Below are 144,179 nucleotides of genomic sequence, written 5' to 3'. Positions count from 1 at the left end.
TTGGCTGTCTTAGCTGCTGCTAACCTTGGAAACATACTCTGGTCTACTGCTAGATACAACAACACACGGGCTTTTGAATCTTTCTTCCTATTGTTCTTCAGCAGATCCTTCTCTCCTTGAGTTAATGCATTGAACTCAGTTTCATCTGCTGGTTCTTCAAAGCCTTCTTCAACTATTTCCCATAAATCTTGGGAAGCAAGCAGAGCTGTCATAGTTATTGACCAGTAGTCATAGTTCTTCCCATTAAACTGTGGGAGCTGGGTGTTAAACAAACCCATACCAGTGCTTGTGCTGGCCATTCCTTGACTGTGTATTTAAAACACTGACTGTCTCTTCAATAACAAACAAGATAGCTATGAAGAATACCTGAATCCTTTGTTGTCTGAGTCTTCTGTCTGCCTGAGAAGTTTTGCTGCAGCAACAACCTTCTCCCTTCAGCTTCTTTAACTTTTTTTTAAAGAGCCTAAGCCTGCTCTGATACCACTGTTGGGTATTTTTAATGGGGAAAATACCAAAAACCAAATATTCAAACACACAGAGGCAATGCTCTGTTTCTTTTGCTCCAGGATCTTTTGTGCACACAGAAGACTTAAAAAAAATTCACTGAGGAACAGAGGATTTCACCATAAAATATTTCTATTCATTAAAACAAAAAAAAACATTCACTGTGTCTCCATATGAGAATTTACACTGCTGGAAAAATTCCCATTAACATTTACTGCTGTAAAACCTCCATTCACATTTACTGGTGTAAAACAATTTTACATACTGCTGTAAAAGCAAAACTTACACAGGCTGACAAAATTCGCTCCACCATTTTCCTTATGCACTGCTGTGCAAAACCACACATGGTTTTTCGCTATTCCAAAAATTACATCACCTGGTTCTTCTCATTTTACACACTGCTGTGTGTTTTCCCTTTTTCAGAAATACAATGAGCAAAAAAAACTCAAGCATATATGTTTTGCTCGCTATATAAAACATAATGCGTAAAAACTCTATATTACCGTGGCCCCTTTTTTTTTTACATTACATATGGTCAACACTTAAATAAATATATGCCGTATATATAAAACTAAATGCATTACGTGCCCTATGTAAAAAACTTAACTATTCACCTAAGTTTATGACAAGCATTAATGAAAGGTATGGTCAACCATGCTTTTAATTTACTCCACGCAAAACATTGAATTGATGTGGGTTCGTATGCAGCTCCAGGTGATCAACGGCGGAGAACACGGGAGCAAATCCAACGGTGGAGAACAATATCGGAGGACCAACAAGTGTTGAACTTTATCCTCCGAGAAAATGACGTTGCGTTACGTCAGGGCTGAACCACGTGTCAGCTCCACATTTTCTCGGGCCCTTGTGTACGAAAACCATTCTCTGCAGGTAGGCGGTCCGAGAAATCTTTAAACCGGTTTGTGGTTTTTGCTGGCGGTTTTGGGGAGCGTACGGCTGCGTTGAAATTATATTTCAACATAACAGAAGTGCCTCTTTCAAATTTCTGAAAAAACACCGAGTTTCTTAAATAAAATGGTGTTAAGAAGGGAAAGAAATCTAGGAGGTTAAAATGAACATTAACCTGGAGAAAGCGGCAGGGGGATTTGGGCTATGAACCAATTAACCTAAGAAGGCGCCAGGGGTATTTGGGCCATGAACCAATATTCAAGTGATATCCTTTTGCATTTCGATATCCTATATTCAAGCGATATCCTTTTGCATTTCGATATCCTTTTGGGTTTAGAAAATTATTTTAACATTGAATTGTCTTTTAAGATTATGTTAAAACCCTTTTTGTCTTTAAGATTATGTTAAAACCCTTTTTCACATCGATACAGCTACGAGATTCTGCCTATGGACGTCGGGGCTTTTCTTGTAGTCAAAACATATTCCAACTTTGTTGAGGCAGACTTACATGAGGCAACTGAAAATTGCTCGGATTTTATGGCCGGTTTCAAAGCAGAGACTACCATACTTTCTTCTCTTCTAAAGGAAGGAGCTGAGGAAGGTCCTTCGCTAGGCCTGAAGCTCAAAGTCTAGTAAAATTGACGAAGAAGTCAGAAGTCATTGGACGAGACGAGAAGACACCCTAAGTCAGAAGTCATTGGACGAGACGAGAAGACAACCTGTGTAGATGGTGCAACCAAAGCCGTGCGGAGCGAGAGAATATGAGCTTTGTGGCTCAACCAACTGTTTGGCAAGGAGCGAAGACGCTTTGAACCGATCTTCCAAATAGAGGAGTAGTGGTTGCGGATAGTTCACAGATGGTTAACATGCTGACAACCAGGAAAGTTACATGACACCATTAATGCGCTGATAGGAAAATAAACTGAAGGTTGCTAGTTACACACCACCAGTGAGCTGATAAAAATAAAAATAAACTGAATTTTTTTATGCAAGAACCAGGAAAGGCTACTCATTTGACATTTTGACATTTTTCAAATTGAAAGATAACCAGGAAAGGTTACTCATTTGGCATTTTGACATTTGATGTGAACAGGAATGTGAGACATCATTTTCGGTACGTCCTTTTGTACCTGCAACTTGAATACACCCTTTTGTTTAGTTTATGGGCTCTCTGGATTTCTATTTACTTTAGAATAGTAATACTATTTACTTTAGAATAGTAATACAAATTCAGTGTAAATTGAATTTTAGAATAGAAATACAAATTCAATTTCTATTTACTTTAGAATATAAATACACATTCAATTTTTAACTTTAAGTTTCCAGAAATATAAATACATAGCCAAGAAAAGCTACTCATTTCTATTTATTTCTATTTACTACTTTATAATATATGAATAAAATTCAAATTCAATTTTCCAGAAATAAATAGATAACTAGGAAAAGTTACTCATTTCTATTTATTTTATAATAGGAATAAAAATTCAATTTGCTGGAAATAAATAGATAACCAGGAAAAACTAATCATTTGCTATTTGATATGAACAACAATGTGATACATCCTTACATCCTTTTTTAAGTATGCTAGGGTGTACCTGAAACTTGAAATGTGAAACAATTGCAATGTGAGACATCTTTACTACCTGCAACTTGCTATCAGAGTCTCTCAGCACAAATTGAAAATGAAATGAGTCATGTCTGCAACTAAATATTTCATTGATCTTTTCAGAGAAGAATGCCTAGCTCCAAATCTATATTTATCTCTGAATGTAAACCTATGGCAAGTTTAAGAGGGATGAGCATTTGCGGCAGGTGTAAGCAAGCTATGTGGCAAGTGTAAGTAGCAGACGAATTACTATAAATGTTCAAGTATTTTTGGAAACTGTTTACTTAACATTTTATGTTAAGCAAGCTATGTGGCAAGTGTAAGCAGCAGACGAATTACTATAAATGTTCAAGTATTTTTGGAAACTGTTTACTTAACATTTTATGTTATGAATTAATGCTAACTTTAAAGCTAGTATTAGTTGGCATTGATTCATTTTTAGCATTGATTCATTTTTATCTTAATTTTATTGATGGCTTCCCTCTAAAAACTTAGGATATTTCCCCTTCCCCGCACTAAGACCTCCAATATCATAGCCAATCAAACACAGACAAATTTTTAAAAATATTATTAAAATATAAAAATTGTTTAAAACTTCCGTTAAAATGCACTTCCAAAAATAATTCAACAAAAACTAATGTACGGTCAACGCATAGGGATCGCTATAATACTTACCTCGGCAGTTATAACAAGAGTTATAATAGTTAAACACTATTTATAATTTTTATAATTTTATTTTTTATTTAGTTATTTAATTGTATTTTAATTACTTTTATATAAGTTTATTTAAATTTATTGGACGTGGAATTAAATTTTATATTTAATTAACAAGAGTTATAATAGTTAAACACTATTTATAATTTTATTTTTTATTTAGTTATTTAATTGTATTTTAATTACTTTTATATAAGTTTATTTAAATTTATTGGATGTGGAATTAAATTTTATATTTAATTTCTGTTTATTTTTAAGAAAAATTTATATTGGAAAAATTGAAAATATATGAAAAAAATATATTTTTATTTTGCATAATTTTGAGTAAATTTATATTAATGCAAAGTACATGAAAAACTTGTTTTAAAATATTTCTTTCATGTTTTTTAAATTTTTTCAATGTAAGTCTACTCAAAATTATGCAAACTTGTGAGTTGTTGGACATGAAATTATGCATCTAACAACTATCTACACTTCAATATGATAAGCAAAAAAATACAATAGAAAATAATAAGTTTTACTATTTTCTCACTAAAAATATTTACCCTTATGGATGACATCATCTATTGGTTCTTTTAAAGTTGATTCTATTAATATGTTTTTATTGTATTTTATCTATGAATCATTTTAGAGGTTTTCCCTACATATTTTCCAGTTTAACTTGTTTGTAGAGATTTGATGGAATCACAACTTTCAGTTGTGAACTCTCCACAATCATAGTGCCACATGAGTTTTATGAACTCAAAACTAGTTTTAAAGAACAAAGACAAAAATTATAACTAAAGAACACCTATATTTTTTTGTTTTAAAGCTTATTATTGTAATGATTAGGCAACAATTTTTATTTTATTTTATTTTGAAGCTCATTTTTGTCCTCAAGATTACTTCAATATGTATTGCATTTCCGAAATCAATATTGTATATTAGTTGTTTCTTGAAGAATATGGATTAACTATTTAAAATATTGTTATAGTTTTGAAAACTTAATAATATTTATAAAAAAGATTTGTTAATTAAAGTGAGTTTAATTCAATATTAACTTCTTTATTTGATAGAGGAAAGATAAACCCACAATAAAATGCTATCAATTATTGAATTGAGGCTTCTGTGATCCATAATAGTTATAAGTAGAACTTCGGCGTAAATCACATAAAGAGAGACATTTGTCGATGGGTTTCGAGCCAACCAGTGTGGCTCATCCTCACGACAAGTTGAAGAAATAGATCCAGCTTTGCATGCTAAATAGTCTGAGCAGAGCCTCCAACGGCTATTTTGACGGTTAATTTTGACTTAGGGACTGCAGTCAAAAAATCAAAATAATAATTTAATGGGAGTTAGTTCTCATACCATAAATTATATAAAAGTAGTAATTATAGATGTTCATTACGCTATTAGTTTATAAAAAATTGTGACTTATATGGGAATTAGTTAGAACAGGGACCTGACTTCTATATATATATATATATATATATATATATATATATAGATATATATATATATGTATATATATATATGTAAGGTAATTTTAGGATGATAACTATATATTACTAGAAAGTTAAAATTAGATATATATATATATATATATATATATATATATAATAGAAGTTAGTTGAAAGGTATAATTTAAAAATTAAATTAAGTTGGACTTAGTTATATTAAAGACAAATATATATAAAAATATATATAAGGTAGGTTAGTTCGTTATAATTACTAGAAACTTAAAAATATGAAATAATTTAATATGGTGATTACTTATAAGCTGGTTAAAAGGTATAATAAAAAATTATAACATAAATTGGTCAGATAAAAGACCTTACTTTCATATATAAATATATTTATATATAAGGTAATTTTAGGGTGATAGTTGGTTATAGTAATTATATATTACTAATCAGTTAAAAAGATAGATAGATAACTAAAAGATACATAAAAATAAAAATGAATAAAAACTAATTAAGAACATAGAATAAATAAATAAAAATAAATAAATCAAAAAAATAAAAAAATAAAAAAATACAAATTAATAGACCATACAAAAAAATAAAAAATAAATAAATAGATAAATAAATAAATAGATAGATAAAAAAAATAAAAATAATTAATTAATAATAATAATAATATATAATAGTTACGATTATATTCCTTAATATCAATCAGGAAGACATAAATAGAAAGAGCCCCTAACATAAAAAGAAGGAGAAGGAAGGAAGAGAAAGACTAGGATGAAAGGGCAGGGATCCAACATCTACTGATCTTCCAGCCATCATCTCTATTGAGATTGTTTGGCCTTCTTTAAATCTCAATAGCTTCCCTGACTTTACGATGATGGAACTGAGCAACTTTAGCAACAACTTTGGCCTCCTATATACACACCTGATGCTTGGTCTTTTCTACATGTTCCGCCAATGCTGAAGACTTGGATCTCCCATGTCTCAGGTCGGCTGCATGTTCGTTGATCCTCTAATGGATGGAGCGCCCTGTTTCCCCAATATAGGGGGTCCCACAAGAACAAGGGATCAAGTAGACACCCTTCATGTCCTTAGGGTTAATGGGATCTTTCACCGATCGGAGGGAATTGCGAATGGTGTTGAGGGGCCTAAAGGTTGAGGGAATCTCGTACCTCTTAAGGATCCGAGCAATCTTGTCCGTGGTCCCTTGGACATAGGGAAGATGGACACCTAGACGGCGCTCTCTAGGCTCTTTCTTAATTAACGCATTTTTGGAGGCTTTACGGAAAACCTACTGACCTAGGCGCCTACTATATCCATTTTCCACAAAAACAACATGTGAAATAATTTAATCCCCTAAATTGCTTCATCCCAATCTCTACTATAAATTTTAAATAAATCCTAACGAAAACTAAACTCATTCAAACAACTTAATATACACCTCATAGATTCTTCCATTCCTTTAAAAAATAATACATCATATAAAAATTACATTTCACTTTTAAATTGCGAATTGCAAATACTAACGATGCTAAAATATTGTTGAAATTATAATGATCCGTTGTTAAAATGATAATATCATCAATTTATATCAATGTAGAATTTGCAAAATAACAATTTTCGGAACTTCGGAATTTTCAGATGGCTTTTGGCAGTTAAATTTTCGAGGCGAATTTCTAACACGAAATGGAGAAGACTGACGATTAGAACGATTTTAATTTTTTTGTTATCGATTACGAAGTCTCGACTGGGGCAATGACTTTGATGTTGTGAGTGATTATGAATAGACACATTCTAAGTTGTTTACAATTTCAAAGTTTCGGTGAAGACCGTATGATTGTTATCGTTTAAACTAATGGAGGTTATTTCAATGGTTGGAAACACTGTTTTTAATCTAAGAATTTGTTTCACGAAAGTATATGTCGTTTATATGATTTTTTCCATAATTATTATCTAAGTATAGGATGTTTTTGGAGGGTTGAATTTATAAGAAAAAATACAATATATGCTTTCACGGTTTGAGCTCAATTTTATTGGTAAAAACACAATATGTGCCTTTACTATTTGAGCTGAATTTCATACGCAAAAACACAATATGTACTTTTATTGTTTCAGCTCAATTTTTTAAAGCATAATATTACAAGATATATTTGTTCCAGGTTATACTTTCTTCTCTACAGAACACTTCATAAGCTATGCGACCCCTTCCCGTGAACAACATTCTCATGAATGCAAATATCTGCTTCATATAACCTCAATGCCAGTCTAGTTGACATCAATGCCAACATGCCAAGTGCCACCAACCATTCAGACAATTCCAACTGTCCAACACATTTACTTCCAAAGACTTTGAAATGTTTTAGAGAAGTTTGTCTTCCATGCCATAGTTCATAGGGATTTTTTTTTATGTTTACTCTAAGACGGGCCATACAAATAATGTTGACTACTATTTGAACTGCTTCTCCCTAAAATTTATTTGGCACTTTTGACTCATCAAGCATTGCTATGGTCATTTTCGTGAATAATCTCATTTGGTTTTTTAGCCACACCATTATGCTGAGGATTCCTAACTATTGAAAATTTTATTTTAATCCCACGTTTCTCATAAAAGTAATCAAATTCATTGGATATGAATTATGATCCTCTATATGATCCTAAGCACTTAAACTTCATGTCCGTCTCATTTTCAAAAAGTTATTTGAAGATTTTGAAGCTATCAAAAACTTCAAACTTTTTTTTTAGCAAACCAACGAATGTCATTACAGTATAATCATCAATTAAGAGCATAAACATATTTCACTTATTGGAGATCTAATTCTCATGGATCCACAAAGATCTTTATGAATAGGTTATACATATCTTGTAGTTGATTGCTCCTTTTCCTTCAATTCAACTCCTGATTTATTTCCATTTTGACATGACTTGAAAACATTATTGTATAGTTTTGAAATTTGGGGCATATCTTATAAAACATCCTTTCTACCTAGCTTGGAAAAGTTATCAAAACCGAGATGACCCTCTCTCTTGTACCATAATCAAATCTCATCCATTTTCCCCTTGCATTTATTATATACACATTCCTTGAGGTTATAATAACCTTCACAATAGTTTCTCCTAAATCTACATTTTTTCCTTCACAACCATTTGAATGAAACACGATCTCATCCTTAGGTCACATTTTTCTAACAATTAAGAGATTATGTTTAATACCATCAACATATAGCACATTTTGAGATTTTGCATTTCCCATTTGCAAAACAACTTTCCCTTTTCCAATTATTCTTGTTGGAGTATTATTGCCAAAGGTAACGCTTCCTCGTTTGTAATTCTTTGGAGATAGAAAATTTCTCTTATATCCAGACATATTCTTTGAGAAACCACTATTATTATACCATTTATTTCCTTGATTTTGGGCATACATCACAACTCCACACTCTTCGTGTCTTTCTTGCTTCTTTTTCCAAATCTTCGTGGATTCTTCTTGCTTGTTTTGTTTGAGAGGCCTTATTGGACTAATTTTACATTCACTTCCTTTGTTACCATAATTATGACATTTATAACATTCAACATAGTCGAAGAAAGGAGAAAATTAATTGTGATCACCTCCATAAGAATTTGTATATTTATTTCAAGCACATTTATTAATGGGGGTCTTATAAGATCCTCTCCTTCCATTTCCATTATAGTCACTTCTTAGATAAGGTTTGCAAGCTATGTCCTTGTCACCAAAATTATTGCATCAACATAAATGGCCGTAAAATAAGTTTCTGTAACTCGATATGATGAGCCTTCTTGGTGGACCAATTCTTCTAAATTCATTTATGGGTTTTGAATAGAATTTAGTTCCTTCCCTGATGCTATACTTTTTCATTTATAGATTAGATCGTTGTTGGTCCTTTCCTTCTTTCCTCTTTCCATTTGTTTTATTGATAGAATAATGTCTTTGTTAATTCTTAGCTTCATTTATGACTTTGTTTTCATTGGTGATTGACCCTTTTAGTGCGTTACCTTGAAAAATATCGAATTATAAAGACCATTTAAGATGACATCCATTTCCTTGGAATTATTTACATAAAACATTTCCTCATATGAAATTATTAGAGGAATTACTAGAACTTTATAGCCTTATATTGAAAAATCCCATGCATCAACAACAAGAGACATTGGATGTGCTCTCATCCTCATATTCCAAAAGTTGTAATATTTTCCATCAAATGAAGGGGCTCATTCATCCTTGGTATCCATTTGTTAATATAATATTTACCTTCTAGTGGTTAGACCTCATTTGAAGGAGTTTTCTATGATTCTATTGCTTGAATAACAATTATACTAAAAGGAGGGGTGAGTCATTATAATGACAATTATTTAGTTGTATCAATCTCATAAATTGAACAACACAAGATATACGTGGAAACCCTTACATGAAAAAACAACAAATCTTTTTTATATGAAATATATTACAGGCACAACCTACTATTACATCAATTCGTAAGCACCGACCTACAGGAGACAACAATCCCCTCTGATACTTTGTAGGCACCAACCTATAGGAGACATCAATCCCCTTTTCCACTTTGTAGGAACCAACCTACATGAGACATGAATTTCATTTGCTTCTTTGTTGGCACTAACCTACATGAGATACGAATTGTTAGTGTCCTATAATATAGTGGTAAAAAACATGTTTTGTCCTTTCAATTTATTTTGGTAAATGTGTAAAGGTTTTGTTATGTTATCTTAGAGATCAAGCTATTGGTCTTAGTAAATAATGTAAGATTTCAATTTGATGTAATTATGTTAGAGTGTGTGAAAGATGTTGTAAATATAGTTATGGATTCCCTAAATATTTAGTCAAGTAAGTCCAGGGTTGATGTCTCATAGAAGATCATGAGTGAGGTCATAGTGAGTTGTATCTTCTAATCATTGGCACAAAGTAGTGGGGTTACTTCATTCAGTTAAGTTTTCAACATCATCAGTTAACTGTTTTCCTTGGTCAAAGACCCCAACATCCAGTCAAACATATGCAGGTGGAAGTTCATTACGTTTCTGCTGTGAGGGGTAACTTTCAAGGACATAGGTTTGTAGCTTGAGCGCATGTATTTAAACAAGTTCCTAAAGTTTTAAAGGATTTCTTCTACCTTCTCAGAACTTTCAAAAATCTAGGGAATGTATAGAAGTATGAGAACCATGGAGTTGTTGCGCTTTTAGAGAGTTGCTGCGTTTTTTGACTGTTTTTGTCATCATTTTCAAAATTAGTTTTTGACCAAATGGAGATGAATTTTGAAAAAGTGAAAGAGGTTTTGGTAAAAAATGGTCTAAGTTACAATGAAATGATTAATTTTTGTATAATGTATCATATATAGGAATATTTGAATGAATCATTCCAACCTATTTTCCAAATTTCGATATTTCTTGTTTTAGTCATGATCTTTGGGTGCATAGTTTGAGGATCTAGAGAAGATTTTCGAAAAATGTGAGACATTTCTCTCAAGAAAAATTTCATAAACAAAAGATAACCTTCATTTTTTTAACAACTATCATCATTCAAGAGATATGATTTAATACTTGATCCCTATTTTCCATAAATTCGGTTCGTATTTCCTAGTAGGCAATTTCTAAATGTAATGTAACTGACTCTATCTTTGGGAAATGGTTGAGCTCAACCCGTAAGTCTAGGCATGAGATAATTATATATATTCCATGAATTTTAGTGTGCAAAAGGTTGGTTGGTTTAGGTTTGAGAAAAAAGAACACTGTGTGTATTTAATTTTCTTAATTTTTCCACTGAATGAAAGGACAGAGGCTGAATTTTATAGGGATTCATGTGTTAGTTTCTTTGGATATTTTCTTCTTAGTTTTGTAAGTTTTTTTTTTCTCCGTAAAAACTAGCTAAGCCATATATTATATGTACAAGTAAAAATTACAGACAGTAAGACATGTTTTCCAGGGCCTGCAGTAGCACCCTGGGAACCTTGACCATAGTTCTAAAAGCTCCCTCGCCGGGGTAGCTTCGCCAAAATCATTCAGACATTTCCATGACATCAAAAGCTCCCACGCAGGGGCAGCACCGGACCGACTTCTCAAAACAGTTTCAGAAAAGTTCAGACTTCCTGAGGAGCAGCAGAGTGTAGACCCAACACATTCTTGCCCACGCAGGGGCTTACTACCAAGATAAACTGACTCAAAGACCAGACAGGAGTGAGCATGACAGAGGCGCTCATGTCAACTATCAACTTAGACCATTTAAAATTAAGACTGGACCAGAGACTAGACAGAATTAAACACGGCAGAGATGTGAGCATCAACTGCCAGCAAGCAATACTAAATAACAAGAGAAAAATACCCGCGGCTGCGCTAATCCTGGTGACGAGCTGAAGATGGAAGAAGGGCCGCGAGCTGGGCATCTGCCTCTTCACCGAGGCTTTTGTCTTCAACCACGTACGCCCAGCCATCACCCTCTGCTCGTCCCTCCCACATTTTCCTCCATATCTCTTCATCGACGCCTGGAGGGGGTGGCCCCACTGGAGGAAAGGTGTCTTGCGAGCCTTTTTCCCCCATGCTTCCAGCTTCAGACGCTGGAGGCACCATAGCTGAGCCCTGTTCCGCCACCTCATGTTCTCCACTGTCAATTTCCTTGCCCTTGCCTTCCAAATGCTTCTCCTGCAAGCCCTGAGGGATGTCCTCCCCATTGCCTTCCGGAATTTTGGTAAACATGACTGATAAGTGGGCATTAACGCCTAGGTTGTCCTTAGAGCTTTGCAGGGTGAATACCATAGAGCCGAAGGAAGGAAGCTCCGGTTTTCCTTCACTAGAACTCCCAACCTCCACGAATTGTCTAATGGGGAGCGGGGTTGCCCTGGCTCGCCTATGACAATAACAGCAGCAGCAGTGGTGATGCTCATTTGCGGCAGGGGTTCGTGAGGAGGAACCTCTCGCTGGACCTCTTCTGCAGGGCTGTCGTTCTCGAATTTTGACCATGGTGAGTCTGATGCTTCTTCTGTATGCTTGCGGGTGAGTTTGGAATCGATGGCAGAACCAATTGCTTTCCAAATCTCTCTCTGGTACCCAACCTTCACTCTGAAATCCTCCCCTTGGTAGCAGACTATACCATTTCCAGTACTGTCGCTGCAATTGTGCCAATTGCCTTCTTCTGCTAATCCAGCGACCAGAATGGCAATAGCTACGGGTATACAAGCCTCCAGGTGATAGCAACTGCCACAGCCGAGGCCCTCTGTGCTTCCGCTTCTTCCAGCTCTCCTCAGACAATAATTCCTTGCCCGATCCATCATGCCTGTAAAACGCTGCCTCATTCCCTCGATGCAGGCGCTCATTAACTTCATTCTGCGCTTCCATCTACCTTGCTTCCTCGCCATTAAATGCATTAACGCTGCAGGGGCTTCATTTATCAGCTAACGGCCTTCTCCGGGTGGCCGTGGTGTTAACACGGGGCAGCCCATGCGTGGCATGTGGCTCGCCCGTCCTTCTCAGTCCACCACCCGCATTCGGGGTTCTTAGTTTTGTAAGTTACCTTATGTTATCAATCATGATTTTAAATTTGCTTTCCATTTTAGTTAAACAAATATATTGACTTATAATTCTCTTAAAATAGCGTTATGTTTTAGTTTGCTAAACATTTATGGTTTCTTCTTGAATGGCATGTAGAATTCATCATGTTGTTTGATGCTCTGTATGTCATTTTCCATTTATATTCTAATCGCTCTCCTACAATGATTTCTAATAAAAAAACCCAAAAAAGACTATCTACCTTGCCCCTATATAAGATATGTCTTTATCTTCATCCTCTCAGTGGAAATCATTAACTTTTTTGACCGTAATTACCATTAGATATATCTTCTTTCTTCCCATCAGACCTTTAAAATTTATACCCACTGAGCATCATACCTAGCCTAATATCCAAGTAATTGAACTTTTTAGATAGAGAGAGCCCTCTTTGAAGTTGGAAGGGATAGATTCCAACTTCCAAGTGGTTTGTGGTTACCTTTATCATTATGTTTTTAGCCTAGGGAAATTATGGAGAGCTAAGATACTGGTGTCACTGCCATGGAGTGAAACGTTCCATCTTCCTTGGGAAGAACTAATAAGTTTCAAATTTGATTACCAACCAATGATTAGACACAAGAAGGCTATGCATTATTCACAAGTAAACTCCATTGCCAAATAGTCCAGAGTTTAGACCATCTATGGTGACTTCACTATCCAAAAAATTTAGAGTTTAAAGTGTAGATCTAGTTTCCTAGCCAACTAAGATGACAAGCTATGTTGAATATCGTTTATGTATTGAAGTCTTTAAAGAATATTTTTATTTTTTTGGTATGATCAAGTGAAAGAAACTTTCTTAGTTTTTTTACCTAGGTATTTAATATTAAACAAATGTTACAAGGAGAAGAGCTATTTTTTAGAATCATTTGTCGAAAAAATCAAGAAAGATGTTGAAGCCTTAGAGATTCAAATTTAGTCCCACAATTTCGAATGTCAAAATCAGTCCTTTGAGAACCTTTTTCTTGTCGAAACTATGTGAGGTAGTGTTGCACTATGATTTTCAGATTTATGAATGTTCTGATTTTGAACATAATTTTGAAAATGCACAATGGAAGTTATGGTTTGACATAGTGAATACATCTAAAATATTTAGCCACGACAAGCTAATCATTGAATACCTTGAGGATCATCGAACAAATCATGTCTTTTATGATCCTGCAGCTCATTATATGGAATATTTTTTCAGCTTGTTTTTTCAATCATGTTTTTAATATGGAGACTAGATGCATCATGAGTTTCCATCACCATTACACTGTCCAATTTCCATATGGTGCAAGCACAGTTAAGCACTCAACTTATTTCAGTAGCTACTTGATTTGAATCACTGACATTTTTTGTATCACTTGAATTCAACATTTGTTCAAAAGGTTAGAGTAGGAAATGGTGTTCCAAGAAGCTCAACACTCCAAGCATGTTTGTAGAAGATTTTAGTTTCAATTATCAGCAGTTTCAAATTTTAGTTTTCAAAATATACAATTCCAGTGTACAGTTCAGTTTGGATTTCAGTTTTGGTTCTTAGGATTGGAGAGCAAGAACATGTTGCAAGTTTAGGAGTAGCCCTATGGATCAGTCTACTATTCTATGGTGTTCTTGGCACCTCACAAGGAGGATGCCATACTCATTCGAGCCAATGTTAGTGTCCTATACTATAGTAGTCAAGAACAAGTTTTGTCTTTTCAATTTATTTTGGTAAATGTGTAAAGGTTTTGCTATAATATCTTAGAGATCAAGCTACTGGTCTTTGTAAAGAATGTGATATTTCATTATTGATGTAATTATGTTATATTGTGTGAAAGTTGATGTAAAATTAGTTATGAATTCCCTAAATATTGACTCAAGTAAGTCTAGGGTCGATGTCTCATACAAGTTCATAAGTGAGGTCATATTAAGTCTTGTATTCTCATCATTGGAACAAAGTAGTAGAATTAGTTCATTCAGTTAGGTTGTCAGCATCATCAACTAATCGTTTTCCTTAGTCAAAGACCCCAACATCTAGTTAAACATATGTAGGTGGAAATTCATTGCGCTTGCGTGCTTTTGCTGTGAGGGGTAACATTCAAGGACACATGTTTTCAGCTTGAGCACATGCCTTTAAATGGGTTTCTAACATTTCAGAGGATGTCTTCTACCTTCTCAACACTTCTAAAAATCTAGTGAATGGCTAGAAGTATGATAACCATGGAGTTGTTGTGCTTTTGGATAGTTGTTGTGTTTTTTGACTATTTTTGTCATCATTTTCAAAATCAGTATTTGATAAAATGGAGATGAATTTTGAGAACATGAAAGAGGTTTTTGTCAAACATGAGCTAAAATACAATAAAGTCCTTTTGTTTTGTAATAGATTTCATATATTGGAAGATTTGAATGAATCATTACAACCTATTTTTCATATTTCATTATTTCCTGTTTTAGTCGTGATTTTTGGGCGTGGATTCGAAGGATACGGAGAATATTTTTTGAAAATCGAGCGAGGTTTATCTCAAGAACAAGTTCATCAACCAAAAATAACCTTCATTTCTGTAACAACTATCATGATGCGAGATATATGATTTAGTATTTGATCCCTATTTTTCATAAATTCGGTCTCTATTTTCTAGCAAGCAATTTCTAAATCTAATGTAACTTACTCTATCTTTGGGAAATGGTTGATCTCGACCCCCTAAGTCTAGGGATAAGATAATTGTATATATTTGATGAATTTTAGTCTGAAAAATGTTGGTTTAGTCATGGTTGAGAAGAAAGAACACTATGTGTATTGAATTTTCTTAATTTTTCCAGTGCATCAAAGGACAAAGGGTGAATTTCACAGGATTCCTGTGTTAGTTTCTTTTGAGATGTGCTTTTGGGTTTTGTAATTTACCTTATGTTATCAATCATTCTTTGAAATATGTCTTCTTTTTTTGTTAAACAAATATATTGACTCATAATTCACTTCAAATAGTGCTCTGTTTCAGTTTGCTAAGCATTTATGTTTTCTACTAGAATGGCATGAAGAATTCATCATGTTGTTCGATGCTTTGTATGTAATTTTAAATTTATCTTATACTCACCCTCCTATAACTATTTTTACCAAAAAAAAACCCAAAAACTACTAGTTACCTTTCCCTTGTAGAAGATCCCTCTTTCTCTTCATCCTCCCACTGGAAATCATCAACGCTTATGATCATATTATCCAATGAATCTATCTTCTTTCCTAATAGAAAACCTTCAAAAATTATACCCACTGAGCACCATACCTATCGTAATATCCAAGTGATTAAACTTTCAGATAGAGAGAGCCCTCTCTGAAGTTGGAAGGGCTAGATTCCAACTTCCAAGTGGTTTGTGGTTACCTTTGAGTTTCACTTTCTAGCCTAGGGAGATTACAGAAATCTAACACCAATCACCTTCGTTTCTTTGTAGGTACCAACCTAAAGGATACACCATTCCCATCTACTATTTTATAGGCAAAATATACACGAGACACCAATCACTTCTATTTCTTTATAGACACAACCTATATGAGACATTAATCCCCTCTACTTCTTTGTAGTTACAAATGCTCAATGTTGAAAATCTTCATAGGGACCAACCTACTTCACTTAGTCTACTTTCCTTCTTCACTATCTCTATTATTCGCATCTTCCCTCACCAGTTCTACCAACTGATTCATCCTTCACCAATTCTACTTCTCCCAAAACTTGTTTCTTTTGGATTGTTCCCAAGAATAAATTTTCACAACATGCCACATATCCAATTTTTCAAATATGGTTATGAAATTACTACCACATGTACCTACGGTTTTCTTCTCTATATAATCCAAATTTCATAGTCCAAAACATATTAGAAAGACATTTTTAGAAAAAATGACAAGCTAACATGTTTGAAACATGTTTCATGAGCATTAAATAACACTAACTTCTTCAAATCTTATCTTTGAAAATGTAGCAAAATAGGGTTTGAAATTTTTACCATAGGTACCTTGAGATCTCTCCTCTATCACCTCGGAATTCCATATTCTTAAACATCATAGAAATGAACATATAACAAAAATATGAAGCTAACTTGTTTGAAGAAACCTTCAGGAGCATTCAAGGAGCCTAAATTCCTTAGAGAATATCTTCTAAATTATAGCATATTAGGGTTTGTAATTTGACCCACCGGTACATGATAAGATTATATCAATGTCCTCCATGTTTTATGGTCTGAAACATCCCAAACAAAAGCTATAGTGAAAATGATAAGCTAACATGTTTGAAGAAGATTTCATGAGCATTCAACAAGCCTAAGATCCTTAAACCATATCTATGAAACTATAGCAAAGAAATGTCTAAAATTTGAAAGAAAGGTACATGAATATCTTCAATATTTATTCTCCAAGCTTCAAATTTTGAAAAATCCCAAAAGAAAGGTTATAGTGAAGATTCACAGATGATATGTTCACCCCATAAATCACATTTCTTATTCCATGTTTAGACACCAGGAATGACCCCAAAAATTATCCCTTAGCTTCTGTTGCAACCTCAGATCTCTTATTGATTGTTTATTTCATAAATGATCTCATATACCCCTTGTGTCCATTTTTTTTTTTTACGTTCACATATGGGGATGGCTTTTAATAATGGTAGTGCCAACCTGCTTGTACTTTGGTTGGGCCATCTTGACAAATATTTTATATCTCCTCATTCTTATGGAATTAGATGGAGTATCATATATTATTGGAAAGATCAAGGAATATTTTTTCCAACCATATGTCCTATCTTCCCATTTGTTTTATGTAATTTAAATGAAAATTACTTGAATGATAGGGTATGTAAATGGGGCATCATAAGTCCAAAAAATATATTTTCAACAATCTTCATTTTCCAATCTTTATCTTGGATATAAATAGTCTCCCCCTATCTTCAACATCAAGGACACCAATATTTTCATTCCAATAGTAATAAAAGTAGGAAACATATTCCACTCCGTCTCTCAAAACTCCCAAACATGTACACATTTATATGTATTGACTTGCTACTTTTGCGGCCATCCTTGATTCATGTACAAACCTTCAATAGATATAAAAAAATATAATCAATAGTAATTATTCTTAATAATATTTGTTCAATATTAATTTTTAAATTTGGTAAAAAATAATTAACATGCATGTGTTGAATAAACATGCCACCTATGGTGGGAATATGTTTTATGATGCATCACCATCGATGCTATCACAAAATGTGCTCTTGGTGGTGTAGTTATAATGAGAGAAAACAACATTGTCAAATTCTACTTTCTAGACAACATCATGACACATTGAAAGTAAATAACTTGGCCCTTGGTGTGGTATGTTTATGATGTAGGATATAATTTTTTAATAACCCGATCCTTCATCACATTGATGCATGAAATAAATTTGAAAAAAATTGGAACACTGAAATGTGTTCATATCACTTTCATGCATGCACTAATGCACATGGAAACCCATTTGTTTCGACATCAACGTTTGTATGCATAAGATAATTAGGAACATCAAAACAAAAGTGATATAATCCCATATGAACACATCATGAATGACAACCCATTGGTTTTGAAATCAACGTTAGTATTCATATGATAATTAGCAACATCAAAACAAAAGTGATATAATCCCATATGAACACATCATGAATGGAAGGAAAAAATATATGAAATCTAAAAGCACCCATATTGTCAAATTCTACTTTCTAGACAACACCATGATACATTGAAAGTAAAGAACTTGTGCCTTGGTGTGGTGTGTTTATGATGCAAGATCTACATTTATATTAACTTGATCCTTCAACACATTGATGCATTCAATAAATTCAAAAAAATTAGAATAATGAAATTTGTTTATATCACTTACATGAGAACCCATGTGTTTCAACATCAGTATGCATAACTTTTTGATTTTTTTTTTTTTTTTTTGATTTTTCTATTATTTCCATTTTCATGAATTATAGTTTTTTGATGCTCCTGTTTTAAAATTATATATTTATTTAATTTGGAGAAACCTGAAAGTTCTAGATTTTATGAATAACTCTAGAATTTGTTAGAGATTTCATAGTTAATGGATTTCTAAAATTGAGAGGATTACTCTCAAGTTCCTCCAAATATATAGAAAGAAGTTTTTCTTGAGAAATTCGAGAGATTTCTTCCTCCAAAATAAATAGCCATGTAATTTATTTGTAAAGCCAAGTTTTTTTGAGTGGAGAGCGCTTGTTTCTATTCGAGTAAGATTGTTTTTTTAATAAAGATCGCTAGAGTACGAACCAACATGAGTAATAGGCATGGACATTAGTGTAAAGGTGTGGCACGATCTGTAGATGGCTTGTTGTTTTTTTAATAAAGATCGCTAGAGTACGAACCAACATGAGTAATAGGCATGGACATTAGTGTAAAGGTGTGGCACGATCTGTAGATGGCTTGGTATCAGCACGATGATTTAATTCTATCGCAACCTCTATTTTTTGACCTTGATCTTCTTTGATGACGATATGAGTCTCCCTTTCTCTGCAAATAAAGTTGTGATATAAGTGTCTTATCCCACACCCATTGAATTCTACATATTGAACTTATGATAAGTTGGGTTGTAATTAGTAACACAGGTTAGTGGTTATTAAAACTTGTATTAAAGCGATGGTGGAAGCTCTTGACTATGATGCAAGAGGCATATATGTTAAAGACATGATTTGTAATTTTTTTTTGGCATGAAGAGAACCATGTGATAAGTTGTGTGAGAAGCCGTGAAGAGAGCTTGTGGGTGAGCTCTGAAGGTTGGATATTCCCCCATTCAATTTCTACTCATGGTTTGAAAATCGGGATCTATTATGTATGTATAATAAATTTGACACACACCACCAAGTGTTTTATCTTCAGGTAATAGTGTCATAAGTGTTCACTGAGGCCTAAAGTATTGAGTTGGATCTAGCAAGAGAAATTTTCCAAAATGAATTGTAGATATGGTGAACCTTTTTGTTTTATTTTCTAAAGTAGCATATGGGCAGAATTGTATGAATTGTAGAGAGAAGGTCATTATTGCACTCATCATCATCATCAACGAAACCGCAAGAACATTGCAGTGACATAAAGCCCATGTGAGGAGCATTATTTTGAAGTTTGGAGGATTAGAAGTTGTTATTTTAATAAAAGAATTATATATATTGCATAGTGTTTTGGAGGAAGGTATGTATATGGAAAGTGTTCCCTATTAACAAAAATATGGTATTGTACCATGAAGCACTTGAAATATTTTATTGGTATTTTGAAGTAATAAAAGGGTTGATTCCAAAATAAGAAAGATTTATTTTCATCGTAATAGGAGGGTTGATAGTAAACATGGCAGATAGAGTTAGAGGAGCCAAAGGAGATGGAATTGGTCGAGCAAGACCAACTACAAACCAAGTCTTACTCGATGAAGTAAGACATATTCGAACAAGATTACATGCATTAGAGACAACACATAGAAGAGATGTCGACATTGATGATATTAGTGAAGCATAAGAAAGTTCAGAAGGAGAAGTTGAAGAAGAAACTCCAAAAGAGAAAATGGTCAAGGTGATCGTGGGAATAAGTACCAAGTTGAGATTGGACATGCCTATGTATGAAGGAAATATAAATCCTGAAGGATTGATCGACTAGATCAATGCCTTCGATAAATATTTCGATTATGAATATGTAGCTGAAGAGAAGAAAGTTAAGTTCAGAGTGACCAGATTAAAATGACATGTTACACTATGATGGGATAACATGCAAGACTAATGCAGAAATACCAATAAAGGGAAGAACACTAGTTAGGATAATATGGTAGCCAAGCTCAAAGGTAAATTTATTCCTCGAGATTATCAGTTAAATATTTTTCAACATATGAAAAATATTAAGCAAAAATTCATGTCTGTAAAAGAATATACATAAGAATTTTATAGAATAAGTATAAAGTTTGGTCATGTGGAAGTAGATGATGAAAAATTAGCTAGATATATTAATGGCCTAAGATTTGAAATACAAGATGAATTGGATATTTTATGCTTGAAAACTATTGAAGAAGCTTACCAAATAGCTCTTAAGATAGAGGAAAAATTGGAAAGGAAGCAGAGTCATAGAGTTCCTATTTCTATTGGTTAGAAAGTCTACCAGGTTCCTTTAATAAAAAGAGAAGATATTGAATGGGGTTTAGAACATGGGTTCAAATATATTCATATAGGCATGATTGAGTTTGGGATTAATCCTCTTGTCAGACCAAGATTAAATACTTATTGCCTAACTTGTGTCCTGGATACCCGAATGAATGATTTTAATGATGCATTGTTGGGAGGTTTTCAGAGTCCTTTTAATAACGGTCCTGTCTGGTCATCTGTAATTCCCAGATATCAAGTTTCTTTAAATGACCCATATATAAATGAGTTTCTGAATGCCTCTATTCAGTTCAATGGTTTCAATGTCGCCCCAGAAACTTTAATTGCTCAGCTTCATTCTTCTATTTGTCTTCAATTTGTTTCCAGCACAATGCCTCCACTCAATCCAAAATTGTGTTCAAGAGCTTTGAAAGAAGGAGTAATACTTGGTCCTGGTAATACTGCCCCCTTACAGATAGGATTTGCAGAATGCACTCTACCTAATGAATGGAATAGTACTTACATTCCATTATCACAATAATATCCTCAACTGCAAACATCAAAAGAACCTAGACAATTGTCTATTGTCAAACATTCTGATGGTTCTACTAGTCTCAAATTCACAAGCCCCGGTCTTGCCAGATCTATGACTGTCTTAGATAGATCTCCATTTTTAGGAAGTAGAGACAGTACAAAAGTAGTAATACCTCCTCCAGTTATGCCTTCTCTTGCTCCTTTAATATATTTTGTTCCCAAAAGAAACCGAAAGAAACCTCTGACCCATAAATCTAATCATTTCCAATTCTCTGTATCGGGTACATCTTCTAGTTTCCAACTAGAAGATCAAAAACATGAAACAATATTACCTGATATTAAAAGCTTTAGTCTTGCCAGAGCTCAATATGATCTAATAGCAAAGATTAATGAAAGATATTTAGAGCCTGAAAACTCTAGAATAACTTTCAAGAACAGTACTCTAAAGTCAGATTTCCAGTGGATACAGATGAAAAACAGGTTAGATGTGGATTAGAGTGTTACAGAGAAAAAGCATAATTATACAAACTATTAGATTGTTTGTATGCTGCAAAACATAGATGACATAGCCAAAGATGTGCTAGAAATTAAAGAACACATAAAGAAAATGCACAGTGGTTATAATGAATGTTTGGGAATACAGAATGAGCATACACAGAAATTGAATGATATCAATTCCAACATGGGAATTATTTCCAAGTCCCCTGAACATTTAAGAGATGCATTACCACATCCTACTTCTCCACCTCATTATAGAGAAGTAGATCTTTCAAGTTCAAAATCAAAGTTTTATTCCAGCTCAGATGAACGAAAATATGGTCTTAGAAGTATTTTGTTCAAAAGCATTGATAACACAGATACTGCTAAGATTAAGAAAGTACAAAAAGGAATAATGCCAGCCAGAGTAAAAATAGATTTGATGAGAGATAGGCTAAACACTTTTCCTATTGTTGAAAGCTTGAGATTACCAGAAGGTTATGTCAATCTTAAAACCATTGTATAAAATGGCCAACCATCTGCTCCACAAGTTTTGGCCATGTTTGGTGTTACCTCTCATGCGAGAAAAACTCCTGGAGAACCCCACCCAAGAATATACTAGTTCTAAAAGAGATAGAGGTGATACATTTACATTCACACATAAAGGAATGAAAGGTGACAAGGATACTTTTGACCATGAAGCATCTGCAGATAGTCCTTTTTCTAGATATAGAGACAATTTGGAAAGTGTCCCTACCAGATTTGAAAATCCATTAGCTAAAGGATTTGGCAATACACTTTTGGTAAATATTGATTGCATGGAAAGTGAAGAAGTTATAACAGTTTTGCATAATGTCCATGCTTGGGCACTACAACGAAAAGCTAAAACTAAAGCAACATGGTCTGATATAGTCAAACAAATTGTTTGGTCTTTTACTGGTATTTTAAAAAAATGGTGGGATAAGTTGTCTAAAGAAGAAATGCACAATATCATTGAACATCCAACAGATCCCCTGAAAGCTATTTTTGATGCCTTAAAACATGAATTTGTGGGGGTAGTACCAGAAGATTCAGTACATCATGGTCAACCCTTTTTATCTCAAAGATTGTGTAACATAGATTATCTACATGATTATTATTGTGTTATGCAAAAACTTATTTATCAAGCAACAGATCCTCACAATGTTGCTTATTTCAGGTATTACATAGCTTCAATGCAGGAAAAATACCAGATTTAATTAATCAGTATATTGAGACCAACAAAGTAAAAATTGAGAATTATTCATAATCTGCAGTACATCAAATGATAGTTTCTGTTCTGCAAAGAGAATGTGCATCAAAAAAAGCCAAAAAGAATTTTAAGAAGCAGATGCATTTTAGTACAAAGTTGTGTAATAATTTTGCAGAAACTTATGATTTTGGATGTAGTAGCAAATCTAAAAAGAAAGTGTCAAAAGTTTCATGCTCATGCAAGACAGACAAGTATACTCCTAAGAGAAAATATTATCCTTTTAAGTTCTCCAAAAAGAAGAGGATAGTATTCAGAAAAAGAGCAAAGCCCTCTAAAAAGGTAACATGTTTTATATGTGGAAAAGAAGGCCATTATGCCAATACTTGCAAAGAGAAAAAGAACAAGAAACAATTGAAAATCATGGATGTTTTTACTACAGTCCATAATCCAGAAGATTGGGATCTCATTTCCCACTTAGATGGCGAATATTTTGAAATTTCCAGTGCTTCTTCCACTTCAGATAATGATGATTTACCTAATATCAGAAGAATAATTTTAGTGGAATCTGATTCTTCTGACTCTGATGAAACTTTTATTCCCGATATTAAAATATTTTACTTTAACAAAACAGACAATTTGTAGAATCAGATTGATGGGGTCAAGACACAGCTAGAAGAAGATTGAAAGAAAAGCTGGAAAGTTTGGAAAAACAATTACCTTCAAAAAGAATAATTGATGATGAGGATTTTATTGAAAGAGAATTTGATTCAATGTTCACAGCATTGCATATTATAGAAGCTTCTCAAGTTACAGGTATGGATGAAATCAATACTCTCAAGAAGAAAATTAGGAGTTTGGAATCATCTATTAAACTAACGAGATCAGAAATATTGCAATTATCAGCTAAACTTCAAAGTCTTATTTTTTATTATGATGATGTTAATTCCAAATTGAGAAGAATTTTGATGAAGGATATTCCAGATGAAATGCCTATGAAATCTAAGGAAGTAGATTTGGTAAATATCATGGGAATAGGAGATAAAGTGGTAATTCCCTTGAAAATAAAATTGCGAAATTTAAAGGAATACACTTTAGATGCACAAATTGATTCTGGAGCTATGTGTAGTTGCTGCAAATTTGGTGCAATTCCTTCCTATTATTGGAAGCCTACTAAATTGTCCTTCAAAGCTGTGAATAAAGAATTAATGGAGATTAACCATATATCGCCTGATTTTCCAGTTTATTTGAATAATGTAAAGACATATGTTACTTTGTACAGTTTTGATACAGGATCAAATGTCGTATTGGGACATGATTTTTTAAAGAGATTCCTTCGAGTCACCTTTGGTAAAGACTTAGTCACAATCACTACTGTTGAAGGACCGGTTATGATTCCTACAAAGAATGATTACCAACTTAAGGTCAAGCCCAGTGACGAAGAAAATCTGCATGATACTATGCAAGATCTTACCAAAATCCAAAAGATTGTCAAGAATGCAGAAATACATGGCCAAAAGAAATTGCAAGCAATCTCAGATAAGCTGCACCATGATTATACAGCAAGTAGGCCAGACGCTTCTGGACCAGAGAGAAATATTTTGTAGCATCACCTTATAAAGAAGGGTATGTTCCTAAACCACAGAAAGCAAGTGCTAATCATATGTCACCTACTGAACAGGATTTATGCAAATAGGAGATCCAACAGTTGCTTGAATAGAACCTAATTGAACCTTGCAAAATCCCATGGGCATGTCCGGCCTTTTATGTCAACAAACATAGTCAGCAGAAACGTGGGAAGAAGAGGTTGGTAATTAATTACAAAGATTTGAATGAGGTTCTAATTCCTATCAGTTATCTCCTTCCCAATAAAGAATTGTTGCTTGCTAAAATCGCCAATGCCAATGTTTTCAACAAATTTGATCTTAAAAGCGGTTTCTGGCAAATTGGTATCATTCCAGATGATAGATATAAAATAGCCTTCACAGTTCCACATGGCCAATACTAATGGACATTAATGCCATTTGGTTTGAAGAATGCTCCTTCTGAGTTTCAAAAACAGATGGAAGATATTTTTGGAGGGGTAGAGTATGTGATTGTATATATTGATGATCTTCTTGTATTTAGTAAGGATGTAAATAGTCATAAGCTGCATTTAGAAAAATTCTATGAAATGGTATACAAGCATGGTTTAGTTCTATCTGACTCAGAAGAAAAGTTTCAAATTGGAAAAGTTAGAATAGACTATTTAGGATTGCATATTGAACAGGGTCACATAGAGCTTAAACCTCATATCCCTCTTCATCTTATGAAATTTCCTAATATTTTCCTTGATGTAAAGATGCTTCAGAGATTTTTAGGTTGCTTGAATTACATCCGTCAGTTCTATGAAAAGCAATCTGAAGATACTAAGCTTTTGCAGAAAAGGCCGAAGAAACAAAACGTTGAATGGTCTGATGAGATGACTAGGGCAGTAAGGAACATAAAGAGAAAAATCAGAGAACTTCCCAAGTCAAGACTGTCTGACATTGATCTCCCATTTATTCTTGAAACAGATGCATCTGATCATACATGGGCTGCAGTATTATTACAGAAACATGGAAGGAAAGAACTTGTTTGTGCATATGCCTCTGGTACTTTTGATGACACGGAAGCTAAGTATCCATCTTCCCAGAAAGAGATACTTGCTGTCAAAAGAGGAATTCAAAGATTCAGATTGTTTTTAAAAAGTGTTATATTTTTGGTTAGAACTGATGTGAAACATATGAAAGGTATTTTGTCCAATAAGAAATTGCTAGAACAATGGAATACGAGGGTTTTAAGATGGGCTCTCTGGTTAGAAGGTTTTGATTTCGATATTGTCTACAAATTAGGTGAGAAAATTATTTAGCAGACATGTTGACAAGAGAAGGAGCTCCAGAAATCAAAGACATCAAGATGTTCAGAGCCCTGTATAGAGGAGAAAGTTCTTCAAGTAAAAGTCCAGTCCAGTCTAGTGTCTGTCAGTCCAAAACCTGTTCAGCCTTGGTCTGTAGTCAATGTAAATATGAATTTTGTTGGGATTGTTTTATTTTAAGAGTCAAGTCATTACCAGTAGAAGTCATCCAAATGATTTTACAGATTTGGTTTGATTCAGAGTCTGGTATGACAGCCTATAATAGTGAGTTACCCTATAGAGATAGGCCTTGGTGTGTCTATTATTCACTGTCTAGAGAACCAGTCCCCATCTATTTTGGTTTTGTCCAACATACTGATTGGACATGGCAAGATTATTTCTCTATCCATCAGAGGGCCAGGATACATGGTTATGTTAGAGTCATTGCATATGCAACACAGTTAGATAGTGGTAATAACTGGTGGAGTCCTTGGTTTAAGTTGTTCTTGTTTAAGTATATGCCTAGGGGTGAGCAGATTTGTCATTTTAATTTCCAGGAAACCATTAGCACTTTAATTTGGGAAATCCATATTGCTGCTCGATACGACTACACTGTAGAGTTTGAATTTCTTCATACTGATACAAAAGTAGTCTTACAGGATAGACAACAAGATGAACCATCATTCAGTTTGAAAGTCAGCTTCCATGGAGAGATTTCTACAGATCCCAGGATGAGACCAGTAAATGTATTCCATTTTCCATTTTATTGTTGTTTCTTGGAAGATACCAACTGATGCCAACTTTGTACAATCCTATACACATGGAAATGCACCTAAAACTGGTGAATACTTAATCAAGAAAAGAACTTTATTAGAGTCTCCTAAAAAATTAAAGGAACCTATACAAAGGAAAACATTGTTCAAAGTTATCTGTAAATCAGGAGAAAATTGTTGTAAATTCATTAATGATAGTGGGAGTACTAATAATCTAGTATCCATAGAAATGGTAGAAATGTTGAATTTAAATAAAACTAAAGATCCTACTCCCTACAAAGTTTCATGGTTGCAAAAGGGACATCTTATATTAGTTAATGAACAATTTGAAGTGGAGCTTCAAATAAGATGATATAATGATAAAATTCTTTGTGATGTTATGCCTATGGATGTGTGTCATATTTTACTTGGAAGACCATGGCAATATGACAAGAAAGTAATACATGATGGAAGGAGAAACACCTATAATTTTTAAAAGGATGGAGAAAAGCATGTACTTTTACCTTTGAAGAATGAAAAAGCACGAGAAGAAGACCCATCCAAGGTAATGTTAGTTAGTGGAAAGGAATTCCTTCAAGAAATCAAGCATAAGAAGGTAAATTCTACTTTGATTGGTAAGCCAAAGGTAGTCCTCACAAATACAAATCTGAATGACCTTTCAGAATAAATTAAAAATATGTTGAATGAACTCATTGATATTTTAGTGGATGACTTGCCTAATAAGTCTCCTCGCATTAGAAGTATCAACCATCATATTGATCTCATTCCAAGTGTCAGTCTTCCAAAAAATCATCCTACAAAATGACTCCAAATGAGAATGAAGAGATTAAAAATCAAGTGCAGGAACTGTTGGATAAGGGAATCATATGAGAAGGGTTAAGTCAATGTGTTCTTCCAACGGCGTGAACTCCAAAGAAGGATGGAAGATGGAGAATATGTATAAATTTGCGAGCAATGAACAAAATCATAGTTAGGTACAAATTTACATTACCTCGTATTGATGATCTTACAGATTTTCTAAGTGGTGCTGCATATTTCTATAAAATAGATTTTAAAAGTGGATATCATCAGATCAGAATCAAAGAAGATGATGAATGTTGGTCACTTTAATTGTTTAATGATAAAACAGTCGAGTGCCACATTAATTATCAACCCGGGAAAGTCTGATTATTCCAAAGGTGACTATGTAATGTATGTACTCAATCTTAATGGTATTAAAAGCTGTAGTATAAACAGTCTACTGTCTTATGAAATCCATACTCTGTGTTACAACAGCTACAGTAGTTACAGCCCATTGCAGAAAATGAAGTACGAACAAATAACTTAAAAGAAACAAGTCTACAAAAGGAAGTGATGGCTGTGCTGCAACAAAGGATCAGGACCCTATCCTCAGAGTAAGGACTTTCAACACCTGCCTCTGTTGTCCAGTTCACACATACACTCTGTGAATCCTAATCACCGGTGAGGTACTCATATGCAACATCAATCAGCTAAAAGGAAAACAGAGTTTCAGCAAAATTAAATATCATTAGAAGCGGTAACTGTAATATAAATAGAAATCTCACGCACACACCACACAACAGAAAGAAGATGGGTGAATCTTGTGATGAAGGTGGGCCCTGTCCTTCTCACAAGATTCCCTAGAACACAAGAATTAAAATAAAATGTTTAGAACAGAATTGTATTCATCTGCCAATAAACCATATTACAGAAAGAGATTCAGTCTCATCACTTCACTACAAGTTCTATATTACCATTTGTTACCCCCCCTCTCTAATGTAGATGTCTCCTCTTTATAGAGGAGACATCTATTACAACAGATTTTCATACATTCAGTTTCAACCCTTTTGTACCAAAAATAAGAAAGTCAGTTCTTGATAACAAAATATTGTTACAGCCATGAGGATCATGATCATTACGACCAATATAGTAATCGGTCAGACTCTTTTGCCGATGCAGATTTGTTACACAAATCCCAACTGTTCCTCAAAGTGCGCATGCTGTTCGTGGTGTTTCAGCATCGAGGTTCATGCTGTTCTTGTTGTTTCAGCTTCACAGTTTGCGTTGTTTCCGCTGTTTCAGCAACGACAAAATGTGATCCTGCCAGTTAGGTAGTTTCAACAATTAGTCAACACTTTAATCAACTTCAGGGAATAATTATAAAGATAGCATGATTACATGTTAAATAATTAAACATGTAGTAATGAGGAAAGTTATTCTGTACCTTTTGGAGTGATTAAGCCAAAACACTTAGCAAAGGCTTTCACTTAAGGGTTGAAGAGGGCAATACAATGGAAAAATATACAATCAAAATAGACAAAATGGGAACCTAACATCCCCCCCAACTGAAAATGTTGCATGTCCGCATGCAATGCCTAATCTGAATCAGAATTAGAATACTGGGCTGAATAATGTAGATTGCTTATACAGTAAGTGTAGAAAGTGTTGTCAGCCATGTCTCTGAACCCTTGGGCATTCTGGATGCTTTTCCATGCTGCCAATTCTTCCTTCTTATTCAATGAAAATTGAGCCTTGTATTGTTCTCCAGGAAGCCATAAGAGAGGGAAATGAAAATGGTACCCAATCCACCGTTCAACACATTGTCTCATGCATTTGACATAAGCAGGTATCCTTGAGATTTCTACCTGCAGATTGAGGGGATTGTAGGGATGGTATTCCCTTCTTTCATTGGGACATTGTTCCTAGAAAAATTCATTTGCTTTTATGGCCAAAGGTCCTTTAGCTTTGACATAATGCTGGCAGTCTTCCAAGACTGCTGCTTGCAGATTCCTAATGTGATCGGACATGCCTATCTCTCGTAGATTCCATTGATGTTCCATGAGGAAGATGGTTGCATTCTGTGGTTCTGGGCGAATCCAGAGAAGACAATTCTCCTCATTGTGTTGTGCAGACATGAAAGCATTCTGCCAAGTGAATTGGTTGGCCAAAAAGGAAATAAAAGCTCTTATTTTAATATCACCACAAATAGGAAGCAAATTAATCTTTCTATCTTCAGGCATAGCCTCGTTATGAAGATAGAGTTCGCACAGCAAATTCTGATCATTGTTTGGTCCTTCTGAAAAAGTTTCAATGAATTGTTGTGGTGTAGAGACCTGGTGTGGTCTGCCATCCTTTATTGCTTTCAATTGGAGGAACGCCAAGTGTTCTCTCAAGAATACAGAGTAATTAAAAGAAGGCTTTATCGAAGCCAGTAAGCGCTGGACCAAATCAAGGATAAGGGACAGTCTGGCTTTTAATTGCTTATTTTCTTTATGCTGTGCACGAGACTGTTCCATTGCTTCCCAATTCCTATAGGCATAGTTAAACCATAATGATTTCTTCTATTGAAATTCCTTTCCTTGGGAAACCTCATATTCTGCTTTCCATGTGTAGCTTAATTCATGAAAAGTAGAAGTCTGTGCATGAGCATCACTAACACAGGGAGGTTCAGTTTGTATATGCATAGTTGTAAAAGATTTTGATTCTGGTTCCTGCTCATCAAAAACTTGGGTAGGCCGGGGTGGTTCCATTTCTTCCTCTGATTTCTGCTCATCAATGACTTGGGTAGGCCGGAGTGGTTCTGCTTCCTCTTCTAATTTCTGCTCATCAATAATTTGGGTAGGCCAGAGTGGTTCTGTTTCTTCTTCAGATTTCTGCTCATCAATAATTTGGGTAGGCCGGAGTGGTTCTGCTTCCTCTTCAGATTTCTGCTGATCACTAACTTGGGTAGGCCGGAGTGGTTCTGCTTCCTCTTCAGATTTCTGCTCATCACTAACTTGGGTAGGCCGGAGTGGTTCTGCTTCCTCTTCAGATTTCTGCTCATCAATAATTTGGGTAGGCCGGGGTGGTTCTATTTCTTCCTCTGAAATCCTTGAAGACCCTGCTGGTTCTTGTGGAACAGCAGGGTGTTCCTTTTTAAATATAACAGGGCTGGCTCTAGTCAATGGGACTGCAATTATTTTATATCCTGCCTGAGTATAGATATCCCCACATTCACTGCACATGTATTCACTGTATTGTTCTTTCTCTACACTCTTTTCAGCTTGAGATGCTACTTGAGCTAACATGTACAGGTTGAGTTCTTCTTTATAGGCTTCCCTAGCCATTGCTAATTCTTTCTGATAGGCCTTAATTTTTTATTTTAAGAACTCATTTTCTTCTTATAAGGAGGCTAGAGTGACTGGGGCTTCTATAGTTACAGATTCCAAAGGAAAAGAAAATTGTTGTTCAGCATTATCTTCCTCATATGTGTCCCCAATAGGTGGTTCTTGTGTTTCACCTATTGGGTCTGTTTGTGTATCAGTTTCACCTAGGGCCTCTTCCTCTTGCTCCCCAACAGGTGGTTCTTGTGTTTCACCTATTGGGTATGTGGTTGGTTCTTGTGTAACATCCACATGCAGGTCGTCTTCTTTTTGCTCCCCAACAGGTGGTTCTTGTGTTTCACCTATTGGGACTGTGGCTGGTTCTTGTGTAACAGCCACATGCAAGTCATCTTCTTTTTGCTCCCCAATAGGTGGTTCTTGTGTTTCACCTATTAGGTCTGTGACTGGTTCTTGTGTAATAGCCACATGTCCTATATCAGCTTGGATGTCTGGTTTGAATTTGTCGGTAGCTGGTTCTTGTGGAACAACTGCCTCTGTTGAGAAAAATGATGTTACAAAATCATGAACACTTTGAATTTCGGCATCTGAGGGTGAAGGAGGTGAAGGTTCAGGGCTATGGGAAATACGAGGTTTTAAAATAATAGGAGGAACGGCCTCGGTTGCTGCAAACAACCTTGTTCGTTGCCGAGGTAGGGAACCAGGAGAGACAGTAGTTTTCCTCTTGCGAGGACTTTTACTCAAGGAATCATCAGGAATAGTGGCTGCCTTTACTGAGGCCCTGGTTCTTCTTTTTGACGGGGTTGTAGTTTTCTGTTGCTTTTTCCTTTTTAGGAAAGTGATGAGGGTATCCTCGTCTGAATCATCGGTAGGGATGTGAACTATGGGAGTGGACGGTTCGGCTTCATCATGGGGTGAGGAGTGCAGCGGATTTTCAGTGCTTAATTGGGGTGTTCCTGCTGCTGGTTGCTGAGTTTCAGCTTCTTGCTGGGAATTTTCTTCATTTTGCTGAGGATTTTCCTCAGCTTGCTGGGGAGGGTTAATGGGGGGAGGCGGGTTATGCAGAGCGAAGCCTCTATTTATCAGGAGTTGGACCAAACGATGGTGTGTGAGACAGAGGAGTTGATGCCTAGCGTTCGCAGTGTAATGTGCCATATTTTTCAGACATCCAAGGAGATAATAAGGCATATTTACTAGACGACCATGCTGCAAATGATTTAATAAGACAAAGTCATGTTGGTAGACTACCTGGTAGCAGCCCTCGCAAGTGAAGTAGTGCTTGACGAATTCTGCAACTTTTGGCCAAGGCAGTGGTAATGACCGAAGCGCAACACCCCTGCCTTTTGCTTCCACCTGCTCCCCAGGTAGCAGGAAATCTTGCTGCGCATTGAGGATAAGATGCTTCCTGCTGAACCAGTGAATGCCGTTGGTTGGAAGCCCTGAAACTTGTGCTATGTCTTCTTCTGTTACTGGGATTCTGACCCCTTGGACAGTAGAATACCCCTCCCTCAAGTTGCATGCAAATTCGAGAACTTGCTGCAAATCAAATTCCGGAAGTCTTCTAAAATAGTCCACCCATCCTGCCTGAAGGAAGATTTGGTATGCATCTGGGTAAAGTTCCAGTAATGCCGTCGAGCCCAGTTCATGTCTAATAGCATCTCCACCCATGGTTACTGTTTTAGGCAGAATACAGAGTGCAGAGCCGAGTTGTCGAAGTCGAAACAGAGCAGAACGTTGCAAAATAAAGTTATGACATGGTTAGGCATAAGCAGGGTGGATTAGACACAACCGGGAGGAATAGGGATGGTGGTGATAGGCGTGTCCTATAATGATTACAATATTTCAGTAATCCCCCCCAACCGTGGCTGAATGATATGGTTGGCAGTACGACACTTTTAGCGGTCATTTCAACTATCTCCTCATTATCTACAATTTAATATTCACACATAACATGCGTACCTTTACAATTACCTTTGGTTGCTGCGCCGAAAAGTGTTACCTCGTCCTTAATAGGTTAATGATCAAAAGGATTTGTAAGGTGTGAGGGTTTTTATCCACGAGGTTTTTATTATTCACGAGAAGCAGTAGTGAAGGGGTATTATTAATAGGATAAATGGCTGATTCCTTTGAATCAAGAATGATATATTTCTTTTTGAAATAATAGTTCATTCTCGGGAATAAGAATGGGGATATTTAGGAAAAATAGAAAAGATTGGTGTTTAAGCAGTGGGATTTGGTGTATCAGTAATAGGAAAATGGTGTATCAGTAACAGGAAAATGGTGTATCAGCAACGGGAAATGGTGTATCAGCAATAGGAAATGGTGTATCAGCAATGGGAAATGATGTATCAGTAACAGGAAAATGGTGTATCAGCAACGGGAAATGGTGTATCAGCAATGGGAAATGATGTATCAGTAATAGGAAATGGATTATGATCTGGAATGACAATGCTTTTCCAATCTGCAGATTAGTTCCTCCTATACTGGAATTTTTCTTTTTCAGCCACCATCCAAAGCTAAGATCTGCAAAATAATTAATTGTAACATGGAAACCCTTGACAGGGATTATTAGTTAAGAAATCTAATCTAAAAATAAATATATAAATAGGAAATTAAGTGCATTGAGGGGTAGCAGATTCCCCCAAAAAGGTATAGTGTATATCTGTCATGCAAGTAGCTTTGAAATCCTCTTTAGAAATAGGTCGTTGATACAAATGGAGTCGATACCCATTCACTAATAATGGTGTTCTTCTGTCATCAATCGTTAGGAGTCTGACTGTTCCATTTGGAAAAACAACATCTACTTCATAAGGTCCTAGCCACCTTGTTCTTAATTTCCCTTGAAAATTTTCGAAACGGGAGTCATACAGTAAAGCCCAATTACCTTTTTGGAACTTCTTGTGCTTAATAGTTTTGTCATGCCACCTGGTTCTTTGTTGTTGTATCATGGTTGTTTGATGGATGGCATCCAACCTTTTTTCATCCAATTCCTGAAGCTACTGCAACCTAGCTGTCTGTGCATCAGTCAAATCAAGGTTAACAGCTAAAGCATTCCTTAAGGTTTTTATCTCAAATTCCACAGGAAAAACAACATTTTTACCATAGACTAATTCATAAGGTGAAAAACCCGTAGTGTTCCTCCAAGTAGTTCTGTAAGCCCATAATGCTTCAGGCAACCTTTGAAACCAGTCCCTTCTATTCTCCTTGACTGTCTTTGTTAAAATGGATTCTATGACTTTATTTGTACTTTCCACTTGCCCATTTGTTTGGGGGTGATAAGGTGTAGTCATCTTATGCTTAATGTGATATTTCTGGAGTATATCTTTGAAGCCATGAGAATTAAAAGGAGGTCCTCCATCTGTGACTAGTTCTTTAGTCAAACCAAACCTAACAAAGATTTCTTCAAATAGAAAAGTTAACACTGATTCTTCATTAGCTTTGATAAGTGCCTTAGCTTCTACCCACTTAGTCATATAATCTTTGCAAACCAGTATATAGACTCTTTGATTGGATGGAGGATTGATGGAACCTATAAAGTCTAGTGCCCATCTTTCAAAAGGTTCAAGTATTACCTGGGGGTTAAGTGGCATTTCATCCCTGTGATTAGGCTGGCCCATTCTCTAACAGCTATCACAGGCCCTAACATATTTCTTTGCATCCTTAAAAAGTGAGGGCCAATATTAACCCATTCTGAGAACTTTGTGTGTTGTTCTTTTATCTGCAAAATGCCCTCCATAAGGGCCATCGTAGCAAGCCTTCAATGTATCATAAACTTCATCTTCTCTGATGCATCTTCGAATTTCCTGATCGAGTCCTGTGTGAAAGAGACACCCACTTATCCAGCTGTACCTAGCACTTTGCTGAACGATCTTTCTTTTCTCTCTATGCGATAGGTGTGATGGTAGTTTCCCTGCAACTAAGTAATTGGCAATGTTTGCATACCAAGGTGAGTGAGAAGATACTGCAAATAAATATTCATCAGGAAAAGAATCATCTACTGGAATATTTTCATCAGTCTTTAACCGAGAAAGAAAATCAGCAACTACATTTTCTTTACCTGGTCGATCAACAATTGTGATATCAAATTCTTGTAATAATAATAACCATCTGGTAACTCGAGAATTTGTAACTGATTCGTTCATTAAATATTTAATGGCCGAGTGATCAGTATGCACAAAAGTAGTGTAACGAGTAATATAATGTCGAAACTTGTTAATAGTATAAATAACTGCTAAGAATTCTTTCTCAATGACTGTATAATTAAGTTCAGCAGGGGTCATATTTTTACTAATAAAATAGATAGCATAGGGAAGATTGTTTTCTTCTTGACCCAAGACAGCTCCTATTGCAGTGTCTGAAGCATTAGAGGATATATGAAACGGAGTGCCCAATCAGGTCCTCTTAAAATGGGAGCTGTAGATAATTGATATTTAAGTTCATTAAATGCTTTTTGACAACCATCAGTCCACTTAAATTCATCATTTTTCATAAGTAACACAAACAAAGGAGAATATATTTTAGAAAAATCCTTGATAAATCTTCTATAATATCCAGCATGTCCTAAAAAACTTCTTACATCAGTTTGTGTTTTCGGGATAGGCAGAGTCTGAATTACTTGTACCTTAGCTGGATAAACTTGAATTCCTAGGAATGAAATGAAGTGTCCCTAAACAATACCTTGATTCATCATCATATGACATTTTTCAGTACTTAAGGCAAGATGTGCTTCTATACACCGTTTAAGTACTTTTTCAAGATTTTGTAAAGCATCTTCAAAACTCACACCATAAGGAGTAAAGTCATCCATAAGTATTTCTAAGGAATCATTAAGCATATCAAAAAAAATTCCTATCACCGCTCTTTGAAATGTTGCTGGGGCATTACATAGTCCAAATGGAAGAACTTTATAGGCAAAAGTCCCCCATGGACTAGTAAAAGTGGTCTTGTCTTGATCTTGGGGTGCAATCTTGATCTGATTATAACCACTAAATCCATCCAGAAAGGAAAAGAATCTCTTACCTGCCAAATTATCTAGCACCTGATCAATAAATGGTAAGGGAAAATGATCTTTCTGAGTAGCCTTATTCAGAGCTCTATAATCCACACACTCTCTCCATTTTCCATTTTTCTTAGGTACTATTACTAAAGGTGAAACCCATTCACTATCAGATATAGGATATATAAATCCTGCATTCAACAGTTTTTGGAGTTCTTCTTTCACAATTGAACCCTTAAATTTGGATTCATTCGTCGTTGGGGTTGGCGGACTGGGCGGGATCCTTCTTTAATATAAATTCGGTGAGTACATAATTCAGAAGAAATTCCCTTCATACCTATGTAATCCCATGCGAATGCTTGTTTATTCTCGTGGAGTAACTTCATTAACTGTTGTGTTTCAGCATCTGTTAAGTTAGGGTTTATATTTAATGTTTTGCCAGGCTCGATTTCGACTGCTATACTTTTGGAGGGGGTGTCAGCTAATGTCTGAGATAAATTTTCAGTTTTAAGATTCTGTTGTGATTCAGATTCCAAGATTGAAGTCAAGTGATCATGTATTTCAGGGTTAATCGAAGAAGGTTCAGAAATAAAGCTACTAATTAACTCATCTTCGGTTGAATATTTAAAAGTTAAGGCTTGTCCGACAGTCAAAATGGGTTGGGTCTCATCATCCTCATAATCTAACCACACTGAATTATCATTGTTAATCATAGGTGTGGCATGAGGGTACAGAGTAAGCTGTTTGGTTTCACATCCATTAGAAATTGTCATTGAACCTGACTTACATCTAATGAAGGCATCTGCTGTAGCCAGCCAAGGTCTCCCTAAAATCAATGGATGACCCCCCAACTTATTTTTGGTCTGTAACACCACAAAATCAGTTGGGTAGTTCCAAGATTCGACTGAAATTATCAGGTCTTCAATGACTCCTTCAGGTTTGATTGTGGAGCGATCAGCCAGCTCTAGAATGGTTGGGGTCTCCCTAATAAATTTTTTTAACTGCAGTAACTGTCATGTTTCAAGTGTCATGATGTTTATTGCAGCACCCAGATCTACTAGAGGTCTAGAAACAAAGGTTTTACCAACCTGTACTGTGACTGTAGGGTGACCAGGGTCACCATATTTCACAGGGGGATTTTTTTCTGACATTAGAGCAGCTAGATCACCCATCACATGACCTGTGAGGGGGTCTTTAGCTTTTCTCCCAGGTTTCTTAATACAAATATCTCTAATAGTTCTGGCATAAATCAGTACATCTCTTAGTGCTTGTAGGAGTGGAATTTTAACATATAAATTCTGCAGCTCTCCTAACAGATTAAAAGCAGGTGGCTCAAGTGTTTTGGTAAGATCCAAACGTTTAGGGAACGGTGGCTCTGCTGCTTCAGCAGTCTTTTTAGAGGATGTTTCAACTGTTTCAGCATTGTTATTAGAAGATGGTCCAACTGTTTCAACATTAGATGACTTTTCTTTTCCGATTTCTTCTTTATCAAAATCGGAAGTGATGTCATCAATAATGGGTTCAAGTATTCTTTTAGAGCGTAAATGAATGTCATTGCATTGCATAAGGGAAACTAGTTGGTTTTGAACATGAATTACTTGCAGAGCTTTATTATTATTCGGGTTGGGGTTAGGTTGTACAGGCAGCTGAGGTCTTATTGTCTGATTATTAGGTGGGGCATTTGATGGTAAGGAGAGAGATTGCTGATACTGAGGTAATTGGTTTGGAAATGGGATCTGTGGAGCTGTCCAATTCGGGTTCCATTGATTAAAATAGGTTTGTTGTAAAGCCCAGGGATTCCACATCGTAGGATCAACAAAAGGAGGGCTTGGTTGCTGCATGGGTGGAAAATTCATTTGATTAAGGTGTGGGTACTGCATTTGGTTGAAGGGTGGGTAATTTGTTTGAAAAGGAGGATGATTATTCCAACGATTAAACGACATGTTAGAATTCGTACCTAGTCCTCGTGGTTGCCATTGTCTTCTCTGTGTGAGGAGGTACACTGCTTCAGCATCTTCTTCAGTTGGTTGCAGTGTTGTCTTTATTCCTGGCAAAGAAGGGCATTGTTGAGTCTCATGGTCCTTTTCACAGATAGTGCAGATCGGTACCTTGTCCAGGGGGCATTCCCTTAGTGGGTGTTTTTCCCTGCATTTAGAGCAGAAAATAGCCAGAGCAGCTTTTGCTTCTGCCTGCTTCTTTTTAACCTGCAAGGTATCAATTTGTGAAGCAAAAGAGCTTAACATTTCAGTTTTAAATTCTTCAAGTAAGTTACCTATTTCGGCCCATGTTGCTCCTCCACTTGCTGATTTCTGGACTCTTGAGTATGTACTGTCTTTGCTCTTTGGTCTGCTTGCTGCTCCTCTCAAACATCTTTTACAGAGATTGATAATCTCATCATAGGATTCCTTAGATATGTCTCCTTTTCCAAGCATATTTAACATATCTAAACAATCATCTCGTACCCCTCTTAGCAGTATTGACTTGAGAATATCCTTACTCATATCAGGATGATCAGATCATTGTAAGTTATATTGTAGCCTTTCCACGAAATCTTCCAGACTCTTGTCCTCCTTCTGAGTCATCTTGAATAATTCCTCCTTCCTTTCTCTTGTTCGACAATAATCTTGGTATTTAGCCAAAAATTTCTCCTTCATCTGGTCCCACGTTGTAATCACATGAGCTCCCAAGCTCATGAACCATCTTAGTGCGTTCCCTTTTAATGTGGCTGGAAACAATTTTAATTTCTGAGTAGAATTAACATAGTCATAGCTTCTACACAGTATATCAAATTCAAAAAGAAATTCATCAGGATCTTCTGTGGATAACCCATGGAAATTGGGTAATGCCGAAAGTGGAATATTCTTCATAGGAGCTGCCCCTCTCAGGAGATCTCCAATGGGAAATTCCAGGGTGGACATAGAATTTTCTCCCCTTCCCTCTATTCTGCGACCTCCACCGAAAAGTCCTTCATTGTTATCCTCTATTGGTTGTTTTCCTGATGCGCTTGCCCGGTCTTCAGAATTTTCTGTTGGAATTTCAATGTCCTGCACTAGTTCCTCCACCTTAACTTCCTCTATTGGTTCTTCCACTGATCGTTCGTCTTCTTCCACCGGTTCCTCAGTATATTCTGATGATCCTATAACCCTCTCTGGCCCCACTACTTCCTCTGTCTGAAAATCTATCTGGGAAGAGTGTTGGATCTGTGGCCTCCGAGAGCTTAACCTCTGGGATGTCTTAGCTTTTGAAATAATATCGTCAATAAATTTTTTTCTTCCTCCTCCCTTGCCTTTGCCGCCTGAATTGTTAACCTTCTTGCGTCCTCTCATGCATCCTACATTTCTAAAGAAAAATGTTAATACCTTTAAAATCTTCAGTTGCCTTCCCCGGCAATGGCACTAAAATGTTGGTCACTTTAATTGTTTAATGATAAAACAGTCGAGTGCCACATTAATTATCAACCCAGGAAAGTCTGATTATTACAAAGGTGACTACGTATTGTATGTACTCAATCTTAATGGTATTAAAAGCTGTAGTATAAACAATCTACTATCTTATGAAATCCATACTCTGTGTTATAGCAATTACAGTAGTTACAACCTATTGCAGAAAATGAAGTACGAACAAATAACTTAAAAGAAACAAGTCTGCAAAAGGAAGTGATGGCTGTCCTGCAACAAAGGCTCAGGACCCTATCCTCAGAGAAAGGACTTTCAGCACCTGCCTCTGTTGTCTAGTTCACACATACACTCTGTGAATCCTAATCACCGGTGAGGTACTCATATGCAACATCAATCAGCTAAAAGGAAAACAGAGTTTCAGCGAAAGTAAATATCATTAGAAGCAGTAACTGTAATATAAATAGAAATCACACACACACACCACACAACAGAAAGAAGATGGGTGAATCTTGTGATGAAGGTGGGCCCTGTCCTTCTCACAAGATTCCCCAGAACACAGGAATTAAAATAAAATGTTTAGAACAGAATTGTATTCATCTGCCAATAAACCATATTATAGAAAGAGATTCAGTCTCATCACTTCACTACAAGTTCTGTATTACCAGTTGTTACCCCCCCTCTCTAATGTAGATGTCTCCTCTTTATAGAGGAGACATCTATTACAACAGATTTTCATACATTCGGTTTCAAGCCTTTTGTACCAAAAATAAGAAAGTCAGTTCTTGATAACAAAATATTGTTACAGCCATGAGGATCATGATCATTACGACCAATATAGTAATCAGTTAGACTCTTTTTCCGATGCAGATTTTTTACACAAATCCCAACTGTTCCTCAAAGTGTGCATGTTGTTCGTGGTGTTTCAGCATCGAGGTTCATGCTGTTCTTGCTGTTTCAGCTTCACAGTTTGCACTGTTTTCGCTGTTTCAGCAATGCCAAAATGTGATCCTACCAGTTAGGCAGTTTCAGCAATTAGTCATCACTTTAATCAACTTCATGGAATAATTATAAAGATAGCATGATTACGTGTTAAATAATTAAACATGTAGTGATGAGGAAAGTTATTATGTACCTTTTGGAGTGATTAAGCCAAAACACTTAACAAAGGCTTTCACTTAAGGGATGAAGAGGGCAATACAATGGCAAAATATACAGTAAAAAATAGACAAAATGGGAACCTAACAATGAATGGAAAAAAACATTCAAAATTAATAATGACTTATACGAATGGTTGGTAATGCCCTTCGATTACCAATGCTCCTAGTACCTTTATGAGGTTAACGAATGAAGTCTTAAAATAATTCATTGGAAAAATTGTTATATTTTATCTTGATAATATCTTAATTTACAGTCAATCAAAAGAAGAGTACCTACGACATCTTAAGATGGTTTTGAAGAAGTTACAAAAAGAAAAATTTCTAATCAATTTAAATAAATGTAGTTTCATGAAAACATAATTATTGTACTTGGGTTTTGTGATTTCAAAGGAAGTCTTGAACATGGATCAAGAGAAAGTGAAGGCGATAATCAATTGGCGAACCCTACGAAGAATTTCAAAGCTAAGAATTTTTCATTGATTGGAAAATTTCTACAAAAAAATTATCAAAAACTTCAATGGTATATGTGCTCCAATTATAGAAGCTATGAAAGAAAGAAATAAACCACTCCATTTGATAGAAGCAGTTAATAAAAGTTTCAAATTATTAAAGAAAAAGATTATAGAACAACCTATTTAAGCATTGCCATATTTCAATAAGTTGTTCCAGGTTGAAACCGATGCTAGTGGAACTAAAATATAAGTTGTTTTAAGTCAAGAGGGTAGACCAATCACCTATAACAATGAAAAACTCAATGAAGCAAGGAAAAAATACTCTTCTTATGATAAAGAGTTCTATGACATCATACAAACTTTGAAAAAATGGAGGCATTATCTTATGCTAAACGAATTCATCCTCTAGACTGATAAGCATGTTTTGCAATATATCAAAAATAAAAAAAAATTGATTCAAAGACATGTTAAATGGATTGAATTCTTACAAAATTTTACATTTGTTATCAAGCATAAAAGTGTGCAATCAAATAAAATGGAACGTGCATGAAGGAGGATCAATTTAATTTTTCAAGAATTCCAAGTGAATGTCTTAGGATTTGATGAGCTAAAAGATACATATAAAGATGACCCAGATTTCAAAGAGGATTATGTAGCTTGTGAAAAGAATGTAAGTAGAGATAAAAATCCATGGTTAGATTACATGATACAAGGTGGATTTCTATTCAAAGGAAGACAATTATCCATTCCAACATGTTCCATGAGAGAAAATCGATTAAAAGAAAAACATAGTGGAGGTTTAGCAGGTCCTTTTCGGCAAGACAAAAATCTAGTACAATTACAGGCATGATATTATTGGCATCACATGAAAGAATATGCAAGACGATTGGTTGAAAGATGCAGGATATGTCAATATGAAAAAGGAAGAAGTCAAAAAAATGGACTATATCAATGCTTACCAATACCAAATTGATGATGGGACTCTATAGGCATGGATTTTGTACTAATATTGCCCAAAACACTAAGAGGAAGTGACTGAATATTTGTTGTTGTTGTTGGTAGATTCTAAAAGACTACACTCTTTATAACTTGTAAAAAGACAAATGATGCAACTAACATAACAAACTTATTCTTCAAGGAAATAATTATATTGCATGGATTACCTACAAGTATTGTTTCTGACAGAGACACCAAGTTTGTGGATCATTTTTGGAGAACTCTATGGAAAACGTTAGGAACTAGTCTCAGTTTTAGTTCAACATATCATACCCAAACCGATGGTCAGGCAAAGGTGGTAAATAGAAGCCTTGGAAATATCTTAAGATGTTTGGTAAGTGAACATCCCAAAAAATGGGATTAGGTACTTGCTCAGGAAAAATTTGCATATAATGACTCACCTAATAGAAGGACAGGATTAATTCCATTCCAAATTGTTTATGCAATGCATCCAAGAGGAATTTATGAGTTAAGGAACCTTAGAAAACAAAAATTTATAAGTGTAAATGGTGAATCTTTTGTATCTAGTATGTAGGAAATATAGGACTGAGTCAAGCAACAATTATAAGAAAGTAGTGGCAAGTATAAATGGAGAATATATTGCAAAAGAAAACAATTATATTTTGATGTTGGAGACTTCATTATGGCACATATTCGGAAAGAAAGACTTCCTAAAGGGGAATATAATAAGTTAAAATTGAAAAAGATTGGACCATGCAAAATTTTGAGGAAATTTTCCTCGAATGCTTATGAACTAGAACTACCGAAAGGCTTTTTCATATCACCAATATTTAATGTTTTAGATCTTATGACACAGTATGTTCCCTCTGTAGACAGAGGCAACCCCTCTAGCCCTAGGGTGGGTCTAGTCACTACACAGACAATATCAAAGAAAACTTCCTTAGAAAGTTGGTGTTATGAAGACCTACCTTCAACCTAATGTTCGATGAAGTCCTCATTGTGTTGCTCTAGTTCTTTGTTCTTTTAGTCGTTCATACCTGAAAACAACATGTAAAGAAACACCACAAATGCAAATCGAAAACAACCAAACAGTCTACTTGAAGAGTCAAGGAACCTCAAGTTATCAACATATAATTTAACGCAAGATATAGGAAACAAGCTATTGATTTATATTAATATAAATCAAAATAAACTTACAACCGGGGCTTGACGTCATAAGCCTCCTTGAAGGGTCCTATCGGTATGTCTCTATGAACATTTACTTGTGAGCCGTCTCCCAAGGGAACATATGACTCTCCCTTCTGTCCAAAAGGGTTCATACTAGAAAGCACTCTCAAGCCAACTCTACTTAAGAATCTCTCAAATCACAATACAAATGAGGCTACTTCCACACTCCAATAACACTCTCTACCTCTATTGCTCTCTTAGAAACTTTAAACTATCAAATTACGTCTAGTTGTCATTCCATTACATCCAAGCTCGCTGATTTTATTCATGGAGGAGATATTTATAGGAGGGAGAAGTCCTATAAGAGAAGGAAGGAGGAGCTTATCCCTTAGAGAGGTTACACAAAAGGTGGAACAACTACCCCAGAGGAGAAAGGCGAGCTCAACTGACCCAACAACCAGCACTAGGACTGCGCATGAAGCAATTTCATCTAGAAGTTTTGACGAGTTGTTGAAAAACTTGCCAAACCTAGCTTGTTACGGGTGCAACATAGGGATAGAGCGAAGACTTCACTAGGGCTAGTGTTAATTTGTCAATATTTGCAAGGAGGATAACCGCTGACTTGCGCCGACCCAGAAACTTAGGAAGAAAGTGTCTTCTTCAGGGATAATGAAATGAGACACTCTTCCTAAGATTGCAAGGAAGGTAATGATACATAGTTGGCAACATGACATAGCACAAATGTCAGTAATATGGACTGGCAGTATCAGGGATTATGGAATGCAGAGTTGGTGACAAATTACTATGTAACAGATATATACTTGTTTAAGGAACCAATGAATGATCCTACAAATGTGCCCCTTAGTGATAAAGTTTAGTGGGAGAAACAACTACCTTCAGCACCAACAAAGCAGATTGAATCAATCATCAATAAACGGCTCGCTAAAAAGACCAAGAATAAAGAGTATTTTCAATACTTGGTTAAATGGAAGACTCAACCAGTCGAAGATGCTAGTTGGATGACCGCAAAAGGGATTTCAAAATATGGTGCCAGTATTGAAGAACTCCAGAAGAAAATCATATGAATGTATCTTTTCCTCCCTGATAGTATGATGTAGGAGCATCTCATGTTTTAAAATCATGTATTTATTTAATTTGGAGAAACTAGAAACTTCTAGATTTTATGAATAATTGTAGAATTTGTTAGAGATCAGGTAGTTAAGATAGATTCCTAAAATTGAGAGGATTACTCTCAACTTCCTCCAAATATCCAAGAAGAAGTTTCTCTTGAGAAATTCGAGAGATTTCTTCCTCCAAAATAAATAGCCACATAATTCACTTGTAAAGCCAAGTTTTTTGAGGAAATTAGTTTAATAAAATATATGTTGTATTATGGAGTGTTTTTCTCATTTGCTCTTTACATCAATTTCTCTCTATATTTTCAATTTAAGATGACAAATTTGACAGAGAAAAAAATAATTAAAAAAAATTCGAGTAATTTTTTTTTAGTTTCATTATTTTAATTTGACTTATATTTTTTTTCTTTCTCTATGGATTTTTCTTAAGATGAAAAAATTTAAAGAGGAAAAAATAATTAAAAAGTCTTTTAATAATATTTTGTTTAGTTTTCTTGACTTTTGCTTTTTTGTCTTTTTCTATTTTTGTTAATGTATTTTCAATTCCAATTACATATATATATATATATATATATATATATATATATTTCTTGTTTACACATAGCTTTTATAATTAATAACTATTGTGATAATATGTTATTAGTTTTTAGAATCTTGTGACCATTTTTTTCCTAATTTTAATAAGAAATTTTTATTAATGTACTAATTTTTAGGATATAGCGAGCATTCATTTCATAACTTTGTTGTATTTGTTTTATTTAAGAATAGTTTTTTATAATTTTTTCCTCGTATATCAAACAATGAAGAATTTTGTTTGTTTGTTTTTTTTTTAATTCATTTTGTGTCTATGTGATTAATGTCTATTATTCTCACAAGTCAAATGATTTGAAACTCCAGCTCAAATATTATCAGGATGCCGCTTTGAAGTTATGTATTATGTTTCAAGTCACTCGAGATTGTTCTACATTTATTGGGAGGTTAGTCTTCAATTTCTCATCCATTTGAATTGGTTTGTTAAATTTCTTTTATCTTTTTTCCTCGACTCAAACATAGAAGATTGGTCTTAGTTACAAAAAAAAAAAATGTGCATGAATTTTTTTAAAGTCTTTTATTTATTGCAACTTTATTCTTGGTTTTATTCAAAGTGACTGCAAAATTCAATGAACTTAGTAAGAAATCACAAATCATAGACAAACGTATAATATTTAGAAAAAAATTGAAATAGGCTAATGATATATTTTATTTATTTTAATATTAAAATTTTAATATTTTTTTTTTATGATACAAAATGTTTTAGGAACTAAGTATTTTGATTAGAAACCAAGTGTTTTGATATCCATCTAGAATTACTAGTGATTTAATTTATATCATTGTCCTACTTATAATTTAGTTGTTAAGTTAATAGTAAAACAATTATTATTACAAATTATTCATAAATATTAATTAACATGTCTTTACAATTTAATTTAAAAATTAATTTAATACTAAATCATAAATTATAGATCATCTCAACTCGATTTTTCTCTACAAAAGAAAGAGATGTCATTTGAGTGATAATAATAAAAATTTTGTTTCATATTCCCATACCTGCCACAAACACAATTGCATTCAACTCTATATCAATCATGTTCAATTCTCATGAACTTTGTAGAAAACAATTGGTTGTGCAAAAAAAGTTTCTTGGAATTGACATCTCATTAAGTTGCAACCAAGTTTCTCCATATCAATTTGAACCAAACATTGCCAAAAGAATAAAGTTATAAATCTTCATTACAACCAATGAGGTAGGACGCTCACCAAAAAACCACATTTTAGCACAACATTTTCACTTTCATTTCTATCGTTTTATGAAGATTTTAATTGATCATCTCACACCTTGTCAACAAGTCATATGCCAATTAGCTATATTTATATTAAACAATAGGTAATAGCTATTACGTAGCACTTGTTAAATTTCCATAAAAGTTTATTGAAACTAAAAAGTTGACTTATAAACTTTATAGCATGTAAGTATCCAAATTAAAAAAATAAAAGATAAAACAAAAAATAAAATAAAAAATAATTAGAAAAAAATAAATAACCTCCCCGTAAGATATATCTATATATATCTATATATATATATATCTATATATATATATATCTATATATATATATATATATATATATATATATATAGTATTGTGTTTGCATTAATCGTTGCATTTTCTAAAATTTATCTTGAACATTAATTTTTATTTTAAGAATATGGATTATCCCTCCACTCAAAATAAAATAATGACATCGAGTGAGAATTTGTTATGCTCTTAACCTGCAAAATGATACCCAGAACACAGAATAGCAATGATTTTATTATTCAGAGAGTAATGTTCACTTGCCTCTTCGAGGGGGCAACCTCCAATAGAGCGGAGCTCGACTACAAAATAAGACATGATGCTCCTTGCAAGGAGTCTTTATCCTTTATATATGACTCATACATGCAATACCACGGGCGAATACCGTGGGTTTTATTAATACCATCCATCTAATACTACGGCCCATTTGCAACTAACTGTGGTTCCGTCATTAATTGCGGATTAACCACTTACAATTATTAATATGGGCTTTATTGACTCTTGACTATGATGTGATCCCATTACATAAATAAGGGGGTTAGGGTGGGACCCTAACATGCCCTCCCCCTTAAGACTAGCCTTGTCCTCAAGGCTGAAGCAGGGGAAACTGCTGAAGAATAATGGCTGGTTCCCAAGTTGCATCTTCCAGAGAGGTGTCTTTCCATTTGACGAGGACTTCCTTAATCATGTGGTCGCGCAGTTGCTTGTCTCGTGTGTCTAGGACCTGTTTGGGTTGAAGCCAGATGGACCCTTCTTCGTCCAATTCAAGTAGACTGGTTTGAATTCTGCAATTGTTCCCAATCACTTTCTTGAGGCATGAGACATGGAAAACTTGATGGATTTTTGTAGTAGGTGGCAAGGCCAACTTGTAGGCCACTTCTCCAATGCGCTGAAGTACTTGAAATGGTCCGTAGAATTTGGGAGAGAGTTTCTGACACCCCTTGTCTTTGAGTGATGTTTGCTTATATGGTTGGAGCCGTAAAAAGACCTCATGCCCTTCTTGAAATTGGCACTCTGAGCGATCCTGGTCTACCTGTTGCTTCATGCAGTTCTGAGCTTGATGAAGATTCTCTCAAAGATGGGCGAGCATGGTTGCGTGGTGTTGTAGGAGTTGATCCACTGCTTGTACTTTTGAGCATCCCTTGAGATACGAAGTAGGTGAAGGCAGGAGTTGACCATATACTGCTTCATTGGGAGTCATTTTGGTGGTGGCATGATAGTTGGTGTTATACCACCATTTAGCCAGAGGTAGCCACTGTACCCAAAGGTGTTGCTTTTCTGAAGTGAAACACCTAATATAGGTTTCTACACATTTGTTGATGGCTTCGGTTTGACCATCTATTTGCGGATGATAGGAAGTACTGAGTTTTAGTTGAGTGCCTTGTATTCTGAAGAGTTCCTGCCAAAAATTACTGGTGAAGATCGGGTCGCGGTCGGACACAATAGAAGTGGGCATGCCATGCAATTTGAAGATTTGATCCATGAAAGATTGAGCAACCAAAGTTGGTGTAAATGGGTGGGGTAGGGCGCAAAAATGAGCATACTTCGATAGTCGGTCCACAACCACCATGATGACTAACTTGTTCCCTGACTTTGGAAGACCTGTAATGAAATCCATAGAAACCTCCGTCCAAATTGATGCCGGAATGGGCAATGGTTGTAATGTGCCTGGTGTGTTGACGGTTTCCCCTTTGTGGCGTTGACAAACATTGCATTCTGCTATGAAAGTAAGGATGTCCTTTTTCATGCCTGTCCAAAAAAATGATCTTCTGGTGTGAGCATACGTCTTCTGAAAGCCCGAATGTCCTGCAATGGGAGATGAGTGCAATTCTGCCAAAATGCGACTTTTGAGGGTGGATGTTGGTGATATTACAACTCTGTCCTTGTAGCGAAGAATATCATCCTGCCACGAGTAGCCCTTGGTGGAATTTGGATCTACCTGCAATTGAGAAATGAGTTGGGAGAGCCCGGGGTGTGAAAACCATTCCCTGCGAGCCTCTTCAATCCATTATGGAATGGGGAGGGACATTTCTAGCAGAGTACTTTCTTCCTCAAATTGGTGAGATAATGCATCTGCTACACTATTGTCTTTCCCTTTCTTGTAAATGATCTCATAATCATATCCCAGCATTTTTGCTAGCCATTTACTTTTTTGTGGGGAGGATAGGCGTTGCTCCAAAAAATATTTAAGACTGTGATGATCTGTGAGGATTTGGAAACGTCGCCCCAATAACTAAGGTCGCCAGGTTTCAACTGCATGTAAGATGGCCATCATTTCCTTCTCGTAGGTAGATTGGCCCAGATTCCTCCCACTGAGTTGTTGGCTTGTGAAGGCCAACGGTCACCCTTCCTGCATTAAGACCGCCCCAATACCTGTACCTGAAGCATCACATTCAATGACAAAAGATTTGGTGAAGTCAGGTAGTGCTAAGACTGGAGTGGAACACATGGCATTTTTTAGAGCTTTAAAGGCCTGTTGTGCTTCCTCATTCCAGAAGAATGAATTTTTCTTTAGGAGTTGGGTGAGGGGCTTTGCTATGCGACCATAGTTGCGGACAAATTTACGATAATAACCTGTGAGACCCAAAAATCCTCTCAAGCTCTTCAAGGTCTTAGGTTGAGGCAATTCCTGCATTGCCTAGATCTTTTTGGGGTCCACCTTCACACCTTCACGCCCCACAATGTAGCCCAAATACTCTACTTCTTCCATGCCAAACGAGCACTTGGACATCTTGACAAATAATTTATGCTTGCGGAGCAGTTGCAAGAGTAGAACTACATGCTGAAGATGTGCGGCCCAAGTGCAACTATAGATGAGGATGTCATCAAAGAAGACAAGGACAAATTTCCTGAGATATGGTTTGAGAATGTGGTTCATAAGGCTCTGAAAAGTAGAGGGGGCATTACAAAGACCAAATGGCATGACCAAGAATTTATAATGGCCTTCATGAGTTCGGAAAGCAGTCTTGGGGATGTCGACTTCCTTCATGCGAATTTGGCGGTAGCCTAAGCTAAGATCCAGCTTAGTGAAGAATTGAGCCCCATTGAGTTCATCTAGCAAATCATCAACCACCAGGATGGGAAATTTATCTTTGACTGTCAACTTATTGAGGGCCCTGAAGTCGGGACACATCCGCCACTCCCCATCTTTCTTGAGCACCATGACCACAGGGGATGCATAAGGACTAATGCTAGGACGAATGACACCTGCTTCCAAAAGTTCCTTGATGATTTTTTCTATTTCATTCTTTTGGGTGAACGGATATCTGTATGGGCGCACATTTGGGGGTTGGGCCCCTGGAACCAAGGTGATGCTATGATCATGTTCCCCTCGCGAGGGTGGAAGCTCATGAGGCTTGTCAAAGACCGGCAAATGGTTATTTAAAATCTGTTGCATCTTAGGATGAATTGACAGAGGCTTGGTTTCGACTGCTTGGATGGCATTAAATTGAGCTACAACTCCATGATTGCCCTTTTTTAACAATTTTTCCATCCTATGCGAACTGATGATAGAGAGGGCTCCCGCCTGGAGTCCACAGAGGGTATGTGTGTAGTTGTTCTGCTTAAAACTCATATATAACTCCTGGAAATCCATTGTGATTGGCCCAAGAGTGCGGAGTCATTCAGCGCCGAGGAAAATGTAGCAACCCCCCATGTGTATGGCAAACATGTGAGTTTTTCAACTGATAATCCCCCATTTGAAGTTTGACATTTTCACAGCGGCCTTCACATTTCATTGTGCCTCCATCCGCAATTTGAACCTGGAAGTTAGAAACTGCTCGTACAAAACAATGCACTGCTTCTGTGACTTTTTGATGGATGAAATTATGTGTACTTCCACTATCAGTCAAGACTACTACTGGGCGATGTTTAATAAAACCTATGATTTTGAGAGTTTGAGGGGAAGAAATCCCTGCCAAAGCATGCAATGAAATAACTGGTTCATCAGAGACATTGTCCTTTTGGTTGTCTTCTTCTAGCGGCTCATGTTCCTCCAGTGGTGGATCTTCCTCTGTTGAGCTGTAGTCAGTGGTATCAATTTGAAAAAATTTGGGCTCCTTGCATTTATGACCTGGGGAGTATTTTCCATCACAGTAGTAACATAGGCCTTGCTTTCTTCTTTCGGTCATTTCCACAGGTGACACCTTTTGGACCTTAAGTGTTTGAGTCGTGTTGTGAGCCTGTGGGGGCGACCTTTAGCGGAGAAATTTGGGTGACTGTATTGGGCTGCTAATGCACGTTCCACATTATGAGCAACCTTGCAAGCCTCCGTCCATGTGGGAGGGTGGTGCAATAGGACTTGGGCTTTGATAGCTTCTTTAAGACTGCTGATAAAACATTCCGTGTAGAACACATCTGAGAGACCCCAAGTGCGGAAGGCTAAGGCTTCAAAAGCTGTAATATATTCATCCACTGTACTAGTTTGTCGGAGCTTAGTAAGACGACCCAAAAAAGATGATTCCTGGTCAAAGCGGTCTTGAAGAGCTTTGGTGAATTTGGTCCAAGTCTTAAAAGGTCCAGTGCAACGTTGATGCCATTCCCACCATTACCACCTTTCATTGTCCAAGTACATGCTCCCCAACATAAGCTGAGTCTCATCATCGAAGATGCGATTCAGTTTGAAATACTGCTCCATTTGTGCTATCCATGCCGACGGGTGAGAGCCGTAAAGTTTATGCATATCCAACTTGGGAGGTTGCTGACTGGGTGGTGGGTGGGTGTGCCAGACGTGAGGAGAGTGGCTAGACTCACCCTCATTGTGTTCAGTGCCATTATACTCCTCCTCATGGGTTGGCTCCTTGCCCTTCGGGACTATTTTCTCGACCATGTTACATAGTCCGGTAAGCTGAATGTGGAGGTTGTGCATTGATTCTTCAAATTTGTCCATCCTTTCATTAGCCATCGCTTGAACTCTAGTTTCTACCATACACCAACCAGGTTTTTTGAAAATTGGGACCGCCTAAAAAAAATTTCACTAAGAAGTGAATGGTACCACCATGCTCAGCTCGTCGTCCTGATTCTGATGGGCTAGATGACCAATAAGCACCCCGAAAGATCCCAATATTGTTGGTTTTTTTTTTTTTTTTTTATTGTCTGAAAACTTCTAACAGATTTTTACTCCTTCCTTATCAATACTGCAGTGGCCAAATCCTCAAAATGTCAATGCCGCCAAAAGTCCTGCGAAAATTATACCCCGTTATAGGAACCCTTCACAATGACTCCGATCTGGGGGATCTGAGAGATCTGAATGGCGGATCTGATGGATCTAATAGATCAGAATGGCTGATCTGCGAACTCGAGACTGCGGGACTGATGTCTGCTGCTGCTGCACCCCTTTGCACAGGCGGATCTGGAAGAGATGCTGTGTGATCCCCCGATAGAAAAGGGAACTAAGGTCTTGAGGAGTGTCAGGTGCTACAGATCGCAATATACATAAGGGTCTGGCAGTAGTACTCGGCCCAATGTTTCAGGGCTCTAACTAAGGAGGATCGATCGTACCCTTAGCCGTACAACCCGACTACCCTATCGTACGGGCGAGTAATCTCCCTGAGTGCTGTTCTCGGTGTACTGTAGCCGCAAGACGGCCGACGGTTTATCTATGGCGAGGTTTCAAGGGAGCCTAGGGGGCTTCCGATATACCCAGAGGGTACGTGGAAGACAATCCGTGCGCGGTTCTGTCTAATGCGCTACTACTCGAAGGGGTACCCACAGGGGTTACAAGGGAGTCCAATAGACATGACCACCTCTTGTATTTCCTGCGTGCATGCCTCCCCAAATCCGCAGGTTTATGCGCTCAATGACAGATCCCGTGGTTTAAAGACGCTGGAACACGTCTCTAGCAAAAAAAAAATTGTTAAGAAATGGAGATCCCACTGGCCCTGGAAAGTGCTCTGATACCACTTGTTATGCTCTTAACCTGCAAAATGATACCCAAATACAGAATATGCGAAGAAAAGATACCCAGAACACAGAATAACAATGATTTTATTATTCAGAGAGTAATGTTCACTTTCCTCTTCGAGGGGGCAACCTCCAATAGAGCAGAGCTCGACTACAAAATAAGACACGATGCTCCTCGCAGGGAGTCTCTATCCTTTATATATGACTCATATATGCAATACCACGGGCCAATACCGTGGGTTTTATTAATACCATCTATCTAATACTACGGCCCATTTGCAACTAACTGTGGTTCTGTCATTAATTGTGGATTAACCACTTACAATTATTAATATGGGCTTTATTGACTCTTGACTATGACGTGATCCCATTACATAAATAAGGGGGTTAGGGTGGGACCCTAACAGAATTGGTTAAAAAATTTACTTATATCTATGAATTGGAGCATAAAGACGCATCTTTACATTTCAAACATTAATATACAATAATATATTAGAATTTCTAATTTATTTATTTATTTTTTTAAAATTAGTGTCGCTAAATATTATTGAAATTCTATTGATTTGTTGTTAAAACTCTAATATCCCTACTCCATTATGGAAAACAGGTGTCCCTAACAAAATCATTATTTTTTCTTGGCTTGTCTTCTATAATAAAAACCTGACTTGGGAAAATCTGCAAAAGAGACAATGGACAGTGCCGAGTTTTTGTTTAATTTGTAAAGCTGAAGAGAAAAATAATTATCATGTTTTCCTTAATTGCAAAATCACCTTTCAAGTATGGAGGAAACTATCTTTTTTTTTTTGTTTCAGTTTTACAATTCACTCTTCTGTTAAAGATGCATTTGAATAGTGGAGTCTACATAAAATATCCTGGAGATCCATCCCACAAATTGCCATGTGGACAATCTGGAAGTGGAGAAACAAAGTTCTGTTTCAAAACAAACAAGAAGATTTTCAGCTAATATTGTACAATATCATCTCTCTCTATAACTCTTATATGCCTCGGATCAATCAGCATAAAAATAAAATCAGTGGACATAACATTTCTCTGTTGGAATACCCTAGGGCTTTTTTTGATAGAGCATCACAAAACGAGACATGTGCCTGCGGTATTTTCATCTCTATAAATGATCATCAGAATTTCAACATTCACTGGAATGGAGGGAAACGCAAAAATAACAAAGCTAAAGCAATGACATTCTCGGGTCTCCTATATTTCAGTACTTTCCTAAACATACCGTTTCTACACATTTATGGGAATTCTAAAATCATTATTGACCATGTCCTAGGGAAACTTTCCATAAAAAATCAACTACTAACCAAATGGTGAATAGAATTGAGTATTTCACATTTATGGGAATTCTAAAATCATTATTGACCATGTCCTAGGGAAACTTTCCATAAAAAATCAACTACTAACCAAATGGTGAATAGAATTGAGTATTTCTGGGAAGCAAAAAAGGATTATTCTATCCAACATGTCGACAGATCTCAAAATGTACAAGTAGACAGTCTGTCGAAGAAAAGGCTATTACTTCAACCAGATAAATGGTACATGGGCATTCTTCTGGGTAATATCATTTATCACATGGAGGATTTTTCCCTCTAGGAACATCACTGTATTTTGCTTCCTCTCTCCCTGTTTTGTTTCTTATTTTGCTTGGCCACTGGGCGTCTCACAATGTGCTTTGTGAAGTGAGGTTTCTCCTTTGCAGATCCTGTTTAAAATTTCAAGAGGGATGATGTTTATATTTCTCCAACGTTTTGGTTTGTACAATGATCTCATACAAATTTCAATATCTGTTTCATACTTCTGTATCCCCCTCGCACTGTTCAAAAAGGTCACGTCCCATGGAGACTTCTTATAAACTTGTATTATTATGGTTTTGTTTCTGACATAGGATGGCCAGACAATATGTAATTTTTGTAATATCATCTTACATTAACGCAAATTATGCTTTTTTTGTACTGAAAAAAGAATTTGCAAATGACAAATTTCGGAACCTAGACTTCCAATTCAGAATCCGCAGACGACTTGGAGTTAAAATCTCACACTGGATTCTCTGGCAATTTCAAAAAAGATGGGAGGAGAGTGACGGTTTGGAACAGAGTCTATGAGGGTAGCTTTCGATGTTCTTAGTGTTTTTGCCATTTCTATGTTTTGGTGAAGGTTCCTAAAACCCCGTAACTTTTATCGTTTAAATTAACGACGCTGAAGTTGGAATGGTTGAAAGTACTGTGTTTTGGCTAAAATCTTGAAGTTTGAATGGTTGAAAGTACTGTGTTTTGGTGAAGATGTGTACAGGTTTGGTGTTTATGTTTTTTTGTGGCCGGTTACACCTGCTTCCGTTAGGAGTTAGGACACAGTAATATTTCTTTTTATTATATCTATTTTGGATAAGATGCCATCAAGCAGGTTAGATGGTCTTTCTATTTTTTTAATATAATATTTTAAATTTTAATATTAATATTTTTTTCTTAATTTCTGTGTTCCTTTCAAATTATTTATCGATCTTATAATGTGCTAGTGGATTAAATGTGTTTATACATTTATTAGGTTTATATTTTTATATTTTCAATTTAGTTATTTTCATAAACAAAATGCAAAAAAAATTAAAATTAATATATTACAAATTTTTAACATTTTAAATTATGTTTCTTGTATATCAATAAATAAAATATTTAATTTTCTTAGTATATTAATTATATTTTTTATTATTAATTAATTTTTTTATATCATTATTATTTTTTATTTCCACCTTTTTATGAGATTGTTTTTGAACCATTAGAAAGTAATGTATGGTAAATTATATAACACATTCAATCCATATATATTATTGAACAATTATGTTTTGATTTGCATCCATCACGTTTATCACGTTTATGGATTATTGGATGTATATGATCCAAAATGAATGTTTGTCTTTATAGCATGCATGTAGTTTCTGAGCACAATTTACTTATAATATTTATGAATCGCATATGTCGTCTACAAAACCAATTTAAATTTGATGTAGTCTCTCTATTTTACTTTTTGGAAAACATAGTGGTTGTTTTTTCTCATTTCCTATCGCTTGACATGTTGATAATTGTACATGGTCTCGGTGTTTTCTCCATCTCCACCACTCCCTTCCCTTATGTTGTCAACGTCTCTTGCATTAATGGTGCAACACCACCCTTATGTTGTCGACATCTCTTGCATTAATGGTGCATTTCAATCCTTTCACCATCACCACTCTTTCGACCCCACTCCCACTCAGTTCAAATTTCCCACTCCACCTTATTTCTTTCCATCTCTATAAATCATACTTAGCTCCCTTGTTGTTCTCATTGTATTATAGATGATGAACCCAATTATTAATCATGTTACAGAGGTGTGATCTCTTGTCATTCTTGTAAGTAATTTGTTATTATTTGATTAAGTGCTTGTGTATCTCGAAAACAATGTCCAAAGTTAATAGTGATAAGCTAGATGAAACACATTCGTAAGTTGACATAATCTTTCACATGAGACTCTTTTTTAAGTTCATAAAAAAAATGCATATGTTAACAAATGTTTAAATGAATTACGAAAAACCTATTAGGCAAAGTCTTTTGGTAGAAATCACATAAGAGAAATTTTTGGCCGACGCATTTCAAACCAACAAGTGTTCATCATATGGTCGTGATGATGAGCCACACTTGTTGATTCAAAACGCGTTGGCAAAAAAAATCTCTTATGTGAGTTCTACTGAAAGACTTTGCCTAATTCATTGTGGATCACAGAAGCTTGAATACAAAAAAACCTATTATGCTTCCCAATTTGTTGGAATTGGTTGTTAATGAGTGTAAGATGGCTTCAACTAAAAATATCAAATCCAACAACAATAAGGGTTCACCCAAATAAGAAAAGATGTAACTTTCACATGGCTTATCTCTGTTTTCTTCTTGTGTTTTATATTATCAGCCTAAGACCATTAATGATAGTCTATTGTATATGCATACAATTCATTTGATTTTGACATTGTAGCTATTACTTTCACTACTTTCTCGGTTGAGGCATCAATATCATGATTGTTTTTTTTTTTTTTTTTTATGTTAACAAGAACACCTAACTTGTTAGATCACATTGCAAGGAAAAGCAAATTAGGCCTAGCATTTTATGAATAGTTTTCATGCTTGCCAAACAAAAGGATTAAGATCCTTCAAAAGTGAAACTAAAAAAAACCTAACATTACAAACCCTAATTTATTATTATACACATGAGGGATTAATATTATTCCCCTGGGTTTATAATATCAATCCCTTGGTTTTATTAATCTAAGAGTTCATATTCCTAGAGTTTAATATTATTCCCATGGGTTTTTAATATTAATCCTAAAAACTCTAAGATTATAAACCCTAATATATTATTATACATATGAGGGATTAATATTATAAACCCAAGGGATTATAAATCCTAGGGGTTATAAACCGTAAAATAAACATGGTTGACCATGGTTATTTTTCATATTGAGATATTTCTTATCAAAATGCAACATTGCACCACGCTTGACCATGATTGTTTTTCATATCAAGACAATCTTTGTCATAATGTGACATTAGACCATTTTTTATTTTCATATTGAGACAATCTTTGACAAAATGCGATGTTGGACCATGGTTGACCATGATTGATTTTATAAAACAAGGCTGGCCATGTTTGACCATGATTGGCTATGGTAGACCATGGTTGACCATGATTGTCCATGGTTTATCGTGATGGATATTATAAACCCAGGGGATTAATACTAAAAACCAAAGGGATTATAAATTCAAAGGAATAATATTAAACCCTAGGAATATGAATCTTTAGATTAATAAACATAAGGGAATAATAAACCTAAGGCAATAATATAAGACCCAGGAATACGAACCATTAGATTAATAAACCTAAGGGGTTAATATTATAAACCCAAGGGATTAATACTAAAAACCCTGAGGGATTGATATTGTAAACCCAAAGGATTGATACTAAAACCCTGAGGCATTATGAGCCAAACCAAATAATATTAAACCCAAGGGACTAATATTATAAACCCAAAGATAAATATTATAAACACTAAAATAAACATAGTTGACCATGATTAACGATGATTGATATTATAAACCAAAAGAAATAATAAACACAAGGGATAAATACTAAAACCCAAGGGAAAAACATTAAACCCGAGGGAATAATATAAACCCAAAGATAAACATTATAAATCATTAAATAAAGACGATTGACCATGGATTTTTTTTTTCAATATTGAGACAATATTTGTCACAATGCAACGTTGGATCATGCTCAACCATGGATGAACTCTTAGATTAGTAAAGGATTAGATTATCACAATGCGACATTAAATCATTGTTGACAATTCTTGACCATGATTGGTTTTCATATCAAGACAATCTTTGTCACAATGTGCTATTGGACCATGGTTGATTTTCATATTGAGACCATATTTATCACAATGCAATGTTGGACCATGGTTGATCATGATTGATTTTATAAAACATGGTTGTCCATGGTTGTCCATGGTTTACCATGATTGATATTATAAACCCAAGCGAACAAAAAATCCATGTGATTAATACTAAAAATCTAAGGGATTGATATTATGAACCCAAGGGAATAATAAACCCAAGAAATTAATACTAAAACCCCAAAGGATTATGAACCCAATGAAATAATATGAAATCGAAAGGATTACTATTCTAAACCAAATGTATATATACCTTAATACAAATATTATAAACCCTAAAATAAACATGGTTAACCATGAATTATTTTGATATTGAGACATTCCTTATCACAATGCGACATTGGACCATGGTTGACCATAAATGAATTTCATATCGAGACAATATTTGTCACAATGCAACATTGAACCATGGTTGAGCATTGTTTATTTTCATATTGAAACAATCTTTTTGACAATGTGACATTGGACCATGGTTGATCATGATTGACCATGATTGATGTTGGAAAACCATTGTTTACCATGGCTTACCATGATTCACCATGATGGATCAGGGCAAACCACGATTGATATTATAAACCCAAGGGATTAATACTAAAAAAGCAAGGGAATAATATTAAACCCAAGAGAAGAATATAAACTAAAGGTATACAAACCCAAAGATAAATATTACAAACCCAAAAATAAACATTCTCGACCATGGTTGATTTTCATATTGAGACAATTTTTGGCACAATGTGATGTCGGTCCATTCGCAACAATGGTTGAACCGTTAGGTTAACAAACCCAAGGGATTGATATTATAAACCGAAGGAAATAATAAACCCAAGGGATTGATACTAAAACCCCAAGGGATTATGAACACAACATAATAATATTAAACCCAAGGGAATAATAATTTAAATCCAAGGTAAATAATCCCTCAGATAAATATTATAAACACCAAAATAAACATGGTTGATCATGATTAATTTTATAAAATATGGTTGAACATGGTTGGCTATTGTTGACCATGGTTGACCATGGTTGACTATGGTTGACCATGATTGACCATGGTTGAGCGTGATTGATATTATAAACCCAAGGGAATAATAAATCCAAGGGATAAATACTAAAAACCTAAGATAAAAATATTGAACCCAAGGGAATAATATAAACGCAAAGATCAACATTATAAACCCTTAAATAAACATGGTTAACCATGGTTGATTTCCATATTGAGGAAATGCAACGTTGGACCATGCTCAACCATGGTTGTACACTTGGATTAAAAAACCCTTAGATTTTCACAATGTAATGTTGGACCATGGTTGACCATGATTTATTTTCATATCAAGATAATCTTCGTCACAATGCGACGTTGGACCATTGTTGACCATGGTTGATTTTCATATTGAGACAATTTTTGTCATATTGTGGCATTTGATCATGGTTGACCATGATTTATTTTATAAAACATAATTGACCATGGTTGAGCACGATTGATATTATAAACCCAATCAAATAATAAACCAAAGTGATTAATACTAAAAACTGAAAGGATTATAAACCAAATGCAATAATATTTAACCCATGGGAATAATATTAAACCCTAGGAATATGAACCCTTAGATTAATAAACCCAAGCGATTGATATTATAAACCTAAGGGAATAATAAACCTAACGAAATAATATTAAACCCAAAGAATTTATATTATAAGCCCAAGGTATATAAACCCTCACATAAATATTATAAACCCTAAAACAAACATCGATCATGGTTGATTTTCCTATTGAGACAATCCTTGTCACAATGTGACATTGGACTGTGCTTGACCATGCTTGACCATGAATGATTTTCACATTGAGACAATCTTTGTCACAATGTGACATTGGAAAATGGTTGACCATGGTTTATTTTCATATTAAAACAATATTTGTTACAATATGACGTTGGACCATGGTTGACCATGATTGACAATGATTTATTTTGGTAAAAAATGGTTGACCATTATTGATATTATAAACTCAAGGGAATAATAAATCCAAAGGATTAATATTAAAAAGCCAAGGAATTATGAAACCAAGGGAATAATATTAAATAAAAAGGAATAATATAAACCAAAGGTATATAAACCCTAAGATAAATATTATAAACCCTTAAATAAACATGGTAGACCATGGTTTATTTTCATATTGAGGCAATGTCACAATGTGGCTTTTGACCATGCTCGACCATGGTTAAGCCCTTAGATTAATAAACTCAAGGGATTTATATTATAAACCCAAGGAATTAATACTAAAACCTAAGGAATCATGAACCCAACGAAATAATATTAAACCCAAGGGACTAATATTGTAAACCCAAGGTATATAAACCCCAACATAAATACTATAAGCACTAACATAAACATGGTTGACTATGGTTCACCATGATTGATCATGATTGATCTTATAAACCCAAGATAAAAATAAACCCAAGGGATAAATACTAAAAACCCAAGAGATGATAAAGCCAAGGGAAAAAGATTAAACCTAAGGGAATAATCTAAACCCTAAGAAAAATATTATAAACCCTTAAATAAACATAATTGAACATGGTTGACCATGGTTGATTTTCATATTGAGACAACCTTTATCACAATGCGGATGTTCGAATATGGTTGACCATGGTTGAACCGTTAAATTAATAAACCTTTAGATTGTCACAATGCCACATTGGACCATGGTTGACCATGCTTGACAATGAATGATTTCTATATCGAGACAATCTTTGTCACAACGCAACGTTGGACCATGGTTGACCATGGTTGATTTTCATATTGAATCAATTTTTGTCACAATGCCACATTGGACCGTGGTTGACCATAATTCATGATGGTTGCCCGTCATTTGATTGAAACGATCCATTGCTCGTCTGAAACGACAGTCCATCAAATGTAATGCACATAGTGAATTAATTAAACAAAAAACATAATTAAATAAAATGAAATGTTGGTAGATGGAGTGAATGTGTGAAATCAGCACCGTAGATAAGTCTCTTAGACAAAGAATATTCCACTTAGATGAAATCATGCCTATTTATTAAAAAAAAAGAGTCAATGATGCCACATCCATTATGACTCGAAATAAAATCGCCTACAGCAAAAATATATTAATAATAATATATATTTTATACACATATTTATCTTCAATTGAATTCAAAAAACTAAAAAAAAATTCACATAATTTGAATAAAAATTTAAAAAAGTCATGAATGATTGAGAAATATTAAATAGATTTTATAGAATATTTTCCTAATTAAAAAAAATATATTAAAAAAATGTATTAAATATTTCCGAGTAATGAAAATTTAAATCAAATGTTCAAAATTTGTAAATTAATTATTATTATTATTAAATGATAATAATTTAATTTGAAGAAGTAAATTATCTCTTTCATTTATAAAAAAAAGCATTATGTTTATAATAAAATCTTATTTTATTTGTGATTTTGATAAGGAAATAAGTGGGTTTATTTTCCATAATTTGTTAAAAAAATTCTTCGATTTCCTTTTTTTCTAAAAATTATTCAAATTTGATGGTACATTATTATTTTATCTTTGAAATCACAAAATTTTTATAAAGACTATATAAAAAATAATAATACATTTAAATATTTTTATAAAAATATCAAAAAATATTTTCCTTGAAATTTTCTCCAAATTTAATTTAATCTTATTTTATGCTTCGTTTTCGATATTTTTCCATATTTTGTAATTTTGTCTTAATTTTGAAATCAATACATCATTTAAAAAAAAATCTTAATTAAATCGTAAATAACTCGAATTGTATAAATTATATAAGGCAAAATTGGACTTCCAATAAATCCCTTTAGTAATAGAATATTAAAATTCATTTCATTTTTTATAATAATAATTTTTACATTATAATAAATCATTAATTAATATCATTATTTAATAGAGTAAATTGCTAATACACTTCGGGTAACTCTGTGATTAATATAATATTGATTTCTTCAGTGAGTATATACTGATTAGCGACAATAAATTAGAAATACTTCTCTTAATTGGATCATTATCAGATTTTTTTTATTTAAAAAAAAAAGACAAATAAATTTTTTAAAACATATTTTTTATAATATTTAATTTTATAAAAATTTATATATATTAAAATATATATATTTTTAATAAATTAATTTATATAAAATATAAAATTTTAATATTTTTAATTATATATTTTCTATTTTCTTTTTCCTTTGAGAAAGAGTTCAAGTTCACCTCTGAATTAAAGGAAAATGACATTCTATCAAATAAATAACTCTTCCTATTAGCTTAAATGATTCTGAGCAATTAACCCTCAATCACCCTTAAATAATTTTCTCTGAAGCGTCTCATATATAACATTACGCTAACTGCTGATTAGAATTAGTGAATTTTTGTAATTTATTTTTTTTGTTCAGTTTTTTGAGTATGCATTTTTTTATTTTCTTTCACCTGCCTCTTTTACCTAAGATATTCGAAATCAAAGTTGGCTTGATTGATGATAACGACAATACAACCATTAACAAACATCTTGATACTGGAATGGATTGTTAGCATTTACCTTTGTTTTATTTATTGATTAGTTTTTAGCGGAGACGAAATTAAAATTTTCTTAGCCGAAATAGAAAGTCAAAATATAGTAATGTTTGGAAGTGTAAAAAAAATCTTGTTTGGTCGTATGCAGAATATAATTCCAATGAGTGTTCAAATAACTCAATTCAAAAATCTCTCATCTACGCCCGCAACCACCATGAAACTGGGCGGTAGTTTCGTGCTGTCCAAGTCGTTATACGCAATTCAAGTTGGAGCCAACGACATTGCCTTTTACCTCATGAACCCCACCTACCAGAACACCATATCTTCTCGCGAATTTCTGGAGTTGCTGCTCACCAAATACAAAGAATACCTACTCGCGTGATCCAATCCTCATAAACTTACTAATCTTATTTTTAACACTTATTTTTAACAGTGTCACATGGTTAAGCATTCATGTAATAATATGTTTATTTGATGTAGGATAGGTACGATAAGAAAAACTTCATTGTAGGAGATATATTCTCTTTGGGATGCACTGTTGTGATGGTGAGTAGTAAGAGAAATTACACTGGTGGTTTATTGAAAATAGAGAGAAAATTACACACAATGTAAATCATTTTTATATTTTTATTGATCACAAAGGTTATATATATATGATACAAATTATTAACTTCGACAAATTTACATCCTAAGAAAGTGAATTTATGACTAGGACATGACACAACAACAAATCATACACATGGGAAACAATTACATCTAGAATAACACCTCAGAATACTCATTGACAACTTGTAATACACATTAAACGCATGACATGGAAGAACTACTTCCAAAACCCTCCCTTAATGCTTATATGAAAAATATTGAAAACACATATTACAACAACAAGGATAATTTATGTCTGACTCGTCTTCATCAACACTCACATCAACTCTGAAATCTTGCAAACACCGCTCTTTCACCTCCACATCTTCGAGTTGTCACTTGACCTCCATTTAGAACATAACTGCCTCTAATCATCATTGATGAACATTTCAAGATCAACAATATTGACACCTCGGCTTATCGGGCTTCCACGATAAGAGTCGTCAAGTAATGAACCATACTATGGACCAACAACCATCTTTCAGATATTTATCTTTCGATTATCCGTTAGTTGCTAAGATGGGGGTCTGAATATTGAATGTGTTCAAATGTTGATCAAACAACTTGACATTACAATAATTGATCTGTCGGACATCGGGGCTTCCAGTTTAAGAACCACCAACCCCTTTTTCAACTAGAGTTGAAACATTTCACAACTATAAACTCGATAACCATCAAACTAAGAGTTTTCATTCATGCATAAACGACTCATCGTGTCCCTCCTTAGCACGGGTCAAAAGTTGTTCATCTCGCTCAATCTTTATCTTGGAGTTTTCTTATCTTCACAAATCAACATTTGTTAGAGTGGTCAATTCCAACAAACTTAAAGTCACATATTGAGATGACTAGTCTCAATAAGTTTAAAATTAAAACTCCGAAATTTGAGAGCGGAAAAAGGTTGAAAAGAAACATCTAACGCAGAGATATATTCTCCAAAAAAGCGAAAATTTGACATCTCCATCCAACTTTAACACTTTTGAGATATATCACTAACCAATTGAAACCCATCTGCAAGATATCTCACGCTCAGATCTCAAGTCCAGATCCATGTAGCAGCATGTATGATCTGATAATCACCCTATGAGTGACCTCAATTGAAGATTTATTAAACAGGAAGGTATTACAGACCCATGTGCTGGTGTGTGTTCTGTGTTATTGAAACAATGGGTCGATCAAATTGCCAATACACAGAAAATAAATGGAAAGACAACAAAGAAATACAGTAAGCAACACAAAGACACAAACACTTTTTAATGAGGAGTTCACCCTATTCTCCAGGGCTACGTCTCCGGTCCAGCTTCAGTGGTGGCCTTGTTTTATTATGTCTTTGAGCAGAGAAATTACAATACAGGGGCTCAATATAAGTTCTCCTGAAGCAGATTTTGCTTGGCAGGGTGGTTCTTGGATTTCCCAAGCCACTTGGAGTACACAGACTCTTGTTCTTCCTACCAGCTCTGTGACCCTCGGTCTACAGTGGAAAGAGCCAATTATGATGCTCAATGCGGACAAATTCCTCTATGGACAGGCTTGAATCTTCAAGTTCTCTGGCGCTCGTTGTTGCCTGTGGTCAGCTCGACCCTCTGTCTCCTCTACTTGGCTTTACTGCTCTCTGTGGTCAGTCCTCCTCTCAGGGTTTACTGTCACTGTCTCTCTCGGTCGCTTCGACTCTTCGCTCTGAATCTCTTCTGAATCTTTTTCGTTGTCTCTATTCATGGCTTTATCCATTCAGCCTCCATACCTGTTCGGTTCCTCTCTTGCCTGCGTCAATTCACCTGTTGCCTGTGTGCCTGGAAGTCCCTGTTCGACATCAGCATGATCACTCGAGAAGTAGCCATGTGTCCTCACGGGAATAGCACCAGCTTGTTCGTCGATTTGTTTCTTCGGTTATGCATTCTTTCTCCACCGTGGCGGTCAACAGACTCCAAATCTCTTTAGAACTCGGTTTAATTCCCTGTCAGTTCCGCTCTGTATATCGGGCACAATCTCAGCCGTCCAATCTGGGCTCCTCTAGATCCAACGTCATTCGCACGTCGAGTGTGGCTGACTTGCTCGACTGATAACGCGTGATCTCGGCGGTTTTTCTCTCACCTCCGCTGCCACGTGTTGATTGCTCAGTGTGCTTGCTTTGCTTTTTCCAAAACCTCTTACCGTTCGAGGGCACCCCGGGTAAAACCACTGATTTCCAGGTCGTAGGTCCCACCTTCGTACGATGGCGCTTTTCTGTTCTCTGCCCACGGTCCTCTGGCTCCCAACGTGACCGAGTGCTTAGCTCTACCATTTCAGCCATGTTCGCCCACCGATGTGCATCGAAAATCAACTCCTTTTCCCATTCTAGGGCTCCCAGGGGCTACATCGACCTCCTACGTAGTCTCCATGGGCCTCGGTCAACTCACTTTTACTGAGGTCCTCGCCGTTTCACGCCGGCTGTCATGGACACTGGTTCAGGGTGTTTTAGATTGTTGTTTTGGATTTCATTTGAGATTTGTTCGTCGTGATTTAATCATGGTTCTATGACAGTCGATTATGGATCTGATTTGGATCATGGCCTCCCAACTGAAAAGCTTTTGGACCAGCAAAATTTGGTTTTCTTCAAGTATCGACTAAGTGAGGAAACTGCTGTCTCACTCGTCCAATCTTAATCCACTTCGCATTGCTTGGCTTTGACCCTTTAAGCTCAATCCTGAGGTATTCCACCTGTCCACGATGCATCATCCTTACCTTCTTGTCCAGCACTGTATCTTCCTGCAACTCATTAAGATATTCAGGTAGCAAGTCATCAACAGAAGGTAATTTGACTCTACTCTTCAGGGTCCTCAACCATTGAAGGTTCAAACAACCTCAAGCAATCTGCATTCACGACTGAGTAGATGTGCATGTAAGCTGGCAGATCAAGGCGAAAATCATTTTCACCAATCTTCTCAAGTATCCTAAAGGGTCCATACCTGATAGGTTTTAGCTTATTACCTTCACCTTGCATCCTGTCTTTGCTGATGTACAGCTAGACTTGGTCTCGAACTTGAAAACTATGCTCCATCCGATGCTTATCATGCCTAGCCTTGTACTTTAACTGGCTCTTTTCCAGCTATTACTGTATTTCCTGGTGGATCTCCTAGATCTGTTCAATGAACCTAGGTGCTTTGTCCACATCACTGTGTCCATCAGCCATGGTATTTGTACCAAAGACAAAATCCAAGGGAGACCTTGGTATGAAACCAAAGCAGGTCTCAAAAGGAGATCTCTGGGTAGAAGAGTGTTTGGCTCTATTGTAAGCATGTTGCACATAACACAAGTGTTCATCCCAAAGCTTAGGGTGTTTGCTGCAATATCCTCTCAGTAAATAGATCGTTGTCCTGTTAACTACTTCTTTCTGGCCATCTGTTTGTGAATGAAAAGTTGTGCTTTTCTTTAATTTGGTTTCCATTAGTTCCCACAGACTGGACCAAAACTTTCCCATAAATCGGGTCTCTCGATCAGATATAATAGAAGTGGGTAATCCAAAATGAACCCATACATGTTCAAAGAATAATTTTGCAGTTTGTTCAGCTGTAATCTGTTTACTATAGGGTATCAAAATACACATTTTGTTGAACCTATCCACAATAACATAGAGATAATGATGACCTTTCCTAGATTTAGGCAGTCCTCCAACAAAATCCATGGAAATTCTTTCCCAAGGGTGAGAAGGAACTAGCAGTGGAGTGTACAAGCCTAGTTTTCTGTCGCTGGGCTTGCTTTTAGCACACATAATACACCCCTTTACATATCTAGAAATTGTCTCACTCATTCTTGGCCAATAACAGAACCTTTGCAGCTGTGAAACTGTTTTACTTACCCCAAAGTGACCTGATATCAGAGAATTGTGTGCTTCCCTAATTATCTTTGCTCTCTCAGTTTTTCGAATGCAGAGTTTCCCACAATGGTATAAGCGTCGGTCCTTCACATGATAGTCCAATTCTTCTACTCCTTTGTCTTGAATCAAAGTTGCATATACATCTTTAAAGTCCATATCCTGAGCATATTGTTCTATGTATCTTTCATGTAGCACAAAATTATGCTTAAGTATGGTAGATGAATTTATAATGGGTCTAGATAACATGTCTGCAACCTTGTTATGTATTCCCTTTTTATATCTGATGACTAAATGAAACTGTTGTAGAAAACCCATCCATCTATAATGTCTTGATTGTTGCAACTTAGTTTGGGAGTGTAGATATTGAAGTGGCTGATGATGAGTATGTATTACTGCTTCTTTGCCCATTAAGTGATGTTTCCACTTTTTCACACTCTGAACTAATGCATACAATTCTTTATCATAGGTAGGATAGTTAACTACTGCAAGATTAAAAGTATCAGAATGATAACATATGGGTGTACCGTGTTGTGTCAACACTACTTCCATGGCATATTCATTGGCATTAGTTTGGATCTCAAATGGTCTTTGCAGATCTAGCAGTGCTAGTACAGGTGCAATACTAATTTATTCTTTCAAGGTGTCGAAGGCTTTCTGCTATTTGCCTCCCCACTGAAAAACCTTGTTCAATCTTGTCAAAGAATGTAAGGGAGCTGCAATTGAGGAAAAAATTTAAATGAACTTCCTCCAATACTGTGATGCTCCTAAGAAGCTTCTCACTTCTGTAGCAGACTTGGGTTTAGGCCAGTTTACAATGACTGCCACTTTAGACGGATCTATTTTCAATTCACCTCCCCCTACTATATGACCAAAATAATTTAGAGAGTTTTTGCCAAATTCACATTTGGAGAGTTTAACATAAATTTTTTCTCTTTTAAAAACATATAGTGTCTGCTTAACATGCTTTAAATGTTCTTCCCACGTTTTACTAAAAATAAAAATGTCATCCAAATACACAATAACAAAATCATCAAGAAAAGGTTTGAGTACATCATTCATTAATCTCATGAAAGTAGCAAGTGCATTGGTCAAGCCAAAAGGCATAACCAGCCATTCATACAATCCCTACTTTGTTTTGAAAGTAGTCTTCCATGCATCTTGCTCTACAACTCTGACCTGATGGTATCCACTGTGCAAATCCAGCTTGGTGAAATAAGCAACTTCTTTCAATTGATCTATAAGATCACCTATGCGAGGAAGGGGATAACGATTTTTGATCATTTATTTATTCAGTGCTCAATAATCAATGCACATTCTCCATGAGCCAACTTTCTTTCTTACCAAAATGATTGGTGACCCACATGGTGATGTGCTAGGCCTGATGAAGCCTTTCTCGAGCAACTCCTACACCTGCTTCTTGATTTTAGCATTCTCTAAGGCAGATAACCTGTACATCCCAATGTTAGGCAAAGGGACATCTTGCTGCAAAATAATATCATGTTCTATTCCCTTTTTGGGTGGTAGACCTTGAGGTTCTTGAAACAAGACATCATACTCTGGAACAATCTTTTCTATATCAGCTTGCTGATCAGAATTACAGCCCTCAAATACATTGGTTTTATTAGTTTTCTTTTCCTTTACAACCATTAGTAAGAACTACTTGCATGAATTTATCATTCTTTTCATCTATCTTGAGTTTATGAGAGTATAATTATTCTTGATCTTATGAGCTCTTACAAAGTATTCGATTCCATCTTTAACAAGTAGATACTTATTCTCAGCTCTATAGAAAATAGCCTTTCTATCATACAAGTAAGGACTTCCTAAGACAATTCCACATATATCCAAAGGAATTACGTCTAACTCAACCTCATCGACAAATGTTGACCCAAAAGAAAACTTGAGTTTGCACTGTCTAGTCACTTGTAGTTGTGCTTTATCATTCAACCATCCTAATGGGTATGGCTTCTTATGAGGTGTAGTTGCTAATCCTAATTTCTTTACAATTGCTTCAGAAATCAGATTTACTTGTGAGCCACTATCAAACAAGTATCAATTTTTTGATATTTGGAAACAACTCGAATATGGAAAAGCTCACGCCTTTTTCTCTCATGTTCTTCATTAATAACAGGTTGAGCAGAATTACTAGTAGATGCTTCAGAATTCTTGCCTTTTATAGTTGTGGCTGCTATGATTGTTTCATCTCTCAAGTCTAACCCCAAATCCTTTTGAATAGCTGCAACAATCGTCTTCTTCTTGCCCTCGGACTTTTTAGGTCTCAGCTCTAGATGCAGAATCCAACAGTGCTCATCATCATGCCCCTCCTTTTAAAGTGAGTGCATGAGGCTTTGCCTTTCTGTGCAATGTTAGCCTTCCTTGCTTTCCACTTCTACTTTCTTTTATCCTTTCTCTTGCTTACAGTGGGTTGGGATGGTCCCCCAACTTCTGGATTTCCATTCTTTCCTATAGCTTCTAGATGAGTAGCTTGTACAAATACCTCATCTATACTAGTGGGATTAAACATGAGGATGGTATGCCTCATGTAGCTGTGTAGACCCCCAATGTACATCAAAAGAGTTTTTACTGAGTCTAATGAAATACCCAACATCAATGCTCTCTTTCTGAACTCTTGAGTATACCCTTGTACACTTTTCCCTTTCAACTGTCGAAGAGTTTACCAGCTCATCATGGCTTGTTGCATGTAGGCCAATGGATAGAACTGCTTTTTGATTATAGTAACAAAGTCACTCCAGACAGAGATGGTCTTACCATACTTCCTCATATCAACTTGGGTTCTGCCTTCCCACCAAACCAAGGCAGTGCCCCCTAGGCGAAGGCTTGCCAGCTGAATCTTGCTCTTGTATGAGTCTATATTTTGTACTCTGCAATATACATCAATTTGCCTAATCCAATTGTCCAACTTCTCAGCATTTAGCTCTCTGTCATATATAGGCAAATAAAACTTAACATCTAACTTAATCAAAGATGCTTTCTTATTATGCACATAGCTACTAGAAGGTGTAGGGAAGTTTTCTTCTTTCCCCTTTCCTTTGGAGTGGTCATGGGAATGAGATTCATCTTCTTCTTTATCTTGCTTAGAGCCTGATCAATCTTCACCCTTATGCTTTCTAAAGTCCCTATACATTTCTTCCACCATGGAATTTATAGCTAGGAAGCTTTCTAGAAATTGAGAGTCTGGTCCTACAGAACCTTCTTCTGACATTGTCTTTCGATAATAGACTCTCCCAATTTCAGGATTAGTTTCCACCAATTCTCCTTCTCCTAATTTGAGCTTTGATCTAGTGATCATTCACAACTAAACCAACACAAGCTTGTCTAACCTTACAGCCTAGAGCTCTGATACCACTTGATATGATAATCACCCTATGAGTGACCTCAGTTGAAGATTTATTAAACAAGAAGGTATTACAGACCCATGTGCTGGTGTGTGTTCTGTGTTATTGAAACAAGAGATCGATCAAATTGCCAATACAAAGAAAATAAATGGAAAGACAACAGAGAAATATAGTAAGCAACACAAAGACATAAACACGTTTTAATGAGGAGTTCACCCTATTCTCCAGGGCTACATCTCTGGTCCAACTTTAGTGGTGGCCTTGTCTTTGAGCAGAGAAATTACAATATAGGGACACAATATGAGTTCTCTTGAAGTAAATTTTTCTTGGCAGGGTGGTTCTTGGATTCCCCAAGCCACTTGGAGTACACAAACTCTTGTTCTTCCTACTAGCTCTGTGACCCTCAGTCTACAGTGGAAAGAACCAACTATGATGCTCAATCTGGACAAATTCCTTTATGGGAAGGCTTGAATCTTCAAGCTCTCTAGTGCTCGATGCTGCCTGTGGTCAGCTCAGCCCTCTGTCTCCTCTACTTGCCTTTACTGCTCTCTGTGCTCAGTCCTCCTCTAAGGGTTTACTATCACTGTCTCTCTTGGTTGTTTTGACTCTTCGCTCTGAATCTCTTATGAATCCTGTTCACTGTCTCTGTTCATGGCTTTATCCATTCAACCTCCATACTTGTTCGGTTCCTCTCATGCCTGCGTTGATTCGCCTGTCGCCTGTGTGCTTGGAATTCCCTGTTTAGCGTCAGCATGATCGCTCGAGAAGTAGCCACGTGTCCTCACGGGAATAGCGCCAGCCTGCTCGTCGATTTGTTTCTTCGCTTATGCGTTCTTTCTCCACCGTGGTGGTCAATGGACTCCAAATCTCTTTAAAACTCGGTTTAATTCCCTGTCAGTTCCACTCTGTCTATGGGGCGCAATCTCAGCCGTCTGATCTGGGCTCCTCCAGATCCAACGTCATTCACACGTCGAGCGTGGTTGACTTGCTCAACTGATAACACGCTATCGCAGTGGTTTTTCTCTCACCTCTGCTACCATGTGTCGATCACTGAGTGTGCTCGCTCCGCTTTTTCTAAAACCTCTTACCGTTGAAGGGCACCCAGGGTTAAACCGCTGGTTTCCAGGTTGTGGGTCCCACCTTCGTACGATGGCGCTTTTCGGTTCTCTGCCCATGGTCCTCTAGCTCCCAATGTGACCGAGTGCTTAGCTCTACCATTTCAGCCCTATGCACTCAGTGGTAACGTGCATCGAAAATCAACTCCTTTTCCCATTCTAGGGCTGCCATGGGCTACATCGACCTCCTGCGTAGTCTCCATGGGCCTCGGTCAGCGCACTTTGACCGAGGTCCTCGTCGTTTCATGCCGGCTGCCGTGGCCACTCGTTTAGGGTGTTTTCGATTTCTATTTTGGATTTCATTTGAGATTTGCTCGTCTTGATTTAATCATGGTTCTATGACAGTCGATTATGGATTCGATTCAGATCAATGTATAGTTCATTGGCACAATTTTGCAGATTTGTAATATGATATTGCACACAACTTTGACTAAACCATGCAAACATGAATTTAGCTCCTTTGCAGGACTCATGGTATTGACACTCGAACATTTGAGAAGCAGGGGAAGTGACTAGGGTTTCAAAGTGCGTTGATAACTATGGAGGGGCAGGGAGGAGGGAGCTCCACTCCCTCCTATAGTAACGTGGTTTCAAACAGAGGTAGAGAACTGAGTTGGAACAAGCTACAAAATTGAATGGAGAATGAGACAAAAACAAATGGTACCCAAAAGCCAGAAGGTAGCAAACCTCATGAAAAGGAAGGGACCCATGAGGAGGTTCGAAAGGAAACAAAAGCTGGAGACAGTGGTCAAAGAATGGAGGGTAGAGCTACAATGGGACCCTGCAAGCCCAAGTCTAATATTAAACCATGGGTGGTCCTAAATGATCCTACTCTGCAGGCGCACAGAGATCACATGGCAGCCTATGCGGTCATATGCAAGTTTATGGGTATCTGGCCCATGGAGAAAGCACTATACATCTTGGGTCCAAGGCTTTTTTTACCATGGTTTTCACGAACTTGGAGGATAAAGATATAATTTTCGAAGGAGGACCATACTTCTATGCCACTGCAGGCCTCTACATGTGACCTTGGATGATGAACTTTGTTCCGGAGTGAGAAACGTTCACATCGGTCCCGGTATGGATTATATTATATTCCTTACCTTTATATTACTAGTTGTCGTAATCCTTAAAAGCTATAGGTAATAAATTAGGACATTTTTTAAAGATATCAGAGGCATCTCTGCGAGGTAAATATACATCCTTCGCCCGCATATGTGTAGAAATGGACTTATCGGGAGCACTCCCGGATGAAGTCCTCTTGGAAGTATATGATGAGGAATGGGTACAGACATTCGACTATGAACACAACCCATTCAGATGCCGCAAATTTAATGAACATGGGCACCTCTTCAGAGAATGCCCACTCAACAAAAGAGAGGACAATCTGAAAAGCAACATCAGAAAAGACCTTGAAGGTTACACCAAAGTGGCAGGTAGGGGGAAAGGAGGGGGAAAAAGCACCAAAAGAGACCTAGTGAGAACAAACCACCAAGTCACAACAGTTTTGATATTTTAGAAGAAGAGGGTGAAGAAAATGGAAAGAGTAAGGACCTGGAGAACATTCCAACAAAGATAGAAAAAGAGGACAACATGGACATCATACAAGCAGATAATGAACTAAAGGAGGACCCACTAAGCACTATAGGACTTGGAAGGGACCAGGAGATGACCCCAAGCGAAGGAGGAATGGAGGACCAAGACCTACAGGAGATTCTTGATAGGGAGAACCTTGAACTAGAAAAGTTCTAGAACAGGGAACCAGCAAAGGGATTGACTCTCTGCCACAAGAGGAGTTTGATAGAGTGCAACAACTATTCCTCGAAAGGTCTCAAATAAAGGCTACAGGAGTCAAAAGTAACTATTATAGTCAAGAGAATAAAGGGGTCAAACAAATGGAGAGTATATCAGGATACTCCATCAAAAACCTAGGCAAGAAAAGAGGAAGAAGGAGGTAGAATGATCTCCTGTTAGAATGTGGGAAACTCCTGATTAATTTAGGTAAGATGAAAGATCTTACCAGTTACTCTTTCACAAACACATCATTATGAAGCTCACAACCTGGAACATTAGGGGGCTAGGTAGCAAGAGAAAGAAAAGAAATCTCAGTAACAGAATAAAAGAAGAAAAACCAGACATGGTCTTTATATAGGAAACAAAATGCTAAGTAGAAAAGATTAGAGAACTTCACAGAAAACAACTCAATAACTATGATTACCTTGATGTCAAAGCAAATAATACAGCGGGAGGAATTCTCACCATACGGAATCCCCAAAAATTTGAGTTCATAGATGCAGAAGCATCCAGAAATCACCTTTCAATGGTAATACAACCTTTGGGGGACAAAGAGTGTTACTTGATCACAAATGTCTACGGTCCTCAAATGGTAGAAGACAAACTAAAGCTCCTCACCTCTCTGGAGGAGCTAAGAGAGAGACACTTAATTATCCCCTGGATTATGGGAGGAGACATCAACATGTTCAGATCCCTCTCAGAGAAAAAAGGGGGAAGCAGAATGTTGGGACGAGACTGACTTGCCTTCCAGAACTTCTTAGACAACATGCGACTAGTAAGTATGGAGACAATAAATGGCACCTTCACATGGAATAATAGGAGAGGAGGATCTGCCCAAGTTGCATTGAAATTAGACAGATTCATAATCTCGGAGGATATCCTTCTCTCCAGTCACACTATGACTGCTTGGATCCTTCCTTTTGGAGGCTCAGAGCACTAGCCAGTCCAGTTGGAGGCTTCTTTTATTGGAACCCCAAGAAACAGACCTTTCAGGTTTGAAACTGCATGGCTCACTCACCTCAAATTCATTACCAATATTAGAAATTGGTGGGTGGAGGACATGCACACCCACGGCACAAAAATGTTCCTCTTGCATCAGAGACTCAAGCATATCTAACGCAGGCTCAAGGAATGGAACAGGAAGGAGTTTGGTAACATTTTTGAAGCCAAAAGAGAAGTGGAGAGAAAATTACAAGAAACTAATCAAATTCTCATCACCGAAGGATTCACAGAGGTAAGGAAAACATAGGCGGACTTAGTATAGCAAGAATGGGACAATCAATGTCAGTAGGAGGAAATATTCTGGACACAGAAATCTAGAGTACAATGGATAAAAGAAGGGGAGAGAAACACGAGATTCTTTCACAAGTCCACCATGAAATGCAGGGCTCATAATAGGATCACAAAACTCTTAGATCTACAAGGGGAAGTGTTAAATACGCACAAGGAAATGGAATTTGTTCTGGTACAACATTTTCAAAGCATAACAGAGGAAACCATTGTAGACAGATCTCAATTCATTAAGAGCCTCACAAAGAATATTCCAAAATTTGTGACTAGGGAAGATATTTATAATCTCAACAGGCTAGTAACAGAGGAAGAGGTCAATGAAGTAATCAAAGAGATGCACAATGGGAAAGATCCAGGCCTGGATGGTTTCAATGTAGACTTCTTCAAAACATGCTGGGAAATCGTCAAATATGACATTCTGGATGTGGTGGAGGACTCGAGAAAATAAAGAACAGTTCTTAGAGCGATTAAGGAATCTTTCATAGCATTAATCCCTAAACAGGAAAAAGTCATGACACCAGAAAGATTTATACCGATAGTGTTATGAAATGTGGTGTACAAAATCATTTCCAAAGTTATTGCTAACAGACTCGAACATCTACTTCCATCGCTTGTGTCGGAGGAGTAGACTAGATATGTGGAAGGTAGACAAATTCTTAACAATATCATCCAAGATCACGAACAGGTTCATTCCCTCAATACCAATAAGCAAACAGGTATGATAATACAACTGGACATAGCGAAAGCATATGATAAGCTAAGGTAGCCCTACATAAAGGAAATTCTGAAAGCTTATGGCTTTGACTACAACTAGATAAAGTGGGTCATGGCCCTGGTTACCACAACAAGTTGCTCTATCCTTCTTAATGGCTCTCTTTCAAGAAACTTCAGGTCTTCAAGGGGCCTTAGGCAAGGCAATCCTCTCTCCCATTTCCTCTTCATTCTCATGATGAAAGGATTGGGAAGAATGATCAATACAACAAAGGAGGAAGGAAGAATCAAGGGGCTAAAACTCACTCAAAATGGGGACACATTAGCTCAGCAACAATTTGTGGATGATACTATGTTGTAGGGCGCACCCACTGTCAAGGAAGCCAAAGCCTTCAAACAAATCCTGCATGACTTTGCAAAGGCTGCTGGCACGGAGGTAAGCCTCACAAAATCAAAAGTTTTCTTTTTCAATACAGATATTTCCATCCAAAGACATCTTGCTATAATTTTTGGGATTTCAAAGAGAGAAACTTCTCACAAACCCCTGAATAAGGAAGTTTGGGAGTCAGTTACAAATACACTGAATGACAAAGTCAATAATTGGACTAGCAGATCTTTGAATTTAGCAAGAAGACTAACTCTTACAAAGGCTTTTCTACAAACCATTCCAGTTTTCATGTTCTCAGCCCTTCCTATCCCAAAAGGAGTTTTACAGCAGATCAGGAATACTCAAAGAAACTTTCTTTGGGGTCAAGAGGAAGAGAAAAAGAAATGGGCCCTGGTAGCATGGGACAAGCTCTGCAAACCCAAAACCCACAGTGATTTAGGTCTCCATGACCTGGACACCCTAAGCAAAGTCTTGGGGGCAAAAATTTGGTGGAGATGGCTAAAGGAAACTAACAATCCATGGACCAAGCTATGGAAACGAAAGTATGCAATGGATTGGTAGGAAAAGGACCACATTTGGATGACAGGGCACATCATGGGATCTCATATTTGGAACAAGGCTTGGGAGAACAGAGCCTTAGTTTAGAATCATAGTTTGTGGGAGATAAGAATTGGGAATCTTGCCTGGTTCTGGGAGGACAACTGGCAGCAGGAACAAAATCTCTACAGAGAAGGTCTAGACATCATCAAAAGTGACACCCTTAACAAAGGACTAAAAAGGGTAAGTGACTTTTGGGATTAGTCAAGAGAGGAAGGGAAGTGGAGAATCTGGAAGGTACCAGAATATAGTGCAGAGACCCCTTTGAAAGCCCAAGCTAAAGTTCTTGAAGAGATTTTGGAAAAGAGGCAAATTTTATCATCAACCTCAAATGATCTACTAAGGTGGGGTAGAAACAATGAGGGAAACTTCAACCTCAAAGAAGCCAAAAGAATAATCACCGGATTTGACCATCCAAATCCTAACAAGACTTGGAAAAACCTTTGGAGCAACCCACACTGGATGAAGATCAAACTGTTCATGTGGCTAGTTCAGCATAAAAAGATTCTGACCTGGGAAAATCTTAGAAAAAGAGGTTTTGAAGGTCCTTCTAAATGCCATTTATGTGGCCTGCAGGAGGAGACCATGGATCACATTCTCAACCTTTGCACATTCACCTCCTCCATATGGAATTGGGTAGCCTCTATCTTCAACCAAACTTTCAGGAGTGAAGATCACATTACTGTAACTCTAAAGAATTGGAGGGAAGACTTCTCAGATAATGAGATAGTCAATGCAACATGGACACTGATTCCATGCTTTTTGATTTGTGATGTGAGGAAAGAATGCAACAACAGGATCTTCAAAGATAAATCTAGTTCAACTCAAGGCATCATGGCTCAGATCCTAAAACAGCTCAAAGAAAAAATTTATGTCTTTCTAAAGCAACCTCCTGAGAAACCCCCTGGTCAAAGGGATAGTCACATCTTGGAACAGTTGGGACTTCAGTCTTATAGCCCTTAAGGCACCAAAAAAATAGCTAGGCATAGATTAGATGGCGTGGCTTTCTAGCAAACCCTCCTCATGGCTTCCTAAAACTCAACATAGATGGAGCCTCAAAAGGGAACCCAGGGGATGCTGGGTATGGAGGAGTCATAAGGGATGATTAGGGCAATATCAAAGCCATTTCTCACAGTCATTTGGGGAGGGCTGCCAACAATATGGTAGAACTCATGGCCATTGAGCAAGGCTTAGAAATCCTGATGAACTATGATTTACATAATACAATCATAGAGGAAAACTCAGAATTAATGATTAATTTGGTTAGAAGGATAAGCACTAGCCTAGCACCAGACAAATTTTCAAATCACTAGATACTTTTGCAAGTATTTCATCGAGTTCAATCTCACCTCAGAACACTTAGAACTTTGAGCTTTGTTCACGTACACAAAGATGCCAACAAAGTGGCAGACAGGGTAGCTAATGAAGGGGTGATTTGCACAAGAGAAAACAAATGCTACTTGTGGGAGTTTGTTTAGCCAGGACAACTACGTGAGGATTGTAGCACTCTGGTGGAAAAAGACATGGAGCTTTATCAACACTCCAAGGGGAAACAACTAGCATAAAACTAAGATGACAGATGTCAAGGGTTTAATTAACAGGGACCCCAAGTTCTGGATCTGGTAGAGGAATGGAAGGTAGAGGAGGAAGAGCGCAAAACCAGAATGTTGATCTAACACTTCACTACAGAAAAGGGGGTTTTGCAGCAGTTACAAGAGTTATCAGGCGTCTGATTGTACCAGAAGTGGTTTTACCAAAAAGTCTATGATGCCACAAATGGAGTTACATGTGGCTCTAGGAACAAAGATAATTCCGCCTTCATCAGGCGGGTATCCCCCACTCTTCCCTTAGGCTAGATATCCTTTCCAGCCATCGAATTAGGTAGCAGCAAATCTAGGGCCGAGGTTTATCAAGATTGTGGTTGGTGGGACCGGGATGGTTTTGCTACAGTTTCCCTAGTTATCGGGTGTCTGCTTTACCATAAGCAGGCTTTCGGAAAAGCCTCCAATGCCACTGACCATGTAACATGTGGCTCCAGGTAGTTTGTGAATACTGCCCTAATTGGGCGGGTATTCCTAATGCATTCTATTTACCCAATATCCCTCTCAGTCGTTGGATATTGCGAATGCAGATCGACGACTCAAATTTGTCGTGCATGTTTTTTCAACTTTAGGTCAGCTCGTGGGTCTCTTTATCTCTTTTGGGTCTGCTCTTTGGCTTTGTTAGTTGTATGGTTTTGTGGGCTCTTAGCCATGTTCTTGAGCATGAAGCTCATTTCCCAGACTTATGGTGTTTGTCAAATCTTTGACAGCCTGTATATTATGTATCCTCTTTGTTGCTTCATTTGAATAGAAGGACTGATTCTTGCTTAAGCAAAAAAAAGAAAGAATTTAGCTCCTTTGTAGATTCCAGGAAGATAAGCACAATTTTTTTATAGATAATAAGATAATGAAAGTATTTGATGATGCTTGAAGAAGATTCAAATAATCGAATAGATTTATACACAGGATAAAAAGAAAAAAGAAATCACACACTAAGAATAAACTCCCACACATTTATACTAATATGTATAGAAATAATAACACAAAGGATCCCTCACATATCCTTGGCCCTCGCTTGAGGGAGTCTAGCCAGTACCAGCTCTGGTACCATATTATAAATAGAAGGAGAGAGAAAGATTACATACAAGACAAATCACTCTCATATTTTTATTGATCACAAAGGTTACTTATATATAGGATACATATTACTAACTTTGACAAATCTACATCCTAAGAAAGTGGATCTATGACTGGGACATGACACAAAAACAATTCATACACATGGAAAACAACTACATCTATAATAACACCTCGGAATACTCACTGAAAACTTGTAATACACATGGAACACATGACATGGAAGCATTACTTCCAACATGGTCGATGTTTGGAGAGTGCAAACCAACTTGTTAACGAGTTCAATGATGGGTTTGCACACATGATTCGTAATCGGAAGGATACTGATGTTATGAGAGAGCCTAACATCTTTATCGTTCATTATTTCCCTTTCTTCCTCGAGGAAAATGTTCTAAGGTTTCACAATACTTAGATAAAAATTCTTACCCTCTAACCTTCTTCTTTTCCACCCACCACCAGGTTAACGATATGTCACTAATGAAATGATCCATCACCCATCTGAAACGACGTTATATTAAACATAATGCACATGATCAATTATTTAAACAAAAATATATTAATTAAAATGTAACCATTCCCCATCCATCTTAACTTAGAATTCATTTATATGCTTATTTTCACAATTTTCGTCAAGTAAAGCATCTCTTTTGAAATTTGAACCCACTACACCCAAAAACACATTATGTGCCTCTACTACTTGAGCTCAACTTCTTCGATGATTTCGAAATGATGTTACAAGATATATTTGTTTGGAGATAAACTTACATACGTTAACAGTTTATATATATATATATATATATATATATATATATATATATATATATATATACATAAATATAACTTAATTACTTATTTTGTGGGGAGATGTATGGGAATCAATGTTTTGTTTTTGGTTTTTTATTTATTTAACATTAGTTTAGTTAATGTTTTGATGAGTCATTTTTACATTAATAAATTAATTTTTTTATTTGTATATTATTTTGAAATTAATTTATTAATTTTCTAGTCTGCAAGGGGTAGCTAAAGTGGCAATGGCCTTGGAAATGAAGTCTCACCGAATCGGAGATCTTGGGTTCGATTCTTGTGCTACCCTTCCCGGAAATGGGGTGAATAACGGACATGTAAACCCTAAAAAATGAGAAGGTCCTACCTAAGCTTACAAAAAAAACATTGTTAGTATATCGATAAGTATTATAAACTATTGGTCTATCGTTTTGATTTCATATGAATTCAAAATTTTATAATTGTATATCTTATAGATTATTAGACTGATTTTCAAATTGTAAAAAGAATAGGAAAACAAACAAAACCAAAAGATAACAATTTGCATTAATTTACAATTTTATACATTTTTCTATATATAATTAAATAGAAATGACGCAAGGGAAAACAAAGGTAAACCACCATACATAAAAATTGTGGAAAAAAAACTTTTATATATTAAAAAACCAATTAAATAAAAAATGAAAATAAATATTACTAACATTTCATTTTAGAGATTAGATCCTACACTCATTCAATATTTTATTATAATAATATATATATATAATATGGAATTATTTAATCCCTATTAATGATTATTTACATGTAATAATTTACAATTTTATACATTTTTCCTATGTACAATTGAATAGAAATAAAGCAATGAAAAACATATATATATAAATAAAATTAAATAAAAGATAAAAATAAATATTACTAACATTTAATTTTAATAATTAAATAAAGATTAAGTGTTACAATGATTTAATATCTTATTATTATAAATATATTTAAATATAACTAAATAAATATTAAATCTTACATAACTTATTACCCTATAAACTAAATCGTGGGGAGATTTGGAACGGGAGCGATGGCGATGATCAGGGTATGGTCGAGCGAAGCGCGTTTTGCAGCCGTACTGGCTCCCAAGCCAGTTTCAGGTCTCGAAGGCGTCCCAGGTCTTGGGATAACAGTGAATGCTGCGGGATGGATGGTTATACGGCAAGCGTTTTCAGAGAAATGCCTTTTCTCCAGCAGACAATCGAACCAAGCATACCTAGATCAGTGCGGCGGCGCAACTGTAGGGTTTTCTGTCACATGGGACCAAATGACCCTGCCTTGGAAGCGAATCACAAGCTTTCAACGGGTTTGTGAGGTGTGGGAAACAACGGAAGATCACCTTCCTGTGTGGATCCGCGAGGAGGTTTCTCTCTGGCTGAAGATCGAAGCACAAAAATGCGCGTATGAACAAAAAAACCGATGGGCCGTATGGAGTTTAGGGGCAAGGGCCCGTCAAAACCAGATTGCATGGAGAAACGGTAGGGGGGGTCTGCATGTTGCAGATCTGCCCCCCCTTTCAACGAATGGGCTCAAATTTGGTAGCTACGGCATGGATCTACACGATCTAGGCCTTGCCCGAGTACTCATCCGAGATCAACTGGAGTCCAGGCGGCAGAACGGAGAAAACAACCCTAGATCGGGCAGGTTTTATGCAGATCCAGACAAGCAAACGGACCCAGATCTGGAACTTCGCCATCAGTCAAGGCAGGTAACAAAATTTTGTTTTCAGATCCTGATTAAACCCCCACAGGGGAAATCTCGATTAGTATGGGTTCATGCAGGAGACTCTCCCATGCAGCTAAAACAACAAATATGGGCAGAAATGGGGTACCCAGTTCAGTCCCAGCATTTGGTCAGCGGAAGGTGGTCTCTCCAGGACCATAGATCTCTGGAAAGTTATGAGATTGGCCCAGGATCAATCATTAATTTAAATCTCAGATTGAGAGGAGGGGCTACGTCTAAGGGACAGCAAAGCGGAGAAAAGGGGAAAAAAACTGCACCTCAGCACCAACCCAAGGGAGGGTTATCCTATAAAAACATTTTACAGGGCAGCAGAGATTCAGGGTCCTCTCCAGATCAAGGCGGCCATATACCCAGGCCATATATAGTAGATCAGGCAGAGCAAACCCCAGCTTTAAACTTAGATACTTCTGGGCTGGATGATTTCGTAAAGTCCTATGAAACGCAAGCCCTCATTTGCCGTTTCAACAGTTTTTGGCCCAAACCCCTGGATCTATTTCATTGGATCTTCACCAGTTGGACCATGGAATGCGATATCCATCTCTGCTCAAAGGGGTTTTTTATAGTTAGATTCTCATCCAAGGAAGTCAGAGACACAGTTATTAGTGCAGGACCCTGGTTTTGGGGAACATCGGGGCTGTTTATGACCCCATGGTTCCCAGATTTCGATCCAAACAAAATGACTGTAACCAAAATGCCGGTCTGGGTTAGATTATATAATCTACCTCTGCATTTTTGGAATGAACGAGTTCTAGAAGGCATTGGGAACAGTATCGGGAAATATATCAAAACAGATCTGGATAGGATTGATGAAAGAATCTACACTTACGCACGTATCTGTGTGGAAGCAGATTTGAGCAAAGGGCTGCCGGACAGTATAAGGCTGATCTACAAACAACAAAACTGGCTGCAAGTGTTAGACTATGAAAACACTGCTTTCAGATGTAGACTCTGTAGGCAGACAGGCCATTTACAAAGCACGTGCCCAGAAGCAAAGAGTAAAAAGAAGCAGAAAGGGAAGCAGAGGAAAGGATGGCAATTCTCACCACCAATTTCAGATGAAGCAGAATCAGAAGCAGAGGAGGAAGAGATCCCTGCAGAGAAGACCGAGGTAGCTCAAGAAATGGAGAAACAGAGAGGAAACACAACAGACAACAAGGCAGAGATGACAAGCGAGGACCACAGCATAGGAGGCATCAAGCGACATCACCACTCAGATACTTCAGATTCAGACAAAGAAATTGGTCCTCAGAATGTAGAAACACAGTTGATCATTGCACCGACCGAGCCCACCCAAGGAGAGTGGCGTAAGGTCGAAAAGAAAAAGGGGCGGAAAACTTGAACTATTTTTCAGTTTTTCTGCCTCTTTTCTTTCTCTTTTCCCTCTTTCTTTTCTCTTATTTCTTTTTGCACGTTAGTTTTCTAACGTTGCGTGGAGCCCTTGTGGCAGTTCTCAGTATGCTTTAGTGCATATGCAGTTGTAACTTTTCATTATCTTTTTAATAAAAAGTTACTGTTTTTTCTTCGGAAAAAACTTATTACCCTATAATTTATAAGAACATTTTAAATTGTATTTTATTTTCTCATTTCCTAAATCCTAGTATCAATAATTAATTAATTTATTTATTATCTATAAATAATTTAAATCATAAATCCTTATCAACTCAATTTTATATTAATAATCGAAAGAAGATTCTACACTCCTCTATAAGTTGTTATAAATCTATTATTAATATTTTTTTATAAATAATTTAAAATATAAATTCTTATTATCTCATTTTTATATTAATATATAAATCTATTATTAACATTTTATTTATAAATAATTTAAAATATATATGGTTATCATCTCATTTTTATATTAATAATTAAACGGACATTCTACACTCCACAAGTCGTTATAAATCCATTATAAACATTCTATTTATAAGTAATTTAAAAGATATATTTTTATTAAAATTGATTTTCATATCGATATTTAAATGGTGATTAAATAGGACCCTTATTCATTACTCTATTATTTATATAAAAATAAAAAATAAAAGATAGATGTTATTACCATGTCATTTTCATATCTCTAATTAAATAATGAAATGGATGTTAAGGAGCCCACCTTCCACGTACGTTCTCTCGAAGAGTCGAAGCCTTATCTTTGCAACTCATATCAAACGTTGTTGCAAATAACAATACCGCTTTTTCATTTCCATCGTTTTGCAATAGCAGGTATCACAAACCTCAATGCCCCTCCTTCATGATGGTTTGCTCTCCAACAAGATGTTAGTCCAACACTAGTTTTCCATGGTGGTATCCAAGTGTCACTGTGTAAAGCTTTCTTATTTTGTGCCACATATCTTTTCATATCCTTAATACTCTTGCCAATGTGATTTCTATGTTCCAATGGTTTTTATCAACCTATGTGAGTTTACAATCGACATCCTGAAGTATGGTCTGAGAGGTTTGGTTTCTCTCACTTGGATTTTTCTATTTACTAAAAAATATTGAATTATAATAAACAAAATGTCCGGAAAAATCTTGTAAATTATACATTTAAAACTTAAGAATCTAAAAAAATTGTAAATTCAAAAAAAATAACAATATAAGATATCAAGAAAATGGTTAAATTGTCTAACAAATAGACCACTGCCCTCTAAGCTCGAAACGGATTTAATGCACAATGGTTTTAATGGAGACAATATCCCTCTCATTTTTTTTATTTGGTTTTTCAAAAACATTGGTTCAACTATTCTAAGTTTTTTGTTTAAGTAATATTTGTCGGTCTTAATTTACATAAGAACTTATTGAAATTACAAATCTGATTTATAATTTTATACCATAAAGTGTTCAAATTAGGAAACAATAGTATTAGAATTTTTTATTTTTTTTAATCTCATGCATGGATATTGTATTGTATTTCCATTAATCGTCGCATTTTCTAAAATTTATCTTGAACATTTTAGGAATATGGACTGTCTCTCCGCTCAAACTAAAATAATGACATCCACTGACAATGGGTTAAAAAAATAGTAATATCTATGAATTTTAGCTTAAGGTTAACAATGATATGTTAGACTTTCCCATTGTAATTTTCTAAATTAGCGTTGCTAAATATTATTGAAATTATAGTGAGTTGTTGTTAAAACCCTAATAGCGTCCATCTATATGACGATAGAATTTGCAAATGACAAAATTCGGAACCATAGGCTTCCAAATCAGAATCTGCAGACGACTTTTTGGAGTTAAAAATTCACACTGAATTCGATGGGAAATTCAAAAAATGTTGGAGAAGAGTGACGGTTTGGAACGGAAAAAATATTATTTTATCCTTCACAGAGTCTATGAGGGTAGTTTTCGATGTTCTGAGTGATTTTACCTTTCAATGTTTTGGTGAAGGTTCCCAAAAACCCGTAACTTTTATCATTTAAATTAATGAAGCTGAAGTCTGAACGGTTGAATGTACTGTGTTTTGGCTACGAATTGAGCCTTAAAAGGAAAGTTAAGTTTTTAATATCATCATTAATATTAATATTAATATTAATATTAATAATAATAATAATAATAATAATAATAACAACAACAACAACAACAACAACAACAACAACAACATTAATATTTCAATATTTTGGTGAAGATTCTCAAAATCTTTTGAATGGTTGAATGTATAACAACAACAATGTTTTGGTGAAGGTTCCCAATACCCCGTAACCTTTTTTATTTAAATTAATGACGCTGAAGTTTGAAGGATTGAATGTACTGTGTTTTGGCTACGAATTGAGCGTTACAATCCATAGCCAAACGGTTGAATGTACTGTGTTTTGGCTAGGAAATGAGTGTTACATGTAAAGTTAAGTTTTCAATAATAATAATAATAATAATAATAATAATAATAATTATTATTATTATTATTATTATTATTATTATTATTTTTGGCTTAATTTATGTATTTTTGAAATTATTTATTTATCTTATAATGGCCAATTAATTAAATATTTTTATACAATTTTTAAGTTTATATTTTTTATTTTTAATTTAGTTATAAAATGCAAAAAAATTTAATACATTACAAAATTTTAAAATTTTAAATTACCATTAAGTTTTTTAATATATTAATTTAATTTTCTTTTGCTATTAATTAAAAATAGATTAAAATTTTTATTACTTTTTAATTTTCATTTTTTTAGATTTTTTTTTTGAACAATTAGAAAGTTGAATGTATAGTAAATCATACAACACATTAAATTCATAGATATTATTCAATCAACTATGTTTTGTTTTGCATCCATCAGCGGTATGAACATCAACTTAAATTTGATGTAGTCTCTCTATTTTACATTTTGGAAAACATAGTGGTTGCTTTTTCTCATTTCCCATAGCTTGACATGTTGTTGAAAACTGCACATGGTCTCAGTGTTTTCTCCATCTCCAACACTCCCTTCCTTTATGTTTCCGACATCTCTTGCATTAATGGTGAAACACCACCGCAAATAGAGAAATAATGCATTCACATTTGATGTCAAGGGACCTTCCACACATTCCGTGATCCAAACTTAATTGATTTTCTCACCACGATTTTTAGGGTTTCAAAGTCCACATATATTTTTTCCAAACTATGGTATGTATGTGCAAAAGTAGGTTTCATGGTAGAAGCCTACAGGGTAAAGGGTAAAATAATATAGCTATTGGGAAATCAATAAATTGAGAGAAAGCATTAACCAAATATACCTCATGGTTCTAGTAAGTCCAATGTGCATGAAAGGAATTGTCGAGGATCAAAACAGTCGTGACCCTCAAATTCCTGACTCTCAAAACCAACTTCCTGGACTCCACCAAACCGAAAACCCTTGGCTTTCTCAAATTGAAATAAAAAAAAATTGAAAAAACAAAATGAATCGAGGGGCTTTATTACTCACCCTTCCTCAACAATTCTAGGGTTAGACAGTTGCGACAATATCATGAGCTTCGACACAAAATTAGGTAAGATGCTTATCAATACCATGAGAAAAAACAATGGCACCAATACCCAATTTTTGACCACATTGTCTAGCACCAAATCCTCAACCATTGTTACAAATCATTGCAAATAGCACTCAGTTGGCAAGAACAGAAAATCTTCCAAAGTCAAATTTATGATAACCAAGGGCTTTCTATTTTCTTTTAAGATTGCATTGATTTCTATTTTTTTAAATTAAAATCATGTTAGGAGGAATTTGATGGGGATGTGAACTTCCATTGTTGTGGAAGTGGTTCATGTCCAACTTTTATGAAGGAATTTTGATAGGATGACTTTAAATGTTTTTCAATTTGGATTCTTTTCTTTAAATTAAATTCTCCTATAGTGTTGTATTTGTAACAAGACTATATTTATCTTAAATTTGGATTTACCAAGAATTAACACATATTGAATATATTTTCACTCTAAAATAAGTTTGCACCTCAAGAGATTTGATCTCTCTCGACAATTGGTAAATCCAGAGTTAAGATGGATCAAGGTTGGTTTAATTATTAATTACAATTAATTATAAGAATAATTATTAATTTTACCTTTTATTTTATTTTATTTTATATTTATTTTTACATAATTTGATTGCGTCAAAAATGTTTAACAAGATAGGACTAGATATTACAATATATTTTCCATACTGGTCACGCCATCCTCTTTTGTGGCTATTTCGTGAAATTTTCTTAGCCTCGCCGCAATGGCATACATTTTCAATGTTTTTCTGAGCTTGGGATTTTTTTATTCAGGGTGTTGTTTGCACAATGGAATTTGTTTTTGGCTACACAACTTCAGTTTTGACAATGGTTGTTATTGGGATGGTGGTTCTATGTATACATGGTAGCTTTCATATGACTAGCTTACAGACTATAGCAGCATATATTGCTTTTTCTATGAATCATGAACATATAGCGTTGTTTATTACAATTATGTACTCTATATATTCTACTAAATTTCATGTGGGATGGCTTGGCATGGTTCTATGCATGAACTTGGTTTTCATATCTAGTGACATTTTGATTTACTTTCTAAATAATAATGCAAAAGAAGTTAAAGAGATAGGTTTTGATCCACAATCCGAAGGGACTTGTTATCACTCTCATAATTCTTTTGAAGTAAGAAGAAAGAAAAACCAAAGGTAACCACAAACCACTTTTGGAGATCAGGACCTAGCCTTCCTAATACTCAGAGAGGGCTCTCTCTTTAAGATTTAAATTTGTTTTAATTAAGATGATTTTAGGCTAGTTATTGCTTGCACTTGGGTTTTGTTTTGAAAATTTGGTGGTAATATCACTTTACTTAGATTGAAAGAGGATTGGGTTGTACCATTGGGCTATGGAGTTAGATGCCTCACAAACAAGATTGGACTCAGTACTAAAACAATGTCTACAGGGCATGATAGATGAGTTACTGCAGATCTCAGAGGCTAAATGGTGAATAGCTTCAAATCGGATCCAGGGAGAAATTAAGAGTTCCCTAGGCCAGAATTTGGAAGGAATAGAAGAAGTCAACCGAGATAGGAGAGAAATTAAGGTTTCTCAAATCCGGGTATCAAAAGAAAACATGTAAATAGATTATTGTGCAAAACAGAGTGTAATTAAACAATTTCTGTATGATATTTCCAGTTAATTCATTTATATTTTAGAACACATCTAAGATTATGAAAACACAAAAGAAAGGTAACACAATAACACAAAGAAGTACTTCACCGCAAATGGCTCATCTCATGAATCCTATAGCGAAATGCTTTTATTACTTGCTCCATTCTATTGACTTGAAAATAGTACAATCACCCTTAGGTTCAAGATCACAATAACTCTAAAAATGTAAAATAATGCACACCATAATACTTCAAATTTTGAACTATTTATACAAAAATTTTATTACAAAATATCTCAAACTAATTTGAGAATTAATTTAGGAAAGTAAAATATCTTCTTGCAAGAAGATAGAGACAGCTATTGAATTGTTTTATGTTGTCCCTTTTATTTTGGTTTCGGTGGCTGTTATGCTTTGATTTTTAGCCCTTTATCCTAGCAGGCTGTTTGGATTTCACGCTGGAGTTTGTTTGACTTTCATCTTTCATCTGATACTCTTTCACCTTATACACTTTGACTGTGTTGACCTGTCTTCATCCTTTTACCATGCTCATTTACTTTTTACTGTACACTTATAATTTACTATGCTTTTACTACATTAAATCATTCAGTTTTTTCCATGTTTCTTCAACTAGTAACTGGGTTCTAAGCATTTTCCTATATATCTCATCATCCTCTATATATTTTGAAAAAATAGGCTTATTGATAAATACGTGTTTCACCTCATGCCGAAGATAAAACAAATTTTCAAAAGTCTGGTATAATACTCTGCTAGTTGGTATACCACTCATTAATGAGGTATTTGCCTGTTCCTTGGCCACCTTCCTAATTTTCTTGTTGTAGTCCTCCTGTCTCCTCAATTTATCATTTATGACTAAGGGACTACGTAGTCCCTTTTCTCTCAAAAGCTAAAACTTGGTCATAAACCTGTCAACGGCTAGTTGCATGGTTTGACACTTATCCTCTAAATTTAACATTAAATTTCTCTTGGCTAGGACCCTCTTGACTTCCAAAATGGTAGCTGTCCTATTAGGTATGTCAAGTTCTTGTAGCTCATATTTGTTCTTGGAGTTGAGGAATTGGATAATTCTTACTGCTTCCTCTGGCATTTCTCCAAGTTCTTCTTTGACATTCTGGATGGCTTCTGTAGCCTGTTTGATCAAGTCTATTTGCTCAAAAATGACTTGGATAGATGGCCAAATATCATTGACAGAGTCAATGATATTGGCCCATAATAATTGTTTGGCCTTTCCCAAAGGCTCACTCAGTGTTAACTCTTTCTCCAGGCTTTTCACTCTCTCATTCATTTTGGTAGCCTTCTATTGTTCTTCCTTATGCATGATCTAGGCTAACCTGCAATCTGTCTCTAGGCTGGTAAGTTTCTCTTTTAACTTGTTCAATTCACTGGTTTGGATGGACATTTCTTCCATTGGCTTGACCATCCTATTTGCTTCATCACCTGTGGTACTTGTTGTTGTTGATGTAGTTGTTGTTGCTGTTGGCAATGCAGTGGCCATTTGACTAGTGGGAGCCAATGTTGCTTCCAATGTGGAAGGCACAACTATGGTCACTGTAGGAATGACAGTAGGGGGAGCACTATTTAGAGTAGCTTGATTGAGCTGGATCAAGCTATCTATTTCCTTTTCCATTTCCTTCAACTGGTCATTGAGTTGCAGCACCAAGTCCATCATCTCTTCATGATTTTTTTGGCTTTTTGGGAATTCTTTTGTTTCAGGGTGTTGTGACTGAGGAAGCTTGAGCTGCTTCTTAAGGGCTAAAATGTCTTCATTTTTCTTCTTAATTAACTGTTCGGCAACCTTGATGTCCTTTGCGCCATGGACCATCTCAATGATCGGGTCTTCTAAGGATTTGATCCTTGTGTCTTTGGCACTGGAAGATGCTTTTTCCAGTTTGTACTAGGCTGTCACATTGTCCAATGAGTCCCTGAGCTTGAATGCTGCCATTGCTTTTGTTGTGAGGGTGGAGTAGATCATTTCTCCAGCCTTCTTGTGAAATTCCATTTAATCTATGGGATGCACATCCTTGGCAAAGATCTCAAAGTTGGTCTTCTTGTAGTGTGTTGTGGTTTTAGGCTGCTGCACAGTAGGTTGTAGGAAAGACACCTACATTTTACCTTCTTTGATGTCAAAGGCTGACATCAATCTACTCTGGTTTGGTGGTGTCATCTGCATGTACTTGGCATAAGTGTCTGCCTTGAGCTTCTCATTCCTCATTTTGATCTCCTTGAATCTTTCCTTGATATCTGCTTCCTTGTCAACTGGCCTGACAAAGGAAGACACCTCCACACTCTTCTATCTCTATATAATCTGGGTGTTTGAAAAAGAGGGTTGATGTGTTTTGCTAATGCAACAGTCTCAGTTGTTTTTCTACTCCTTTGCCCCATTACATCAGTATCAATCATTTATGTTGATGCAATGTGTTCTTCCTGTTCAGACAAAGGAGTCAATTTGGGCCTTTTGCTTAGTTGGAACTGCTAATTAGTGGTGTCCATAGTAGAGCTTGAAGCTTCCTCACTGTTTCTTTTGGAATTCTTCTTCTCATTAGTAGGAGTCTAAATTATAGGAGGGATATTCATTGGCTCTTCCAACACTAGGAACTACAAGAAAGAGCTTTGGTAAAATTGTTTCTCCAAGTAAATCATGGTGTTCTCCACATCCACCATTGTGCCTTCATTATCTATCAATGTGTTCTCTACTCATTCTGATTGATTAGCATATTGTTCAATGTCAGGCATGGGGTAGTGGATGTAAGGTCCCAGCTTGACCTTTTGTCTGAGTTTTCTTATAACCCCATGAGGGTCATAATGCCAGATGAAACTATTCTTGAATTTGAATTGTTGGAGTATCTTATCAGCTTTAGGCCCAACCTCTCTAGTGTTGCAAATGAAAGGGCCCATTTGGTTTTTCATCTTAAACTGTGTTTTCTTCCTAGCAGCTAGGAAGTGGACCTCATCCACACCTATCATTTGCCTAAAGTATTCCAGGGCAAATATTCTCATTGGGAGATACTTAGGCAATTTGTAGGGGGGTAACTCACAGCCATAGATCCTAATTTTAGTATGATTCTGGTAGAGGTACCAGTCTCCTACACTACTATTCTTTTCCAGTTGCAATACTCTATTTATCTCAGCACTGACTCTAGGTTGAGTGCTAGATGTTAACATGTTCATGACAGGGTGCAAAAAACAATCTATGAAGTCTTTGTATGTGAATGTTTTGTTATACCTCTGGACCATGGGTGTCTAGTAGATAACTAATCTTTCCTTTCCCCTGGTATCTATTCTCTGAATCTTCATAGGGAACTTGTCTATTTGATAATAAAGGAACATATGAAACAACACTAAAGAGTATTTGAAGACTCTTTCAATGGGAAATCTAGTGAACTATTCGTGCATTTTGTCTGCAACGAATTGGCCATAATCATGAATAATGGAAGGAGGTTGTCCTGGAGTGAAAATGGACAAGAAGGCCATGATTATCTCATCCACAAACTCGTCTGATGTGAATCCTAGGATGCTTGAGATCATGGTGATTATTCTCCTGCCAGTCTCTGAGAAAATAGCAAAAATATAGGGTGGGATGTCTTTAGGAATATGGCGCTCCTCAATGATGAAATTCTAAAAAAAATGTTTTATCTTAGCTGGGCATATTGTGGTGTACAGGTCCAACAGGTGTGCAATGGAAAAAGGAGTCAAATTGTGGCTCGGCCGGACTTGAAGCATTTGGTTGATGGATTCAGTAGTAATTGAAAACAAGAAGTCTTGGTTTTGGGCAATTATAGCCCTCTAGCTAGGTATGTAACATGCATGGTAGAAATGTACAATGTCTGGGAATGGATGGGCTTTTGGGAATGTATAATTGGGTAGATTTGAGTCCCAAAGGTGGATATAATCTTCTTTGTTCAAGAATCTATCCTTGGCCCAACAATGGATTCTCAGAAGCTTGTCTTGGGTGACTGTGTCTTTGGTTTGAAAACCTCTGTCTGCTAAGGCCAGGTGGTCAATGTCTAATTGAGGGGTTGTCACTTTTTTGACATCTAGAGAGGTTGGGGCAAACATTTTTGTGATAAAATGTGGAAAATTAGGCTTTATATGGCTTCGAGAGTGAAACTTGAGTAGTTGAAACTAGGGTAGGGTACTAGCAGGTTGCAGGTTAGGGTTCTAGTACTTTGGCGATGGTAGACTCTCAATTTAAATTGAAATTAATTAAATTATTTCATTTATTTTAAGAATTTAATGTTCTTTCATTAGCGAGAGGACAATTCTAGTTTTATGCTTAAATACCTGGAATTTACAGTCGGGGCTGCAACTGGTTTTCAATTGGGGTTTGTAGAGGGCTTTGGCAACTAGGATGGTGTGTAGTAGTGGCGTCGGAAGGCTCTGATGGATGACAACTGGTCGCAAGAGTTCAAAATGCACAAGCGGCTCAGAGGTTCAACAATGCGATTCGAGTGAAAAAGGGTGAAAAAGGGGGTCGGAAGGCTTTTAACCGCGACCACTTGGAAAAATGGCGGGGAATGAATGTTTTATGAAGAGTGGTAGATTTAATTTTGGCAGGGAGGTGGTTTTGGAGGCCATTGCACCACTTATGGGGGTCAAGCAGTATTTTGACGGGGGAACGGGATCTATGCCAGAGGCCGACAAGTATGCAAATCAAACCCATGAAAAACCGCCCATATCGCGTGCTCTTGGGCTGTTAAAAGTCAGACATTTCACAAGTGTGAAATTGGTGATGGTCATTAGATCTGGGGGTGGATTATTGGATGACCATCGCATTGGAAAGTTGCATGGTCAGGTGATTAGGCGGAAGTTAGTGGGACCCATGGGTTTTAATCACTATTTAGAGTAATTAACCCATGCTTAACCATAGATTTAATTAAACTGTGGATTTTTGGGGGTAGCAGGGTTAGTTTACCTCACTAGGGTGGTAGGTTAAACTCAAGTTTAGTTGGGAAAATGGTTAAGTGGAAAATTTGTTGAAGTAGGGAGTTTTTATAGTTAGGATAAAGGGTTTAGAGGGGTTTTGGGTAATTATTGAAGGGAAAACATGATTTTAAAAGGGAGGAAAGGGGTTTCACACTTATGGAAATGGATTTTAGGAGTAATTGACTAGGGGAATGTGTGAAGCTAAGGGGTAGGAGTAAAAATGAGGGGGAAGGGATTTTCATAAGCCATTAAGGGGTAAAAGGGAAATTTGTGAGTATATATTGGGGGTGAAATGTAATGAAGGGGGATTTAGGAAAATCGGTTTATGAGCATGATTTTTCATTGGTAACTATTGTTGCACACTTGAAACACATATTTAAGCATGATAGTAGTACTTATGATCCAAATGACTTGCATTTATGCAACCTTTCTTTACTTACCCTTTTACCTACCCTAACATTTTTTCTTCACTTTGGTGGGTGCACTTAAGCTAGCAAGCCATTTTATTTCCTTTTCTTTTATAAAAAATATATATATACTTCGAACCTTATACCTTCCAAGTGCTTAGATTAAATTGATGAGCTCCTTTTATTTCTCTATCTATCTACTTATCTGCCAAGATTAAACTGTTTGGTCAGATTTTTATTCTCTAACTATAAACATGAAATTCAAAGCATGAAGTAGTCAAGATTAAGCAGATCGACTATCATGGGTTGTGGCATGTATGACAAGCTGCACACAACCATTATTTAAGATATTAAAGTAAAAAGTAGTGGCACTTTGACTTGCACACTTTCAAGATCTGTTTTTTGTTTGGGGTTCATATTTTTTCATTTTTTGATCTTTTCTTATTTCTGTTATCGTTTGATATTTCTTTTAGGACATGCCCTCTTTACATTTTTAATTTTAATATGGAAAAATTTTGTGGAAAGAAAAGGTATGTACAATATTACAAGAGTTGACCTCATCCAATTCAAAATTATGAATCCTATCACTATAGGACTCTAACAGTGGCTCCACATGGGGATGGCATTTTTATTTTGGTGAAATGTCAAGAACTATGAAGATCAGTAGCCTTTGAATTGTCCCTGTAGTTACCTTGTGAGTTGTACTTCTGTGATTTTTCTTTATTGATACTTATGACACTGAATCCTCCAAAGCTCAGGGCCTTCTCTCCAGGCTTCAACTTCAAAGGATTACCATCCAATCCAATCTACACTCTGCAATGTTATGTACAATGATGCAAAATAAAGTGAACTATTGTGAGTCAATGGAAAAATAATTCTTCAGCATCCTACCATTAACAAGTCCTCCTGGTAGATCTGATCCATCTAGGTTTGTCAAGAAAAAGGCATTGTTGCCTCTGTAGCCATAAATGACATAAGGCCCCTACCACAAAAAATCAAATTTTCCATGCTTGTATTTGTCTTCTCTCCTTGAATACCACTTAAGGACTTTGTCTCCTATGTAAAAATCATCTACATTAGTCTTTTTATCAAAGAATTGCTTGATCTTTTCCTGGATTACCTATGATTTCACATATACTTCTTATCTGGTCTGCTTCAGGTGTATGGTTTTATTTATTCGTCTCTGAATATCATTTGGTTCCACCTGTAATTCCTGGAGGATATTCATGACTTGCACCCCCAAGGATGATGGTAAAACTGCATCCATCCCATAAACCAACTGATAGGGTGATGTTCCAATGGACTTCTTAGTAGTCAGTCTATCTGCCCATAAGGCATTGACTAACTTCTTGTTCCATGTTTTTTTTGTTATCTTCTAGTAACTTTTTAATAATATTGACCAGGGTTTTGTTGGATGACTCTGCTAGTCCATTACCTTGAGGGTAATAGGCTATGGAATGGCCAAGGGTGACATGGTACTTGTTACAGAAATCTATCATTCTTTTGGATTTAAAGGTAGTTGCATCTCAATGGAAATTGGTTTAAGAGTCAAGGGTAAAAGATTTCTCTTTCCCTCAAAAATCTAGCATTTATGACAGGAAGTCACATGTTTTTTAACATCTGCAAACAAAGTAGGCCAATAGAAACCAACCCTCAAAATTTTGTCAGTAGTACTCTTCCAGTACAAGTGTCCTCCACAATCCCCTGCATGAAACTCTTGTAAAATCTTGTCAGCTTCATCTTTCAATAAACAGGTTAAAAGAATACCACTATTGTCCTTCCAAAACAATGCATTATCTATAATACAATATCTTAATGACTTCATTTTTAAGAATCTAGCTTTAGTTCTTGTCAATCCAGGAGGAGCTTGTAAGTTTAGTAATACAAATGTAATATCTACATACCATGGTGAATCAGTAAAAGGTTCACTGATTTGTGGAGTCACCATCTCCTCCTGATCATCAAGGGCACTAATAAAGTTGATATCTAAGGTTTGATAGTTCGATTCAGCCATGAGTTTGGCTAAACCTTGGCCCTTGATGAGCTTGGTGGGTTTTATATCTATGTCATATTCCAATATTGTGGCAATTCATTTGCCTCTTTTTCCTTCAGGCCCATTTTGAGTCAAAATGTCCTCAACTACAGAATTTGGAACACAAGCAATAATGTGAGAGTACAGAATGTACACTCTGAAGTCTTTGATTGCCTTAACTAAAGCTAATTCTTGTTTTTCCATGATATTGTATTTGAGTGTGGCATCTCTTAAGGATTTACTAAAGAATTCTATTGGCTGTTCATATCCTTGATCATTCTTTTGCAGCAAGACTGCTGCAATGGTATGTTCTAAAGCAAAAGAAAAAATAATAAAATCTTTGTTAAAGTCAAGATTAATTAGGACTGGAGTTTTGTTTAAATATTCCTTAATAGCTTCAAAAGATTGTTTGGCCTCTAGTGTCCATTTAATTATTGAGTCCTTTCCTAGCATTTTATTAACTCCCTAATTAATTCTTCTAGACTTGAGATGAATCTCCTAAGAAAATTAATCTTACCTAGAAATGATTGTAGCTCTTTAATGTTTCGGTGATGGGAAATGGTCAAATTGGCTTCTATTCTAGCAGGTCTATCCTAATCCCATCTTTAGATATGATGTGTCCTAACAGCTTTCCCTCTTCTTGACCGAAAAGTGTCTATTTAGGATTTAAAGAAATTCCAATTTCCTGCATTTGATAAATACTCTTCTGAGGTGGTATAAGTGTTCATTGTCAGATTTAGAGAAGACCGTGATGTCATCCTGGTATACTACTAAGAAATCATGGATCTCCTTGGCAAGAGTTATATCCATAGCTCTTTGAAATGTGGCACCTACATTCATTAATCCAAAGGGCATCTTGAAATACATGAAGGTACCCCAAGGAGTGGTAAACGTGTTTTTGGCTTGGTCCTCAGGTTGGAGTAAGATCTGGTTATACCCAAAGAATCCATCTAACAGTGAAATCCTAGATGAGCCTACTACCCTCTGCAATATATGGTCCATTTTTGGTAAGGGGTAGTCATCTTTTAAAGAGACCTTGTTTAAGTTTCTAAAATCTACACAAAGTCTAATTTCACCTGTCTTTTTCCTAGTTGTAACTAAGTTTGAAATCTAGTCTAAGTATCTAATTGGAGCTATTATTTGGGCATCAAACATTCTTTTAACCTATTTCTCTATGGAAGGCATAAGAACTGGGTTTATCCTCCGAAGTTTCTATTTGAAAGACTTATGATCTTCTTTTAGAGGTATTTTGTGTTGGATTATGCTAGTGTCATAAGATTTTAAGTTTTCATAACTCCAAGCAAAGACATCCTAGAACTCCTTAAATAGATTGATGTATTTAGCCTTTTCCTCTAGAAGTAAGGCTTTTTATATTTTGATGAGTTTTGGTTTATCCTCAATTCCTATGTTAGCCTCCTCTATGTCAGCTCTCAGAGGTTCCATCTTGGGTTCCTAGCTACATCATTAGAGTCAAACAAATCCTCTAAAGGTACTAATCCTTTAGGAAAAAAATTGTTTTTCAAATTAAGAATCTCTGGATCATCATTCATTATTTCCTCAATCTCTACATTCTCTAAAATATCTATTTCTACTCTAGTAAATTTAGTTGGTTTAGTTAAATAAAAAATATTTACATCTATGCTACTTCCTATATTATTGTCTATTGTACAATCAATATCTATCTTGCAATTCAGAAATTCACCTTCATTGTTCATGAAATCATATATCTGAGAGTCCTGGGAGAAAATCTACCAATACCTGAGGTTATTTGGTATCACAAGCCTATGTATGACTTCTGCGGTGTACTGGTGGTTTGGTTAAAATGGCAATTTATAAGTACTAGCAAAGGTGGCTAGACTATGGGCCTACATGTTTTGTTTTCTAAGAATGGCAACAAAGTTTGATTCCAAGAGGTCTTTGATCAAGTATAAAACAGTATCCCTGTATCGACCAAGCCTAGGGTTGTTGACAGAGTATTCACCACTGATCTGTTTAATAATCAGGTATGAGTCTCCCATGATGGAAACTCTCTTGGCTCCCAATTTCCCAACCAATTGTAACCCCAGAATTAGGGCTTCATATTCGGCCATATTATTGTTACATTTGAAGTTCAATCTGAAAGCATGTCCCTCAGCATGATTATTCTCCATATTATGGATCCACACTCCCACACCAGACCCTAAACCTATTGACTGACCCATCAAAGTCTAGATGGCAAAGTGATTCATGGAATATGTTCTCACTGTTAGTTGTTTTGTATTTAAGGTCTTTGGCTATGATTTCCTTTTTATCATTTTCTGCATTGTATAAGATGAAAGAGTCCATATCTGAATGCATGGAGTATATGGGAAAGTTTTGTGGCTTTTCCTCACTACTGACCATGTATTTCATTAAGGTCTCCCTATATAATTTTCTTGGTTGGCCAAAAAAAATATAGTGGCATGAGACATATCCAACTACAAGGATCCTTGTAGTTTTTCTCCCCATGAGTGAGATAGTAGCATTCCATATTTTGGTTGGATGTCTGCAACTACAATGTCCATTAGAATTCTCTTTGCAGGGCACTAGACAAGAGCCACACATAATTCCTTGATTAGACCAAGGCATTTAACCTGGCTGGAGCCAAAAGAAAACAAATCCTTATAAGGCCTGGTAATGTCTAGGTTCAGTCTTTCCATTATTGCCTTTGGCATCAGATTTTGGGATGCTACTGAGTCCAACATAGCGTTATGAAAAAATTTATCATGAATTTTTAGGCTGATGTAAAAAGGACAAACTCCCCCTTGCTGATGAATACCATTGGCATCAAGGCCAAACAATAATTCAGGTTGGTCATCATTCAAATTAATAGAATCCTATCCCTCTCCTATGTTCAAAGTATCAGTTATCTGTGACCTATAAGATTCATTCTTTACTATTTCGGTCAAAGGAACTGATATCTTTAATTTTGCTATTTCATTTTTGATGTTGAAAGGGAGTTTGGGTTTGTTTGTTTGATTTCAATTCTTCTTAATATGTGTAGTTTGTGTATCCTAATTCATTTTCTCAGTAGTAGGAATTTCAGTCTGTGTTTCTATTGTTTTGCCTTGATTTCTTTTATTTTTATTGTTTTAAGTAATTGTCTTTGCTTGGGTTTCAGTGGAGGTTATATCTACAATCCTAGGGGTTGAAGTCTCCAGTGTTCCCCTAGGGAGGATTTGTAACACTTTGTTAACTGGAGCTTCTTTTATTATCTTAGTCTGGGTTTGGATGGATCTTTTAATGGGAGTCTCATTATTCTTCTTACTTCTCAAGCTATATAGTTTATGCACCTCATATATAGCTAACTCATATCCCTGTTTAAAATCGAAAGATTCACCAGATTCTAACTGCAATTGTTGCAGCATATGTAACTCTTGTTCCTCTTGAGTAAGAAAAATAGTGTCTTCCTCTTTGGTTTTGAGTAAGTTAATCTAGGTATCATCCTCTGCTTCTTGGTTCTGTGAATCATCAACATAATTCTCTTGGAAGGGGGGCCTAATCTGTTGATCTAGTGTAGCATTTTTTGTAGCATTAGGGTTCTTCCTAAAATTTGGGTTTCTTATTGGCAGTTGTTGTTGTTGATTCTCCTATTGATTTTTCCTCTCCATGTTCTCTAACCTATCAATGATTCTTTCTAAACTTTTAGCTAAAACATCTACTTTTCCATCTGAAGTGGAAGCTTCCTCTTTGAATACAACTTTCTTTTCATTCCTCATTCATGCTTCCTTAGCTACCAGGTTGGCCTCTACACTAACAACATTTCTCTGTGTTTGTTCAAGTGTTTCAGGATTCCTTCCCCTTAGCTGTTATGACATGCCAGCATCAAAACCATCAGGGAACTTAATTAATGCTAGCTGAGGTGGAGGCTTAATGTTGGCTGGAATTGCATTGTAGATATTATTAAACCTAGTGCAATAGTCCTGAATTGACTCATTAGCAGCTCTTCTAATATTGTCATATTCAGAAAGTATTCTCAAATGGGTTTTTCTTTCTCCCCCATCTATCAATGAATAACCTTTGAAAATTGGCTAAGTCTGCAATATGGTTGGCAGGAAAAGCTTTGAACCATTTCTTGACATCCCCAGTTAAAGTTTAGGAAAACAACCTCATTTGGACATTTGCTTCATCTATATCATGTAATTGAAAAAAGTCAGAAATCTTGTTTAGATGTTGTTGGGCAGTGTTATGACTAGTAGCATCAAACAAGAATAATCTACAGACATGGGATGGAGTTGTGCATGTAAAACAAGAGGAGCATATCAACTTGCCATTGTTGTAATTCTGGTTTGACTAGGGGGTAAAGTTGTAGTGCTTGAAGAAGGACTTGAAACTAATGGAGGTGAACTAGATGATGATGAGTATGGTTGATTAATAACTGGTTTAGGTGATTGGATTGTGATAGATACAATTGGGGAAGTTGTGGTGAAAGAAAGGGTATTTATAGTGAGTGAAGACTATGCAAAAATTTGAGAGGCAGTAGCAGTAAAGGAAGCTAGCTCAACAGATTGCTGAAGGTAGGCACTATCTATATTTCTGATCAACGTAGAGGTCAAGGATTCTAACATGTCAAAAGTGTCGAAGACAAATTTATCTAAATCTGGATGGATAACCCTTTTTGATTCAATGAGTTGAGTAAACTCAGGGTCTAAGACTATTTCATGGATGGCATTCTCAGATTTAGTTCTAGATAATGAGAGGTAAAATGACAAATCAAAAGGGATTTCATCTAAAGTTGAAATCCCCTCAAGGAGTGAATTGGCTCTAGCTAGCTGGCTACTACTTTCCTAAATTTCTTGGTTTTTTGGTTTTCTTAGAATTCTGTCTAGCTCATTAACTATAGTTGCAGGGTTTGGATCTGGGTTTGCCCGGGTATAGTGAATCTTCTTAGGAGCCATAATTTTAGGGTTTTTAATTGTTTTTATGAGAAAAAAAATTGGAATTTTACTTCAGATAATGTCCTTAAGGGGCTCAAGATTTAATTTAAGTTTTTCTTAAAGTCTTATGACACCGAGGATCGAAATCCCCAGTATGGTCACCGGAAATTTTATCACTCTGATAATTCTTCTGAAGTAAGAAGAAAGAAAAAGCAAACGTAACCACAAACCACTTTTTGAGATTAGGACCTAGCCTTCCTGATGCTTAGAGAGGGCTCTCTCTTTAAGATTTAACTTTGTTTTAGTTAAGATGATTTTAGGGTAGTTATTGCTTGCACTTGGGTTTTGTTTTGAAAATTTGGTGGTGAGATCACTTTACTTAGATTGAAAGAGGATTGGCTTGTACCATTGGTCTATTGAGTCAAATTCCTGACAAACAAGATTGGATTCAGTACTAAAAATAGTGTCTACAGGGCAGGATAGATGAGTTACTAGCTAAATGGTGAATGGCTTCAAATCGGATCCAAGGAGCAATTAAGGGTTCCATAGGCTAGAATTTGGAAGGAATAGAAGAATTCAACCAGGATAGGAGAGAAATTAAGGGTTCTCAAATCTGGGTATCAGAAGAAAACATGTAAATAAATTACTTTGCAAAACAGAGTGTAATTAAACAAATTATGTATGATATTTCCAGTTAATTCATTTAGATTTTAGAACACATTTAAGATTATGAAACACAAAAGAAAGGTAACACAATAACACAAATAAGTACTTCACTGCAAATGGCTCATCTCAAGAATCCTGTAGTGAAATGCTTTTATTACTTGCTCCAATCTATTGACTTCAAAATAGTACAATCACCCTTAGGTTCAAGATCACAATAACTCTACAAATGTAAAATAATCCACACCATAATACTTCGAGTTTTGAAGTATTTATACAACAATTTTATTACAAAATATCTCAAACTAATTTGAGAATTAATGTAGAAAAGGAAAATATCTTCTTGCAAGAAGATAGAGACAACTATTGAACTGTTTTATGCTACCCCTTTTATTTTGGTTCTGCTGGCCGATATGCTTTGATTTTTAGCCCTTTATGCTGGCAAGCTATTTGGCTTTCACGGTGGATAGTTTGTTTGACCTTCATATTTCGTCTGATACTCTTTCACCTGATACACTTTGACTGTGCTAAGATGTCTTCATCATTTTACCATTCTCATTTACTTTTTACTCTACACTTTTAATTTACTGTTTATAATTTACTGTGCTTTTACTATAGTAAATCATTCAGTTTTGCCATGTTTCTTCATTTAGTAACTTGATGTTGAGCATTTTCCTATATATCTCATCAGCCCCTGTATATTTTTCAAAAGTAGGCTTATTGATAAATAAGTGTTTCACCTCATGCTGAAGGTAAAACAGATTTTCAAATGTCTGGTATAATACTCTGCCAGTTGGTATACCACTCATTGATGAGGTATTTGCTTGTTCCTTGGCCACTTCCCTGATTTTCTTGTTGTAGTCCTCCTGTGTCATCAATTTATCAATTATGACTTAGGGACTAGGTAGTCCCTTTTCTCTCAAAAGCTCAAACTTCGTCATAAACGTGCTAATGGCTAGTTGCAAGGTTTGACACTTATCCTCTAAATTTAACATTAAATTTCTCTTCGCATGACCCTCTCGACTTCCAAAATGGTACTTGTCCTGTTAGGTATATCAAGTTCTTGTAGCTCATATTTTTTCTTGGAGTTGACGAATTGGATAATTCTTACTGCTTCCTCTCGAATTTCTTCAAGTTCTTCTTTGACATTCTAGGTGGCTTCTGTAGACTGTTTGATCAAGTCTATTTTCTAAAAAATGACCTGGATAGATGGCCAAATATCATTGACAGAGTCAATGATATTGGCCCATAATAATTGTTTGGCCTTTCCCAAAGGCTCACTCAGTGTTAACTCTTTCTCCAGGCTTTTCACTCTCTCATTCATTTTGGTAGCCTTCTATTGTTCTTCCTTATGCATGATCTGGGCTAACCTGTAATCTGTCTCAAGACTGGTAAGTTTCTCTTTTAACTTGTTCATTTCACTGGTTTGGATGGACATTTCTTCCATTACCTTGACCAGCCTGTTTGCTTCGTCACTTGTGTTACCTATTTTTGTTGATGTCAATGCTGATGTAGTTGTTGTTTCTGCTTGGAATGCGGTGGCCATTGGACCAGTGGGAGCTAATGTTGCACCCAATGTGGAAGGCATGGTTGTGGTCACTGTAGGAATGACAGTTGAAGGAGAACTATCTAGAGTAGCTTGTTTGAGCTGAATCAAGCTATCTATTTCCTTTTCCATTTCCTTCAACTCGTCATTAAGTTACAACACCAAGTCCATCATTTCCCCATGATTTGTTTGGCTTTCTAGGACTTCTTTCATTTGACAGTGTTGTGACTGAGGCAACTTGAGTTGTTTCTTAAGGGTTGCAATGTTATGAAACCAGCTCACAAAAAGATAGAAAAGATAGATGAGTGCCTTAGAAATAAGCCTCTTTGACGGGAAACCTCCTTTACATTACACAAAGGAACAATTATTGGATGATACAAATGACAAGACCTCCTTTCTATATATAGGAGTCTAAGTGTTACAGGGAAAAGTGTCTACTCAGAACTGCTTATCCCACTAAGGTGTGATAGCTGCCTTAGAAACAAACAAAGTAAAGCTACTTTCGTTTTTCCTTTATGAAGTATAGATAGAGAGGAACAAAGAAGACCAACCTCTGTCTTACGCTAATTTCTTGGTTCTTCCTCTCTTCCTTGATAGTCTTTCGCTACTTGTTCCCTTGCACGCCCAGCTTCACAGAGTACCTGTAAGATCACAGTAGCATAGCACTATACAAGAACATGGATCTATAATCATAAAAAATCTAGGATCATATGTAAATTGACCATACAAATGCAGCAAACATAAATGACACAAGAGTATGGAGGAAAACTTGAATAGCTTTTATTGATAAACAAGAAAGAGCCAAGAGGAGTTACAACCAGTTGTTCTAACCCAGCATCAACCTCTCATCAGGGAAGCCCCTCTTCACCTCATACAAAGCTTAGATCACCCAACAATCTGATGTTTGTCTCAAGAAACCAACAGTAATTCCTTACAATATGCAAAATTCCAGCGTCTGGATCTCTGGGATGAGGGATCCATATATAGATATCTGTAAGGGAGATGAGTCAGCTTGTGATTTGATTAGTGTCTTCCCTCTAATAGTTCTTGCTTCCACTTGGAGATTGATGGTCTCTTACTCATCCGTGGTCGAATTCAGAGAGGCAAGTGTCACAGGAGAAGTTTCTGGAAGCTTCCATTGCCTCTCCACCTCGCGGAATGACACTGCCATTTGTCATTTCTCGCCCATCGCACCCCATAGAAGGGATTTTTGAAATGCAACGCACCCACACAGTGTATTTAGGTGAGATGCAATGCACTTGGCCTGTGGAGCAGCTGAAATGATCCTATTTTGACCAATTCTGAGCAGTTTTTCATGGAGGACTTCTGGGAGAAGCTGTAACCAGTTGACCTTGTTCCTTTAGGGGTTAGAACAACACCTTTAGGGACTTAGGAGCCCTTGGTTTATGGACATTTCATGCTTGGGGTTGTAGTGCCCAAAAATATCTATAACAGTTGCCCCCTAAAGCATGAGGTCGTTATTCTTTTGATGTCGGGTGAAATGCTTTATTATGAGGATCCAAAGTTCTTTCGAGCTGGGAGGAGACCTGTAATAAGATACAATACAATACATTATCTTCATAATATTTTCATGATCTAGCTGAGGCGGGCATTCCCATGCTCAGATTTATAAATTCATTTTCATGTACATAGGACAGACAATCGTCTGAGTGTAGACTGATGATTCTGGTAGAGCCATCATCCCTTTGATTGGATGATTATCTGTGCAACAACAATGTACATTTAATGTCTTTATTTCCCTGAATATATATCACAGCCCGGATGGATGAAACTAGATCCGGGGTCTTCGATCTCGTTCTATCTTCACTCGAAGTACAAGTCGATCCATGTGAGAGATGTTCTGGAGTCGAACATGGAAAGACATCGCCTGATTACTAGCTAATGATGTAAGCTGTTAACAGGCGCGAGAGGAATCACCGATAATGATAATGACCCTCAAGGTACTGCAGTACAATTCACATGGTGTGAATAAAGGACTTGGCGTTGAACACCACGCAAAATCTTTCGGTCGAAGGCCATTAATGTAAACCTGTCGCCGGAAGTGAGAAACTTGCCATTGAGGCATGCAAGCTTCAAAGTACTGAATGGGGTGTTCCTAGATCGACTTCTTGGATAATGAGCTGATGTCGACAAGAAGCAATCCGTCACTGGAGGGCCTTAATGAATCCCACATCAATGACACAGAACGGAGCAAATGATTTTAATGGAGGTGAAAATGATCTGGTGATATAAGGTTTAGGGTGGCAGTCATGAAAGAATGGAGTATAAATGTATTGTAGCGGGTGAGACACAGGTGAATTCTCTGGATGACTTCTCTTGAAAATATCGGTGACACTGACGTGATGGATTGGTAGCATTAACCCCAAATGTGGATGGTATGATGGGACCATGGTGATGTGACCGGTGAATGAAACAACCCAACCCGACTTAGATGCGGAGTGAAAGTGTCATGTTCAAGAGCAAATTGCTACCAACAAAGTTTCTTCAAGTTTTCTTCCCAATTTTTCCCCAGTCATTGCTGACCAGTACCTTTTTATTTTTATCAAGCTTGAGGAGGATAACATATGCTTGTTATATAATTTGCCCTTCGGCCAAACCCATCACTATGTTTTAACGAGCCTAGCGATAGTGAAACTCGTTCTCGTCTATAGACAAGTTTGTCGCTATTAAAATTTCAACGAGTTTAACGACAAAGATAACTCGGTCCTTTTCAATTTTAGAGAGTCTGAAAAGGGACGTAAAGGAAACTCCACAATTCCTATTTCGTCATCTAATCCCTTAAGTCCAAAAAAGTATAAAAAAATACAGAAGGGATGAATTTTTGATACTTTTAACGAGCCGAACAAGACAAGCGCTCGATCATTTTGTGTAATAATCCCTCAGGTCCAAAAAGATTAAAATTTAGAGGATGGATAGCACTTCCAGTCCCTTTAATGACCTGGAGAGGCCAATGGCTCGGCAATCTTTTCATATTTTACGAGTCATTTGAAAAGAGCTTAAAGGAGACTCGTCTTTTGAGGAACGAGTGATAAATTTGGGTAGCAACTGATTCCAGGTAAGGTTTGGAATTTTCCAATCACGGCAGTGTTACAAGGATGGCTAACATGATCACTCTTCGCAGCTGTTCCTCAAAATGGGTAAACAATCAAATGGAGGTGAATGATCAGCCAATGCAAAAGTGGAGGTGACGGTGCAAACATGACCAAGGCTTTAAAGGCTGAAGTATTACATTCATGATGGTTATTTACCGGAAATTGGTTCATTTTTTAATGAGCTTAAACTCTGGAGGAACATGTGCTCATTTCTTATGTTTATTTTTTAACGAGCATGAAGTCCGCGCTAAAACTGCTCGATTAATCCAGTCATATGATAAGAATGTCTCATATATAAAAACGGAAACTTTTAGAGTTTTTCCCCACATCCTTTCTTTATGCAAGTTAGGAAACGACCAATCCTATGAGTTTAAAGGGTTAGAGGACCTACAAATTTAAAAAATAAATAGTCACTCTTCGCTTGCATGCCAAAAGGTTTGCATGCCCCCAGGTATAAAACAGAGTTCCAAGGTCACCCTTCAAATCACCAACAAAACATTTGTTTTATCAGGAAAGGTATACCTCTTATAGGTTACTAAAGATTGTTCTATTCACGGTGTAAACAAAACACTTCTTCGGCGATGTTTATCGAAATAAACAAAGGTGAGCAACAATGTCTGCCAACCCACATAACTTTGACAAGAGAATCTTATTCCAGTCCAACTCCCTCTTCCAATCTCGGACAGGAGTACGGAGGTCATATACTCTCGCGGAAACCTACCCTATACCTGAAGTTTTCCTGTCGAAGCAGACCAGGGTGCATGCCCCCTGCGTTTCAGTCATGTCCCCCGAATCACTCGCGCCCATCAGGCGGACGGACTGGGAATTGAGACATTTCTTGCGTGAAAAGACCATTTAGGGATGGTATATGACTATTTGCTATGCGTGAACCGGGGAATGAAAGCTGGTCTACGAGCTTGGCCACTCTTCCTTCGTGCGGAAAACACATTACTCTAAAGAGTGAGGAGACAATCGCTCCCATGGAATAAATATAGTCTCGTCCAAGGAGTAGATTATAATCCAGGGGTCCTTGAACTACCATTACGTTCATTTGAACGGTTTTCCCTCTCAATGTTATGGGTACATTGGGAAGGATCCCTAACGGTCGATTGGTTCCTTTGTCAAAGCCTGTTAGATTTCTCATCTCAGGCAAAAGCGATGGCGAACCAAGCGCTTTCCAAGCAGTTGAGGAAAGGATACTCATAGAAGCCCCTTCATCTATGATGGTACCGACCATAACCATTCTATATATTTGAACAATGATTCGGAATGGTATACTAGCTGGTAAACGGGGTCTGCCTAGTTGATTCCAATCAAAGGAGACAACTAGATTGCTTGGAGGTGGGACCGAATAGACGACCGGGTATGACTCTGATGAATTTCCTTCCTACGATAAAGGAATGGGTAAATTGCCCCCATGTTCATCGGAGTCTGTGCTTACGAAAAGAATTTGGACGGTGTCATCCTTGTTCTCTTCGGTGACTGTATCATCTGAAGATGGAACCTCTGAAGGCAAGACCGGGTCAACTGTTGCCTTGACCTTTTGACTTTCGTCTGGTATGGGTTCAGATGGTTTGTGTTCAATGATAGATGCTTCAGCTGACCACCTGAGCGGGCCAGCCGGATTTTCAACTAGTGACGGACTCAGCAAGAGTTTTTTATATCCAGGAGGAAGTTGTAACGGTGAAACCGGACGATCATCCAAAACCCTTTTAGCTTCGTCTAAGAAGGGACAATGGTGGACGGCATGATCCCTTCGCACAGTTTACAAGGAAATCTATATTTTCCTTTTTGTCCTGGGGCTTCACTTTCACTAGTTGACGGTGCATTTTCAACATGATCATTAGAGGTTGACGACACCGGGTTGTGCAAACAAGGAGACCAGTCCCTTAAGATCTGAGGGATGCAAGGACAATCTCTATGATAGTGGTCTCCTTTGCAAATGACACATGGAGATTTAGGCCTAGTCGGTGCAGTGTGTGGATTTTCGCTAGACGACGCTCATTTGCCCCCATTCACTTTTGGCTCCTTCTTCTTCTTCTCTTTCTTCTTCTTTTCCTTCTTCTTCTCAGGTACTTGATTTTTGGCTTTACCAACCCCATCAAGTGAAGAAGAAGGAGGAGAGGAAGAATTGGAGGAAGTACAAGGTTGGTGGGTAGCTCTGGATTCGTCTAGTTGCTGACTCGATTGTTCAGGAATTGCGGTGTTCTGAACCACACAGGTTGAGAAGAGCCATACAGGAAAGCCGATTGTCAGTCCTGGAAGCGACAATGTGGCCATATGGGTTGCACCAACATCTCCCCAAGAGGAGAAGGGACTAGGATTTCCTCCAAGGGGAATTCCTTGGTTGGTGGATTCCATTTTCTCAACCCAAGATCAACGTAGGAAAGGGTGATGAATATTCCGTTTAAAATAAATTTTAAACGCTTTGACACAACTTGTTTTTTCAATTTTTAAGAGTTGAGAAAAAACAAAAGATGACTCTAGTCGCCTTCGATTTTTAATGAGCCTGAAGTGACAAGTGCTCAGATGGACCTTTTCCATTAAAGAGTCTGAAAAGGAACGAAAGGGACTGCTCTGGAAATCTAGGTAGAGGGATTACCAAACCAATCGCAAAACTGCAGAATACTTTTTATGGTACGACAGTCAATCTTCCTGAATGCTGTGTTCAGTGCATTGCGATCGATAGGGCGGCAAACACGGCTTCCTATGGATAAAGGATTAAGCCTATTGGGGTCTCCCAAAATATACTCGACGGTACGTGGGAGCACAAGTCCGTACTGGTACTTATCGTCTCAAAGTGGAGGAATCACCCAACCATCAGTGAGAACAACAGTTACCAGGCTTTACGACACCGGAATACATCTCTAGCCTAGACTTCTAAATGTTGTGCGTTAGGTTCCAAAGCATTGTTAGATTCATTGAATTTATTTTATAGTTGATCTTGTTTATGAAGTTTGCCTTTCAGGTTCACCACGATATGTAGATGTAATTCCTAAAATGCAATCTAAGATGATAAACAATCTTTTTATCTTCTTTGTGCAATGAAAATCCTAGCTACTAAGGAAAGAAAGACAGAATCCTTTCACAAAGAGCAAAGAGCACACTCTAAATGCACTTTCCTAAATCAAACCAATCAGACTGTCTAAATGCAAATGCACATGCATGTATTTGTTTTCGACTTTCTTAGTATATGAATGATAAAAAGAAATTTGATGCACAAATCTGAATTACTTTTCAAGCAACAGTTATCAACAAGTTTCTTTTCGAAATCAAAAATGGAGGCAATCACAACACCTTACGATTTGGAAATGAATACTTGTTTTCGACACGAGAAAAATTACAAATTGAGACCAAAAACAATAGTAACAGGATAATCGACTACCTACAGAAATCAAACTCTTTCCTATGATAGAAAACGACACTTGTGACACTTTCAAATAAAAGGACGACAGTGCGATTATGTTACTTTTTGCAAAGGAGAACTGAAAATGACTCAACAAACACACAAAAACATTTACAGTTCTTTTGTACAAAGGAGGCGGAATAACAGCAAGGAAAAGGGGTTTCAAATAGAGATATACTGATCACAGGAAGCAAAATTCATGAATAGAACTGGAAAGAATGAATCACAGAAACCAAAACTGCACAATGCCTAGTTTGATCAGCGCACCTGTAACACAGGGAATTTGAAATGCAGCTCACCTACTACACTCGGGAAGTGCGCTGAATTTCAGATTCTCAGAACAACACCTACGCTGGGCGAGAAATTAGACTTTGCTTAGGTTCCGGGTCACAGTTTGCAATTCAGTTCATGGGTTTCGGCCGAGCAAAAGGTAATCAGTAATGCAACAATCAGGGGTAGATCTAAGGAGGATCTAAGAGCTATCACAAGGGAAATCAGAGAGTTTGTGAATCAGTTGTTTAAATCATAAACAAATCCCAGAGATGGACTGAAGCGACATTTATCTACTTTGCATTTGCATAGAAAATGCAGTTCGAATGTTACCTGGCACGACTTCAGACTCCGTCTGTAAGTTTATGAAATAGACAACAAAGAAGATAAACAAACAAACTAATTCGTCCCCAGCGGAGTTGCCATTTTGTTACAGGCAAAAGTGTCTACTCATAACTGCTTATCCCACTAAGGTGTGATAGCTGCCTTAGAAACAAACAAAGTAAAGCTACTTTCATTTTTCCTTTATGAAGTATAGATAGAGAGGAACAAAGAAGACCAACCTCTGTCTTGCACTAATTTCCTGGTTCAATTCCTCTCTTCCTTGATAGTCTTTCGCTACTTGTTCCCTTGCATGCCCAGCTTCACAGAGTACCTGTAAGATCACAGTAGCATAGCACTATACAAGAACATGGATCTATAATCATAAACAATCTAGGATCAGATGTAAATTGACCATACAAATGCAGCAAACATAAATGACACAAGAGTATGGAGGAAAACTTGAATAGCTTTTATTGATAAACAAGAAAGAGCCAAGAGGAGTTACAACCAGTTGTTCTGACCCAGCATCAACCTCTCAGCAAGGAAGCCCCTCTTCACCTCATACAAAGCTTAGATCACCCAACAATCTGATGTTTGTCTTAAGAAACCAACAACAATTCCTTACAATATGCAAAATTCCAGCCTCTGGATCTCTGGGATGAGGGATCCATATATAGATATCTGTAAGGGAGATGAGTCAGCTTGTGATTTGATTAGTGTCTTCCCTCTAACAATTCTTGCTTCCACTTGGAGATTGATGGTGTCTTACTCATCCTTGGTCGAATTCAGAGAGGCAAGTGTCACATGAGAAGTTTCTGGAAGCTTCCATTGCCTCTCCACCTTGCGGAATGACACTGCCATTTGTCATTTCTCGCCCATCACACCCCATAGAAGGGCTTTTTGAAATGCAACGCAACCACACAATGTATTTAGGTGAGATGCAACGCACTTGGCCTGTGGAGCAGCTGAAATGATCCTGTTTTGACCAATTCTGAGCAGTTTTTCATGGAGAACTTCTGGGAGAAGCTGTAATCAATTGACCTTGTTTCTTTAGGGGTTAGAACAACACTTTTAGGGACTTAGGAGCCCTTGGTTTATGGACATTTCATGCTTGGGGTTGTAGTGCCCAAAAATGTCTATAACACTAAGGGGTCATAATATAATCATAGCCGACATAACAATAATAATGTAAGGGCACAATAATAACAATATGTTGACTACATGGGTACAACAGTATAATAAGGGGGTTGTATTAATAACAATAAGGGTTTACACTAGTAGTATATGGATCTAACATGCCCCTTTCCTTCAAAAAGCGTTGTCCTCAACAATTGAGTAGTTCTTGATGCTTCTGTATAAAATTCTTGTCCTCCCATGTGGAATCTTCAATGGGTAAGTTCTTCCACTTGATGAGATACTCTGAAATTGATAGATTTTGTAGTTTTCGAGTTCTTGTTTCTTAGACTGCTCTAGGCTCCAATATGATTTTTCCTTCCACATCAAGTTCTGGTAATATTGTTTGAACTAGGATATTCTGCAACTTTTGAATTGGTGGCCACACTTCTTCATCCTTCTTCCATTCATCCCTTGCTTCATTTATCCAATCTAGTTGGATAATAGAAATAACACAAAATAATGCTTGCACATCCTCATCCTTTCTTGAGAGTGCATCTGCAACAACATTTTTCTTCGCTTTTTTGTAGATGATTTCAAAGTCGTAACCTAGCATATTTGTGACCCATTTTTTCTATTCTTCTAAAGATAATCTTTGTTCTAAAAAGTATTTAAGACTATCAAGATCCATTTTTACATTGGAAGTGTCTTCCCATTAGGTAGGGTCGTCATTTCTTAAGTGCATGTAGTATCACCAACACTTCCGTCTCATAAATAACTTGTTTGAGATGTAGCCATAAAAATACCCAATCACCTACATTAAAACTTCTTTCACTGTGATGTTGATCTACCTATTGTTTCATTAGATTCTACACCAAAGTGGCATTATCCTTTAAAAGTTTGAGAACTTGTTGTTGATGCTCGATGTGATCTTTCACTACCTGAATCTTTTTCTTTTTGATATGTCCTTTTATCTTGAGAGTTTTAGGAGTGGTGATTTCTTCCAATGGATTACAATATATGGTCGGATTAATTTCTTGATGCTCGATGTGATCTTTCACTTCTTGGAAGTTTTTATTCTTGATATGTCCTTCTAACTTGATAGTTTGAGGAGTGGTAATTCCGGCTAATGCATTACAAGAATTTTATACACTAGTAGTATAGGGACCTAACATGCCCCTCTCCTTCAAAAAGCATTGTCCTCAACACTTGAGTAGTTCTTGATGCTTCTGTATAAAATTCTTGTCCTCCCATGTGGAATCTTCAGTGGGTAAGTTCGTCCACTTGATGAGATACTCTGAAATTGATGGATTTCGTAGTTTTCGAGTTCTTGTTTCTGAGACTGCTCCAGGCTCGAATATGATTTTTCCTTCCTCATCAAGTTTTGGTAATATTGTTTGAACTAGGATATTCTGCAACTTTTGTATGAGTGGCCACACTTCTCCATCCTTCTTCCATTCATCCCTTGCTTCATTTATCCAATCTGGTTGGATAATATAAATAGAACAAAATAATGCTTGCACATCCTCATCCTTTCCTGAGAGTGCATATGCAACAACATTTTGCTTCCCTTTTTTGTAGATGATTTCAAAGTCATAACCTAACATATTTGTGACCCACTTTTTCTGTTCTTCTAAAGATAAGATTTCCTCTAAAAAGTATTTAAGACTATCAAGATCCATTTTTACCTTGGAAGTGTCTTCCCCTTAGGTAGGGTCGCCATTTCTTAAGTGCATGTAGTATCGCCAACACTTCCTTCTCATAAATAGCTTTCTTGAGATGTAGCCATAAAATACCCAATCACCTACATTAAAACTTCTTTCACTGCGATGTCGATCTGCCTGTTGTTTCATTAGATTCTGCACCAAAGTGGCATTATCCTTTAAAAGTTGGAGAATTTGTTGTTGATGCTCGATGTGATCTTTCACTGCCTGAATCTTTTTTTCTTGATATGTCCTTCTATATTGAGAGTTTGAGTGGTAATTTCTTCCAATGCATTACAATATATGGTCAGATTAATTTCTTGATGCTCGACGTGATCTTTCACTTCTTGAACATTTTTCCTCTTGATATGTCCTTCTAACTTGATAGTTTGAGGAGTGGTAATTTTGGCCAATGCATTACAAGATATGGTCAGATTCATTTCTTCTTTCTCGATGTGAGCTTTCACTTGTTGAACCTTTTTCTTCTTGATATGCCCTTCTATCTTGAGAGTTTGAGGAGTGGTAATTCTTGTCAATTCTTTACAAGATATGGTTAGCTTCATTTCTTCTTTCTCTAGGGTTGGTTCCTGGTGTATATCCTCTTCTTTTGATGTTTCTTGATCCTTTTCTTCTTCCTCTTCACAATCAATGTAAAATAATTTCTTCTCAAGACACTTATGACCTTTAACATATTTGTTATCATAATTGTAACAAAGCCCTTTTGCTCTTTTTTCTTCCAATTGTTGTTGTGTCAACCTTGTAGGTTGTGGAAGGCTAGGAGAAACAACACTTCAATATTTGTAGTTATGAGGGGTAGAATTCCTTGTTTCCATAATTTTTCTTTCCACTTTTCTTTCCGACCTGAATTCTGTCTCCAATGAATCACATTCCCAAAGATGAACCTCATGTTGAATATTATCCTTTAAAGTCTCCATAGAAACATCAATACTCTGCTTCTCTGGAATATCATTTTCCCTTATATTCATTTTTTGAAAGTCCTCAATGTGCTCTGCCATTGAACACTTTTGTTTGAGATTTATCAATTGGCTAAAGAAGGTGTTTCGTTTGGTATCCTCATAATGTGCTATCATTTCCTCTATGAAAATTTACCACGTGACAAGTGGTTTACAAGAACAAAGCCCTTTATACCATAAAAATTGATTTGGTTCTAAATAATTAGATGCAAAACGTACCTTTTGTAACAGTGGTACACCATGTAGATCGAAATATTTCTCCATCTGTAGCATCCAATTTACCGGATCCTTGCCGTCAAATTTCCTCATCTCGCTTTTTCTTGATTTTAGGAGCTCGATATTGAAATGATTGTAACTCTGTAATTTTGGATCTTTAAGTTTTGAAATTTTGGCCTACATTAGCCCTCTGAGTCCTCTTTCTAACTCCGCAAGTTTGATCACAATTTGATTCCCAAAGAAGGATTTATTCCCAATCTCCCGTGATGACCTAATTATAGACTAGTTCAGTAGAGTGAACTTGTACGACGTGCCACATGTCACTGTTTCAACCTTAGCTTTTGAAAATTATACCCAAACAAAATACAGTCCATCCTATTTCCATAACTTCTGACAAAATTTCAATCCGATGCTCAGAGACAACGTTATGACGATTTTCCCAAGGTCACCTGTTTAGGATGTAATTTGAGAGTCTGCAGAAACCCTAACTTCCTCAAATCATATATCCGAAAATATAGCAAGCCAAGATATCAAATTCGGACCCGAGGTTTAGACCGATTTCTTCTCAAATATGTTTTCTTTTTAGCTTCTGAAACTTCGTAGAGAAAACGATATAGCGAAAATTCCACGATGACCTGTTTTAGATGAAACTATGGAGCTTGCCAAAAACCTAACTTCCTCAGATCATATCTCCGAAAATATAGTGAGACAAGATCTAAAATTTGGACCCGAGGTTCAGCACGATTTCTTCTCAAATGGTTTTTTTTTTTTCTTTTGAAACTTTGTAGAAAAAGAGTTATAGAAAAAATTCCATGATGACCTGTTTGGTGTAGCGAAACCCTAGAATCAAAAGCTCTGATACCAAATGTTATGAAACCAGCTCACAAAAAGTTAGAAAATATAGATGAACACCTTAGAAATAAGCCTCTTCGAGGGGGAAACCTCCTTTACATTACACAAATGAACAATTCTTGGATGATACAAATGACAAGACCTCCTTCCTATATATAGGAGTCTAAGGGGTCATAATATAATCAGAGCTGACATAACAATAATAATGTAAGGGCACAATAATAACAATAGTGGGATTCTATGGGGCATAATAATAACAATATGGGGATTACATGGGCACAACAATATCATAAAGGGGTTATATTAATAACAACAATGGTTTACACTAGTAGTATAGGGACATAACATGCAATGTCTTCATTTTTCTTCTTAATTAACTATTCGACAACCTTGATGTCCTTTGGGCCATGGCCTAGCTCAATCAAGTCTTTGTATGTGAATGTTCTGTTATACCTCTGGACCAAGGGTGTCTAGTAGATAACTAATCTCTCCTTTCCCCTGGTATCTGTTTTCTGAATCTTCACTGAGAACTTGTCTGTTTGATAATACAGGAACATATGAAACAACACTAAAGAGTATTTGAAGACTCTTTCAGTGGGCAATCTAGTGAACTGTTCATGCATTTTGTCTGCAATGAACTGGGCATAAACATACATAATGGCAGGAGGTTGGCCATAAGTGAAAATGGACAAGAAGGCCATGATTATCTCATCCACAGACTCATCTGATGTGAATCCTAGGATGCTTGAGATCATGGTGATTATTCTCTTGCCAATCTCTGAGAAAATAACAAAAACATAGGGTGGGATGTCTTTAGGAGTATGGCACTCCTCAATGATGAAATTCTAAAAAAATTGTTTGATCTTAGTTGGGTCCAATGTGTTGTATAGGTCTAATAGGTGTGCAATGGACAAAGGAGGCAAATTTTGGTTGGGTTGGACTTAAAGCATCTGGCTCATGGATTTAGCAGTAATTGAAAACAAGAAGTCTTGGTTTTGGGCAATTATAGCCCTCTAGCTAGGTATGTAACATGCATGGCAGAAATGTACAATGTCTGGGAATGGATGGGCTTTTGGGAATGTATAATTGGGTAGATTTGAGTCCCAAAGGTGGATATAATCTTCTTTGTTCAAGAATCTATCCTTGGCCCAGTAATGGATTCTCAGAAGCTTGTCTTGGGTGACTGTGTCTTTGGTTTGAAAACCTTTGTCTGCTAAGGCCAGGTGGTCAATGTCTAATTGAGGGGTTGTCATTGGTCTGAAATCCATAGAGGTTGGGGCAACCATTTCTGTGATAAAATGTGGAAAACTGGGCTTTATATGGCTTTGGGAGTGAAATTTGAGTAATTGAATAACCAGGGTAGCGTGCTAGAAGGTTGCAGGTTGGGGTTCTCGTACTTTGGGAATGGTAGACTCTCAATTAAGATTGAAATTAATCAAATTCTTTTAGTTATTATAAGAATTTAATGTTCATTCATTAGAAAGAGGACAATTCTAGTTTTATGCTTAAATACCTAGAATTTACAGTCGGGGCTGCAACTAGTTTTCAATTGGGGTTTGCAGAGGGATTTGGCAGCTAGGATGGTGTGCAGTGGTTGCGTCAGAAGGCTCTGATGGTTGATAGTTGGTCGCAAGAGTTCGAAATGAGCAGGTGCTCTAGATATTCAACAATGCGATTCGAGCGAAAAAGGGTGAAAATGGGGGTTAGAAGGCTTTTAATCGCGATCGGTTGGAAAAATGGTGGGGAATGAATGTTTTATGAACAGTGCTGGTTTTCATTTTTACGACGAGGTGGTTTTGGAGGCCATCACACTGCTGTGGAGCACCTGGAAGGTATGCTTTTGACAAGCAATCTAGTGGTTTTTCAATAACAAATGTAACCTTTTCTGCATTAGGAATTCAAAGAAGATAAAGGATTTTGATAAAATGTGCAAAAATAGACGAAGGAAGCTCAAGTGCTAATAATTGACGTTTTCTATGCAGAAAGACATGCGAGTAAGGAGTTCCCGCCCAAAAGCGAGAAGCAGAGGAAAAATAACTGTTGTTCCTCCAGTAGGGAACCGGATGCGGACACGATCAAGCAAAATCGGAATTGAATAGTCTAGGAAAAGAATGCGGGATACCGGCTCAGCGAACACAAGAAGGGTTGAACGATTAGTGAATCGCTGCTTTACTTATCTCTGATTATCTAGATATCTCCGTCATTTCTTTTATATAATGACACAGCATCATTAAGCAAAGACGACTGTTTTGTAATTTTACAGCTCCAGAACAAACTTTAATCATTGCGTCTCACTGAGACCTGATTTTGTTATACTCTTGTGAATGCGATTAATATAAAAGACTTGGTGTTTATTCCGTCTCTGCGTCTGGAGTAATCTAAGGCAGTGTACCATTGGCAGCTAAGGGCCCAGCTCCGAAGGACACCTGCTTTTGTATCATTATACGATGATTTGTGTGTGGTTTGTTTATCTTTATTACTTAGCAGTCTGATGAATTCTTTATATGATGCGCTATGCTCTGTTACGTTTAATGAATGAATGATTTCTCTATATAAAGACTCTGCACTGTATAATTGGATTTACACAGGGTCGAATTGTATCTTTATTCAGCCATTTTTGTAACAGAGTACTGGTAGGAATGTTACTGTCATTGGATTTATGTTAAACAATATTTGTGGGATTTGAGAGTAGCGTCATTCTGTTTAGAAACATAGTCGTATCATTCAATACTCTCAGATTGCTATATTAATGTAGAACATGTACATACAGGTGATGGTTGTTGTTTCATAAATCCTTACGGATTGTTGTTCCATTTGATTATTGCTATTCCATTTTACTGCTGTTCCATTTATTGCTGTCCCATTTCCATTTTGCTGTTCCATGTTACTTTCCGCTGACTTATTTACCTGCCTTTGTTGTTTTGGTGTGAGAGAAGGCCTACGGCTGTAGTGAGCCTCAGCAAGATGCTGCTTAGCTCCCAGACCTATAAGTCCATGCTCTAATTCCTCTTCTTTAATCAGTTTCTAGAGGGAAGGGTTATCGATTCCGTACCGTTGACTGATCAACTGTTTTGTGTGATTCTATCTTTTGGTTTCGTTACAGCTTAGCATCTGTTTTCCTTTGATCTTCTCAACCCACTGTACTACTAAGCATTACTCGGACAAATAGCCTCGGATTTAGCTACTTCTTGCAATAACAAAATGTTCCCGGATTGACTTATTAATGTGGAATAATTAGCGGTGTGAGAGACCCTAGTTACAGCTCTACAACTGCTTAAGGGAGTCAGGTGGTATTTTGATGGGGGAATGCGATCTATGCCAGAGGCCGACACGTCTACAAAAGGGCCCCGAGCAAAACCGCCCATATCGTATTCTCTCGGGTCGTTAAAGGTCGGACATCGCACGAGCGTGATATGGGCAATGGTCATTAGATCTAGGGGTGGATGATCGGATGGCCATCATGTTGGAAAGTTGCATGGTCGGGTGACTGGGCAGAATTTACTGAGACCCATGGGTTTTAATCACCATTTAGAGTAATCAACCCATGCTTAACCGCAAATTTAATTAAACTCTAGATTTTTTGGGGTAGCGTGGTTAGTTTACCTCACCAGGGTGGTGGGTTAAACTTGAGTTTAGTCAGGAAAATTTTTAAGTGGTGGAGTTAGTGAAGTGGGGTGTTTTTAGAGTTGGGATAAAGGGTTTAGAGGGGTTTTGGGTAATTATTGAAGGGAAAACATGATTTTAAAAGGGGGGAAATGAGTTTCACACTTAGGGGAATAGGGTTTAGGAGTAAATGACTGGGGAAATGTGTGAAACTAGGGGGTTGAGTAAAAATGAGGTGGAATGGGTTTTCATAAGACATGAAGTGATAAAAGGGAAGTTAGTGAGTATATAGTGGGGGTGAAATGTAATGAATGGGGAGTTAGGAAAATCAGCTTATGAGCATGCTTTTTCATTGATAAATGCTCTTGTACACTTGAAACACATAGTTAAGCATGATAGTAGTGCTTATGCTCCAAATGACTTGCATTTTTGCAACCTTTATTTACTTATCCTTTTAGCTACCCTTACATTTTTTCTTCACTTTGGTGGGTGCACTTAAGCCAGTAAACCCTTTTCTTTCCTTTTCTTTTATAAAACAAACTATCTACTTCTAACCTTATATCTTCCAAGGGCTCAGATTAGACTGAGGAGCTCCTTTTATTTCTCTGCCTATCTAATGATTTGTCAAGATTAAACTGTTTGGTCAGATTTTTATTCTCTAACTATAAACATGAAACTCAAAGCATGAAGTAGTCAATATTAAGCAGTTTGACTATCATTGGTTGTGGCATGTATGACAAGTTGCACAAAACCATTATTTAAGACAATAAAGTAAAAAGTAGTGGCACTTGGACTTGCACACTTTCATGATCTGTTTTTTGTTTGGGGTTCATATTTTTTCATTTTTTTGATCTTTTCTTATTTTTCTTGTCCTTTGATATTTCTTTTAGGACATACCCTCTTTACATTTTTTAATTTTAATATGGAAAACATTTGCAGAAAGCAAAGGTATGTACAATATTACAAAAGTTAACCTCAACCAATTCAAAATTATGAATCCTATCACTATAGGACTCTAACGGGACTAATGGTAGGGAAAGAAATTTATCTCATGCATTTGGATACAGTGGTCCTCATGGTGGAGAAGGTAATTTTTCTTTAGCTAGACAATTTGGTGAAAGATCTCAATACAGTCAGTCTAGAGATAGTGAAAGAGGGACCTCCACTAGTGGCCTGGGTGGAGGAGATCCATCTTCTTAAGATGATTTATTCTAACTATTAGATATCCTTGATAACTATGCAATGTTGGGTTTATATCGTTATGAGAACATAGACATTGTTGTCCTAAAAAAGGAGTACATGGAAAAGGCAATGTTGGTTCATCCTCACAAAGATATGGACAATGTAAAATTTGAGGAATCTTTTAAGAAACTCCAAAATGGATATAAGGTTCTATTGGATTCAATTAAGAGGATTATAGTTCAAAGAGCTCAAAAAGGAAAAAAGGCTATTCTCTAGATATATTAGAACAAGGCGGCAACAAATATCACTAATCTAGTTCCACTCCTTTGTCATCCATTTTGATAGTCTTCCTTCTAAAAATATGACCATGAGCATAACCCTCCAGCAAAAACGCAGACATTTGAATGACTTCATGCATCTTGATATTGACACTCAAAACAAAGGAGAGATAGCCATTATTTACTTTCATGAAGGTGTTTTTTTTCTAGTAGCAGATCAGGGTTTGGGCTCAACAGAATGAGTGGGCTCCTACAAGGGGGGAACTGTGGGAGAAGAAAAAGGAATGATAGAAATAATTTCAGGTAGATTAGGAGAAATTTTTGGACAACTATAAGGAAGAAATCATTCAAACCGATAGACGAGACAAAGGGAGTCAGAGGTGAGGAGAGGGAAGAAACCCATGGGTGGTAAGGGTAGTCAGGTCTATTAATGACAGTAGATGATCCAAAATGGATCTTCTATCAAATCTCTAAGTCTAAGTCTTCATATATGTTAACTATCAGAAAACACTATCACAGAGAAAAACACTAAGAATGGTGGAAAACAGAGCTAAGCTGAGGTTGAAGTAACATTGCACAAGAGAGCGGATCAGATAGATTGACAGCCCAGATTAAATCGGAAAATCACATCAGAGAAGCCAGTGGCACATCAAACCTCAGCCTCAAAGCGATTGCGATCAACGATGACATATAAACCGTTGATCAAATCAATGGTAGAGCAAGATTGAATTGCATCGCAATATCACCGAAGAGGAGGACTTAACATAGGTTGCAGGATTAAGTGATATGCGATGGTCGCATTACCGCATTGCAAAGAACCAAGGGACAAGTACGGAACCTGTAGACTTAAGACTGTGCAATGAGTGCTTCACTGACAGTCGTTGGATCCGGAAAGGAATGGACGAATGTGATTGAAATCGATGATCAGAACGATCAGGGTGATCAGAGATCGTGGATCGGGAGTGCAACAGAGCAAAGGACCATTGAAGCAGCAATACCATCGATGCACCAATAGCCGATGAGGCCGATCGGGGATCGGAAATAAAAGAATCACAATGCAAAGGGACTAAGAAATATGCGACTTGCGACAATGATAAACGACGGACCCGAGAGGATTCTAGGGCGAACCTTATATCTTTTGAAGTCTGTCTTGGTCAGATTTTCCACTATTTTTAGAGTATTTCCTGTGTATTTCTCTGTGTAAATAGAGAAGCGATTCTTTAGGATTTTCACCCTCATTGGTAATTTTTGTTTGGAAACAGGTGGCCACCATACCTTAGAGAATTTTGTAATTATTGTTTAACGCTAACAGGGATTTGAATGGATAGCGCTGGGAGCCAGAATGCCCAACAATGGGGCTAAACAGAAATTGCCAATAGGTTTAAAAAGAGCCATCCCATGACAGTTGAGAAGGGAGAGGCGGTCAGAGAATTCAGTTGAAGACAGTCACATAAAGGCAGTCAGTCAGTCAAATTGAGGTAGATTGAATAGAGGAGTAGGATAGAGGGAGAGTCGGTGCACTCTTTTAGACTCGAGGTTTTCGAGCAAATTCGTCTTTGATGTCACTGTTTTGTTGAGACTCTGTTTTGAGCTCACTCTTGTAATAATCTGTTCTTAAAGACTTAATATAGAGGTTGGCAATGAAAACTGGACCAGGAGACATAGCCAGGAAGTCTAGTGAGCTCCTTTATTATTTTCGCTGTTCTGATGTGTGTGCCTGTTATGTTTTCTGACTGTTAATTGTCTATATTATTCACAATATTTTCGATCCATTGCATTAAGTAATATAGGCATTCCTGCACATGAGTCTGTTATACCTTTTCTTCTTGATTTAATATCCATTTTTGAATCAAGTGTTATCAGAGCATTTGGTTTTGGTTTTATTAAGGTTAGAAAATCTTGTGCTGGATTTTGAATGCTAACTAGATTAAAGCTTAGACTAGGAGAAGGAGAACTTGTTGAGGCTAATCCAGATATTGGAAGAGTCTATTCTCAGAGGAGAATGGTAGAAGAAGCTCCATTGGGATCAGAATCTCAATTTATAGAAAGTTTTAATACACTCCAAGCCATGGTGGAAGAGACGTATTTGGAATTTAAGAAGGGTCGAGGTGAAAGCAATTCAACACCTAAACCAGACAAAGGAGCAGAGGAATCTCTTCTAGCTGCCCCTCTAGAAGGCAAAGGGAAAGGGGAATCCATCCGCCACCATATCCTCCATCATCACCTTCGTCATCCTGATCATCTTCTAGCTCTTCTAAGAAGAAGAAGAAAACTTCCTTAATCGAATTAGATGTGAAGTTTGATTTTCCAATTCATGATGGAGAACTCAATTCAAAAAAGCTAGATAATTAGAAGAGACAAATTGATGTATATTGTAGAGTACAGGATGTTGATTGAGAAAGGAAGAAGATTTAGTTGGCTAGCCTTTGACTTGGAGGAACTGCACTAGTATGGTGGGAAGGCAAGACACAAGCTGATCTAGAAAAACATGGTAAAATCGTTTCTACCTGGAATGAATTTGTTTCTGCTATCAAAATGAAATTCTATCCTTTAGCTTATATGTAGCAGGAAATGATGAGTTGGAAAACTCTTCGTCAGTTGAAGGGTCAAAATGTATAGAGTTATACTCAAGAATTCAGAAAGAGATCTTTAACTCTAGGTATATCATTAGATTCACCTAAGACTTTATTAAAGTATATAGGTGGTCTTCACAGCTATTTAAAGCATACTATTCTCATGTTTAATCTCACTAGCTTAAATGATGTATTAGTTCAAGCCACACATCTAGAGGCTAGAGGTAAGAATGTAAACCCAGAGGTTGGGGGATCATCTAAATATTCTGTAAGAAAGAGAAAGGAAAACAAGAAATTGAAATGGAAGGAGAGGAAAGAAAACACTGTAAAGAAGGATAAATCTTCATGCACTCATTGCAAGAATGAAGGACATGATGAGGAACACTGCTAGTTTTTGCATCTAGAACGGAAACCTAAGAAGTTTGGTGGAAGGAATAAAAGGAATGATGTTGCTATTCAATAGGACTTGGGATCAGATTCAGGCGATGAAACAATAGTTACAGTCACAGGTATTAAAGGTTGTCACCTTTAGAGAATGCCGAGATAAAGAAGCAGGTACAGGAGTTGCTCGATAAAGGGTTTATACGACCAAGCACATCACCATGTGGATCTCCAATCGTACTGGTGAGAAAGAAAGATGGTTCATGGAGAATGTGCATTGATTATAGAGCACTAAATAAAATAACAAACATGAATTGTTATCCCCTTCCTCATATTGATGATCTATTAGATCAAGTAAAAGAAGCAGTTTACTTTTCTAAGTTAGACTTGTGAAGTGGTTATCATCAGGTCAGATTGCAGAATAGGATGCATGGAAGACTACTTTCAAGACAAAGCAAGGACTTTACGAATGGTTGGTTATGCCTTTTGGCTTAACTAATGCTCCTCCTACATTTATGAGAGTCATGAATGATGTACTCGGACCGTTTATTGATGACTTTGTAATTGTTTATTTAGATGACATTCTTGTTTTTAGTAAGACATGGGAAGACCATTTAAAGCATGTGAAGCAGAATTCAGATGTTTTAAAAAGAGAAAATATCTATGTAAAACTATCAAAATGTGAATTTGGCAGAACATCTTTAAATTATTTGGGTTATATTGTAGGGGTGGTGAATTTAAGATATATCCCTCTAAGGTTTAAGTCATTGTGAACTAGCCTAAACCCAAATTTGCTACAGAGGTTAGGAGTTTCCTAGGGGCAATACAATACTAGAGAAAGTTTATTGCTAACTTTTCTTTGATTGCAGATCCATTACATGCTTTAATAGGATTGAAACAGGTGTTTAAATGGGGAGGAAAACAAAAGAAAGCCTTCAACACCTTAAAAGAGAAAATCAGTACAACACCAGTACTAGCACTGCCAGATCATCAACATCCATTTGAGATTGAGACAGATGTCAGTGACTATGCCATGGGAGTAGTGTTGATGCAACACGAAAATCCCATATGCTATCATTCTGAGAAATTTAATTCTGCAGTAGTAATTATCGCACATATGATAAAGAATTGTATGCATTAGTACAAAGTGTGAAAAAATGGAAACATTACCTAATGGGTAAGGAAACAATCATACATACAGATCATCAACCACTTCAATATTTGCACTCACAAACTAAATTGCAGCAATCAAGACATTATAGATGGATAGGTTTTCTATAGCAATTTCATCTTGTCATAAGATATAATAAGGTCATACAAAATAAGGTTGTATACATGCTATCAAGACCAATCATAAATGCATCTATTGTACTTAAGCATAACTCAGTAATGCATGAAAGTTATATTGAACAATATGCTCAAGATGTAGATTTAAAGATGTATATGCAACTTTAAGTCATGGCAAGAAAGTAGAAGAATTGGATTATTATGTAAAGGACCAACTCTTATATCATTTGGGAAAGTTATGCATAATTTCCACAAACTGAAAGAGTTAACATAATCCGAGAAGCACATACTTCTCTCATATCAAGTTATTTTGGTGTAAGTAAAATAGTTGCACAATTGCAAAGGTTCTGTTATTAGCCAAGAATGCATGAGACAGTTTCTAGATATATCAAAGGGTGTACTATGTGTGCTACAAGCAAGCCCAACAATAGGAAATCAGGCTTGTACACTTCACTTCCAATTCCTTCTCATCCTTGGGAAAGTGTTTCCATGGATTTTGTTGGGGGATTTCCAATGTCTAGTAAAGGTCATGATTATTTGTATGTTGTTGTGGATAGGTTCAGTAAAATGTGTATTTTGATACCATGCAACAATAAGGTTACAATTGAACAAACAACAAAGTTGTTCTTTCAGAATGTATGGGTTCATTTTGGGTTACCCACTTCTATTGTATCTGATTGAGATTCTCAATTTGTTGGGAAGTTTTGCTCAAATCTATGGGAGTTGATGGACACCAGGTTGAAGAAGAGCACAAAATTTCATCCACAAACAGATGGTTAGACAGAAGTGGTCAATAGGACAGTGATCCAGTTGCTCAGAGGCTATTGCAACAAGCATCCCAAGCTTTAGGATGAGAATTTGTGTTATGTGCAACACGCCTACAACTGTGCCCAGCACTCTTCTACTCAGAGATCTCCTTTTGAGACTTGTTTTGGTTTTATACCAAAGTCTCCCTTGGATTTTGTCTTTGGTAAAGGCATAACACTTGATGGACATAGTGATGTGGACAAAGAAACCAAGTTCATTGAACAAATCTAGGAAATTCAAGAGGCAGTACAGGAACAGCTGGAAAGAAGTCAAGCCAAGTACAAGGAAGGACATGACAAGCATCGAGTTGAGCATAGTTTTCAGCTTGGTGATCAAGTCTGGCTATACATTAGTAAAGACAGAACACAGGGTGAAGGTAAGAAGCTAAAACCGATAAAGTATGTACCTTTCAAGATACTTGATAAAATTGGTGAAAATTCTTTTTGCCTTGATTTCCAACTTATATGTAGATCTATTCAGTCATTAATGCAGAAAACTTGAGATTGTATGAACCCTCATTGATTGAAGATCCTGAAGAGCAAATTCAGTTTCCCTCTATCAATGAGTTACTAGAGGACACAGTTCTGGATAGGAAGGTAAGAACTATGTTTCAAGGGGATGTTGAGTACCAGAGGGTGGGACTCAAAGGTTCAAATCCAAGCAAAGCATGATGGATAGAAGTTAGAAAGGTGAAGGAGCAGTATCCTCACTTGATCGATGCCTAAAAACCAACTTTTGGTGGTCCAAAAGCTTTTCAGTGGGAAGGCGTGATCCCAAATGGATCTTGTATCAAACCTCTAAGTCTAAGTCTTCATATATGTTAACTATCGGAAAACACTATCGCAGAGAAAAACACTAAGAATGGTGGAAAACAGAGCTAAGTGGAGGTTGAAGTAACGTTGCACAGGAGCCGTCGAATTGGACAGATCAACGGCCCAGATTAAATCAAAAAATCGTATCAGAGAAGCCAGCGGCACATCAAACCTCAGCCTTAAAGTGATTGCGATCAGAAATGACATATAAACCGTTGATCAAGTGCACAGATCAACGGAAGAGCAAGATTGAATCTCATCACAATATTGCCGAAGAGGAGGACTTAACATAGGTTGCAGGCTTAAGCAATATGCGATGGCCTCATTATCACATCACAAAGAACCAAGGGACAAGGACAAAACCCGTAGACTTAAGACTGTGTGATGAGCACTTCATTGAAAACCATTGGATCTGGAAAGGAATGGACGGTTGCGATTGAAATTGGTGATCAGAATGATTAGGGTGATCGGAGGTCGGGGATCGAGAGCACAACAGAGAAAAGGACCATTGAAGCAATGATACCACTAATACGCCGATGGCCGATGAGGCCGATCAGAGCAATCGGGGATCAGAGATCGAAGAATTGCAATGCAATGGGACTAAGCAATATGTGACTTACGACAGTGATAAAAGACGGACCTGAGAGGATTATAGGGCGGACCTTATATCTTTTGAAGTCCGTCTTGGTCATATGTTCCACTATTTTTACAGTATTTCCTGTGTATTTCTCTATGTAAATAGAGAAGTGATTCTTTGGGATTTTCACCCACGCTGGTCCTTTCCATTTGGAAACAGGTGGCCACCATACCTTAGTGCATTTTGCAATGATTTTTTAACACTCAACATGGATTTGAACGAATAGTGGCCAGGAGCCAGAAAGCCCGAGAATGGGGCTGAACAGACAACGTTGATAGCTTTAAAAAGAGCCATCCCATGACAGTTGAGAAGGAAGATATGGTTACAGAAGTTAGTTGAAGACAGTCACAGAAAGTAGTCAGTTAGTTAGATTGAGGTAGATTGAATAGAGGGACAGGATAGAGGGAAAGTCTGTGCACTCTTTTGGACTTGAGGTTTTCGAGCAGATCCCTCTTTGATGTCATTGTTGTGTTGAGACTCTGTTTTGAGATCACTCTTGTAATAATCTATTCTTAAAGACTTAATATAGAGGTCGACACTGAAAGCTGGACCAGGAGACGTAGCCAGGAAGTCTGGTGAACTCCTTTATTATTTTGGCTGTGTTGATGTGTGTGTTTGTTATGTTTTCTGACTATTAATTGTCTATATTATTCGCAATCTTTTCGATCTGTTGCACTAAGTAATATAGGCATTCCTGCACATGAGTATGTAATACCTTTTCTTCTTGATTTAATATCAATTTTCGGATCAGCAGAAGACTACCAGAAAGGTAGGGCTATGTAATGGAAACTAGTAACCCATGAGGAGTAGTACACAGGGAATATAAAGCTAATGATAAAGCCTCAATTGACAGCCTATAAACAAGTGGATCATCAAAAGCAAATAAGATGGGGGGACAAAGGTGGAAAGGAGAAAGCCTCCGAGGAATATAAACCCTAGCTAACAGAAGAGTCTAGAAAATCAATGATGCTAGTGTGAGGACCCAAATCTCTAGTTATACCCATGTCCTCCATTTGAAGAGAAGCACACCAATGAAACCCTCCATGAGTGAATTCCCAGAAAGCGGCAAGACCCCATTAGCAAGTGTAGCCACAAAACCTCATAGCATGCTTCATTTAAGCCTCGATATACTAAGTGGGGCCACAAAACCTTGTGACATGCTTCCTTCAAGCCCTGATCTGCCAAATAGCATCACAAAAATGTTTCCTTCTGGCACTAGGTCCTCCCAATAATCAACCACCTAGATCTCTTTCATGATAGCGACCTAGACCTAAGGAAAACACAATTAAAAAACTAGAAATGAGTTGCAGCCAAAGGGAAAGTACTACTGATGGTGGACTGTAAAAAGAGAAAAAATGCTACGAGTTCCAACCAAAGGGGGGTAAATAAAACCATGATCTTATAGAGCACCTAGAGGGATGTGCAACCTCAATGTGGCAGTTGCGCTAGTGCACACAAAGACAAAGGTGCTCTGCCGACATAGGTTGAAAGGCCTCTACTTCCTCTATCAAGCCATGGATCTCACAACTTCCAATATTTGACTGAGTATAGAATTGTTTCACACATTCCAATATGCCTCACATAACTTCCATTAAAGGATCTAGGAGAGGGAAGGAAAGAAAAATAATTAATTGGAAATAAAAGTAAAAAGTAGTTGAAGGAATAATTTAGTAGAAAGAAAATATTTTATATATATTTGCTAAAAGAATAAGACCAAAAGAAACAGTTTGAAGCCATTGTTGCAGAGAAAGAAAGTACTTTTACTACAACTACAAAAACTATCAAAGAACACAAAATGTGTGGATGCATCACTAGAGTTGGAACAAAGGGTGATGAAGAAAATGCAAGAGAAGGTGTCAAGGCACTGAATGAAATCCCAAAAAGGGTATACTCAAAATTGAAATCCTACTAATGTAACATGGAAGAGGTGACATGACCTTAAAAGTTTGCCAATATTTGAAATGACCAATAAAGTTGATGTAGGAGAAAATGATACAAAAATGGACAAACAAAATTTCGTCACATCATCCATTACAAGGTGTTGAGTGTTATTAGTATCGATTGAAGGCATAGGTTCATCTTCAGATTCCATATCTCTTTTGCTAGATGATTATAGTGGCAATAGAGATTTCCCTTTCCATATTATCCACACTTGTGACTCATATGTAGGGTACTTTCAATTTGTAGTTTGACGAATACAGTAGGAAACTACAGGGACTTCCTAGAACATTAATCTAAGACCTTACAAAATTCACCCACTTCTCCTTTTTTGTGGCATGTTGAGGTTTCTTTTAGATCTATTTTGACATAAAATGAGGGTTTCTCCATCATAAATTTGTGGCCAGATCTTCTATAAGGGATTTTTATACAAAATTCCCATGCCATGATATATATATTTGCATAATATATGGCTTTTTAAAAAATAGCAAAGATGACTAAAAATATTTGAAAAGGAAGTAAGAAAATGCACTAGAAACTACCAAGTATATTCTCATTGATAAGATGATGCAATTTTTCTCCAAACAGGGTATCATTTATTCCATTTATAGCTCCCACCTAAAAATTTGTGATGATGACCAAAATAGATTACAAGCAGTTTACTTAGAAAACAATGATGCTAGGCATTTGTGTGCTCTCTATTGGAGTTTTGGGCACATTCAACACTCAATTTTTAACACTTGGTTGCTTCTTTCTTGGCATGACATTCATAAGGGTACTAAGTGTTCAACTCCTTTGTTTCAGTTTCATCATTTTAAGGTATCATGTGATTAATACAGTATGTTGTCATGTTTGCATTATTCATTTGAACATGATGTTTCTTTCGCTTGTTGGCACTCACCATACAAACCTTGTTGCATATTGTGGCATTTCATATAAATCAGTGTAGAATAATTTAGACATCAACTTCTAACATTTAGCACTTGACTTGGAAATTGGTTTATGTCGTGGACACTAATGTGTTTTCTTAGTGACAGATGGAAAATGTGCATGGATTCAAGGGAAAGTTGGGCAAAGAGCTCTCTATTGTGCACTTAGCTCCAATATTTTCCACGTACCCTTACACACACCTCGATAAAAATTTCTTAGGCATATCATTCACTGAATATTGTTGACTCAACAAGGGTCTAGATGCACCTATATTTTTTCCATTGATTTCCTTTGATGCATAGGATGTTGACATATTATACAATGTTGATGTTTATTTGTTCACTTGGGCATTTACACTTTAGGCTTAATAATATCTATTTCAAACTTTCTTTCAAGATCTAGTCCCTGTGTTTATGGTGTTGAGGCCTTATTTAATAAACAAAAAAATTAAATCTTCCAATCTCAATAGTTTTCCTTTCAATTCTTTTGATCTACACATATCTCCTTACTTATCGACATCCTATATATCAATTTGGGTGCATCAAAAGGTTGTTTAATTTTCTTGTGCATTGGTAATAATCCCACATGCACAAAGAATAATATGAGGGCACCCCAATGTCTGCCATGAGTGCCAAGACTTGTTAAGTGCCAACATGTGCCAACTTGTGCTAATGTGTGTTAGCGAGTTCTAGGGCATGTTATGGAGTGGTGTAGGGCATGATGAGGAGTGCCAAGGTGTTATCAAGGAGTGTTAGGGAGTGCCAAGGAAACACAAGGGAGCACCCAATCAAAATTCATGGAAAAGAAAAAATAAGAGGGTGTGTCAAGGAGTGCCAATGAGTGCCAAGTGTGCTAAGGAGGGAGTGACAAGGCATATTTATAGGTAATTCCAAGGCATGCTAGGAAGTGCCAAGGTGTGTTAGGGAGTTCTAAGGTATTCTAATATACATTATATAGCACCAAGGCATGCCAATGCACGTCAATACGTGTCAGATGCTAAGGCATGGCAATATGTGCCAATTGCAAGGTTACACCAATGAATGCTAGGGAGTCTTGGGAAATCAAAAGGGAGCACAAATTTTATAAACTATAAGGAAATGAACACATAAGAGGGTTAATAAGATAGGACTTTAGATGTTTTGGCTACGGCATGCTATAGAGTGGTAGAGTGTGTCAATGAGTTCCAAGGTGTTCCAGAGAGTGTTAATGCACGTCAAGGAGTGTTAGGGAGTGAAAATAAAAAATAAGGGAGAAACATGTCAAAATGCATCGAAATATATGAATAAAGGGGTGTGTCAAGGAGTGCCATCAATGAGTGTCATGCTTGCTAAGGAGGGAGTGACAAGGCATGCTATGTAAATCCAAGGCATGCTAGGAAGTTCTAGGGTGTGCTATGGAATGTCAGGACATGCTAACATGTTCCATATAGTGTCAAGGCATGTCAAGATGTCTCAGGTGCTAAGGGATGCCAATATGTTCTAGGTGTCAAGGTTTGACAATGCATTCCAGGGAGTGTCAAGGAAACATAATGGAGCACCAACTTAAAATGCAAGGAAATGAACATGTAATAGGGTTAATAAGTTAGGACTTTACTTTTTTCAAGGGGGCGTGCTATACACACCAACACTAGCTTCCAATATGTGCCAAGATCCAGTGTCTGTCAAGTGTAAATGTGTGTCAATGCATGCCAAGGAGTACTAGGGAATTCTAGCTAGGAGTACCAGGGTGTGCCAACACATGTTATAGAGTGCTAGGGCATGCCAATATGTGCTTGGGCATACTAGGCATGCTAAGATGTTCGAAGGAATATTGCGAGGTGTTAAGGCATGTTAGTGCATTCCATTGCATGCCAAGTGCCAAGGCATGTCATGGAGGGTAGAGGAGTGTTATCTCTAGCTTATTATCAGAATTAATCAATATTTATTAGTTCCATGAGGGGCATGCTAGACACACCAACATTAGGTCCTAATACATGCCAAGTGTCAAGTATTAGTGCAATCTAAGTGCCAAATCTTCCTCTGTTACTTCTCTCATACTTTCCAATAATTAATCTCAAATAACTTTAATCTTAAAGCATGCCAACACATGCCAAAGCATACCAAGGAATCTCAATGCATGCTAGGCATGTTCTGACTTTCCAAGTGCCAATGTGCATAAGGTATTGCTACACATGTTATGGAGTGGTAGGGTACGTCAAAGAGTGATATGGAAACATAAGGGAGAACTGGGTAAAATTGCATGGAAATGAGTGAGTATGAGGGTGTGTTAGGGAGTGTCAATGAGTGTTAGGCATGCCAAGGAGGGAATGAATAGGTATGATAGGTATTGGTAAGGCATGCTAGGGAATACTGAGGCATGTCAAGAAGTGCTATAGTGAGATAGGGAGTTATAGAGTGTGCTAACATGTGCCGAATAGTGGCAAGGCATTCCAAGACATGTCAAGATGTGTAGGGTGCCAAGGTGTGACAACATGTATCAAGGAGTGTCAAGGAAACAAAAGTGAGAACGAAGCTTAAAGGAGAGGAAATGAACACATAAGAGGGTTAATAAATGCATAATTTACCTTTTTCAAAAATGGCATGCTATGCACACTAATAATAGGTTCCATGACACGCCAAGTGCTAACATATGTCAATGCATGCCAAGGTGTTCCAAAGCATGGGTGGGTAGTAGATCTTGATGAGATGAAAATTGATTTTAAGGAAAGTTATTTCCAACACATGCTAGGGGAGTGCTATGTTGTGCTAGAGTATGCCAACATCTTCTTGGGAATGTTAATCATGACAAGATGTTCTACATAGAAAGACGTTCCAAGACATGCAAGGTGCCATGGAATTTTAGTGTGTGCCAAAGCATGTCAAGGTGTGCCAAGAGTGTGAAGGAGTTCTAGGTCTCTCTTATTAATAGAATTGACAAAGCTTGATTATGTATTAAATAATATGGTTCCTACACTCACTAGTGGAACTTCATCTAAAGGTAATTCGCTAGATAATAAACCTAACTAAGAATAATCATGTGTTGACTGATATGAAAACTATATTCTCATTACTTTAGGGAAAGATACAAACAAATTACTTCTTTAAAAATTGATTGACTCTAAGCACTATGGCCTTGGACACATAATGAAAAATACTCCATAATGCTGGTCTTAAATCATTCTCTTATTAGATTCCCTTGGATTTTTATGCATGCAAATGCATGTCCCCTTCTAAGAGAAAGATAACATAATATATACCATTATCATTCATGCAAATGCAAGTACCTTTTCCAAAAGCATCTCCAAAATAATGCTTAACACAATAGAGCATGCAAATAAGTAAAGAAAGCTAACACAATGAATATTGTTGCTAAGCATGCAAATGCATATACTTCACAAAAGGATCTTTTCCAATGTAGGCTAACATATGTTGCCATTTCCCACATGTGAATGTATATTCTTTCCAAACAAAATCTAACACAAATGTTGCATGCATATACATCTTATTCCAAAATAAAATAAAAAATTAGTTATGATAGCATAAAAGTAATCACATATAATTTTTTCTAAGGAAATATAGCTCAATAGTTCTTCTATCCATGAAAAGAACATATCTCTAAAACATAATGACTATTATTTGTGCGTGCAAGAGCTTATCATAATAACTCTTCTTTAATGTATGAAACACATTCCCTTCTCTAGAATTCTATCGTCACTAGCTGTTATTTCCATGTAAACAAATACATACTTCTATGTAAACAAATACTTTATTTTATGCATAAAACCCACACAACAATAACTAGGTTAACTTAACATTTTATGCTTCTAAATCAAGAAATTAACACAATTCATCTAGCCAGGCAATATTTTCAAGAATATTAACATAATAACAAATTAACATAATAGCTTTCTCTATCTACATGCAAAATAATATTTTCTATATCATAATGACTACCCTTTTGTGCATGCAACATGTGTTTTTTTCTAACACAATGACCCTAACTTCAATGCACATAATTTTTTTCTAACACAATACACCTCCTTTGCTTGAATATGGATAGAAATGAACCTTTCTAGAGCTCTGTCGGATGAAATAATTCTAGAAGTATATGATGAAGAATGGGTGTAGGCAGTGGACTACGAGCATGTCCCTTTTAGATGTCACAAATGTCATGAATACATGCACCTCTTCAGAGACTACCCTTTAAACAAAACAGAGAGAAGTATTAAAGCCACCTCAAGCAAAGATACTGAAGGTTTTACCAAAGTGGGAGGTAGAGGGAAAGGAGGGAGAAAGAACCAGAAAAAAATCAATGAGGAAAAGCAACCAAGTCACAATAGATTCAAAATATTAGAAGAAGAAGATGGGAATAATGGAGCGAAGCAGGTACTAGAGGACAGTCACATAGAGAAGGAAAAGGATGACAGTATGGATGATAGACCTGAAAATAGCCAACAAAAGGAGGATCTACCAAGAACTATGGAACTTGATATGGACCATGAGATGACCCCAAGCCAAGTGGGGACGGAGGATCATGAGCTGCAGGAAATTCTTGAAAGGGAGAATCTCGATTGATCCGAATTGGATCCTTAAACATTTCAATGACTGTTTCAAATTATGTTAGGCTTCAAAATCTTATGAATGATGAGATTATCAGAAATGACCTCTGGACAATGCCAATTTGTGGCTAGTTCGGAACAACAAGGACCCTTAGTAAAAGAGCGTTGACCGTTGGCCCATGGAGACCGTGCATGGATGCAAATTGGCAATCAGAAGCCTAGATCCAAAAACAGAGGAAGTTTTTGATACGCGATTAGCGCAGTGCTTTCGCAGGGCAAAACTCTCAGTGAAGGAAAGCCTCGAGTTCTCGGTCACAAGGAAAACAGGAAACCATGCGGAAACTGTCAGAAGGTGGGTCCCACGGCCAAAACCGGCAGGATATTGTGTGCACTTTGAGTGGTAAGCAGGTTTGGCTGAGTTTAGCGTGATGCCACACATCGGGTGACATGCGTCCAGTGGATCTGAGAGAAAACCACTTACATCGCGTGAGTAATGGTCGAGCAACTTACCCACGAGATATAGACGAAGACCGCAGGACCTGGAGGCTCCATATCAATAGCAGAGAATCAACCCAATGGAATACCAGATTTGACGGGGAAATAAACTAAGATACATGATATTTGACGTCCGACATGACTGATGAGTTGGCAGAGGAATCAATTTCACAGGCAATCTTGGAGCAATGGAAATAACAACCGTTCAAAGAGAACTAACACTCAGTTCGCGAGGAAACAGGTGGCTACCTCTCTATGAAGCATTACACAACGATGATGACACAGAGTAGGGGAATTCCAGAGGACAGAGGTAGGCAATCCAGAAAACTGGGAAGTGGAAATGAATGGTCAAAGAGTAGATTGGCTTTAAGCCATGAACAGACAAAGAGTAGAGGGGACAGAAGTAGAGAGAAAGAAGTGAATTGCAGAGAACAGAGAAGCCGAGCTGACCTGTAGAGCAAAGGCAACATCGAGCAGATAGAACAGAGAGAGTCCGAGAGTCTGTGAACTCCAGAGAAGGCTTGAGAGGTTCAAGCAACTCCTCTGTGTAGACCTGTCAGGTATTGAGTACCAAATTGGACTCATACCACTGAGACCAGTCGAGGTCGAGATTCAGTAAGGGGAGTCTGTGTACTCTAGAGACTTGGGGGATCCAAGTACAATCCTACTGATCATTCTCTATTAAGTGAGACTCAAATTGAGCTCCTTATTGTAAAATATTTGCTTTAAGACACAATAGAAAAGGCCACCACTGAAGGCTAGACTAGGAGACGTAGCCCAGGAGGATTGGGTGAACTCCTTATTAAATTTGTTGTGTTTTGTATTTTCTTACTGTGTTTCTCTTACTGTTTCAAGTGCCTGTGTATTTCGCAATCTTATCGATCCATTGCTTAAAATAACATAGGCACACCCCAGCACATGGGTCTATAATACCTTCATTAATTAACTGAGATCATTCACGAGTGATTTTCATATCATCGATCTAAAAAAGTTTCTGATGCAAGGGACTGAAAAAGAGGTGGACTCGCTACCTCAAGAGGAGTTTAACAGAGCACAACAACTCTTCCTCTGGAGATCTCAAGCAAATGGTTCTAGGGTCGAAAGAAACCATGATAGTTAGGACAACGGAGGGGTAAAAACGATGGAGGCAACATTGGGAAAAGCTCCCAAGAACCTAGGAAGGAAACGAGGAAGAAAAATATAGAATGAGCTGCTGATAGAGTGTGGAAAACTCATGATTGACTTAGGTAAGATGAAATACCTTACCAGTTACTCATTTACAAATCTTTCTTAATGAAGCTCACAACACGGAATATTAGGGGTCTAGGAAGTAAAAGGAAACAAGGAAATCTCAGTAATAGAATGAAAGAAGGAAAACCAGATATGGTGTTTATCTAGGAAACAAAATGTTCAATAAAGAAAATAAGAGAGATACACAGAAAATGGCTTATTAAGTATGAATATGTAGAAGTTAAAGTAGACAACACAGCATGAGGGATTCTCACACTTTGGAACCCCCAAAAACTTGGAATCCTAGATGCCAAAGCATCCAGGAACTACCTATCAATGGTTATCCAACCTTTGGGGGATAAGGAAGTTTATTTGATCACAAATGTCTATGGTCCAAAAAATCTTGAGGACAAACTCAGGTTTCTAACCTCACTGGAGGAGCTAAGAGAAAGACATTCGGTCATACCCTGGATTTTGGGAGGGGACTTTAATATGATCAGATCTCTCTCAGAAAAAAAAGATGGGACCAAATCACTAGGCAGGGATTCCATAGCATTTCAGAACTTTGTAAACAAAATGAGGCTAGTGGATATAGAGACAAGAAATGGTACCTTTACCTGGAATGATAAGAGGGGAGGGGCTCCTCAAGTTGCATCTAGGCTAGATAGATTCATTATCTCTGAGAACCTCATCCTCACAGGACTTGACTTGTCGGCTTTAATCCTCCCTTTTGGAGGCTCGGATCACTGGCCTATTCAACTGGAAGCTTCCTTCATAGGCACTCTGAGAAACAGACCTTTCAAGTTTGAAAACATTTGGCTTACCCATCTTGACTTCATCAGAAATATTGAAAAATGGTGGATAGAAGATATGAACATTCAGGCAACTAAAATGTTCCTTCTGCATGAGAGAATGAAACACATCAAACTCGGGTTGAAATATTGGAATAAGAATGACTTTGGTAATATCTTCGAAGGCAAAGAAGTAGGTTAATAGAAACTACAGGAAATTGACCAGGTCCTCATCACAGATGGCTTCACTGGGGAAAGTAAAATGCAATCTGACTCTCTTCAACAATACTGGGAAGGCTTATGTAAGCAAGAGGAGATCTTCTAGAGACAGAAATCAAGGGTACAATGGTTAAAAGAAGGAGAAAGAAATACAAGGTTTTTTCACAAGTCTACCATGGATCATAGTTCTCATAACAGGATTTCAAAACTCAAAGATACTTAAGGAAAACAGCTCAATGCCCACAAAGAAATAGAATCTACTCTGGTACAACATTTCTAAAGCATAGAAGAGGAGATTCTTATAGATAGATCACAATTCATTAATGACTTCACAAAGCACATTCCTAAACTAGTGAGAAGAGAAGACAATTACAATCTTAACAAGCCAGTGACTGAAGAGGAGGTCAGCGAAGTCATCAAAGAGATGCAAAATAGGAAACCTCCAGGCCCGAATGGTTTCAATGTTGACCTCTTCAAAGCATATTGGGAAATAGTCAAGCAAGATATCCTTGATGTGGTGGAGGACTCGAGGAAAAACAAAACTATTTTGAAGGCGCTCAATGCCTCTTTTATATCTTTGATTCCAAAGCAGGAAAATGCTATGACACCAGATAGATTTAGACCCATAGCATTATGCAATGTGGTGTACAAAATTATTTCCAAAATAATTGCAAACAGGCTTAAGCCCCTTCTTCCAACTCTTGTGTCTGAGGAGCAAACTGGATATGTGGAAGGAAGGCAAATTCTAAATAACATCATTCAAGCTCACGAGGTGGTACACTCTCTCAAGAGAAATAAGCAGGTAGGTATGATCATACAACTTGACCTAGCGAAGGCTTATGATAAGCTAAGCTAGGCATACATCAGGGAAGTTCTAATAGCATATGGCTTTGATCATAACTGGATAAGATGGGTAATGGCCCTTGTTACCACCTCTAGTTTCTCAATCCTGCTTAATGGCTCACCTTCCAAAACCTTTAAGCCTTCGAGAGGACTCAGACAAGGAGATCTGCTCTCCCCCTTCCTCTTCATTCTCATGATGGAAGGTTTAGGCAATGCGATCAAATCTGCCAAAGCGGAAGGAAAAATTCAGGGTCTTAAACTTACCCTGAATAGGGATGCCTTGAGTCACCAACAATTTTTGGATGACACCACGCTGCAGGGTACACCCACTGTCAAGGAAGCTCTTGCCTTTAAGGAAATCCTGAACGACTTTGCTATGCCTATGGGTACAAAGGTAAGACTCACCAAATCAAAGGTTTTCTTTTTTAATAATGAGATTGCTATTCAGAGAAACCTCACCAAAATTCTAGGTTTTCAAAGAGATCGGCTACCCTCCAAATATTTGGGAATACCTCTTACAAACAAACACCTAAGCAAGGCAGTTTAGGAGCCAGTTACTAACAAACTCCAGAAAAAAATTAGGAAAAGGACAAATAGGGCTTTGAATTTAGCAAGACGGCTAGTGCTTACAAAAGCTATCCCATAAACTGTCACCATATTCATGTTTTCAGCCCTTCCAGCTCCTAAAGGAGTTGTGCAACACATCAGAAATATCCAAAGAGACTTTCTTTGGGGCAATGGGGAAGAGAAAAAGAAATGGGTTTTGGTTGCTTGGGAAAAGATCTATAAACCTAAGACACATGGAGGTTTGGGACATGATGACCCTGAAACCCTAAGCAAAGTTTTGGGGGCAAAAATTTGGTGGAGATGGATAAGGGAATCAGGTTCCCCTTAGTCCAAGGTATGGAAACAAAAATATGCAAATAATTGGCAAGAAAGAGAGCACATTTGAATGCCTGGGCTTATCAAACGCTCCCACATCTAGAACAAAGCTTGGGAGAATAGAGCCATTGTTCAAAAACATAGTTCCTGGAGATCAACAATGGAAACCTAGCTTGGTTTTGGGAGGACAATTGGCAATAGGAACCTAACATGTTAAGAGAAGAATTTACCAATCTCAAGAATGATACTGATGACAAAGGTTTACTTAGGGTAAGGGACTTATGGGATCAATATAGAAGCAAAGGAAAATGGAGAATATGGAAGAACCTGATTGATCTGAAATCACCTGTAAATAATCTCAGAGAATAAATGAAGGTATTACAGACTCATGTGCTAGGGTGTGCCTATGTTATTTTATGCAACGGATTGATAAGATTGTGAAATACACATACATTGATGCAGTAAGAGAAGCACAGTAAGCAAACACATAAACACAACAAGTTTAATAAGGAGTTCACCCAATCCTCCTGGGCTACGTCTCCTGGTCCAACCTTCAGTGTTGGCCTTTCTATTGTGTTTTAAAAAGCAGAGCTTTTACAATAATGAGCTCAATTTGAGTCTCACTTAATAGATGATGATCAGTAGGATTGTACTTGGATCCCCCAAGTATCTAGAGTACACAGACTCCCCTTACTGAATCTCAACCTCAACTGGTCTCAGTGATATGAGTCCAATCTGGTACTCAATACCTAATAGGTATACATAGAAGAGTTTACTTGAACCTCTCAAGCCTTCTCTGGAGTTCACAGACTCTCGGAGTCTCTTTGTATCTGTCTGGCTCGATGTTGCCTTTGCTCTATAGGTCAGCTTGGCTTCTCTGTTCTCTACAATTCACTTCTCTCTTACCTCTTGACTTTCTACTTCTCTCTCTCTGCCTGCTCTTACTCTCTATCCGTTTGTGACATAAAGCCAATCCACTTCTTGACTATTTATTTATGCTTCTCGTCTCTTTGGATCTCCTGCCTCTATCCGCTTGAATTCCCCTTCCCTGCATCATCATCACTGTGTAACACTTCACAGAGAGGTGGCCACCTGTTGTCTCACAAACTAAGCATCAGTTCTCTTTGAACAGTCGTTATTTTCATTGCTCCAAGATTGCCCGCAAAACTAATTCCTCTACCAACTCATTGGTCATGCCAGACCTCAAATCTTCTGTTACTCAGCCTATTTCCCTATTGAATCCGGTCATCCATCAGATCATTTCTCCATCGTTGATCTGGGGCCTCTAGATCCTATGGTCTCCATCCATATCGAGCGGGTAAGTAGCATGACTTTTACGTGTCCGATGTGAGTATTTCTCTCTCTCATCTGCCGGACGCGTGTCACCCAACGTACGGTATCAGGCAGGACTCGGTTGAACCCGCTTACCACTTGAAGCCCTTCCGATATCTTGCCAGTTTTAGTGTGGGACCCGCCTTCTGATGGAATCAGCGATTTCCATATGGTTTTATGCTTTTCTCGGGACCGAGTGCTTAGGGGCTTTCCTTCACTGAGGGGGATGCCCTGCGATATGCGATTAGCACTTTAGCGCTAATCGCATATCAGAAACTACCCCTGTTTCTGGATTTGACCTCCTGTTTGTCAATTTGCGCCAACACGTGGTTACCATGGGCCAACGATATGCACGCTTTGATAGAGGGTCCTCGTTGCTCCGTGCTGATCACAAATTGCCATTGTTTAGAGGTTATTTTGGTAACCTTGACATCTGTAAGGCTTTGAAACTTTGGCATGAGTTTTTACAGAGTTCAAGAAACTTTAAGAGTGTTTAAGGATCTGATTCGGATCACGACCTTCCCACTGAAAAAGCTTTTGGACCACCAAAAGTTGGTTTTCAAGCATTGACTAAGTGAGGGTATAGCTATCTCACTTGTCCAATCTCTATCCATTTTGCACTGCTTGGCTTTGAACCCTTGAGTCCAATCCTAAGGTACTCAACATCTCCTCTGCACGTAGTTCTTACCTTTCTGTCCAGAACTGTATCTTCCTGCAATTCATTAAGATATTCAAGTAATAGATCATCAATAGAAGGCAATTGACTCTGCTCTTCAGGATCTTCAATTAATGAAGGTTCAAATAGTCTCAAGCTGTCTGCATTAACGACTGAGTAGATGTGCATGTAAGCTGGTAAATCAAGGTGAAAAGCATTCTCACCAATCTTCTCAAGTATCTTGAAAGGTTCATACCTTATTGGCTTTAGCTTTTTACCTTCACCTTCCATTCTGCCTTTGCTGACATATAGCCAGACTTGATCACCAACTTGGAAACTATGCTCCATCCGATGCTTGTCATGCCTTGCTGTGTATTTGTCTTGGCTCTTTTCTAACTATTCCTGTACTGCCTGATGAATCTCTTGGATTTGTTTAATGAAATTGGTTTCCTTGTCCACATCACTGTGTCCATCAACTGTTATGTCTTTACCAAAGACAAAATCCAAGGGAGACCTTGGTGTGAAACCAAAACAGGTCTGAAAAGGAGATCTCTACATAGAAGAATGTTTTTCTCGGTTGTAAGCATGCTGCACATAACACAAATGTTCATCCCAAAGTTTGGGATGCTTGCTGCAATAGCCTCTGAGCAACTGGATCACTATCCTGTTGACCACTTCTGTTGGCCATCTATTTATGGATGAAAGGCTGTGCTTTTCTTTAGTTTGGTGTCCATCAGTTCCCACTGACTCAACCAAAACTTCCTAACAAATCGGGAATATCAATTAGATACATGCTGAAAGAACAACTTTGTAGTCTGTTCAGCTGCAATCTATTTATTACAAGGTATCAAAATACAAATTTTTCTTAACCTATCCACAATAACATATAAATAGTCATGACCTTTCCTAGATTTAGGCAGTCCTCCAACAAAGTCCATGGAAATACTTTCCCAAGGATGAGAAGGAACTGGTAGTGGAGTCTACAAGCCTAGTTTTCTATTGCTGGGCTTGCTTTTAGCACACATGGTACACCCTCTTACATATCTAGAAATTGTCTCATTCATTTTCGGCCAATAACAAAATCTTTGCAGCTGTGCAACTGTTTTACTTACACCAAAGTGACCTGATATTAGAGAAGTGTGTGCCTTGACTTAATCCAATTCTTCTACTTGTTTTCCTTGACTTAAAGTTGCATATACATCTTTAAAATCTATATCTTGAGCATATTGTTCAATGTAGCTCTCATGCAATACTGAATTATGCTTAAGTATAGTATATGCATTTATAATTTGTCTAGATAACATATCTGCAACTTTATTGTGTATGTCTTTTTTATATTTGATGACTAAATGAAACTGTTGTAGAAAACCCATCCATCTATAGTGTCTTGATTGCTGCAACTTAGTTTGGTGTTGTAGATATTGAAGTGGTTGATGATCAGTGTGTATAACTATCTCTTTACCCATTAAGTAATGTTTCCACTTTTTCACACTCTATACTAATGCATACAATTCTTTATCATATGTGAGATAGTTAACTACTATAGAATTAAATGTCTTAGAAGGATAATATATGGGTTTACCGTGTTGTATCAACACTGCTCCCATGGCATAGTCACTTCCATGCGTTTGAATCTCACATGGTCTTTGAAGATCGGGTACTGCTAGTACTGGTGTTATACTAATCTTTTCTTTCAAGGTGTTGAAGGCTTTCTGCTGTCTTCCTCCCCATTGAAACACCTTATTCAATCCTGTTAAATCATGTAAGGGAGCTACAATTAAGGAAAAGTTAGAAATAAACTTTCTCCAATATTGTACTGCTCCTAAGAAGCTTCTAACCTCTATAGCAGATTTGGGTTTAGGTCAGTTTACAATGATTGAAACCTTAGAGGGATCTATCTTCAATTCACCACCCCCTACTATATGTCCCAAATAATTCAAATATGTTTTGCCAAATTCACATTTTGAGAGTTTAACATAAATATTTTCTCTTTTCAAAACATCTAGGGTCTGCTTAACATGCTTCAAATGTTCTTCCCATGTTTTTCTGAATATAAGAATGTCATCCAAATATACAATAACAAAATCATCAAGAAAAGGTCTGAGTACATCATTCATTACTCTCATGAAAGTAGTAGGAGAATTATTTAAGCCAAAAGGCATAACTAGCCACTCATACAATCCCTCCTTTGTTTTGAAAGCAGTCTTCCATGCATCTTGTTCTACAACTCTAACTTGATGATAGCCACTATGCAAGTCTAACTTGGAAAAATAAATAGCTTGTTTTAACTGGTCTAATAGATCATCTATTCAAGGAAGGGGATAACGATTTTTTATCGTTATCTTATTCAGTGCTTGGTAATCAATGCACATTATCGATGAGCCATCTTTCTTTTTCACCAAAATGATTGGCGACCCACATGGTGATGTGCTAGGTCTGATGAACCCCTTCTTGAGCAACTCCTGTACCTGCCTCTTGATTTCTGCATTCTCTAAAGCAAACAACCTATACATTCCGATGTTAGGCAATGGAGCATCTTGCTACAAATTAATATCCTGCACTATTTCCTTTTTGGGTGGCAGACCTTTAGGTTCTTGAAACAATACATCATATTCTGAAACAACTTTTTCTAAATCAGCTTGTTGTTTAGCATCACAGCCCCCAAATACATTGGTTTTATCAGGTTTATTTTCCTTTACAACAATCAGTAAAAATTGTTTGCATGAATTTACAATTCGTTTCATCTGCCCTGAGTTTATGAGAGTATAATTATTCTTGAGCTTATGAGCTCTTACAATATATTTGATTCCATCTTTAACAAGTAGATACTTGTTCTCAACTCTATAGAAAATAGCTTTTCTATCGTACAAGTAAGGACTTCCTAAAACAATTCCACATATATCCAGAGAAACTATATCTAACTCAACCTCATCTACAAATGTTGACCCAAAAGAAAACGAACCTAATAAATTTACTTGTGAGCCACTATCAAACAAAGTATCAATCTTTTGATGATTGGAAATAACTCGAATATGAAAATTCTCATGTCTTTTCCTCTCATTTTCTTCATTATTAGTAGATTGTGTAGAATTACTAGTAGATGGTTCAGAATTTTTACCTTTTATACTGGTGGCTACAATGGTTGTTTCATCTCCTGAGTCTGACCCCAAATCTTTCTGAATAGCTGCAGCAGTCTTCTTCTTTTTGCCCTCGAACTTTTTAGGTCTCAGCTCCGAATGCAGAATCCAGCAGTGCTCATCATCATGCCCATCCTTCTTACAGTGAGTGCATGAGGACTTGCTTTTTTGTACAATGTTTGTCTTCCTCTCTTTCCATTTCTGTTTTTTTCTCCTTACTTTTTCTTGCAGTGGGTTGGGATGATCCCCCAACTTCTGGGTTCCCATTCTTACCTCGAGCTTGTAGATGCATAGCTTGAACGGATATCTCATCTATACTAGTGGGATTAAACATGAGGATAGTGTGCCTCATGTAGCTGTGTAGACCACCTATGTACTTCAATAGAGTCTCAAGTGAGTCTAATGAAATTCCTAGAACCAAAGCTTTTTCCCTAAATTCTTTGGTGTAACCTTGTACACTTTGCGCTTTTAGTTGGCGAAGAGTTTTCCAGCTCATCATGGCTTGCTGCATGTAAGCTAGTGGATAGAACTCCTCTTTGATTGCAGAAACAAATTCACTCCAGACAGAAAGAATATTACCATGTTTCTTCATGTCAGCTTGCGTCCTGCCTTCCCACCATACTAGGGCAGTGCCTCCAAGGTGTAGGCTGGCCAACTGAATCTTACTCTTGTCTGAGTCAATGCTTTGCACTCTGCAATAAACATGAATCTGTCTGATCCAATTATCCAGCTTCTCTGCATTCAACTCTCCATCATATATTGGTAAATCAAATTTAACATCTAATTTAATCAAAGATGTCTTCTTTTTTATTTTCAGGGCTATTAGGAGGTGTGAGAAAGTTTTCTTTGCCTTTAGAGTGATCATGGAGGAGAGATTCTTCTTCTCCTTTATCTTTGGAGTGTGATGAATCTGCATCTTTACCTTTCTTAAACTCCCTATACATTTCCTCTACCATGGATCTCACGGCCATGAGACTATCTATGAACTCGGGGTCTGATCCCAAGGGATTTTCTTTTGACATTTTCCTCTTAGAATATACTCTTCCAATTTCTGGGTTAGTTTCAACCGACTCTCCTTCTCCTAATTTAAGCTTTGATCTAGTTATCATTCAACAACAAAAATCCAGCACAAGCTTGTCTAACCTTAACAACCTAGCCCCTCTGATACCACTTGATCTAAAATCACCTGTAAATAATCTCATAGAATAAATGAAGGTATTACAGACTCATGTGCTGGGGTTTGCCTATGATATCTTATGCAACGGATCAAGAAGATTGTGAAATACACAGACACTGAAGGAGTAATAGAAACACAGTAAGCAAACACAAAAACAAAACAAGTTTAATAAGGAGTTCACCCAATCCTCCTAGGCTATGTCTCCTAGTCCAGCCTTCTGTGGTGGCCTTTCTATTGTGTTTTAAAAAGAAGAGTTTTTACAATAATGAGC

Source organism: Pinus tabuliformis, chromosome 3_2 (assembly GCF_031772625.1).
Source record: "Pinus tabuliformis cultivar Carrire ecotype Pingquan chromosome 3_2, CPIR1, whole genome shotgun sequence".
In the NCBI taxonomy this organism is placed as follows: Eukaryota; Viridiplantae; Streptophyta; class Pinopsida; order Pinales; family Pinaceae; genus Pinus; species Pinus tabuliformis.
The sequence above is the reverse complement of the archived record's forward strand: the minus strand, read 5'-3'. Positions refer to the sequence as shown.